General features: G+C 39.2%; 5 protein-coding genes and 1 long non-coding RNA gene across 9 annotated transcripts; 3 read left to right on the top strand and 3 right to left on the bottom strand.

Annotated features, from left to right (window-relative positions):
• Window positions 1-1343: 1343 nt before the first annotated feature.
• Window positions 1344-13794, bottom strand: LOC127372249 (protein shisa-5). Its single transcript, XM_051415779.1, has 5 exons — window positions 13634-13794; window positions 12596-12749; window positions 11832-11968; window positions 5001-5309; window positions 1344-3674 (listed from the first exon to the last, which is right to left on the bottom strand). Exons 1-5 carry the CDS (start codon window positions 13698-13700, stop codon window positions 3490-3492), a joined length of 852 nt encoding a protein of 283 aa, XP_051271739.1. The 5' UTR covers window positions 13701-13794; the 3' UTR covers window positions 1344-3489.
• A 3647-nt stretch (window positions 13795-17441) lies between these two features.
• On the top strand, window positions 17442-23257 carry alas1 (aminolevulinate, delta-, synthase 1). Its single transcript, XM_051415772.1, has 11 exons — window positions 17442-17610; window positions 19111-19357; window positions 19492-19668; window positions 19775-19906; window positions 20102-20321; window positions 20712-20896; window positions 21045-21224; window positions 21390-21554; window positions 22082-22350; window positions 22634-22796; window positions 22926-23257. Exons 2-11 carry the CDS (start codon window positions 19144-19146, stop codon window positions 23084-23086), a joined length of 1866 nt encoding a protein of 621 aa, XP_051271732.1. The 5' UTR covers window positions 17442-17610; window positions 19111-19143; the 3' UTR covers window positions 23087-23257.
• A 4988-nt stretch (window positions 23258-28245) lies between these two features.
• Window positions 28246-41163, bottom strand: LOC127372254 (uncharacterized). 2 transcript variants are annotated; one of them, XR_007886561.1, is made up of 5 exons: window positions 41077-41163; window positions 39548-39601; window positions 31225-31284; window positions 29622-29680; window positions 28246-29412 (listed from the first exon to the last, which is right to left on the bottom strand). It is a non-coding gene; the product is annotated as an uncharacterized LOC127372254 (long non-coding RNA). The 2 variants fall into 2 exon arrangements; XR_007886560.1 differs by lacking the exons at window positions 28246-29412; window positions 29622-29680; window positions 31225-31284 and adding an exon at window positions 32064-34930.
• Window positions 41164-41165: 2 nt separating this feature from the next.
• On the top strand, window positions 41166-77734 carry poc1a (POC1 centriolar protein A). Of its 3 annotated transcripts, none has more exons than XM_051415774.1 (11): window positions 41166-41326; window positions 45741-45825; window positions 45996-46167; window positions 46391-46570; window positions 46692-46799; window positions 47117-47232; window positions 48498-48631; window positions 52421-52489; window positions 52745-52894; window positions 66298-66576; window positions 76168-77734. In XM_051415774.1, exons 1-11 carry the CDS (start codon window positions 41312-41314, stop codon window positions 76276-76278), a joined length of 1419 nt encoding a protein of 472 aa, XP_051271734.1. In that variant the 5' UTR covers window positions 41166-41311; the 3' UTR covers window positions 76279-77734. The 3 variants fall into 3 exon arrangements, with proteins under 3 accessions (XP_051271734.1, XP_051271733.1, XP_051271735.1); XM_051415773.1 differs by having other exon boundaries at window positions 41173-41332; XM_051415775.1 differs by lacking the exon at window positions 41166-41326 and adding an exon at window positions 44320-44406.
• b9d2 (B9 domain containing 2) lies at window positions 43572-45704 on the bottom strand. Its single transcript, XM_051415781.1, has one exon. The coding sequence runs from the start codon at window positions 44247-44249 to the stop codon at window positions 43722-43724; it is 528 nt and encodes a 175-aa protein (XP_051271741.1). The 5' UTR covers window positions 44250-45704; the 3' UTR covers window positions 43572-43721.
• Window positions 77735-92290: 14556 nt separating the features above from the next.
• dusp7 (dual specificity phosphatase 7) lies at window positions 92291-102891 on the top strand. Its single transcript, XM_051415776.1, has 3 exons — window positions 92291-93409; window positions 95186-95614; window positions 98226-102891. The coding sequence occupies exons 1-3, from the start codon at window positions 93001-93003 to the stop codon at window positions 98540-98542; spliced, it is 1155 nt and encodes a 384-aa protein (XP_051271736.1). The 5' UTR covers window positions 92291-93000; the 3' UTR covers window positions 98543-102891.
• The last annotated feature ends 7182 nt before the right edge of the window (window positions 102892-110073 follow it).

The following is a 110073-nucleotide window of genomic DNA, read 5'->3' as shown; positions in this document are numbered from 1 at the left end:
CAGACAAGTTGAAACCAACTTGTATAGCAGACCACACACGCAAGTCTAGCATTGCAGAGTTTCAGTTTCTTTTCCTGATCAGTTAGACAATATTGTATGTGTTGCAATACAGTGAACTCCACCCTTTGCTTTTAACCAGCATTATTATCTGCTTCCTCCCACTCTCTCTTGAACTTCGACACTAATATGACAATAATAAATGGGGAAATAATTTTCCCACCAGCTCCTTTTACTTAAAGCTACAACAAGAAGTTTTTAACTGGTCATCAAACAGTCTCAACTGAATACTGATGCCTCTGTATGACCTACATAAACAAACAAGACCATAAGTAAGAAGATTGACTATTTCTATAGTTATTCTTAATTCCTGCCACCAGGTCGGATTCCCCCTTGAAATCAATGAAACAAGGGGGTGGAAACATTGTTGCTTTTGTCCACAGGGGGCACCAGCAACAACAACAACAACAACAACAACAACAACAAAGGTTCCTTGTTGCTGCTTTAATGTAAAACAGTTTAGTGGAACGTCAATATGGACTAGAAGGCCTAAAAAGCCAAACTACTAATCCACTTTACTAACCTCTGCTTCTGTTCTGCCTCAGTTCCACAATATATGTTCCACAATAAGAGTTAGCTCATTACTGTTTGTGAAAATTTTAAATAATATTGGAGTATTCTGTTTTTGTTCAGGCAGTTCTTCATTTTAGCTAATCCAGACTTAAGTATCATCTCATAAAACTTGGTAAAGACTTTCCCGTTCCCCTCAGGATGAATTGTAGGAACTCTGGTGATCCCTTGTCCAACACGACTTTAATACACTTAATCATTCACTAAGATGGTGGGCGTGGTAAACATTATACCAGCTGAACTTCCACATGTTAACAATTGTTGTTGTGAGCATGTTAGCATACTGATGTTAGCACGTAGGTCAAAGCATCCACAAACAGGCTCACAGAGCTTCTAGCATGGCTGATCAGTCTTCTTATCTGAATAGAGGGCCTAAAGATAGAAGGTGTTGTATATTTTAGGGAATTTAAAGCCACTCTGAGATAAATTTAATCAATTTGACAAATGCGATATGTCAAATACTTTCCACTAGACCCCCATGTTCTTTTAATGTCTTGTTACCACTGACAGTAGGAGCCCTTGTGCTTTTATCCTGGTTGGACACATCTCACTATTGATAAATGTTCTGCTTCCTAATTTTGTTATGGATTTACTTTTTTAGTAATTTAATAATGTTTTTTTGTGTTATCTATTTTGCTACTGAGTTGTCTAGTATAGACTTTACAGAAGTTCACTTTGAGTTATCAGGTTGTATTCTGAAAATTCAATAACAAAGGTTGGGGAAAAACATGAAATATATACTTTATTGAACTCTCTGCAGAATAAGTGTCGGGTTTTTAACACAATAAAAGTAATGTACATATATTCTCAAAGTAGCATCAATGACAATTATTCTTGGACGAGAATAACAGATGAAACAAGAATAAATCTCTGCTGGTATATCTTTCATAACAGACACAAATGGCTATAATCCACACACACAAATAAAAACACTCCAACTAGAGTCACCTTGAGGAATCAACACTGGCCCAAAGACTAAAATCACAGGCAGAACACATTGACAGATTTCAGACAAATGGCAAGTGTGCAATTAGGTACAGAGACAAATTGCTTGGTCGATGTAAGAAACATGCACATTCCTCACAAATTACCTCTTTTCCAAATTATTAAGTGTGAGGACAGCAGGCCCCTTTCATTAGCTGGCATGTGTTTCTCTCATGTCAGCTGGTAAAATAAAATAAGTCACAGCATAGATGTGACTGAAAGTCATTCTGAAACGTGTACCAGCCACACTGACATAATCAGACATTAGGTACAACGTTCTTTGACCACAACCAACGCCTAAACAAAGGAAGCTGAAAGTCTGGGTTCCTCAAAAAATCAATATCTGGCATGACTTGTGACTGCACCTCTCCATATTCAGTTGGATTTTAAGTAAAAGGTCACGGTAGCAAGTACTATTGTCACGTAATTTCAAAAAGCAGAAGTGATGTCTTTGTTGCAATAAAACACAAGTGACAAATGCGAGCAAAGAAAGTGTATTAAGTTTAGTTTTTAGATTTAAAAAAAACAACAATATTCTTATTTAAACGTGACTGCTGCAATCGAATAAAAGGCAATAGTATCGACAAATACTAGAAAAGAAAAACACAAGATTTGACAAGGCAAATACTGAATAAGAAAATGACCTTTAAAGATTCAAAACATACAGAGTTTGGCTTGTAACCAAAGGGACTAAAGTTTGAAGGCTACATAGATTGATGGCAACAATGCTGTAGAATAATATAGCTGGCTGACGTGAATGTAAGTCTTTATGATGACATTTAAATACAAGTAACACAACACTATGTGAAACAAGCAAATCAAACTCTCATGTATAACTAGAAAGAGATCTGAAACAGCTGTAAATGACATGCACACTTAAGTTTGATAAAAGTAAATGGCTAAGAAGGCACAGTTGTTTCTTGCATTTTATTATAAATTTGTATTTGTTTGTAAATGTTTAATTGTTTGAAGAAAAAAAAATCCTTTGGTTATTTCATTCATTCAAGCTGCCGATGCATTTCAGCTCAGTTACACGTACTGCTAGATGGGCAAATGAAAACAATGAATGAAAACAACCTGAGTAAAAGAAGAAATCTCCCTTGTGCACAGACACATAAAACTTAAAGGTTAAGCAAACTTTTCCTGCATGAAAGGCTTATTTGGTAAAAGTGACATGATAAACGTTCCCTTTTGTTGGAGGCTTTTTCACTGACAATGACATATGTTTTTCATCAGAAATCAGAAATCCTTTCATGATAAATATTACACATTCTGGACTTGATTTTGTTCAAGTAACATATATAAAACATTACCTGCCTTCCAAAATACCCCAACGGCCAGCAAAGGAACGTGACAAAGTACATGAAAAAAAGGGTTATAAAGCACCTAATTGGTCTGAAAGCAATTATGGCCACCAAAACTCATCCAAAGAGTGTGACTACAACCACTGTAGATGGTGACTTAAGAGGCCACCAAAGGTTCAGTCTGTGCGTAGTACAGACAGGGACTAAGAGAGAGGTTTTGAGGCAGGGTTAAGAAGGCTGGAAACATGTCAAAGACTGAGTAGTTTTGTGTGTAATTTACCAAGATGACTAAGATGGAGTCACTAAGAAATATATATATTAAAAATATTGTATATTGAAGTCCATGCAATACAAGCCAAGAGGTATTTTTACTTGGCAATTCTTCAACAGTTCAGATGCATTGTAACAACTACAAATGTGTCATAATTTTTTCAATTTGTAACCGCCAAAATACACAAATCAAGACACTCAGAAACAATCAACATCTTGATTCAGATAACACATTTCCAGTTCTGCCAAGTTTGAAAATGTTGCAGCACATATAAAGTGGCTGAGTGTGTGGTACTGTGGTCTATTATCCAGTTTTGGGTGGTGGTGCAACAAAATCCGGGTTGTATGCTGGCTGGGCTAGGTAGTCTGGGTGTGCGGGTGGAACGCCTGGCTGCGGCTGGACAGGAGGCTGCAGAGGGTATGCTGGCTGGCCGGGGCTGTACGCAGCCTGACTGTAAGGCATCGGGTTGGGAGGGTAGCAAGGACCCGCTGGACACAAAAAGAAAGCATGGAAAGAGGGTGAAAGGAAGGAAAATGGCGTGACAGTAACCACAACTTCAGTTCTGTCGAAGTAGCCATAAAAGGTTTATTTCCTATTTTACAAAATCCAGACATGACCCAACTTTATACCGGCAGTGGGGTTTTTTTTAAAGCTACACTGTTATGTCTCATTTCCCCATGTTAAAGGGTTCTTTTCTCTAGCATACTGGGTGTTTCTAAAGAAAACCCACAATGTAATCATTAACTCTGTATAATGATAATGTTATGCTGCAGTCACAAGGATGTGGGCAGGCGGTAGACAGCAAACTGGATTTCATGTAAGTAACAGCAACAGTAACAGAAGACGCCATTGCCGTCCTCTGCGACGGAATTTAAAACCAGATGCTACATAGCTCCCCCTCAAAAAAAAGAAAACATGGACAACAAGGTGCTAACAATTATTAAAATTACATAAAATATACACAAAATAATTTTATTCAATATATTTTGTAAACGATACAACATCCCCATTATGAGAGGTGCTGTCCATCTACTGTCTGAATCCATGTGAATTCAGCATAATCAGCCTTAATTTCTGCCTTTTCTCTATAGATCGAGTTTGCTGTATTTACTTGTTCAACACTGTTCACTGCCTCCGCATGGTTGAGGTGAGCAGTTCAAACATCCAGAGGAAGATTTAGACGGCTGGTTGCCAAACATTAATCCTTTACTCATTCCTACTAATAGCAGCACAAAAGATAGCCGATAGAAAGTAGTGTTACATTCACTCATTATTTTGCTGCTGCTTCCTGTCTAATTTTCAGTGGGATTGTAGGTAAATTTAGTCCATAAATTTGTTCCTTTTTCCTTACAAGAACCGATTATGTTAGATAATACAGACAGAAATTCTGTTACTGATTGCAACATGTTACCTATTATTGTAACAGATTAAGCAGCTACAGTACATCACCTTCTGAGGAAGAGATATTTTTGGGAGGCGGAGGATACTTTTAGCCAATCAGGAGCTTCACTGTTAAGTTTAGTTGTAATGTGCGTCAATTCTACAGATGCATGCAGGTTGCTGAATAAGATTCTGTATTAAAGCAGTAATTAATCTGTCCATTTATCCATCTTTTACATCATCGTTTACTTTTTATTCATTGACAAAAAATGTGAAGCATTCCGTCATCGTTCATCTTTTCAAAAGGATAATTTTGTTTTGTTTTAGGTCAACAAATAGTTTTGTGATCGTTTTCAAGTTAATAATAGTAGGGTGTTATAAAAGTTCTCCAGACCTGTAACTCTTTGTCTGGGTTAACAAAAATCCACACTCACTGGCTTCCTGATATGTTGGTGGGGGTCCAGCTGTGAACGGTTGTCCCTGGTAGCCTGATGTTGGCATGGGCTGGGCTCCGTAGCCCTGAGGCATGGGCTGGGCTCCGTAGCCCTGGGGCATGGGCTGGGCTCCGTAGCCCTGGGGCATGGGCTGGGCTCCGTAGCCCGGCTGCACTGGTAGGGGCTGGTAGGGTGGATACTGGGCCCCCTGGTAGGACTGAGGCTGTGCAGGTGTTGCAGTTGGCTGCTGGGGGTACTGCTGAGGAGCGGTGGTGACCACTGTGGTGTGGGTGGTGGTAGCTAATACAGCTGTAACGCAACACAGAAACAGATGACAAATACTGTTAATTATCTGTGTAGGCTTTTCAATCACAGTTTCAGTTTAAGTGGGGGAGTACACCGATGGGAGGAATTGTTGAGCAAGGAAAAAAATGAAAGACAAAACTAAAACTAGCTTTGACTAACAAAAGCTAGTCTGATCTGAGTTGATTGTTTGGCGAACCAGAAAAACATCTTCTAATGCTAGCTTAATAATAATAATAATAATAATAATACATGTATTTGTATAGCATGTTTCAACATGCAGACACGACAAATGCTTCACAAACAGTTTGTTCCACCAATATGCAACAATTCTTAACTCAGACCATCACTTCTATCTGAACGCACTTCTACCCGGCAGTGACACAAAACTGAGCTGAAATAAATTCTAGTAAGTCAACTTTCAACAAATTGTCCAGTCATATTAATTTTACTTAATTTGCTGTCACATAAACTACTGTACGTGCTTCTTAATTTTACACTGGAGGGCTCAAAAGGTGTCATTTGAAAGGAGGACATGCAGACAATATTCATGGCTGAAAAAAGTGCACAACCTGTGCTTTTTTTCCATGTTACACAAAGTACTTAATCTATATTTCTATTAATATTCTTATCAAAGGGGACTAAACTTGACTAGTACAAACATACAAGACAGTAAGACAGGAAAGGACGATCCTCTTGTAACCAAAGGCATAACATCATAAAGTGTCATGTCTCAGTGTGTGTGTGTGTGTGTGTGTGTGTGTGTGTGTGTGTGTGTGTGTGTGTATGTGTATGTGTGTGTGTGTGTGTGTGTGTGTGTGTGTGTGTGTGTGTGTGTGTGTGTGTGTGTGTGTGTGTGTGTGTGTGTGTGTGTGTGTGTGTGTGTGTGTGTGTGTGTGTGTGTGTGTGTGTGTGTGTGTGTGTGTGTGTGTGTGTGTGTGTGCAGGGATCAATGTTTCCAGGCCCAAGTGTTTCCACAAGTCTAAACCACTATGTGAAATTGTGTGTGTGTGTGTGTGTGTGTGTGTGTGTGTCTCACTCTCCCACCATGTGTTTTTTTTTTTTTCTAAGAGACATGGAGTCATCACGACAACTTCCTGTGAGATGGTCTTGAGTTTTCCCCCACTGTGGTTGTCGTGGAAACAATGAGTCACACGAGGTGGAGCTCTGACATTCCTGGATGTGATCCCAACATGCAACAGGCCGAGTTGGGGAGTCCACATTCTTGCTTGTGATTTAGCCTACTGGTCTCTGCCAGAGTTTAGTTGGTTGTGCCATGCGGCACATGGCACAACCAACCTGAACACACTGGCTGAAAAGACCAAACTGACAGGAAACGCAAGCGTGTGTAGCATTTGCAACAGTGTACATGCTTGAGTGTCAACACACACACACTCACGCACACAAACACACACCCACAAATCAGGTGCTTTCCTCCACTGTGGGGAATACACTTAAGAAGCGGGTTAAATGGTGGACACAAATAGATAAGTGATATCTAGTCTAAGCACTGCGAAGAGAAGGTAACAAAAGAAGAAATCTGGCAGCAGAAATAATGGGTTGAAGGCAAAAAGGACAACAGAGACAGAATTAGATCCCACCCTGCTGTAATGTAGAGAACAGAGGATGCAGGCTGTCTTGTCTCTGATTTCACAAAGCTTGTAAAAAAAATAATAAGTCGTGGAAATCCACATGCCAAGGCAGGGCTCCAGACTGCAACCATTTTTTTAAGAGTGTGCCAGTTACAATTTTACATGGTCGCATTTGCGCGAGTAATCCAATCTGAACCATCCTGAAACATGGATCTGCAGAGCCAAAGAGACCCCGAAAGTTCTAGACGTACAATTTCTAAATGTACGCATTTGTGAGTTTAAACGACAGACGGTAACTACTGTTGTAAGAGTAGCAAAGCTCCTTTGAGCAGTAGGTCAGTAAATAGTGTGTGTATGGTGGGTGTGTGGTTGAGCAAGTGAGAGAACGAGCAGCAGAAAGTGACAGTGAATGCGAGGGGCAGAAAAGGTTAGCAGTGAAGTTGTGTAGTGGCAGTAAATGTACAGTGAAGGTTACAGTTTCACCAAGAATGAACACTGCAGCTCTTTAATACCCAAGACGTTTCGTGCTACTGGGTGAAAGTAAAGTGAGTTAGCCCAAAAGTCAGCAACGACTTCGGCCCCTTAACGAAAACAAAGGATCCCCTGTGCTTCCCAAACACAGTCTGGAATCCATGTAGAGAGACGGTTAGAGATCACCCTCATCTAAACATGCTGGTTATACCTGACGAGGCGTCAGCTAATTGATACTGTTATTAATAAGCTAACGTTAGCAAGCAGCCTTCAGTGAACAATGTCAGCCTATCCTTTCTAAAGCCCTGAAAACCAGCTATAATTTGGGGTAGCTGGCTAGCTTCAGCATGAATTTGTGTATTTTATCAATAGTAATGATAAAGCAAATGCAAATATTCTGTTTACCATCATCATGGCTCATATCATATTGTCACAAATGTTTTGTCATATTTTTTGTCATAACAACTACAGTTCAGGGTCTTAATGTAGGTCACTGTTCAGTAAGAACCACTAGGTAAGTAGGGTAACATCCCTACTGCAGGTTATAGTGTTCTCTCATTATATCTCTGTGACTGTCAGATCCCCCATAATTACTTCTCTTATATATAATAGACTGCTTTGCTTTAAAAGGACTTTTTTTTTTTTGCATTTAAGTTCATGTTAAAGCTATAAGATGTAACAGTTCCACACAAAACCTCTAGACCGGTGTTATATATTTTGTTGAGTTGTGTTCTTACATAATCCCAAATATTTCCAACATTCAAACCCCGATAAATCTGGAACTTTATTTTCAGGTAACGGTGCGTTTCCTTGCCTGCCTCTAGTTGCTATAACGTCTGGGTAACTCCCATGATCCTATGGTACTTCATGACATCATCGGCAAAAATTACATACTGTACGTTCAAATTATTCCTACTTTACCTCTGTCACAGTACAGCTCTGATCAGCTGCTGTGTTATTAATATTTAATATTTTCCAACTGGGTCCTACCACTCCAAAAGCACTACTGTTTCTGATAAACTTTTTTATTTATTTGTCTGCCTCTGACAGCAGGACCTTAAAGTCGGCACTATGAAATTCTTCTTTTCACTCTTGGTAATATTTTTGTCAAGGAAACTTCCCCTCATACTGAGCGGAACAGGCACCTTATATGGCAATTTTAGAGAAGCTGATTATGACAATGATGAAGTCTTGCAGACCTCCTCAAAAACAGGTGGCATTTATCAGCCTAAAATGAGCAATGTAGGACAGTTAATAAAGATACAGATAAAGTTAAAAGGTTTAGGATATACAAAATGCTCATGCATGAGGCTTTTTGTCTTTGTTTGTCTCTACAAGATTACTCCAACTCTTAGTAATGAATGAAACTATAAGGTGTCTGATGTGTCCATGCCAGAGACAGCTGTAATATTGATTTACTTTCTTTTTAATGGAAATTATGTAAATAAAGCTTTACGATATATCCCTAGCTCCAAACAGCAATTATGACTGATGACTACACTGACTCACTAACCTGTGGGATACACTGCTCACCACAGAAGACTATTAAAAAAAAACGTTCACGGCACGCCGAAAGCTTCACAGCTCTGGACGGGGTTTACTTCACAAAATAAAGCACATCCTTGTAACTGCTGTCAGTGTCACATATCTGTTGCATATTATTGAGATTTGGGGAATGTTGGACCAGTTTGCACTCTGTGTCTCACGGTCTGTGTTATTACTAAGACCAAGCCTTTGCAGTAATGAAAGTCATGTGGTGGGTGGGCCAACAGACCTCAAATAAGTCCCCTGATGTTGTTTTGAAAACTAGACAAATACTCCAACACACTGGAAACCAAGAGTCTGATTTCTTCATTAAAACAACCTAGCCCAAAAAAACAATCAGGCACTGCATTTTACATAGTGTGAGAAGCTGTCAACAGCAAGTCAGCAAGAGGTGGTTGTCTGCAGGAAACCAACACATGTGCAGCTACATGTTGCAGAAGCAACAGCATATGGCTCAGGGCTCCAGCGTGCGACCAAAATTTTTTTTGGTCACACTGGTGCACCTGACGCTGCCCGGGTGAAAACATACATTTATTTCGCAAGCGCATCATCTCTCTGTGTTCTCCTGTGACCGAACTCACACACTCATGGTAGGATCATATCGTGTTCTTAACCAATAAGAGACTCGGTGTGGTCCTGTTCACCGCGCTAAGTTGTGTGTGTTAAAAAATTGCAGAGCCACGGTCCTTCGGCGACAGCATCAAACTCAGGACCAGAGGAGGAGACAACCGAGGCTCCGAGACCCAAATTAAAAAAGCCAAAATATATTCCTTCAGACAGGACTGGCTGAAACAATTTCCCTGGCTGAGGTACAACAAAGGACGTAACGCAATGCACTGCGTGTACTGTCAGGAGTGCGGTCAGAATATGGCCGGAAATAGTGCATTCGTGAGCGGGTCAACAACGTTTCGTATCAAACTTTTATTTGGAAATGTTTTATTTTGCTTAAGTGTTTTAGTTTGAAATGTTCAAATTCAGCTCAGTGAAGCACTTTAAACACTTTATTTTCTTTTCATATATAATTGTGCTTCAAATAAAGACAAGCATCTCTCTACGCCTTATTGTTGTTTAAAAATCATTCACATTATATGAAAGTTATGGAGAGTGATAAAAAGGTGACCTTATGGTGTTAAAGGCAACGCAATGAAAAATTTGGGTGCACCTACATTTTGTGCTGGTGCACCTAAAAAAAAAGTTAGGCGCACCAGTGCAACCAATGCAACCAATGCAAAAAGTTAGTCTGGAGCCCTGTGGCTACATGCTGTTAATATTGCCTCCAACTAATACTGATACCTGGTCACTGCTTAGAGCTTGTGCGTTAGGGAAACGTTGTTTTAAAATATCCCAGGGCAGCAGTGGTAGTTGAATTTTAGTTTAATTACCAGTTAATCTGACAATTATTTTCATAAAATGACAATAAATTGTGAAAATATAACAGGTACAGAGCCCAAGCTGAAATATTTATATTTTATATTGCCAAAGATTCCAAATTTTATTCCACTGATAACATTGGGAAAACAGTAAATACTGAATTCACTCAGCAGCTAATTTTGTCCGTAAAAAAACGACTTAAAACTATTTTTGCCAATTACTTTTTTGCTGCTCGACTAACTGATTTATTGACTGATCATTTCAGCTCTAAAATTCTTATTTGATGAAGATGCCACTGATTACAAACTCTCAAAGACATCGACGACAGTGAACACTGGTTACTGGTAGTGGTATCAATGAAGAGACAATGGGATACCATGGATTCAGATTTTTTATCTTTCACAATATAGAGAGGAGGTAAAATCAAGCATCAGTGATACCAATATATACGTAACATGTATGATGTGTAGATGGTTACAGCCTTTCATAAACTGGCTCCACTCTGACAAGGTGCCAGGTAACTGACAATATCTCCATTCACAGGACTGATCCAATCTATGCATCATATCACAACCACTGTAAGAGTGGACACTATTGATAAAATCCTCTATGACAGTATCTGTAATTTTATCATAGTACATTTTCTGAAAAATCAATTAATGGTTAAAATAGCCAGATTGGAACATTTTGTTTTGGCTAATCCAGTGAATGAAATGCCTTACAGATCAATGTACTCCACTGCATTGATGCAGTTACTTTCCCTTTTCTTTTGCACCCATTTAAGTTTCTGTTTATCTTAAACACCTGTTCAACCACTTGTGTGTGTTAACCTGCTGTTCAGGTAGCACCAGGATGTGAACTTACCAGGATTTAGATGGTGAAATCATAAACAGTACAACCAGACATATTAAAAGGGATAGATATAAACAGTATGGCAAAAAAATATCTGACTGTAGACAAAACCTGTATCATCTGCTGATATATAGTCATACTGCACACTCATGCTGCCAATGAGTAACTCATGCCACCTCATGATGAAAAGGGTTGAACTACCCTTTTATGAACTTTTTTGTAACCTGATAGTTACTTAAGCAACATCATACTGTTCACATACTGTGAAGTAGCACCATAGTTACGACTGTCTGCAGAAGAGGAACTTAAGGCTTTACTGATTTAAAAATTCCAAAATGTTGCAGAAAGAAAAGCAATGTGTTTCTTCCTAAGTAGTCACGCTGAGAAATGTTCTCGTGCTGAGGATATAGCTACTAAATATGGAGACTATTAGGCTTGGACAAGGCAGTCAAACTATCTGTCAGCTTGTTTCCTCAGGCTGGAAGACTGTTCAATTCCTCGACAACAATGCATCATACAAATTAGTATTATTTGTCTTTTTTTATTTTTATGACTCAATCAATTTTTTTTTTTTCTTTTAAGTAGCATAAGGGGATCTATATCTAAATTTCCTTGTGTCGTAAAAGACAATAAAATAACCTTGAAAAAAAAAAACATCACCAACAACAATGAGCAGTATTAGTGGAGGGCTACTTACGTCTTGGCTTGCGGCACATCTTGTACAGGCAGCAGCAGGGACAGACACAGCAGCAGATGAAGATGAGCAAACAGGTCACAAAGCCACCAATACCAAGGATCATGGGCAATGGTGAATGTCTATAGGCAAAATCATCACTAAAAAAGAAACAGAAGAAATTATGCAAAACAATATTTATGCTGCTATTACCTTACTGGTTGAAAACAACAACAATATCTGTCACAACAACTAATGAAAAACACAAACTAGGGCTGTACCCGACTCAGAATTTCAGTCAAATCAGATTTGGCTGTTAAATACAAAAGATTTGACAAGTTCCTTTTTTTTCTGCACAACACTAATCTTCTATATTAACCTATGAGTCTCCTGTTAAACCTAAAGACTCACATCATGCCTTACTTTATCCTCTCTGACCTCTCAGACCTAGCACAAATACATCAGTTCGCTATTATAAATACAGATTATTGCCCCGTTGCCCTTCTGCCCTATTGTTTCTAAAAATCTCTTTAGACACAGTAGCACCCCACAGCTTCAAGCTGGGGGTCGTGCACAGGAAGTCACTACTTCCTGTAGGGAGATCACTGTGTAACAGGCCGCAACAACACATCTGTACAGTGATCACACAGGGACAAAGAGAAAAACTCAAAAAGAAACCACTTAAAATAATTCTGTCTAACCATCTAACATGGAAAGTTAAACTCTCAATGTCAACTATAGGTTGAGAAACTGTATAATCTATTACAGAATAAAACAGAATAGAATACCAGTCTTCTTGATCATCCTTAGAAAAACGCCAGAAACTATCCTGACAGCAGTATCTGTTATAGCAGGAACCACAGCAAAATCCTATCATGCATGTCTGGCTTGAGTGGTATTGGCCGCCTGTATCTCTGTAGGAGTTACAGTGCCAGCTCCCCGCTGTAACAGAGCAGAGACAGACAAGAGACAGGAGACAGGAGACAGGAGCAGGAAAGGTTAGTCTTTCTACCATTGAAGACAGAACTGCAAAGGCAATTTAACTTTAAAGCACAAAGGGAGCTGAATGAAACACACGTCACGTATAAAAGGCTTCACTCCATTATGAGTTTATGTATTAGCTTGATGGTCTAGGTCTAGAATAATGATAAGGTTATCGATTTAATGATGAAAAATAAAAACATCTCCCTGACAACAGAACAATATCTAGTGCTTTCAAAACCTGCTGAAAGTAATGCAGTGTAATACAACAGTTCTGCATTAAATACGACATTAATAAACGTTATAGCGTATACAGCACATTTAATTATGGTCATTTTATCGCGTTAGAGGCGTTTAAGATATTTAATCCAGCCTCGTTTACCAATGAGGGTAATTTAGTTGGCATTAGAGATCTTCATCTTGACAAATACTGAAAGTGATAACGGATTTGTCTCTTCTGACAACCTTATTTAACGTTATATATAAAGTGATCGAATTATAGCAACAGAGTAGAGGAAAGAGTAAACAAAGACTAGCTATTAGTTGAGTAGTGTTGTCAACCAATGTTGACCATGACATTGTAAAATAGAGGAACTAAATCACGCAGTTGGTTTCCCATTAGCTAACAGATGCTAACAGCTATTTAGACGTTAACATTAAAAACATGGTGGGGGGAAGCTAACGTCACTGGCATCGCCCCGCAGTCAGTGTGCTCGAGCCCCCGGTTACTAACGTCAGCTAGCAACAGCTAACGTTCAAAACACGCAGTAAACGCCAACCACACCACAAAAAGAGACATTTACCGATAAAGAGTTTAAAGAATGAAAAATAAAATAAAAACTCACCAGACACACAAGGGACCAGGGTCACACACAGAGCCAACACAACCACACTGGGCAGCCCGGACGCCATGGCTACTTCTAGTCCCGTGTTCAGTCAGGAAACAGTAGACATCTGCGGGAGCAACGAGAGGCTGCGAAGATCGTCTACGAACACAGTCGCTTCACTCAGGCGAAGTTCCGCCCATTCTTTTGTCATGTGTTTTTTTTTTTTTTTTTTTTTTCCCACCCTCAGGTCTTTAAAGTTTAGACAGTATACTAAATCAATATGGCCGTAGAGTTACTGAATGTGGCATTACTGCCCCTGATGATAACTTAGTGGAGGTCAGGATTAATAAAGCATGCGAGGCTAGGTTAGTTTAGCCCCTGTCAACTCCATCTAGACCAGTGGTTCCCAGCTTTTTCCCTGAAGGGACCCCTTTTTTATCACTCAGTAAACTGAGGACCCCTGACTAAGTGATTGTTTGTTTATTACATATTATATTTATATATAAATATATATATTTAATGCATACAGGACAACTGATAAACTGTACAATAAACCGGATTCTCAACACAATAATTGAAGTTTAAGCGCATTATTTTATGTGAATATTGCTCAGAGATTAGTTTTCCTGATATTTTTCATACAATTATTTGTCTGTAACAATCAAACATATTTAATAGGCTTCTTGACAGAATCATCAATGTGATTGTTTGGGATTTAATCTGCATACATCTCCCCATGCCACCCTCTTGCCTCTCCATTAATATTTTTCTAGATCTGCCCCTGATTTTTGAGCATAAGACTTTTACTTATAACAGAGCATTTAACATTGCAGTAGCCATTTTACTTTTACTGAATGCTGCAGTAGGTAATTTTTTCTAAACTTTTTGTCATATTTGTCAGTGACAGTAGTACATGAGACAGATAATCTGTGAAAACCGTCCTAATGGTGTTTGCAAGAATACATCCTAGATTTTTCTTGGCTCTGAGTGGTTGTTTATGTTCAGGTGTGGTGGATTCTGTATTTCAGGAGCAATAGGGCGAGCCAGAGAACCTGTTTAACTGCAGATTATCTGTTTCATGTACTACTTTCAGGATATAGTGAAAGTTTCAGCAAATATGATAGAAAGTTGTCAAAAATTTAGAAACATACACCATTACAGTGTCATCAAATAATCAAACAATAACGGGTAAAACTATATTTTTACCTCCAGGCTTCTCTACAAAATGAGTTAAGGAGACGGCTCTTCAAATTGCTGGTTTTATCAGTCCAAAACTCAAAGATACTGTATTCAACCAACTGGAACCAATCATTTTCAGAATTAACTTGATAAATAACTTATACAATTAATTTTAAAAAACAATTGCTGTCGATTGACTAAGTTAAATGTAGTGAAAACAAAATGAGTCTGACAATGATCAACAATGACATATCCAACAATGACATCTGTGGTAACAGGAACTACAAAGAGTAAGACATCTTAGTCTTTCACCCTCTCAATAGACCATAGGACTCCCCACCATATCCTTTGGTTTGAATGAGTGCTGTGAGCTGTACCCACTGTTGTGTGTGGTTGGTAAAGAGCCTGCAAATAATAGATAGACCAAAAGTGCATCCAAATGTTGATGGCGGTCTGATGTATTTGTGGTTGAGCTTAAAAAATATCCTCCTTAGTTTGAATGTGGCCTGTCATTCCTGTTGCCGACATAAAATTATTGTATTACAGTGATTTTAGTTTGACTAGTGATTATTATGCTTGATCTCTGATGGCTCCCGATATATTCATTCGAGGGTAAGATACTGTTCTGAGAGGAAGTGACAAATAACATTGTGGTTATCATATAGGCCGCAGCGGAGGCACAGATTCTCATAAATCTTGACAATGTTTCTGCTCTATTGAGGGCACTGCATGGCGGAATAAGTATTAAGATTGTATTTTATTCTTTGGGACTCCATTTGTTTTACTCATTTATTTATTTTAAGGTAGCATACAGGGAACTATATCTAAATTTAATTCTACAATCTTGTTTGTGAATGATAATAAAATATCACTGAATATCACAATGTGAAAATACAAGTTAAAATGCATTCAAAATGCTAAAGTAAAGTAAAACTATCAAAGTATTATAAACAAAGAATCAAAACCAAGTACCCATTACGGAGCACAATGCCTCTTGTCATTGTTACGTTAATGTTTATCTGGCATTAGATTATCAGATTCTAGTGGAAGGAAGTAGCATAAATACTCTAAATACTCTAGTAACACAAAACTGTGCTTCAGAACAACACATGAGAAAATGTATTGTGGCAAAAACTTTACACCCCCTGCTGTCAACTTTTAGACAGCATGTGAAAAGTCCTGCAGGTAAAACTTTATAGCAAACAGAGCTAGAGCCTAAAGTGATCAGTAGAGGGCAGCAAAAGACCACATCTGTCCATGCCGAGAAGGCATAACATTAGGACTGGGTCTGAAGACTAAACACTTTCTTGACAGATTCAGATGTCCGATAAAGACCTTTTATAGAATATGCAGTCAGAGTTATTTGCTTCCTTATTCAGATGGTTGTTCCCTTACCGTAGAAGGGCACTATTGAGGTTATAAGCAACCTCAGGCCTGTGGCTTTGACTTCCCTTGTGAGGAAGTCTACACAGAGGTTTATTAAAAAACCACAAAATCGAGGCAGCAGACTCACAGGTGGACCCACTCCAGTTTGCATACTGCGCAGGCAGAGGCTGACGATGCATCCATCATTGACACCATTCAAAAGTACAACTGGCTGTGGGTTGTGTCCTCTCACCCCTGCCCTTCATCCTCTACACTGTTGACTGCAGGTGTCAAAGTCTGTATTATATTGGTAATATATTACATATTATCATATACTGTTATATACTAGTAGTGCATATTCAATTGCTATATTAGAATTTGTAATATGATAGTATTTATGTATGTCTATGTTTTTGCATTATAACCTTTACAGTCGAGAGATTCATATTTCTTTGATGTTATGTTTTTTTTTCTTCTTCACAATTTATATCAATGAAGGTAGACCATTACTGTATGAAAATAAAAACATCTCAGACAATTACAACAAAAATCGAGCACTGATGATGACAGATAGGTTCATAATAAACCTGCAAATGGGTGTATACTGTTTATGTATATTGAGTTCTATGCTATTGTTTGAATGGACACACTGTGGAAAATTCACATTTGGTTCCTCCATTGCAAATAGTTTTTAATGGCTTCAAGTTCTTCCACAACCACACAAGCAAACACAAAGAATATAGACATTTTTATATACAGTCTATATTCAAGAACCAGTTCAGTGTCAGTGTCTCGTTTTCAACACCAGAGGTCACATGTGCACAGGAAATCTACTCAACTCAACTAATCCATTTAATCTTGAGCTGGAATTCAAGAGAATGAATGTCAAGAATTGAATCCATTCAAAAACACTTTCCTGTATCAAAAGTGAGGCACACTACAGTTGAAGGAGCGTGTTGAGATGCTACTTTTAACGTAAAATTAACAGACATACAACAATGTCCTTGTGAATTAACAACCCCCCTTTGAAAATGTCAGCAATATCGAAGAAATTGTATTGATTTATAAACAATATAATTAACATAAGACCAAAAATATATAAATTACATGTACACATTCAAACACCTGCAGAGACACGACCCTACTTTTAGATGAGCGATCACATGAGTCACTCACAAACGGGTGAATAATAATAACTCAAATGACCTTTGACGTAAACACGACGAGATCTCGCGAGATCTCGGCCATGGCTTGAGCTCTTATAACCACTTGCGCGTCCTCGTCCTCTTCGTTCGTCCTCAGTGCAGGATAACGAAGCAGTCGCCTTCTTCCGTCTCCTAAATAACGAGGAATCCTTGCCAGAACTTATCTTAGCGTCGGTGCCGGTATCCTGTCCACGACACGAGAGATAAAGGACGATTACGCTATCAAGTGTGAAGTTTTTTAAAAGGGTAAGTTTTTAGTTTTTAGTTTTTTTTCTCGTCCTCATCGATCTTCTACTTCTGGTTCTAGGTTAGCTTCTTGGCTAATGCTAGCAGCCTAGATTAAGCTCGGTGCACCGGCAAGCCCCACGAGCGGCAGGCAGGGCGAGACTCTTACCTTAAATTAACGTACACGTGACGGTGTAAGCGATTATTTTTAATTCTAACATTGGAGACAGACAAGTCGTGACTCTTGCTCTCTTTATGTTTAATCACCAGTCAATGCTCGTCTTCGCGACTTACCATGTAACATAACGCCTCTTCTGAGGGCTCGTAAACGCGTGAAAACGACTTAATGTGTCTAAAATGGTCACGCTTGTAACGTAAATGGTAGTTATAATGTGTATATATGTAAAGGCTAGTGTCGATAAAGTTGTTTTTTTAATCATGTGGGTTTACATTATACAATGCAAGCTAGGATACCGGAATTTCAAATGAGGGTTACACAATCTGACAGCATGATGTTTCCAGTGCAACACAAGTAGAGACTTGAGTATTGGAGGAAACCGATAAGCTGTGTAGATATCCTGCAGACTTTACTTTCCATGTCCTCGGACCTCAATGGGAGTAAAGTATGGGAGTGATTACTCTGTCGAGGAATGTGTAAACCTGGTTTCTACCGGGGGAAGGTTATGACACAGGCATAGACGTAAGCAGTGTAATGTTTATTACAATGACAGGATCAGACACCGGTTTTAATGATCCAAAACACTTCATCCAGCCAAACAGATGTGATTGTAAAATGAGGGTTTCATTTGAAAAAGACACCTGACACTAACTAATATTCACAAAGATGGTTTAGGTTTCAGGGAGTAGCCCACAAAACATTTAAAGTGTAGACAATAATATGTTACTGTGGTATAGTGGTTGAAAGCTTTGAGCTTCAAGGTCTATTATTGACCTTGACGATAGAGCTTTACAGAAAATTGTCAACAAATGGGTCACTTTAAGCAAATATGACCTTCAGCAGTAAACTGAGCAAATTTCACACTTTTTAAAAAAAATTTTCCTGGAGTGTAATCTATTCCAGTCAGTACTTTTGGTCACACAAAACACGTCTGTCCCAGGGGATTTGCTTTGCACTACAAAAACACATTCAAAACTCAACATTAATGTCTCTCCTCTCCTCAGTTGCAAAAGGACAGTTGCAACAGTTCACTAAACACATTGTGAAGTTTCATAGGGAACTAAAGTATTCTCAACAGCTGTCATGCACAGGAAGAATAATGTTATATTATGAATAACTGTTTAATGTGCTATTAATGTGTAATTATTGTTGCGTTATAGTGTGTTTATGACACTGAAACTGTTTGAATTAATCTATTGTATTTCAACTAAAAAGGGAAAAATATCCTATTCTGGTGCCTTCATGCAAACACTTTGCAAAACCAGGTTTTTGTATCACATGGAAAGAAATATCTGAACTGTCCATAGCAGTAGTTTAAATTAACTCTTGACTTTCTCCTTTAGACTTTTGGACAATCATAATCACCACTGCTGACAATGGATGTGATGTTGCGTCGCTGTCCATTCCTCGCCCGTGTGCCCCAGGCCTTCTTCCAGCAGACCAAAAAGTCTCTGGTGGGCTATGCCCAGCGATGCCCCATCATGATGGAGCTGGCCTCTAAACCCATGGCTCCATCAATGGCACGGGCCCTCTGCTCCTCCTCTTCCTCTTCCCACCAGAAGACTGAGGACACCATGTCTGCCAGTGAAGGTGAGGAAGATGCTTATATCAAGTGAAATATCCCAGTTAATGCAATTACTGACTGAATTATTGCTGTGATATTTTTTTATAGGTTGTTGGTATGGATATATATTAACTCTAAAACTTATTTTGTTCACTTGTAGGCCCCAAACAGGAATCCAAGCTTCCTGCCGGCCACCCTATGCCACCCTCAGGCCAGACGGTGGCCTCCAAATGCCCCTTCCTGGCTGCTGAGATGGGCCAGAAGAACAGCAGCGTGGTCCGCCAGGTCGGCATGGAGTTCCAGGAGGATGTTCAGGAAGTCCGCACTGTCCAGAAAGGTAAGATTTGTTCAGAATTTGGTTAAACTACGCTGTTTGTAGGCAATCATTTTGTACATGACTTAATACAAATTTCTTTTGGTCCTTTTTTTTTTTTTTTTTATAGAAGTGTCCCCTGCCCAGTTGAAGGAGACTGCTAAGGGAAGCGGAGATGAGCAAACTAATCTAATGAAGACCCTCCTGAAACAGCGACCTAAAAGGGTTTCCCACCTCCTGCAGGACAACTTGCCAGCCAGCAGTAAGTTTAATTTAAGCACTCCTACTACTAGTTTAAATGGTAAAGTTGTTTAATTACTGATTAGCCCTTTAGAAGTCAGTATGTTTTGGTCTTTTTGAGCAAGGTGAGCTGAGACTTTCATCATGTTCGGACGTTGCTTCATCCATTACAATGCAAGCCACATTAAGCAAGCCTTGTCTTCCTCTTCTGCTACAGTGTCCCGCTTCCATTACGACGACTTCCTTGATAAGAAGATCGTAGAGAGGAAGAGCGACCACACATATCGTGTGTTTAAGACTGTGAATCGTCTGGCCAGCGAGTTCCCCATGGCGGACGATTTCACAGGCTCCTTAGAGGACAAGAGGGAGGTGTCCGTTTGGTGCAGCAACGACTACCTGGGCATGAGTCGACACCCACGGGTGGTGCAGTCCATTGTGTGAGTACTGAAGGAGTTGTTTGTGTGGGTGAAATGATTCAGTCTCTTGGGTCTACGCACACATGTAGTAACACAAATGTTTTTCTTGACTGTGTACGTCTCCTGTTGATGCTTAGAAACTTTGAGAACTTGAGACACAGCGCATAATAATTGAATATACCCATGAGTGATCCAGTGCATTGTTTGTGTGGGTGTAGAGTGTTAGTTAGCCATAGTTAACACCTAAACCTCAGTGGGGCCCTAATGGAATGTTTTTCTTGTTCTCTTTTCAGCTTGTTTGATCTTGCCCAGGTCTCTGATACCCTGTAACACCTTGTAGCAGTGTGTCATTTACTTGGAACTCCAGCTTAATTATTCATTTTCCCATATGTTCATCTTGTCTGTTTCCAGGGAAACTTTACGAAAGCATGGCTCAGGGGCAGGAGGCACCAGGAACATCTCTGGGACCAGTAAATTCCATGTGGAACTGGAACAAGAACTGGCTGACCTTCACAACAAGGACGCTGCACTGCTCTTCACCTCCTGCTTTGTCGCCAATGACTCCACCCTCTTCACCCTCGCCAAAATGCTGCCTGGTAAACAAAAATGACTATATATTTATAACGATCCAACATTGGTTACTCAGTAATTCATGTGTGACAGTCGTGCATTAAATTGAGTCACTTTGATTCTCACCTAAACTCTCATTCTCACTTCCTCTCTCTCTCTTGTGACCTATTTTAGGTTGTGAGATCTACTCTGATGCAGGCAATCACGCCTCAATGATCCAGGGTATCAGGAACAGTGGTGCTAAGAAATTCATTTTTCGCCACAATGACATCGGCCATCTCCGAGAGCTTCTACAGAAGGGAGACCCCACAAAACCAAAGATTGTGGCCTTTGAAACTGTCCATTCCATGGATGGTTAGTTTTTTTGTTTTGTTTTTTTAAAAAGCATTTATAAAGCAAATTTATTACACAGTTGCTCGTTAAAAATTGTTCATTAGCTCATTAGTTGTTAAAGTCACCTCTTTTGTTTCTGTACTTTTGCTAACAGCTTTTGTTTCTATCCATCTTTCTGTAACACAGGTGCTGTGTGTCCGCTGGAGGAGATGTGCGATGTGGCCCATGAGTTTGGTGCCATTACCTTCGTAGACGAGGTCCATGCTGTGGGCCTGTACGGCGCCCGGGGAGGGGGCATCGGAGACAGGGATGGCGTCATGCACAAGTTGGATATCATCTCAGGGACACTAGGTCAGCATTTCTTTTAATCTCTACTAAAACAAATTAATGACGATATTCTACTTAGCATCTTGACTCTGAAGCCATGCCAAAATGTTCTTGAGCCATTCCGTGAAGCATTTACAGTCTTTACATTCATATTTTGCTGTATTTTATTGTGTATATATCTTTGTAGAATCTTGTAGCTCTGTTTTGTTGTTACACTCAGGATCTGGCCTCATCTGTGTCACTCAATATGCCTGAGGGCTTAAAGAAGCTGGAGCAGCTCCGTTGTTGCTAGGAGACTGTGGGCTCTTGTTACACTCTTATTGAATTACTCTCTGTGTCACTGTCAAGCTGAGGGGGCAATTATTTCTAACTCAGAGCTCTACAGCCTCTGTACCTGTGGTGCTGCCATTTCAGAAACTAGTTTGTACGATTTACAGTGGGTGGATTTAGCAAAGACCAGTTAGCGTAATGCAGTGACTGTTTGTAAACAACAATTTCTGTTTAAAGGATACAAATCAAAGAATAACAACATGTGTCATATCCTCTTCCAGGCAAGGCCTTCGGCTGTGTGGGCGGCTACATCGCGAGTACTGCTGCTCTAGTGGACACGGTGCGCTCCTACGCTGCTGGTTTCATCTTCACAACCTCTCTGCCACCAATGCTGTTAGCCGGAGCCAGGCAGTCGATCCAGGTTCTTAAAAGCCAGGAGGGCCGCATGCTCAGACGTAAACACCAGCGCAACGTCAAGCTGCTCAGACAAATGCTAATGGACTCTGGGCTACCCGTGGTGCACTGCCCCAGCCACATCATCCCAGTCCGGGTAATTTATTATTTATAAGCTAATGACATGGATTATGATACACATGATATAACCAGCCACATTACAATTAAAAGTAGTCCTTGGTTGGGGTGCCTAGATAGGGCCTGGTAGAGCTGGTGCCCCATGTACCAAGGCTGAGTCTTGCTGCAGCAGCCCTCAGCTCTTTAGCTGTCAATTAAAGGCAATAAAAGCCCCCTGAAATATAAAAAAAAAAAAATTTAAATTAAAAGAATAGTCAGTAGCTCCACTCTAATGCCCATGTGTGTCTCTTTATTATTTTTAGGTATCAGACGCTGAGAAAAACACAGAGGTGTGTGACATCATGATGAGTCGCCACAACATCTATGTGCAGGCCATCAACTATCCAACGGTTGCCAGGGGAGAGGAGCTTTTGCGTATCGCCCCAACGCCTCACCACACTCCTGAGATGATGAAATACTTTGTTGGTAAGAAGAGCTAGAAGTATATTACACTTTCAGTTAAAGTTTATATGTTGGAGATCAAATTTTCCCCTCATTTGTACAGTATCTGATTTATAAAAGTTAACTTGACACTTTTTTTCCCCCTTTTTACAGAGAGGCTGGAGGACACATGGAAGGAGGTCGGCCTGGACCTGAAGCCCCACTCGTCAGCAGAGTGTACCTTCTGCCAGCAGCCACTGCACTTCGACGTGATGAGCGACCGCGAAAAGTCTTACTTCAGTGGTCTCAGCCACCCTATCTCAGCCTGCGCATAACACTAATCACTACTGCTGGCTAGAGACGGCACATACCCGCTCAATACCCATTCCTCTGTCACTGTCATAAAATGTATTAGTTATCTTTGATAAGTCCTCCTACACATATTATTTAAAATAGTCTATGGTCAGATGTTATATATGCTAAATAAAATATGAGAAGAAAAGAAATCTTGTTTGTCATTTCTTTGTTGTGTTTTATAAATCAAAGATGGATTTCATAAGGAATACGAAGGGAAAATACCCATCTATACACATACAACCTTTGACTGCCTTACATTAAGTACTTTTGATCCTTTATAACAGCTGTCTTTTAGTAGTCTATACAAGGGAATATAAGTACAAGTGTTGCTGCTGACATAAGTACATGTCCTGAAATGGGCTAGCGATGCTGTAACAGAGCAAACTGTATTCATTGAATGACGTAAGGGTAACTGAGACAACATTGTTTTGTTGTCACAATGAGGCAGATAAGTGACATTTAGTCATGTGCTTCTGACACAGCTAGAATGTTTACTGAATGGCTACAAAAATGGGTCACAACAATTGGTCTGGATCAGTAATTGAAAAGGCAAAACTTTTGTACTACTGGTGACTGTGAGTAACCTATTTATTTTGATCCACTGGCCTACTTGTGCTTGTGAGAAATGTAGGACATTGAAAAAGATTGTTTTGTTTGGTACTGAGAAGCACCTGGAAGAGACAAATCTACAACTGCAACTGCTACCAAATTAACAATGAATGCATTTGATATTGAATTTGCTAAAACACGTTCAGGTATAATAGATTTGTGTATATTACTGCGTCTGATACGTTAAGTTTGATGCATGTGGTCCCTATTTGAACAATTTAATATTACACACAAGAAGTCTTGTTTTTACATGCTTTATTCTCAGGGAAACTTTTGAAAAATAAAATATTAATCCAGGTTAGATGCAGTTTTGTGTATTTTACAATTACTTAAAATATAACAATGTTATTCAATGACAACAGATTGCACCATTGGGCTGTTTTATCAGGAGAAATCTGTGTTTGAGGGGGACCTACTAACCCACTGTCCTACGAATTCAAAAGGAGGTTACATACATGTTGCTGTGACACCTGGTGACTCGGAATCATAAAATAAAAGCGGTCACAATGGTCACAGCACGTAACCACGCATCCTGAAGATCCCCATAAGCCTCAGATCCATATCCTATTGCACCTACCACAGACAGCTCATGTTCACTGTGGTCGCAGATGTGGGGTGAAACTGCTTCAGCCTCACACACGCAGGCTGGACATATTATATTTATATTATATTATACATATTATATTATCAGGATCACTCTTAAATCTCATATTATTTTGTCAAAGTTATATTAAAACTGATGTATATATGTGAGGATCCATGGCTCTAATCACAATCTTGCATAGATGGTTTATTGAAACTGCTTTGCAAGCGTTCAGGTGTTGTAAAGGCCAATTCAATTCAATTCAATTTTATTTGTATAGCGCCAATTCATAATAGAAGTTATCTCAGGACACTTTCCAAATAGAGTAGGTCTAGACCGAACTCTTTAAAACATTATTTACAGAGACCCAACAGTACCACCATGAGAAAGCACTTGGCGACAAGGACAAGGAAAAACTGCCTGTCAAAAGGCAGAAACCTAGGACAGATCCTTCGGCTCTAGGTGGGTGGTCGTCTGCCTCGACCAGTTTGGGTGAAAGAGAGAGAGCGAGAGAGAGAGAGAGACAGACAGAGAGAGAGAGAGAGACAGACAGACAGACAGACAGACAGACAGACAGACAGACAGACAGACAGACAGACAGACAGACAGGTGCACAGCAACAACAGTATTGGCAATGGCAATCTAGCAGGACCATGGCAGGAGGCTCCACCAGGATCGATAAGAACCTGCGAGACGAGAAAGCACAAGAACTCCGGGGAAGAAGTGAAGTTAGTAACATGCGTTAATGGAACATGAATGAGTGCAGAAAGAGAGAGGAAGAGAGGAGCTCAGTGCACCATGGGAAATCCCCCGATAGTCTAGGCCTATAGCAGCATAACTAAGGGATGGTTCAGGACTCACCGGATCCAGCCCTAACTATAAGCTTTATCAAAGAGGAACGTCTTAAGCCTATTCTTGAATGTGGTGAGGGTGTCTGCCTCCCTGCCTGCCACTGTTGCTTCATAAGAGGCAGAATTACTCTGAAAATGGAAGTGAGAAATGTTACAATGAGTTGAGGTTGCCACTGCTTTATGTAAATAAAAATACTTCCACTTTTGAGTTGACTTTACACCAATACATGATTTCAGTCAGTAACATCATCGATACCAGAGCTTATGTTACTGCAAAAGTACAAAAACGGTATGTCTTAACTTTCAACTGCACATTATATTGTGATTTTTTCATTTATATATCAACTTTCTATATTAAATCTGTAAGCTATGAAGCATTTTATACATATGATGTTAAAAAGGTTGCTTAATATCAGCAACACTGATATCCTGTTGCTTAAAATGCTATAAAAGTGCCCTCTTAGATGCTTCTTTTATAGATAAAACATGATGAAATGGCCTCTATGGTGGCCCAATGTGCAAGAAAACATGTTGCAGCGCCCGTTGGGATGCTCTTTAGGTGGAAAAAACGTGATGTAGTGCACTGATGCAAGAACACTAGTTGACCCAGAGCTATCTGCCTCTTTGGTTAAATAGTTAATCGTTACCTGTGTATTTTAATTACAGAGGCGTATTAGTTATACTTTAAATCTGTTAAAAAATTAAACAATTTTAACCATAACCAGGGTTTGGAACTTTTTAACCATAAAGGCACCACGACATTCTGGGTGCTAGTGCCCTTTTTGATTTATTTTCTTATTGTTTTGTTTCCGGCCCCTCTGACAACATCTGAAGCCATACAGCAGTGCAATATGCAGTTTGGCACACTACGTTTAGATGAGAGTTTATCTGGGGCCAATCAAAATGCCCAAACTATGGAGCCCCAGGAGCGCTCATAGGGAGAAAAGTCTGTTGCCATGTTTTGGTTAATTTGTGTGCACAAGATGAGTATACAGAGAACCAGTATAACAGACCAGCCTTTTTCCCTAAAGCATGGAGTGCAGTGCACCTGCTCCAAGTATTATGCAAGGGATGTTTAGCACACCCACATTTTTGCGAGCTATCAAGTGCACAAACTGTACACTGACAACTAACTATAATATCAACCTTAATTTGGCATTGGTTTATTCACTATGATACACATTGAACACATAGGTAGGCTATCAACTCAACTACAACACATCTTAATCCAACTGAACTGAAACTTTCTTTCAGAACAAGAGAACTAATTGTATCTCGTGCACACACAATAGCATTTTGAGCGCTCGATGTAGTAAAACATGGCCTCGATATATTTATTTTTTTCTCCATGTGGCTACTCCTGGGCTTCATACCAATGAGCTCTTTAGGGTACAACATTTTCTAGTCAAGTACTTTGCGTTTGTAGTGCAGTCAGACACAAGGGCATGATCACAAATTCACATTTAAAGCACATGGTTCATATTTCATATTCCAGATAATTCTGCTGAAGAAACCTCACACACAGGATGCTGGGACGCTGAGTATGTTTGAAAAAAGCCTTGATGTCTTAGTCTCGACTCCACCTCTTTGACTCCTGCCTTAAGATCACAACTCATGACTCACGAGTTGTGATTTTCAGCCTTTTACTGTAAATGAGGGGTTGGGCGGTTTGGATTTTTGTCTGTTTGATTGTTCCCTTCCCCACTTTGCCCTCTCTCTCACTCTCCTCACCTGCACATCATCTACAATCAAGCACACCTGCCTCCAATCAAGACTTCACCTCATAAGAAGCCTGTGCTGACACCAGTACCTGCTGGATTGTTGAGCCATACGCAGTATGTTATGTACCTCGCTTCAGCTCCCTCTATAACCAGTAGTTTTTATTTGAGTTTGTCTGCCTGCCTATTTGCTTGTCAAAGTAACTTACAACAGTTTCCTCTGCCTCCACATTCACCTGTCTGCCAGCTCTCCACACATTTTTTCACCACTTACCAGTCTTGAGTCTGTTTTTGGGATAAGCCTTTGACATGTGACAGTCTTGGTTGAGTGATAATGAAAACGAAAGAAACACATCATTGTGTTTATTTCTCATATTGTCAGGTCTACAGTATACCTGTCATACTACCCTAGATGAAACTGACCAAATGGTATTGTAAAAAAGTGGAAACAGGCTATCATGTTGGCAGCCTTAAGCTGCTGGCTAATTGACTCTTGGCTACTTTTATCCCCTCAGCTACGTGACTCATATTACTCCCTCCACACACACACACACACACACACACACACACACACACACACGAATAAAAATAAACTCACGTGTACAAATGTCATTTCAAGATTCAATAAAAAATTTAATAGTGTGTGAACAAAGTTGTTTGATTTCACCACCAATGCTGCTGGCTTACGGGTAGACTAAATCTATGGTCAGTAATTAGCATTAAAAGGCTCAAATATGTTTTGCGTCTCCAAACAGATTTTAAAAAATTATAATAATTGGCTCTTCCGATGGTAAAGATTGCTGACCCCTGCATTAATTAAGTAAGTAAGTAAAGCTTTATTTATATAGCACCTTTTTAACACAGAAGTCCAAAGTGCTTTACAAACAACAAATATACATATTCAAGAGTAGGCTTAAGACATTTCTCTTTGATAAAGCTTATAGTTAGGGCTGGATCAGGTGAGTCCTGAACCATCCCTTAGTTATGCTGTTATAGGCCTAGACTATCGGGGGATTTCCCATGGTGCACTGAGCTCCTTCCTTCCTCTTTCTGCACTCATTCATGTCCCATTAATGCATGTTACTAACTTCACTTCTTCCCCGGAGTTCTTGTGCTTTCTCGTCTTGCAGGTTCTTATCGATCTTGGTGAAGCCTCCTGCCATGGTCCTGCTAGATTGCCATTGCCAATACTGTTGTTGCTGTGCACCTGCCTCTCTCTCTCTCTCTCTCTCTCTCTCTCTCTCTCTCTCTCTCTCTCTCTCTCTCTCTCTCTCTCTCTCTCTCTCTCTCTCTCTCTCTCACCCCAACTGGTCGAGACAGACGACCACCCATCTAGAGCCGAAGGATCTGTCCTAGGTTTCTAGGTTTTCCTTGCCCTTGTCGCCAAGTGCTTGCTCATGGTGGTACTGTTGGGTCTCTGTAATTAATGTTTTAAAGAGTTCGGTCTAGACCTGCTTTATTTGAAAAGTGTCCTGAGATAACTTCTGTTATGAATTGGCGCTATACAAAAAAAATTGAATTGAATTGAATTGAATATGGGCATATCCATACCCAATCAAACATCCATAGGGAGCATGTAAATACAAACATAAGGAAGATAAAACAAGAGGGAAGGATAAATTAAAAGAGAGATGACAGAAAACAAACAAGGTGATCTATGAAAAGGCTTTAGTGTAGAGGTGGGTTTTGAGGAGTCATTGTTTGAGTTACTGTTTCTTGTTTATTTCAAGCTGTGTGATTGCAAATGCGTCACACATGCGCTGTTTCTGATTGGTATACTGCAATTTAGCCAAATAATTATAAACTCACTACAGGGACGTCATATTTGAAGAAAAAAAAAGTTATTACATTTACAGAGGGTGGGAGAATATCAAACAAACTATTTAAATATTTACAAGCTCGAACTAACTATTTACATATAAGATAAACACCCTAATCTGTAGATCCGGAGAGTGGAGAGAGAGGGAGAGAAGCTCAAACGAGCCCCAGACACCACACCTACTGAACGTCTGCACACAGCACAAGAGGAGAGGGAGAGACCCAGTGCTGTTGGCAGAAGAGCAGCACGCATGGGAATGAAAAACTTTTCCTTGATGGTCTCAATAAGTTGCTAAATTTGTTGCTAGGAGGGTCTGAAAAGTCCTTAAATCTGTCACATCTTTCAAATTTAAACACCTAACAGTTAAAAATGATATTCCATGATGCATAAATGGAATAATTTGTTTTGTAATGATGTATACAATTATGTATTGCATTACTAGATTCATTTTGTGCACTTAATTAATCCATACAAAAATTAAACAAAGCCTGCTGAAGCATTTCTGATTCCTTTCTGTGGCACATAAGGTACAATCGGCCATCTATGGTGGACAGTGTGTGCAAGAGACAGAGAGGCAGACAGAGCTGTTGCTTCGGGTGTGATCTCCATGACCCCACGGGGTGGCCGTATGCGCTTCCACCTTATCCACCATTTCCATGACTACTGATTCCTGCGTGGCTGCCAGACTCTCAGGGTCCAGACAAATGCAAGGAGTGAATAAAACCTACAGCAGGCACACAGTGGAGGTTAAAGGAGTCAAATGCTTCTCACGTTGAATGATTCAGCTTATCTGCATGGTAACACTTTGGAAATCCCACAATGGGCAACCGGAGGTCCAGTGCGTCATTGGGAAATATATCATTGGGAAATAATAAGGATCTGTTACTAAGCTGAATAAATCCAGTCAACATTTGTGGAGAAATAATTACTTACCAGGAGTTTCAGTTTGACAGCAGTGTAGACAGAGAGCTGGTCACACCAATTGTTCTTCACTACACAAATTAGTAAGCAGAGAGTAGTCATTGCTTAATATTTACATACATGTATTAACTGTACAAAGCTAATGCTAGCTTGCTAATAATATAGAATAACTGGTTTAGATTGAAGAGGAAATGGGAAAACATCTGACCAGACACTTATAATTACATATCCCCAAATAACAAACTAATAGTCTAAATAACTTTGTTAAAGTTAAAGCCTATTTTGATATTTCCAACTCATTCTAAGATGCATGAATTATAACTCTGAAATACACATATTTCTATTCTATTTTCTATTTAATGGAGACATAAATAAGACAAAAGGATCGTGCTATCAAGATTATCGTTTGCCCTCCTAAACCTGTTATTTTCAGAAGTTAAGTTATGTTAGTTGGTGAAGTTACGGTGACTACATCTTTGATTTCTTTTGATTGAAAGACGCTATAAATACTTACTAGTGCCTGATTTACACATTATTAATGTCTTAAACCACTAAGACATTTAAGTTTTAATGGTACAACACACTGTAGTTAATCACCAGTCTGAAACTTGCCAGCTACAATTTATCATGGGTTTACAAATAGCTGGTGCAGCTCCCTCTAAACTAATGTATAACAGGTTTTCCTCTGGTTGCCACCAATGTATGCAGAATTGGATGCCAGTTTATATAATCTGCAGTCAAGAAGATAGAGAATATGAACAATGGCCTTGTGTGTTTATACATGGGCTACATAACAGTAGAACGCAGGGAAAAAAAAATAGGCTACAGCTAGAGGAAAACAAGCACAGGCTTTTCATGCCCAGAGACAGAAACAGCATTTTAAAAGTCTTCATCTCATCTCATCAGCCTCCCAGAATCAACTAGACAGCTCGGCTGATTGAAGGGCGATATCAGTTAGAGCTTTGTCTCTTCCAGAAAGGTTATTTCCTCATTACGTAGAGAGCGAGGTGAGTAGAGACAAACAAATGACACCTAAGTGGTTAAACAGTCGGAGGCTACAGACATTCTGCAGATTGAACATTCAACGGGATGGTTTGTACTTTGTTTTGAAAATCTCTTGTCTGTAACCTTGTCATCATGTGTCTTCGTGACTTTCTGGTATGAAACTGATTAGAACAGCATTTCAAAATTTGAGACATTCCTCTGTGTTTTCATGGAGATGCCCTTGTTGCAGCTGGGTTTTGAAAACAATACATCCCTTATTGGAAGTGCAGTGTCATCATCCGTGATTCATTTTTCTTCCATCTCTCTATGTTCAACTGGATTTCAAACGCGGATTTTGGTGGTCAGCATCCTTTGAAGATAGCTGCTTTTTGGTTTAAAAAAGCAGGAAGTAGGCGTTGTTCAGGGATAGTATCAACTCAAATAAAAATGTAATGTACAAGCTGTGACTTGGTATCATTTCTGCTTTCCAGGATTCTTTGAAATTGCATTCTTAGAATATCTGTGGCCTTTGTGTAAATACACTACTACCTAAAGGCTTAATGAAAATAGTTATTTAAATCAGAATGCTGGTTTTGTTCATTCTCCTGCTTTGGTTGTGTTTGACACTGACCTCATTATCTGCCTTGCTGTTGCCATCAGGGTCCAGATAACTGCAGGTCCTTGGGGCCTCCTGGAATGTGACCATGTGACTGTTTCACTGTTTCAGCTAGTTTAAAAGGTGAAGGGTGCATGTGTCTGCATGAATTGCGTGCAGTCATACGCATGTAGATAGATGTCTTAAGGATATGACGTGTATTCTTTGATAGAAGGTAATCTCTGTGCAGCAGTTATTGTAGTGTATATTGCATTAAGTTCTCTCGAGGACTTTTCTATCACATTGTATTCACAGAACAAACTCCATTTATACTTCAAAATACTCAGTATTGCACACCGATTGAGCGTAAGATCAATATGATGACCTGCCATTTTATGAGTTGTAAAATACATGAAAGACTACGGAGGCCCATTCAGTCTGATTTTGTATCTATAACGGTGCTCAAAATTAAGGAGGTCCCATCATACCGGGGACGATGCACCTGAGACACTCTCACACCTCTCCTCCTGTGCCATGCGCAGGCAGTCATGTGTTCGCGTGGGGCACATTTGAGTTCTCTCTCACTTTTTCTCCAGATCTCTGGACTGAGGTGTTCCTACAGCTTATCCTATGTAAATAGTTAGTTTAAACTTGTAAATATTTAAATTTTTTTTTTTTTTTTTACTTTTTTGTTACTTCAAATCTATAATGACCCTGTAGTCGGTTTGTAAATATTTTATTAAATTATAAAATAATAATGATGCAATAATAATAAAAATATGTAAATAAATACACAGTTTCACATTAGCATTTAGTTTACAGTGATATTGTACATAGTTTACTTAATCAGGGATTGAAAGAATAATGAAAACTGATTGTGGCCAATTTTTTTATTTCAGATATAAGTGGAAGTAACAACTACCATAACTTCCATGGTGGACCAGAGCGAGTCAATGAAATGTTGCCAGTGACTGAATCAAAGTTATCATAAATAGTATAAATAAAAATATGTTCACATGTTTGTTATGTCGACCCCGTGGCAATATTAATCACATTTACTCTTTCCATCGTAGCACAATCAAAACAGACATATTACTAATGATAAGATGACAAGCCAACATTTCCTTCTTTGGAACAAACATTTCATCAGAAAACACCCACAAAGTCATTTTACCGTGGAAGTACATGCCAAGTAACGGTCACATAAATATACATTACATAAGTGAGAAATAAGCTAGTTGAAAAAGTGAAGGGTGCATGTGTCTGCATGAATCACCTGCAGTCATACGCATGTAGAAAGATGTCTTAACCCCTTCAGACCCGCCTTATGTTCCAAGGTTGTGAAAAATATAATAATGACTTTTTCCCATCCTTAATGCAACCAGAAATGAGAATCAATAAAAAAAATGTTTTTAATCAAAACCCTTTAATTGTTATTTTTCTTGTCCATTTCAATGGACATCGGGTCCAAACAATTCTTAAAATACCAACATCATATGACAACATCATACCTTTTTTTTGTCTGTTAAATGTTGCAAAAAGTAAAAAAGAAGCCCCTGTCAAGTGACGTCCATTGTAATGGACACAGGGTCTGAAGGGGTATGACGTGTATTCTTTGATAGAAGGTAATCTCTGTGCAGCAGTTATTGTAGTGTATATTGCATTAAGTTCTCTCAAGGACTTTTCTATCACATTGTATTCACAGAACCAACTCCATTTATACTTCAAAATACTCAGTATTGTACACCGATTGAGCGTAAGATCAATATGATGACCTGCCATTTTATGAGTTGTAAAATACATGAAAGACTACGGAGGCCCATTCAGTCTGATTTTGTATCTATAACAGTGCTCAAAATTAAGGAGGTCCCATCATACCGGGGACGATGCACCTGAGACACTTAGATACAGCGAGGAAATGTATCATTACAAATGGTCGCTAGATTTAGCTACCTTCTTAGCAACTTTATTTCTAAAAAGAACCAATTTTAGCGATTTATTCAGTCCATGAGGGAAAAGACATCTCAGATAAATTTAATTGTAATTCATTCACACGCATTCTGCTTAGTGGGTCTCTCCCTCTCCTCCTGTGCCATGCGCAGGTAGTCATGTGGCACATTTGAGTTTCTCTTTCACTTTTTCTCCAGATCTCTGGACTGAGGTGTTCCTACAGCTTAACCTATGTAAATAGTTAGTTTACACTTGTAAATATTTAAATTGTTTGTTTGTTTGTTTGTTTTGACTTTTTTGTTACCTCAAATCTATAATGTCCCTGTAGTCAGTTTGTGAATATTTTATTAAATTATAAAATAATAATGATGCAATAATAATAAAAATATAGTATGTAAATAAATACACAGTTTTACATTAGCATTTAGTTTACAGTGATATTGTACATAGTTTACTTAATCAGGGATTAAAAGAATAATGAAAACTGACTGTGGCAGATATAAGTGGAAGTAACAACTACCATAACTTCCATAGATTTACATCAGAAAACATTTCATCAGAAAACACCCACAAAGTCATTTTACAAAGGAAGTACATGCCAAGAAAGGGTCACATAAATGTTCATCAGACAAGTGAAAGGGATGTGCACTAACTCAAGGAAATTTACACAATGGGAATGGATAAAGTAGGCTCCATGAGAGATGCCCATCCAATCCCAATTTATTTATAACTCAATACCTGTATACAGTACAAAGCAGCACCAAATAATCAATAAAACAAATCACAAATAAAACAGCAGCAAACACTCCCTGTATAAATGTACTGACAATGACCTTTAAGAACAAATGCGTGGTTGCACTAGCTATTACATAATTACTTCTGTCAGTTCTGTTTTTGCAACCCAGCAGTGGAGAATGACAAAAAATGATCCATGATTAAAACATCCTGTCTCATTTAAAGTAACACAAGCTCACTATCTTTCTGTGGAAATTCCTCCAAGTTTTGACGCAGGTACAGCGAGTGGGCGTACTGCAATGTTAATTCCTTGTGACTCTCTCTTGGAAGTTTAACATTTCAGTGAGTGACGACATTGCAAAACTCCATCAAGGACAACATTCATCAGGTACATACATGTTTTTAGAAATACGCCTTTTGCGGCTGTAATTGTCACTCATTCTTTATCTAATCTAATCTTTGCTTTGTTTGCTCACTTTTTAAGGAAATACTACTAAGTAATTTTATTGGGCGCAACATACATTTTCATGACACCTGACAGGAATGAAACAATCCCCACCCATGCTTGATTGTTGGGAATAATGAGGGACAATTATCTGCCTCACACACACTCCAAATCCTCCAGTTTAAGTGATGGCTGCCATTATGTCATGAGCCTGCAGCAGCTGTCTTTAGGGTACTTATTTGTCAAGAAAAAAAAAATGGTAATGCTATAAGAAATGCTTAATTTTAACCAAAGTAAATATTAATTAAACCTACTAAACCACCAGTTGGACACTATTTCTATTTTCCCTGTAATCAGCAAATGGTAGCTCTTCCCGGGAGACTTTGTGGGAATTATCAATAGTTAAATATATTATTGAGGAATCACAGGCCCATAAAATAAAGCATTACCATTATTTTGACAGTTTCATGTCTGCAAGTGCGAGTTTTTTTGGTTCCGATGGCCTTTGTACACTCTCGACATAGACATGACTGGGCAGTGTCCAGGCTCACCAGCTGGACATTCCTCTCCCCTCATGGCCTTTTATGTCTCCCTGTCCTTGGTTAGAAAGACCTACAAGGTTATGTTACAGATTAGAGCCAAACAGCGCAATTCAATTCACAATTCAAAAGCATCATCATTAATATTATTATTATTATTATTACTATTATTATCATTAAAAGTTTAATAGGTAGGTGGAAGAAATACATGTTTACTACACTGACTTTCTGTAAAAATGACCTTCCAGTTATTTTTCTTATAGCAATATTAGTTGTAGTATTCTTGTAAAAATCTGTATTTTTTTATAATTGTTTGAACAACTGTTGCCGCAACCTTCTCTCTAGAAAAACCTGAATCAGACTTTGCACACTCCTCCCTGAAGCCATACCAGGAACAAGTATGTGTAAAGGTAACATGCACTCTTCTTGTCACAGAGGCCGATGTACTGGAAGATTACCGGAATCTTTACGGTACTTAGTCCTTTGTCAAACTTCCCTGTTCATTTCCAGTCTCTTCTGGTGAACATACCAATTACCTAAACAAGTTCCAATCCTAAAAAACACAATAAGTCAAAGGAATTTGGAGTTCTAGGAAAAAAAATCATAAAACTGTTCATTGCTTGCCAACTATCAAACCTGACTTTTAAAGTAGAGGCATTTCAACCCCACAATTCAAAGCACCAGTAAACCAAGAGCGGCTGTTCAGTGAGAGAGACAGAGAAAGCATTGTTGCGTTTGCAGTATACTGTATGAGTGTGTGTGTGTGCGTGACAACAAAGGCTGATAAAAGGATAACAGCCTCAGTGGCAGAGTCTTCCTTTTCCTCCTCGCAAGCCAAGCAACACACCATTCTTACTTTTTCCCCCCACAAAGCTGATAAGCTGTTGATAACGTCAAGTTTCAATAAACAAATCTGTCACGCAATACTAACACCATAATAAAAATAGTAATAATACAATTTGCTCTTCAGAAGTCTTGTTATAATGCACTGTGGTGTAAACTTGTGTGGTAGGATACACAGTGCTCTATGTGAGTACTTTAATTACATTATGGGAAGCTATCATAGTATTGTAGTAGCATCATGACTTTGTTCTTATGACTGGTTGTGCTTCTCCATGCTGTCAACTTGTTTCTAAGCCATGCAGGTAAAAGGGTATCAGGCAAAGAGACACTGAACCTTTACCCTCACAAAGGAGGGTAATAATGATTTTTGAATTTTATAAAGATTTTCCATTTATTTAAAAGTTTTAAAAAAATATTAGAGTAGGGCTGTATCTGTGTACAGTCATCTTGATGAGAGTTGCACTATCACATGTTCAAGCACAAAACCAAGAATGTCAGGTGGAAGTTCAACAAGGGTTTTTCCTCCATTCCTTCATGGAAATCATAACGCTCATGATCAATCTCAAGACGAGAGTAGGTTCTTTCCAGCTGCAGCAGGATGAGTACAGAGCAGCTGTACAGTAAAGACTTTCTACTCCAAATGATTTGCGTCATACAGTATATCTGTGGTCAGTATTGGTCAATACTTTTATTATGTGGTAATGATACACTGCTGAAGCCAAAATTTAACTCAAAAGAAAATAACTTGACCTCAAATAGCACAGAACAAAAATAAATACATGTTGAATATCTGCAGCTTATATGTTTTGTAGGAAAAAATCTTATTTAATGGATGCTTGGTATATTGTTTATAGTCCAAAAACAGGATGACTCTTATGCACTTTAGCACCATGGGTTCTCCTGTCAGATTTCCAATTTCTTTTATTCACTGTTGATTTTAAAATTACAAAATGTGCATACAAGCCAGGGGGTTTATACAGTTTTTTGTTTTGTAAAGTTAATAAGCCTTGTTAATATTTGAACTGTGAATTCCCGAGGACGTATGGTGTAACAAAAGCCTTATCTGAACTAATATCTGAACAAGTGTAGTAATGAATTGAATAGTTAAACAATGCAGCACTCACATTAATCACTGGTGCAACATTGAAAGGTGCTTTGATGTTTGGGTATTGTCCTGTTAAACAAAACATATATAAAACTATAAAACTTTGATTGCTACTCTCCTCTGACACTATTGGCTGTTACTACAAAGCAACACACGAGGCTCCTTTCAGAGTGGTGACACTTTCATGAACATGTACAATGAAAATATTACATTTGCTGTGTGTAAAATCATGTCAACCTTATTGGCTTTATTGCCTTTCGTCAGTACAAGTACGTTTCACAGTATACATCTAAATAAATACAACTTTTACACACAGCTTTCAGAGGAAAAGCTCTCTTTTGTGTATTGCCATTAAACATCAAGAAAGTGTCACCAAACTTTATCAATAAGAACTGTGTTTTTGACCACAGGTAGAGAGAAGATCTTCAAAGGTCATGCATTGAGCCAATATTATGTAATTCTTTGTGTGTCTGTAGGAAACATTCACCTATATGTTGTCTAGAAATGCCTATTCTTTTGTATTGGTCAACCTTTAAAGCAAACAACAGTGTAACAGACAACAGTGCAATGATGCAGATCCTTACACAATCAGAAACAGTTCAGTGGATGTATAAGTCTTTGCTTTTCCTCGTTCGTGAGTTACATTGTTGTTGTTACACTTTTGTCTCTAAGAAAAACCACAACTAGTGTAGCATTGTTGTGATTGTAGCCTTGCATGACACTTAAGCAGTGGAACAATGGAGCAAAACTATTTGGCTCTAAATGAGTTGACAGGGCAAAGGTGTGTCTTTAAAAAGCTGAGGAAGAAGGAAGTTGTGGACTGTTTCTCTCATTATGTGAAAATGTATTGTAAGTCACATAATAACACGATGGACCTGTTGCTTGCTTCCAAAAGACACCAAATTGCTTTCTAAATAATGTATTGTTCAGAAATGGTAAAAAGCAAGAGACTCTTGAAACATGGTTTCACACTAATTACTTCAAAGTGAAATAATTTGTTGTTGTGCAATCCCTTTCTAAACCATTAAATATAATATATAAGATCATAATGGTAGTATTTTTTAAATGATTCAATTCATCTACTGCTATATATAATTTCTGCCAACGATGTAGATTAGTTTCCATCATTTCCAGGAATATTTATTAAATTGCCATAGATACCGTTGAGTCACTTTAAACTAAAGACCATTGTATCTGTGACAGTATCTTAGATACATTTTGATATGTTTTGGTATCACCAAAACAGATAATTATCCATATCTGTGTGGTACTGTACTGTATGTCTCTCCTGACCCCCTACCCTCTATAAGTTATTTGTTGTTGTGTGGTTAATCAGTGTATTGTTAGTGTTTTATAATATATGTCCTGCATGCATGCAGTAAAAATAAATAAAATGAAGACATAATCAATAAGTCTGTAAACAAGCAGCAAGACTGTTAAAGGAAGGCTCTGACATTCTACTGTCGTCCTACTGAGACATTTTATTTATATCTATCTAGCTAGCCACAGTAAAAAGGTACAAAAAATAAATAAAGTTCAAAAAAGAAAATAAACTTTCAATACAAAGACACTGTAGCTCAGTTAAGCCTAGTTTAGCAAGACAGGAAGCATGTGGAAACAACAAACCACAGTCAAAATAAAAAGTAAAACGCCTTCAGCAACTCCAACTATCTTTTTATATTGTATCTTGTAAGGTAGCAAACTAGTTAACAGGACATCCAGCTACATTTTCAGCTCAAAATGAGCAAAGATAATAAACTTCACTATGTAGGGACAAGACCTCTGAGAGCCTGCTTGATCCAGATTAGTCCAACTCCAATCTGTTTGTCTAACTGTTCATTAAACCATAATAAAATCATTTTCTTTTCAATGTATAAATTGACAGCATAGGAGTTGTTGAAATAGGCACTTTGCTAAAGATAAGCTAGCCTTTTGCCCCTGCTTCCAGTCATTGGGCTTAACTTAACATTGCATGACTTATTCTCTACTGGACATGCATACATATCACTGATGTTGATAAGACAGCAAAATATGCAATATGAGTATTCTTAATGAACTATGACAAACCAAATAACTATACGATGACAAATGAGCTCATGGATCCTGGGGAAAGATGACTGCAAGGGAGATAAGATTAAAGCCCTTTGTAGGTTTAAATAGCAGTCATAAATTACTAAAAGACTCCAGATAAAGAAAATAACTATAAAAACATCCTCTCTTACTGACAAGGAAACAGTTTTTCTGTGGACCCATGGACCAAGCCCTGATATTGATTTGATTGAAGTTGATCCTATTTCCCTTACAACAATAAGCACAGTGGCTATTGGATTCAGTGCTGCTGAAGTGTGTGTAAAATACCGAGGTGTGTCAATTACAGCCCTTTAACAGCTACTGACTATGAATCATTGGTTGTGATTCCAGTTCATAGGACTGTTTCTCTTCCTCCTTCCTTCATTCATTCTATTCTTTGTCTACTGGAAACAAGTGTATACTAATATAAACACTGTTTTTAGGTATAAACTGTTCCCATCAAATAATCGTATGTTTGTGGGTTGCACCTTGTGGAATGAACACATTCAGGGTGCAACAGACAGGTAATGTGAGAATTGAATCACAAAGTTCGTAAAAAAGGAGTTGAAGGAAGTAAATACCATTAAAAAGGAAAGGAGACAAAAGCCTTATCAAAACCCATATCTGAACAGGTTTAGTAGGTTTTGTTAATGCCTTTGAGTATTTTCTTACCTTTAACTGGCTCTGGTTACGATGTAAAGGGCAGCCTGTTTTTGTGAACACGTCCTAAAAGAGAAACATGATTACATGGTGTGAAAATAATATGAAAACAACATAATTACAGCCAGTCATACTCTAACAAATATGGGTTAAAGAGGGGATATTATGAGGAGTATTTGTAGGTATGAATTGTTATTGCTATGTGACACAGCAACCATTCAGGGCCTACAGAGGATTTGGTTAAAGAATGGGGTTTGTGTGGGCACTTATAACACAATGTGCTTTTCCTTGGGTGAATAGCCCTTGAAATACCGACCTGAACAGTATTTTTAAGAAGCTTTTATTTAATCTTTCCCCTTATTTTACATTTTTGTAACCATGCATACGGTGTGCTTATTGTATCCTGAATAAATTGTATTTTTAGACTTCTCTTACTGACAGTATGTCAGACCATATCTTATAAAACAAACAATATTACATTTCATGTAAACATAGGCTTATGTAACCTTAATTCAGTGAGGTAACCTTTGTGTTTACTGTGGTTATGACTGCTGCACATTTGCTGCACATCTTGGGTGAAACACAAGGCTGGATTACCAACCAGGGAAAGCTGACAAATGTCTCGAGGTCTGAAAGCTCCTGGCTTTAAAGTGATTAAACTGGTTTGTAGTGGACTAGTGAAAATTTGGGTATGCACCACTAAAACGCAAAATCAACTGACATTAATATAGGGCCTTAAATTGGGTCCTGCTTTATTACCTGATCCTGAAGCCCTGTCTTGAGGAGGGAACGTGTGTCAAATTTAGTTTTAAGACCTTTATTCTTTCACTTTTTCACCGTTATACTGCACAGTCCTAAATTTAAGTTTTAGGAAATCACCCACCAGCAAATATGGACTTCTGTCAACCTTACATTACTGGATTGTTATTATTGATGCCAGAACACATAACCAGCATTGTTATAACCATCATATGTTGTAAAGAACTAGTAACATCTGTCAGGCGAATGTAGGCCTATTTGGGTTTTTAAAAGTACAGTATTTCCCTATTAATTTAGTGCAGTGTAAGTATGAAGTACAGTCCATTTACCATGTACCAAGTAACATAAAATAGAAATATAATTAACTCAAATTTGTGCTAAGTAGTCCTTGAGTAGAAATGCACTTATTTTGAAAAGCAAAACCCAGCACCACATTTTCTTTAAACGTAATCGATTACTCCTGTTTAAATCATGATAAGGTTTATAAAGTAAATATTTTTCAAGGATTAAGTGCAAGTCAGTTTTTTTTTCCCCACTTCCTCGATACAATCCAGTGACTCAACCACTTCATGTTAAATAATTATATCGGTGCTACACTGCTGACACCTGGCGGTAATAGTGCGTCATTACACTTTAAAATAAAAACATTCACTTGAACATCTAACGTTAGCAGGATTAATATCACATAAATCATTTCACTCTCGATGGTTCGACCGTATAGAATTTAATTTAACATACTCAACATATAATACAATCCCTGTGTCATGGCGGTTTATACTCACAAACGTTATTAACGGTGCAGCTCTCCCTTTAAGAGATCCGACCAGATGCTCAGCGCCCAATCGCGGCGCGTAAACTGAACTTTGTTGTTGTCAGCAACTATCGGTTAGCTCGCTCGTACGCTAGCGTTAGCCGGTGAGCTAACCGTACGAGTACCGTTTTGCGTTTGGACGGTAACGGTTGTAACGGTTGTAACGGTCGTAACGGTCGCTATCAACGGCTCCGGTATCAGGAAAGATGACTGCTGCAATGGTGAGTGTACGTTAACGTTAACTGTGTGACACTTGTTACCGGGAGCCCTCTGTGGGCTTGAAGTACGTTTCCTGTTTGTGGTTTACGTTCGCTATTAAAGTAAAAGTAGAAAGTGGGAATTAGAGAATTGGTTTTATGTGCACATGATTTACCCAGTGCGTTATCATAAAGTGAATTGGTAATGGTTGTATTTCAGGCTTTCTCAGTTACAGGAGGTAATCTGGATTTTAACTATATGTCTGTGGTTATAAATGAATGAAAGTGTATTTCAGGAAATATCTTTTCTACAGTAAGTACTTTACAAGCAGGGAAGTAAATGATTATATGTTACAGTTAATTTAAGAAATCAGGATAATAACTGTAATCCATTAGTTACAGAAAAAAAAAGATCAGATTACAGTTACATTTAGTAAAAATGGGGATGATTTAGCAGCTTTACACTAACATTAAAATACATTAGTTTTAGTTAAAATACACTGAGCAGAGGACACAGTGTTGAGGCTTTCTGTTTTCTTCTTTTCAAAGATTACATTGTTCTGTTGTCTTATATTACATGCATCAATACTTCTGTACATGACTTGTATTTACACATTTGATGTTATGGTAATTCAAAAGTAAAGTAAAGGAATCATCGAGTTACGTTACTTTAATATTGTGATACTGGGATTAGGTTACTGACAACATATTTTAACAGGTAATTAGTATTTGTATTGGATTACATTTTTAAAGTAACCCTCCCAACCCTGGTTACAAGTCTACAGCACAACCCATTTCAAAGCTTCAACTAAAACCTCAGCCTTAACCGACTGTGACAGGAATGAAAAAGTCTTCATTTTTGTGGGGTTTTTTTGCACTTAGCTGTGTCAGACAATGTTAAAGTTAATTATTATTCTGTCTGCTGTGCTTTTGTGTAATAAACATAGCACTTAGTCATGAAATTCTGTATGTTGAATCATTTAAAAGTAAAAGTAAGGTTGTCTCACCACCACAGTACATTGTGCTACTGTGAGTTCATACTGTTTTGTGTATATGCTGCTTAGGTGTCATATTTAAGTTGTAGTTACAGATTTTATATATTATTAGCCCTTCAAAATTGCAGCATTTTTGCTTTTGTGGCAGGCAAACTCATGTCAATCATGTTTGGGATGTTGGATAGAATGAAATGATTAAAATGGTGCTAAATAGATAAGTGTTAGTCGACATATTCAGTTATTTTCTGCCCTAGACAACGACAGCACAATGGAGCATTTCCAATTCCTGTATGCACATGAATCTATTTCTGCTGTGCTGTCAGTACACATGCTTGGGAAATAATTTGATAACAATCTGGACTAACGATTAAAAAGAGACAGAAGTCTGTGTGTATCAAACTCTGAGAGAGAAGTAAATTAAGAGGATTGCACTAATAACTACGTAATCACATAGCTTCAAATCCTGTGGGCCTTGTAGATGAGCTTTGTAGAACTTGTTAGCTACATACAGCAGCTTGAATCAGTTTGTTACCAGGTTTTGGATCAACTAAACAACTGTTGTGCAGTTTTTTGTTTTTATAACACCCTGATTCATGTTTGGCTTCAACCTCTATAGCTGGCCACAACTTATCTCATATTTATTCATCATATGCTAATGTGTTGAGGTAAAAAAAAAAATAATTAACCTAATTTAGTTTGGGAAAAATACTCAGTAACCTGTTGCTGCACCAACTTTGCACAATATGGTAAAGATATTGCGATTGTTTTGACAAATATTGAAATTGTGATATGATTTGGGGTTAGTGTGGGAATGATTCAATGATACATTTTCACTGAAAAAAGTATTAAAATCATGATGATGTGGAATTTTTTTTTTTGTTTTCTTAAATGTGGAGAATTAAAGTTCAGAACTACAGTAGTTCATTATACTGTTTTTTCACATATAGGACCTTTTGTGTTTTAAATTGCAGCTTCTGCAGTTTGCATTTTTGAAAATATTTTAATTAATTGTGCAACCCTAATAAAAAATCAAGTAAAATATGACGATATGATTCACAATCAGTGGGAATGATCATTTTTGTATCAGATTCACTGGAAAAAAAAAAAATGAAATTGTAATGATGTGACATTTGTTGGGGTCTATACCAAACAAACAAACCAAAAATGTTTTCTGACAGATGTTCACAACATTTGTAGGCCCTACAGCTCTACAGTACTTCATTATAATGTCTGATCATATTTGCTATGGAAAGTGACACCAACAAGAAACCAACTTCGTTAAGACAAGTTTCTTTATTATTTAATATTATCACCTAATATTAATGTATAAAAAAAACACAATTTAGAACAAAAAAGTACAAAACTGTACTAAAAACAAGTCTGCACAATATATAAATTCATAAAGTCCTTTCAGTTTCACTCCGTTAACTCTCCACGCCATATTTGTCAAAGTGTCTCATAATGATGCCAAGCTCCAGCTCCACAGTCCCCATGGCTTCGGTGTGCAGTCTGTATCTGTCCGCCCCGCTGTACACAAGCTCCGGGCTGCGGAGCTGAGGACCTCCGCCGACAAACATTTGCGCCAGCTGCTCCTGCCAGGACCCGATCGGCCTCCAGGTCACACAGCTTATCCGGTGATGTCCGGGGCTGGAGGGGATATGGCAGTATCCGTAACCGTACAACTGGCAGCGGCCGAAGGAGTCCTGGTGCCACACCTGGAGGTGAAGCTTCGGCCAGCCTTGCACTCCCTTGGTGGCGTAGTGGAGATCAATCGGGTGGCTCCAGTACGCCATGTCTCCTGTTTGGGGGATATCCACCTGGGTCTGACCCTCCTTCAGCCCGGCCAGGAGACGCCATGCTCCTCCCGCATGAACTCCCCATTTGCAAAACAGGCTGTTTTGCGGGAAACCAGTTCCGCCGACGATCTGGCCTATAATGTGCAGTTCTGCCATGTCACAAATGTCTCCTTACACACACAAAAAAAAAAAAAACATGCGGCGCCGAAAGTCCTCTCTACTCTTCCTCCGAGTTCAACGGCCAACGGTAGTTCAACGGCCAACGGTAGTTCAACGGCTAGCAGTCAGTAGCGCCACAGCTCACGTCTCCTTGGTAACGCAGTCTTCTTCTTCTGCTGGTTCTTCCTTCTTCTTGTTCTTCGGGTGTTAATGGCGGTTGGCAGACCAGCTTGTAGGTGCATTAGCGCCACCTGCTGGACTGGAGTGTGGTGCGGTGGCAAAACAAACAAACAAACAAACTAAAAATACTAAATTCTCTCTATTATTTTTGTCATTTTTAAATAATTAATGAATCGATTATGTACTTTCCATGAGGTAGTGCAGTCTTCTTCTTCTTCTGTTTGTTTTACACTGGTTGGTATAAAGCTTATTGGTTCATTACCGGCACCAGTGTAAATCAGAAAATAGACAATTTAATTTACTATTTAAATGCCTTTAAACACACACACACACACACCCCCACACACACACACACACACATTTTTTGGGGGGTTTTCCAACACAATGCTTGGAAAAATAGGAAATTTGATTGGTCGAGATGTTTTGTGAGAACTGTGCAGGACTATATCTGGCATTGTTTATAAAAAAACATTTGTGGACAGGAGACAAAATACATACTACATGTTAATCTCTTATAATCAACCAGTGAAGAAGACTGAATTAAGTTGTTAAGTTGTTGGTTTGTCTGGATTTAAACAAAAAGTAGGTTTAAAGTACACTGTGACACAGCGCCACCACACGGATGTAGTGCTTTCCAACTCCAACCAGTATTCTTTTTGTAGTAGAAAATGAACTAATGTGATCAAAACATATCCATATTATTTAGTGTATGTTTAGTAAGTCCAGTAAGCCATGACAGTGAACCAGCATGCACAACACCTGGATCCTAAAACTGAAGCAGCTAAATAGAATTCAGCCATTGTTCATTTTATTATTAACACGTCAGCTTTTCCTACTGTGGCATATCAATATGTCTTCAGTAATAAAAAGCCTGTGTTTAGGTAAACGCATACGGTGTTCTAATACTTCTGTCTTCATAATGTATACAGCTAGATTCTCAATGGCATGAAGATTGTCAGTATTTTACAGGCCTGACTTGCCTACAAGCTGTACTGAAAACAGAGTGCAGTACTGTATAAACACTTAACTCAGTGCAGAGTATGTCATCAGCCTTTTAGCTACGTAATTATGGGGTTGATTGCTTGTGTTGCCAGACCACTGTCAATAATATCGCACACCCACACAGTCCTGATGATGCAGATTAGCTATTTCGTTGGTGTTTAACTGCCTGTGATGATTTTTTTTTTTTCAACTTTGAACTTTTATTGTTGCTTATTAAGTCATGACTATTTACCATTATTGAGAGATACTTAAAATTCAAAGCAAGTTTTCACAGGCTTTAATATGGCTGTTTCTTTCTCCATTTAGTCTGATCCGACTCTAGAGAGACATTTCAAGGGTCACAGGGATGCTGTGACAGGTGTGGACTTCAGCTCCAACATGAAACAGATCGGTAACTGCTACTTTAGTTTTATTCTGTGTCTCGTGTTCGTCTGTCTGTGGCCAGATCATTTGCTGCACCTGTTTGCTGTTGTCTTTTTATTTTAATTTTCTGTGTGGTATGTTCTCTGCACTCATACATACGGTGTTCAGTTAACTCACCTGTGCTCTATCCTCTCCCAGCCACAGGCTCAATGGACTCCTGTGTGATGATTTGGAACATGAAACCTCAGATGCGAGCTTATCGTTTTGATGGACACAAAGATGCTGTCACTTTTGTTCAGTTTTCTCCCTCTGGCCACCTGGTGGCCTCCGCCTCCAGAGACAAGACTGTACGTCTTTGGGTGCCCAGCATGTGAGTTTTGTAGTGGTTCATCTCTATTGTCACTCACTATTATTTTATTCCACTAGAAAGCTGCCACAAAGGACAGTGATGCTGACTCACAAAAAAAATCTCCTGCTTCTGTCAGCACAGAAGAAGGCACACATTTGTGAACACCCACTGGCTTTTGGTAGTTTGTTTTAAAAGTTTGTGTGTGTGTGTGTGTGTGTGTGTGTGTGTGTGTGTGTGTGTACAGGAAGGCTGAGTCAACAGCGTTCAGGGCTCACACTGCCACCGTGCGCAGCGTTAACTTCTCCAGTGACGGACAAACTCTGGTCACAGCCTCTGACGACAAGACCATCAAAGTGTGGACTGTCCACAGGCAAAAGTTCCTCTTCTCTCTCAACCAGCACATCAACTGGGTCCGCTGTGCCAAGTATGATATGCACACACACTTAATTACAAAAAACATCTAGACATTTCTGACTTGTTTTACAACTGTACAAATTATATTATGGCCAGTTTTTGATCTAGAATTTCCAATACATTTCTTGCAGGTTTTCTCCAGATGATCGTTTGATTGTGTCCTCCAGTGATGATAAGACCATAAAGCTGTGGGACAAGAATAGCAGAGACTGTATTCATTCTTTCTATGAACATGCTGGGTGAGCACTTAAGGCAAGGGGAAAAGTATGGGAAAAATGTGGATACAAATTTCTGATGTGTTTGTATGTGTGGGAGAAATAATTACAGTGAGAAACATTTCTTGTTAATGTTTCTTCTGATATGTTGAGGATTTAGATAACTATGTACTTTGTGTATACATACATATATAGAAAAAACATTTACACTGATGTTTCAGCAGCAACAATTAAAAACTAATGAATGTGTTTTTGATTTTAAAATGAATTGTGTAAAAAATAGACCTGAAGCCTGACCAAAGACCATATTACATTAAATATCATGTTTTCTGTCTCCCAAGTTATGCAAACCATGTGGACTTCCATCCCAGTGGGACATGTATCGCTGCCTCCAGTACTGACAACTCTGTCAAAGTATGGGACATCAGATCCCATAAGATGCTACAGCACTATCAAGGTAAAGAAAACCTCAAAAACTGTTTAAAGGAAGTATTTATGTGAACGTGCACACGGCATTTGACCCTGGTTTTAAGATGCTCTCACTGTACTTACATACAGAAGATAGAAATAGACGTACAACTAAAAACAAGTGCAACAAAGATGCAAACACTCAAAGTCTTGTCATCCACTTCCACCAAACACTGCAATGCAGCTTAAGTAAAGCTTCACCTTTAAACACAGTGAAAGATATAGCTGAGGCTGACAACAGATTACTGAAATAACACCTTTAAAGCTTTAAAGTTCAGCATTAAAGTGGTAATTGAGATTTATGAGTTCTTGCATATTGAATAAACCAAGCCTGCCAGTCAGTCTGATTGTTCTAATCAGCTCTCTTAAATAGATTTGAGTTGTGAGATCTAATAATGGATAATCACATCTGTCTGAAGAGATGGGGCATGAAGATAAAAGCTTTTCCTCTCCTCTTGCTTCTTCTCCACTGTGCCTTATTTAACACACACACACACACACACACACACACACACACACCACTGTAGTAAATTACCAATTGTGCACGCATTGTGTAATATTTAGTTTAAAATATGGTGTGTTTACTCATGACAATCACTGGTAATTGTTAGTTTGTTAAGTTGACTTTTAGTCATCTTCGGTAGCTTTTGGGCGGTTAATTCAACTGGTTTTGTGTTTTGTGTATCCTGAGTCATACAAGAGAATACATTCTTCACTATATCACTTCACTTATCACTATATCTATATGTGTCATAGCATCTTGCAGCCAGCAGAGGGAACATGTCGCTCATCAAATGCCTGCTGTCTTCATTTAGTCTCAGTCAAGGACCCAGTCACTACATGGTAGAATAGTTTCAGATCCGGTTTTTAAACAGTAGCAGCTAATCAACTTGTTGTAATGCTATGTGCTAATGTAACCCTAATGTTAAGCCATTCTCAGGTTACGCAGAAACTGAGGCATTGTGACAGCAGCAGTACACTTCAGTGGGATCCAGGCATATCCATGTTAGCGAGCATCTGCCCTGCTGAAGTGTCCTTGAGCAAGACACTGAACTCTTAACCGACCTGTTCCTCTGACATCCAGTTTAAAGAGAAAAGAAAATTATTTTGAGAGTATCAATAATTAATTATAATACATTATTTTTGACCTTTAATTAGGTTTTTGATGTTCTGTGTGTGTGTGTGTGTGTGGTGTGTGTGTGTGTGTGTGTGTGTGTGTGTGTGTGTGTGTGTGTGTGTGTGTGTGTTTTCCAGTCCACAGTGGGGTGGTGAACAGCTTGTCTTTCCACCCAGCTGGTAATTTCCTCATCACTGCATCCAGCGATTCCACAATGAAGATACTGGACCTTGTAGAGGGCAAGCTACTGTATACACTGCACGGACACCAGGTAGACACACACACACGCGCACACACACACACACACACTGAAGACAGTTCAGATATCCCACAGGCCAAACTGTGCAGTTTATCCAGTCACGGTAGGTCATGTCTGTAGTCTGTGTGAATGTGTTTGACATCTCCTTTGTGCATGTTTGATTGTCTGAAGTGTGTATGTGCGCAAGTGTGTGCGTATGATGCCTTTTTTTGTATGTGGTGTATTTTAGTACTTGCCAGGCGAGCGGGCAGCCCACTCATGATGAGTCATCTCAGGGTTGTTGGAAGGAAACAGAACTGTGTTTCTGCCTCCGTTCCTCAGGATCCTCTTCTTCTCTTCCTCCTCCTCTCTGTTTCCGTCCCGTCCTTTCTCTTTGACTTTAACACTCCCCTCCGTGTGTTCTGGGGATGTTTTAGCATCGACACCATCATTATCGACCTCATTTCCCTCCTCGTCCTTCTCTATTTGCTCCAACCTCTTCCCTTTCTCCTGCCTCTCATGTACTCACATTTTGGCTGGCCGGACTAGTTGGCCGGACTAGTTGGCCGGACAGCTCACTGACTGTATCTGTTTGTTTGAACAGCTGATGGACTGGCTTGCTGGCTAGTTGTGGAAATCAGTGGCTTGCCAGTACCACATGTGGTCCATCTGTTTATCTATCCCTCTGTACACGTTGCCTGTCTCTCATCCTGTCTTTTTTGTCTGTGTCACCTGTGCTTTTCTTCAGCTGCTTGCCAAAACCTTTCCCTTTATCAAGATGAAAAAAAAACACTTTTTCCCCTTCTTTCTTCACACCTCCAAATTTGTCATCTCCTGCACTCTGTCTCCATTTCTGTTGTTGTTCTTTTTGGCTCAGTGGTAACTCTGCCAATCTGTTGGTGCTGGGAGCGCTCAGGGTGTTAATTGTCTCTCCAGTCGCATAGCTAGAGATGGGAGAGACCCCCATCTGTTCAGTGTGGGTGTATAGGTTTATGTGTGTTTATGTGTCTGCTTGCATGTGTTATTCTTGTGTATGTGTGTAGACCTATGTGCGTACTGTATGTGAAAACACATGAGGGCTCTGAGGGAGTGTTTTGTCTGTTGGATCTGACAAACGTGTTGTTTACCTCGCCTCAGGGGACCTTACCTGGCTGGGTTAAATCAGCCTAATTTAGGTAGATTTGTCTCTCTGCTCCTCCTGTCTGACAACTGACTTTCACAACGTGATCCAAAACTTTTTATGAAGAAACTTCAACTTAGTACATGAGTACCCTTTTAGCTTTTAAGACCCCATTAAAGAGATAAGATGCTAGAGTATTTCTATAGTTAAATGCACTCCTGCCTGAAACTCGTTATAGGGTGGGCGAAATTTGATTTTAGAAGTAATTAAATTAAATGTTGGATTCCCTATGATTACAATGCAAGAAATCCTGGAGTTTGAGGTTTTTTAATCATAAGCTTGCAAACTCCTGTTGCTGCTAATTAGCTGCTCCACATTGCACTTTCATACTCAACCTGTGGAGGTCAGACAGAAGTGGTACATACTCTTATTTTTTCCCCAAACCTGTGTCATAAACAATATCAGACTGTTCTGAGGCTGAATAACTTCCACATTCACGCAGATTACCTTCGGCGATCGCGACCATTATTAACCCAAACATCTGTGCCTCCACTTCCAGTGTAAATTTGTTTACAGTATTGGTGGCGGAGCTTGTAGTGCAACACATAAATCAACTGCCGAATTTGTCTATGTAGTGTGTTTTAGCCTTTGTCAGCACACACAGAGTTGGTGATGTGTTGTTGCAACACATATTACTGGTGATAATGCAGACCTGCAGATTGTGCTGTAAATATCCTAACATATGTTATTAGTTTTGTTATTGGAATCTTAATATTCTCTGTGTAATAAATGTGTTTACAGGAGGAGGAAAGGGCAGAATTTTTAACTAAAATGCTTATTTTTGATGTACTAAGATGTACTTATCTCATATATTCTGTAATATCAATTCTGATATGTAAACTTAGAATATTAGTTGATACTGAGTATGAATCTGATACTAGAGCTCTTTGTTCTATTCATAATAAAGGTTTTTTAACTCCTCCTCGACATATATTTTAATGAAATAACGGTGTACAAACTATAGCAAGTACAAGCACGTAATCGTTTTTGTTAGTCATAACTTTATGGAGCCCACCATGTGGGGCCTGTCTGGTTTGTGACAACCCCTGTTCGTTTATCAGTGCATAAAATGCGCCAGTTAGGTTCATTGCCCTGTCAGACTCTGAATGTATGTGTGTGTGTGTGTGTGTGTGTGTGTGTGTGTGTGTGTGTGTGTGTGTGTGTGTGTGTGTGTGTGTGTGTGTGTGTCTGGCCATGGCAAGTGCCAGCCTGGCAGCAGGCATTAGTCAGAGCAGAGACAGAACATGCTGTCTGTCAGGCCGTCGCGTTGCCATAGTGACACTGTCTGCTTCTCTCAGGTGCTTCTGGGAAACCATTCCTCACCCAAACCAGCCTGTCTGGGTGCCAGCCACAGCACACAGCTCCCTTTTTTCTTTAGCAGCCTCCCTGTCCGTTTCTTTTCCCTTCTTTTGTTTATTCTCTCCTTCATCCACTCTTTGAACACTGTCAGAGGGCTCAGGCTTTAATCATTGACCCCATTCTGCACCGTGAGGTAGAGAAAAGAATAAACCAAGGGAGAGAGTGATTTTCTGAGTTTTCTTTGTGCGCTTGAGGAACACACATACACGGCATGCCAAAGACCCGACATCCCCAGGTGATCCTTTTTGGCTCTGACCATGTATGACCTCACCTCACCTGAGTCTCCGCTTTCTGTTATTGATTGCTCTGCTACAGTCCTACACGCCCACCCCTCCTCCACACACATAAACACACACACACACACACACACACACACACACGTGCAGGAGTTTCTGTTTCTTAGCATACTTTTATTTCCTCAAATAGTTTAAAGAAGAGCTAAACACTATGAACTATTGACACAAAAAAGGCTTAATCCTCTCCAGTTCTTCTTGTCATTGTATGTTACATAAAACGTTTGAAACAACTGTGTTTGTGTAGTTTTATTTTTATAGTGTATTTTGTTAAATTATGTAATATTTACATACCCCCATATTAACATTAACACCTACACGTTCACTGCAGCTCTACTGCCTGGCAGGAGAAAGATATTTAATTATTCAAAGTTACTATGTGCAGGGTGATGAATGAATGAGCTGACTATCACACATAGACAGCAGTATTTTAACAGGGATTGCTCCATTTCTTTTAAAGGCTGCAACAATTTTTATTATTGACTAATCTGATTTATATTATTTATTTTATCTATAGATTGATTTAAAAAAATGCCCATCATAATTTTCTAATGCGCAAAGTTATCTCTTCAAATTGCTTGTTTTTTCTGACCAACAGTCCAAAGCCCCAGATATTCCGTTTAATATCACATAAGACAAAGACAAGCAGCAAATGCTTACAACTGAGTACCTAATGTTTGTTGTTTGTGCTTGAAAAAAGATTATGCAGTTTAACAGATTAGTTGCTGATTAATTTATCTGTGGATTATTATTTGTTTTATTTTAGCCCACTTCATGAGATTTGCACAGCATAGATCTCCCCATTCTTGTTATATATTTTTGTTCATAAGGATTTGTCGACTGATTTGTGGAGCACACCATTACACACTACATTGCTTCTCTTTTTCAATTTGAGCGATTTGCTGCTAAGAGTTTCAGGATGCTCCTGATGATCTCACTGTATTATCACTTCCAGTCTCAAGCTTTCTCTTTCTCTTCCCCTCACCGCAGGGTCCAGTGACCTGTGTGGCCTTCTCCAGGACAGGAGAGTACTTTGCGTCTGGAGGCTCTGATGAACAGGTGATGACTTCTAAAACACTGAACCAGATATAGCCTACTGATTGACTTGCTGGTGTCTTGGTAGTCAAAAGTCCATACCATGTGACCTCCTCATACTACTGTTATTGACACCAAAGGGTGTATTGGTGTATTGACAATTTATGAAACAGTGCTCATAAAGATTAATTAAGATCTGTAAAAGAAAAAGACAAATTTCATGCTTTTTTTTGTCAACTTTCTTGACTTTTTATATGACAATTTATGTTCACCTTACAGGTAATGGTGTGGAAGAGCAACTTTGACTTGGCTGACTGCAGTGATGGTGTCAGGATGCAGCATAAAACCACTTCCAGCTTGCAGACACCACCAGCCAGCTCCACGGCTCACCCTCCCTGTAGCTCACATCCATCTGTACTCCGCAGCCAGGTGAGTTCAGACAGCTGGAGACAACCACAGCGAACTGACAGCAAATCTACTTTGATCTCCTATTTAGATCCAGCATTTTATGTATCCACTTTGCTCCTTTACACAAATTACATTTGATCCTGGACACGGACGAACACACCAGTCACATAGCGCATATCCTTTCCCTTCTCTAATACACACATGTTCTCACTTAATAAATATGTACCTGCCCACTGTTTGGACTTCACCAGGAACTGTCATACAGACATAAACTTTTGTAGATCGGAATTGTATCATAATTTCAATAGATTTTTATTTATTTATTGTTGGTATTTTTGTCTTATTATCGTATATTTATTGGATACTTTGATGGAGGTTGTTGCAGTTTTTTAGCCACAAAGCCACCAGGATGCCCTATATATTTAGTTGATTCTGCTGTTTCAAAATGTTAAAGGTTTGATTATATGTTATAGCGCTATGTGATCAGCTGGAACATTTTGATTTCAAGCCCAAGGTTTCCATAATCATAGCAATTCCAAAACCTGTTGGTGCCAGAGGCTACACTTTACAATTTAGGAAAGTGTTGGAAGAAATGAACAAGATACTGATGATTGCGATATTCATGGAGCTTTACCAGTAGCGCTGCTAAAATATAAAATTCATCCTGAGGGCTGCTCAAGCAAAACTCTTGTGAAGACTTCAAAATGATGTAAAGCGGGTCATGTTAGAGTTTGGACAGTAGGGTATGTACACACAAATGTACACACACACATATGATAAAATAGACAAATTGTGACAAAGTGTGCACACACATTTGCGTGTGCCCACTGGCTCAAAAATAAACATAAAGAAACACATGCCCAGATGCCCCTCAGTATTTCATGCTGCCAGTGCAGCTGGCTTATTTCCCCCCTGCATATCCTTCCTTTGAAGTCTGCAGTGTGGCCCAAAGCTACATTCGTATCTCACAGGCAGGGCAAGAAAAACCTACTTATTCCCGCAAATGCACTTTGATACGGAGGAAGGTGTTTTTTTCCATCTTTCTGACCACATGAAATAGATGAAATATTTATCTGTGCTCAGTTTATGACTACATCCTCTAATGCAAAAGATATAGATACATTTTACTATGCTGCTATAACTCATTTGTAACTTAATATCACATTAATGCTATTATTTCTAATGTCATTTCTGTACATGTGACGTGGCACTCTCCTGATTCATACTGTTTTTATTTAATTTGACAACTAAGAGGTTTGGACAGTATTATGAGTCAATAAATGCCAAAGTCAGTTATACTATAAAAAAAATATTCAGATGGAAATCAAGCCTCCCAGACTCTAAAGCACATTTTGTGGCAGCATCTCCTCCATTTTCATGACAGTAATTTAATAAATCATCATTCTCTGTGTTTCAGTAGGAGTCTCTACTTGTACCGATTCCACCACACCCTTACTGACTGCTGTGTAAATCTGTCCAAGAAGAAAGTGTAGTTCGTTTTTTTTTTTTTTATCCTTCACGAAACCTAGTATTCGAGTTTCAAATGTGGGTTTACATCAGGTGTGTTCAGACTGAATGCAGAGTTGTGATTACAGGCTTAAGGTAGCTCGCTAACTGTGGTGACAGTTCAGGATGATATTATCAATAAACAAGCTGTTAAATTAGGGATGGAACTTCTTATGCAGTGCTTACTCTGTTGAAGTATCTGTTAGTTCTATGGGACAGCCTGTTAAAAGGTATACCCCAACATCTGTTCTAAAACTTTAAAAAAAATAGCAAAACAGAAGAATAGATCTGTAGAGTATTATTTATAGGATTTTGACCTAAAGATAAATGATTAGAAACAGAAAGCGAAAGAGTTGTGCAGCCATTAGCGATGATTAAATATTAAAAGACCTTGTCAGATGTCACTCACTCGCACACACAGACACAAACAGGCACACACAGACACACACACACTCACACACACACAAAGGAGACATGGTGTCACAAGCTGGCTGGGGAACCTCAGAGAATGGTTTGGGTTTCAACCCCTTTGACTGCTACAATGTTACTTACATCAACAAGGGCATAGCCAAGGTCCTCTCTCTCACTCTGTCTCTCTTTGACACACACACAAACTCTCACACACACAAACACCCCTTTGCTATCTCATATTGATTGCTCTGCTAGAAGTTAAGATCCACCCACAGTAATGCAGCCTTGCCTTTAAACTTTATTGGAAATCCAGAATAAAAAGAACATTTTGAAAGACAGTACTTATGACTTATTATGGTATCTTAGAGACCACAGTAAATAGAGTATGGAATACCTGGATAGGATTGTTATGGTTAAAATACAATGGTAAGGAACACATGTATATTATAATGTACTGTTATTCTCATGTGTTGTCTACCTTTAATGGCAAACACATGGATTTTTTTCTGTTACTGTTACTTTACTTTGTTGAGGCTGTGTGCCAGCAATAATATGTTGTGACACTGAAACTTAATTACAAACCTTAGTCAAATCAATAGTTAAACAACAACCATATTTATCAGAAAGCTTTAACATAACAGCATTTGATTATTTCTAACACCTCCTTCACATTGAATTCAACAGTGTAACTACATCACTTTTAATGTCCTTTAAACACCCGTTTTCTTCATGCCATAAATGAACCCTTCGGGGGTCTTTTTCTTTTTCTCTGTCTGGCTGTCTTTCTCTCTCGCTGCTGTGATACTGTATTGTAAATGGATTTTAATAGCTCTTCCACTCGTCGTGCCTCAAAGGGTGATTAGAAAATGTGCAGTTGGACCATGTGGAGAGAGATGATTAGTGCAATGTATGAAATGTATTCTCTTCTTCTGAGAACTGCTGTTCTTGTAAAACCCCACTGAACCCTTTCATGAGGAATGATGGCTTTTCAAATACACAGCTGCCTGAAGCTTCGGCAATTTCTTTCAAATTTGCTTGATTTAGAAATGAGGTGCAAGACGGTAAAAAAAATCAGGCTGACAAGATTTTAAGTGATGGTACCTGTATGTGTACGGTGTCTGAGGTATTTTATTTTTGTAATGTTGTATTTTGGCAGCTTCCTGAATCCTAAATTGCAAGAGCCACCCAGAAAGCTTTAGTAGTGTGTTGGTTGTTGTTTGGTCAGTTTATTAAAGCTTATGTAGCCAGTATGGATGGAGTAATCTTAGAAATTATCTCACTGCATTGGAAGAATCTTTTTCTTCTTTTAATAAAATGAAGTTTAGTTGAATCTGAGATGAAATTAATGCATTCTTTTTGCAGTGTTTAAGCTACCCAGCTACTCTAGTGTTTAAGCACAGTCTATGTATACAAAGGCAATAAAGATGACTGCTACTAGTCTTTTGTAATCATCTAGTTTGTTTTGTGGATATTGCTTTTACTGTGAGGGTTAAACATGGGCATATAGTATAGTATAGTATACTGTGAAATTTCTATTGTGTATGCACAGTCTCTGGCATTTCATGAATGCATGATTATGATAGAGATTGCAAACATTTAATTTACAATAGCTAAAGGAATATTGGTCTCGTGCCTGTGGTAATAATAATGCAGTTTTCTAACATGTGGATAAAGTGTATGCAACGTAGCCGCATTTTCAATTGAGATTTATCAGGTTTCTGCAAAGGCAACAAGTGTGCCTGGTTGTAATGATTAGGCTGGCTACAAATTAGATTTGACTGATGGAGGGAAACAGAGACATGTCAAAACCAGACTCAGTGGAGTTTGACCTTTTTAGTTTCTTAGCTTTTGCTGTCTGCTACATGTCAAACAGCTGTTACCATGAAAGCTTATTATTCAGCAGAAGGCATCATATCCACAGGGATCACTCAGCTTTAATTGAAATGTCAATTCATAAAAATTACTATTTTTAAAATGATTGAAACAATCATACTGTTTGGTGTTTGACTTCACACTCACAGTTAATTTCTGCCAATAGCCATTAAACATTTTGACTATTACTACTATTCAAATAATGTGCTAATAATATTTATTGATGTGTACACACACACACACACACACACACACACACACACACACACACACAAACATTAACTTCATTAGCCTGAGTTACTTCCTGGCAGTCACATTTATTTCATCCTCTTATGTGAATTGTCATCTGCCAGTTGTTACAGTTAAAGTAATGTTACTAGCTGCACCTGGAAGTGCCAGCTTCCTAGATTTTCCTTTTCATGTATAATTTAGTCATTCATAATTTATTATTAATACAGGCCCTTTCATCTCTCATATATTGCCGCAAGTCTCAGACACGTGTTGCCAGAGAGGAAGCAGAGAGGAGAAAAATGTCACCAGCTCGCCTAAATATGTTCATTTTCTTCTCTCTTGGAAAGAGTATTCAAAAGCTGATGAGTTTGAAAGGAGAGTATAAAACAGAGAGAGGTACTCTCATACAGGATAAGTGGATCTAATGTGCTGTTATAAATTGACTTATTTTCAGAGATGCAGAATATAGTAAACAAGATGTTGTCTCTGAAAGCAGCCATGAAAGTAACAGTGAGACACTACAGCCGCTTGCTAAGCCAGACTGCAAACTAATTTAAGAGAAGTGCAAAATGATGTGAATATTATCAGTCTGTTTACACTCAAGATTCCACTACATATGCAAAAATTGGAAATTGTGAGTTGTGTGTCAGAAACAACTGCTGTCAGTGTAACGTAAAAGTTCAGCAGCACCATAAACTACATCCTCCTCCTTACCTACACCTCTCAAAACCTTATTATACATTATAACCTTCACAAAGGCAGGATTTATTGCAGAGCTGTATTAGCTAGGTGTGTCTAACAAACTGGCAACGGAGTGTATCTTCTACATTCATAAATGCTTTCTATGTACAGAACATTTAACAACTACAGCTCCCTTGAGGCTTTGACAGCACTACTGTGTCTAAAACTCATGGGATATATAAACCAAAGTGTGTTTGAAAAGTTCTTTGATTAACTTTACTAGACAATAATTACAGTGATGAGTCAGGATTATTCTTTGTTTTTTGTTGTGTTAACAATAGTGATGTCAGTTAGATTTGGTTTGGTCAGAGTTTTGGAATATTAAATTATCAGTGTTTGCTCAATTCATCCTTGTTTACTTATGTTATACTTTCTTACCCTCAGGTGTGCATGAACTGCAGGTTATGAACTTCTTTTTAAAATACAAAAATGTAAAATTATCGGTATCGGCCATGAGAAGCAGATAATTATCGGTTTTTGTATTGGCTAAAAAAAAAATCCATATAGTGCATCCCTACTAAATAAAAAACCACAGATCAGGCTTTTCAAAAAGACAAATCAAATAATCTCTCTATGAGATAATTGTCAGTTGAGTTGCTCATGGTACCAAGGCTGACCTGGAAAGCTGACAGGACTAAAGCTTACTGGTCTGTGTTAACATCGTCTAATGTGACCTAGGTGTTAAAACCATTCCTCCTTGCTGTTTGGAACATCCAGTATGACACACAGCCAGCTATAATTCATTTCACCAGGAAGAAATTGACTAATGAGACAGTAATGCTGTGTTTATTCATATAGAGGCAAAGGCCACCCATTGCTGCTGCCCTCTCAGAGTAAAATCCACAGGGATTTCATAAGTAGCTAATTTGATATGCTGATCCTTTAATGTACTTGGATGCGAAGCTCCATGATAATTTGCCAGTGATGGGCACTATACCAGGAACATGTAGGCCTATTTGTTAAACACAATAAGCCAGCTTTAAAATGAGGTCTCTCCAGCTAAAGATTGAAGAGTGTGTGTGGTTCAGTCAGGCTGTGTCTGTGTTTAACACAGCTGAGCAAATCTTTATGTGCCGCTGTTTTTCGGTGTGTGAAAATAGATGCATGAATGTGTGTGTGTGTGTGTGTGTGTGTGTGTGTGCCAACCATTGCTGACAGGCAGATCAGCTCTCTCTGATCACATCCACCCTAATCCCTCCATCCAACCCTCACCCCCTCCCCCCTTCCTGTCTCTAGCTTCACATCTGGGTCTTTCTCTTACTCACGTGTGCAGACAGACGAGCTGCACACTCACAGCAGGCTTCCCCTTCACAGCTCAACACACACACACACACACACACACACACAGACACACGTACATGCGCACACATCACTGCACCGCTTGGCTCAGCTTTAGGATGTGGATTGGAGAGCGGGGAGGGGGTTCTGAGACTGCAGTAGCTGTATGAGTGTCTATCTACTTCACCATTATTTTATTAATTTACAAGAGCTAATATACTGCTGTAACTATGCTATATCTGACCAAACTTTACTGGCACTCTCCTTAATTAAATACCCAATAACAGTGGAAGCAGTGAAACCATACAGATATATTTAAGACCGCAGAACATTGCACTGTAGACTGGCAGATTCTGATACAGTGTTTGTGGTTGCGTGTGTGCATCTTTAAGGTGCTGGTGTAGAAAGGCAGGTGGTATTGTTCTGACAGCAGGAGTTGAATGCATTTGACAGCAGGAGACACAGAGCGAGCAAGAGAGGGAAAGGCAGGGGGTGTGACAAGGAAGTGTGGAAGACAAGATAGCAATGGAGTTAAAGAGAGCCTAATGGTCCAGTGGAGCGAGAGAACATCAGTGAGGAACAGGGAGAGGGAAAGGTAGGAAAGTGGGAAAACAGGGTGAGCACGTGAGTGAGCTAGACAATATTAGCACAAATTACACACATTAGAGACAAAGAAAAAAGCAAGATTGAGATGCAGAAGAAAATTTAAGAGCCATTAACAGACTCCTGGTCATCCTTGTCACATTAAAGACAGGACGAGATCAGGAGAAGTGGGGAGAAAGATACCAAAATGGAGCAGACAAAAGGAGTATTAGGGGGAGCATGATGTTTGAAAAATGGTAGAGGACGAATGAGTGAGACAGGCAGTCAGAGAGGAATGGAAAATGAGAGTGAGAAGTTGACTAAGTAGCATTAATAAAAGGGTTCAGTGAGAAACACCCTCCCTTGTCTACTCTGGAAGCTATAGCGGAGTCCAGAAGCATAAGTCAGAGCTGAGTCACATCACAGGCTTCATTCATCAAAAAGCATCACTAGCACTTTGTCATAAAATGTTTGCTCCACTGTAATTAACTGAGATGTCAGTTGGTGAAAAGATTTGTCTTCATGTTATGGTCATATAATGACACACACACCCTCCAGCATTTCCTATTCAATCAAAAAGAGCTATTGTTTATTTGGCATTTTAGTTTAGAATTATGGTTAAGCCTCGGAAGGGAGGTATGATGGATTGCCTTTGCTCGCACATTATTGACGTCTGTGCAGGGTTTTATTTGATTTTTTTCACATTGTACAGAAATGTACATCAGAATAAGGCTAAAGCTGAACAACAAGATCTGTTATCGCCAGCTATGCCATCTGTGCAAGGAGTAATGTACTGTAAAGGAAAGGGTGGGCCTGGGTGATTGGCATGAATGTAAAGTAAAACACAGACATTATCCTTAAACAGTCGAAAGGCCTGTTAATTGGTGACAGCTAGTGGAAACACACATTGTCCATATTATTGTTGTATTATCATTTTCAGTGTTTTTTTGTTGCATAACTGTACACAGAGATGGCCAGCTGTAACCTCGCAAACTGAGTCTTGTCTCAAAATTACTTACAAAGCTCACTGTGATGGAGATGCTCCGACACTCGACTCCAGTGCCGAATGTAGCGAAGTCAGCTTGCCTACTTAATAAAATTAGATGCATATAACTAATATATCTAATTCTAACAGCTGGTAGTGTTGTTAGGGATTATAATGGTTAAAAGGGGCACCAAACTGTGGTGGTGCAATCAGTTCATTTTGGCTATCAAAGAGATCAATTATCAAAGATAATAGATAATATATGTCTGAAAAGAGTTGCAGTTCCGTTTGTCTCAAACTTTGTAATTTGTTTAAACTCTTTAGCGGTGTGCTCATCATGAACCTTGTGACAGAGGCTAGACCAAGTAGGTTATAAAGCCATGACCAGGTGTTTTGTTGACGTGGTCAGGGTGTCAGGTTACAGTCCAGGAAGTGACCGGAACATATAACATATAAGTTCAGTTTAAATAATACTAAATCAGCAAATGGCTAGTAGAAGTGGTCCCAACAATAGTTATGTAATAGACAAACTGCTAATAAATGACAATGTTTTGACATCAAACTCACGATCCCTAATGCTTCTGTTGAAGTAGATGCTTGAGTCAACATTATCATTTTAAAAGCTCTGAATTAAGACCTTTTCTGAGCTGTGGTGTTGTCAGTCCTGTCAGCCTGAAGATAAACTAAAAACAATGATACTATGTTACAAGAAGTTTACTGAGAGTTTCTGACAACTCTGTTCACCAGCTATCTTTTAGATTTGACAACTGCCAAGCCTTTTTTTCTTCCACAAAACCATCTTTGAATGAAATGTACAGACACAGAAATGCATAATTATTGGCTTTTTTTCACAGGTGACATTTTCGTTTGTCATGGTAGGAAAAGAACAGGTGTTACTAATAACGTTAATTATGCTTCCATTTTATTCAAGTGTCCCAGTAAGCAATGACAATGAGCCAGCATTCACAACACCAGAACCCTGAAACTGAAGCAGCTAAATGGAATTTAGCCATCATTAATGTTATTATGTACACCTGTGATTTCCCTAAAGTGACATGTTAAATGTCTTCCATTAAAAAAAGCCTGTTAACCAGACAACAGCCAAGAGCTTTTTTGTTGCTGTTGTTTTGCCAACTCACCTAATTGTTATTAGATTTACTACAGCCAGTTGCCAGCTTTAACTTTAACTTGTTACAGCTTAAGACACTTTTGATTATGTAAGTATCTTCAAAAGCACGGTTCTTGCAATTCAGAAAGTGCACTCTTTTCAAATTGTGATTTCTATATAAAAACCATTAAGCATTCAATTCTAAGGGGAACATTTTCACTAATAATAAAACATCACAGTTTGCTGGCGGTTTGTACCACTTTACAGTTATCCTCAATAGACCTTCCTAATGGCCGACAATTTGACATTTTGACTTATCAAGCACAGGTGTAGCTAATAACGTTAATGATGGCTCTGGTCGATGTGCCAGTGAGCCAGCATTCATAATAGCAGAGCTCTGGCCCTGGTACAAGTACATGAAATGTAGCCCTGATTAATGTTATTAGTTACACCTGTGTTTGACAGGTCCAATTGTCCACTGTGAGAAAGCACTGTTATCCATAATCCAGCTGAGTACATAGTACATGTTGAGTAAACGGTATGACTCCTGCTCTTTCTCAACTGGAAACTCTTACTGTTGCTATTGCAGTCATTGCCACAATACACACGTAAAGCCCAGCTGAACGCAACAAGTCGTACCGGGTCGGATATACAACAGCATCGCTGGAGCAGTTATGGTTTCTAGATGGATTCAGGGAAATTTAAGCATGTCAAGGTTAAACTTGGCGCCTCAACTATCAGTACATCACTCTGCCGCCGCGGTATTGTGAGAGTTTAGCATTCAGGGATTCTTTTTTTACCCACATATCATCCTAATAAGACTGCTGAGGCTTATGCATGTTTCACCTGTCTTCACTTTTCAGCTCTATCCTCAGAAAATTTCAGGTGGGGAACCTCCTCTGTGTGTGAATGTGTGTGCGTGCAGCGTGATGAATGGTTTTGTATGCAGCTTGCAGGGTGTATTGATGGCTCGCTGTGTGTCGGACTAAGAGTTTAATTTGGGCCTCAGGAAATTTTCCACTGTTGGTTTTTCCACTCCAGGTGATTCATTAGGAGGGTCGTTACTGTGTGCGCTGCGTTTGCGTGCGCGCCCATGTGTGTACATTTGTGCATTTCAGGGTTTTCCCCTGGCCCTCACGTAAGGCTACGGCGGTACAGGATATGTTGAGTTTGCAGAACAATATATTGTTTTAACGTCAACCTCTCTATGTAAACGTCACATTGCAAAGGATGGTATGTTATAAGGTAAATAAAGCCCACAATTAAACACTATGTAAACCATTTTGCTGCTTGATTGCAAATGATAACTAGAAAATGTAGCAGTTCAGTCATAATTAGTTTGATTTTGAAACATTTGGATTGTTAGCTAGTAAGTGATTTGTGTTACTTTTTAAATTTAACTTTATAATGAGTGTAGAAGATGGAAAAAACTGAAAAAAACAGGAATTGTGAAAAAAAAATGCTGCATCTGTTATTTGAAAATGTTTTTGTTTTAAAAAAGATAATACTGACACAATGTTTCAACAATTTTTTCATGCCATCAACAGAAACACTATGCGGGCAAAAAAAAACCTGTGTGTCCATGTGAGACACCAAGTGCACGTCTGTTTTCACATATGTCTACATCCATGTTTGCCTCTGCTTTTCTGTATGAGCATGTGTGTGTTTATGTGAGGACCAGCGCTTGCTGTGTGTTTAAGCAGCTGGTTTAATACAAAGCTATAAGTCGTACTCTCAACAAGAGTTAATCCAGTCTTGGTGGAGCTTGTAGGCTCAGCAGAACTGCTCTATTGTCTCCTCTCTCTCCCTCCCTCTCTCTCTTTCTCTTCCTCTCTTTCCTCCTGTCTTTGTACCGCCACCAACAGAAGATCAGAGCGGCACATTAGAGTTGCAGAGGAATCAAAGCACCGCATAAAATGAAAAAATAAGGAAATATATAGTGTGTTGATTATTAATTATGGTGTGAAGATTCTGTAAAATCATCGACGATGATTGGAGTGAGCGGTTGTATTATTTTGTGTTTGTTTTCTTTTTCCAGCATATCTTACGAGTTTAACGCTCTAGACTAACCATATGACCATCTTTATAGTTGTGACCTGAGGTTGTTCCTGTGTATAACTTCACTTGTTGAATTGACTGCATTGTGTTTACAGTCACTCCGCTTTGTTCACTTAATCAACAAAAAAAGCTAAACTGCAAACCACTTTAGCATGAAAGCTGTGACACTGATAATAGACAAACAAAGATGTGCACAATGTCACAGTACATTTTGATTTTGAACAAAAAAAGAAACATGCCAATTGCAATTTGGAGGTGAAACGCTGAAGGCCATTGAGTTCCTCTTCCATTTTGTTCCTCAGGATGCAATTGATTCTCGCTGCGTGATCTCAATTTTCACATATTACACTCTCATGCAGAGCTTCCAGAAGTGGAAACCAACCTCTTTTCTACTGTTTTATTCTTTGTCACTTTTAAACAGTATTTAATGGCTACAGTTTTTACTCTTTGAGGCATTTATTAGTAATGTTAATATAGTTTCAGTCAAAGAATGTCACATTTAGTGAAATGTCATACATGTTTATTGTTTTATTTCTTTAGAACTGATACAGAACGACACAAGGAAAAGATAATAAAAAAATCAGGGAACATCTCAAAGCCCATTGTACTTGGCTGCACAGAATCCCTGCCCTGCCTTTTATCGTGGCAGTATTTATTACCCCTCTCTGTGGCAAATGTGTAGAGCCAGGTGACAGCTGACAGCCCTGCTCATCTGGCTTCATTTAGGAACAGCACAGTTTGACACTGCGGTCTTGAACATGTTTAGCTGAGTGTGAATAGATTTCCTGTTGCGTGGTGATGAGTAAAACAGTTGTTGTCTCCCTCACTGAGATGGAGAAGAGATGTTGTCTTGGAACAGATGCACATGCACACACACAAACACACACACACACCGACACCCCATTCTTCACAACCAGACAGATGTCTACAGAGACGGACAGAAATATGAAGAAACCTATAGATGTGTGCACACAGTTTTTAGTCACATAGACATGCTGATGGAAAGATGTGGTCACTAACCTCCATGTGTTTATGTCTCATTGAATTAATCACAACGCAGGCAGACTGTGTGTGTGTGTGTGTGTGTGTGTGTGTGTGTGTGTGTGTGTGTGTGTGTGTGTGTGTGTGTGTGTGTGTCTGTGTGTCTGTGTCTGTGTGTCTGTGAGAGAAAGAAAGAGAGAGTTGACAGTTTCCCTCTTTTCTGTGTGAGAAGACTTTGACTGGTTCTTACTGTGCTCTTACATTCTGTGGCAAAATATAAGAAAAGCGAAGATTTGTTATAGTGCTGAAAGTCAGTTAATTTTAGAAGTTTATGGAAAGAAAAGGATTAAAAATGGTAATTTATCAACTCCAAGAACCAAGCCCATGCTCCCCTCTTTAATTCAGTTTTGTGTATTTCTGTTTTAATTGTGTTATTATTATAATATAAAATGTATTTATAGTGTTTTGTAAAACAAAACAATTTCATCAATGAGTGATGTCATCTATATTTGTTGGTAATTTTGTATTAGTTAAGTTACTAATTTCTAAAACCAACTTAGTATGTTGCCAGAACTTTCACGTTTTGAAAAGACTGATCAACCTTGACCAAAATGCTCAATAAAAGTACATTTTTAAGTCAGTCTTATTTATTAAGTTTAAAATCACAAAAGGGGCTTCATAATCTGTATCATATGACACCCTCTATCCATCCTAGACTTCAGTTCGGATATAGAAAAACATCACAGTATTCAGAAAAACATTTGAGTCACAAATGTTTGTGGTATTCGACCTCACACTTAGCACATAAAAAGAGCCTGACAGAGATCTGAGCAAAATATGTTGCTCATACCAATGAATGAAAAAAGACTGTTTACGATAAATCTATTTTACGAGCTGAGTAAGTCTGCGGATATCTAATATTAACTACTATTATTGCTACAATACTATTACTGATATGATGACCCTTCAGAAAGTCGGCTTGTGATTCATCGATGATTGCATTCTATGGATCTGCCTCCCACTCACTGTCGGGTCAGCTGAATCTGTATCACATTTTACCCACTTATTCAGGTTGGCGTCTCCTGTTTTCAGTTCCTCTTGGTTTTATTTGTCTCAGCTTAGTTTTGTTTGTTACACCACTGTTATTGATGAGTATCTGTTTTTGTTTGAAACTGCATTTTTACTGGTTGTTTAATGCTGTGTACTATTATGCATGTATAGATACCTTTACACATAATTTATCCATTGCTGTTATTGTTGATTATCTGTGTTTATTAAGTGAAGCAACTTAAAACTGCTGGAAAGTGCTATATAAATTACGATTATTATTGTTGCTGTTGTTGTGGTTGTTATTTAGCACTTTTTGAAAAAGACCAGGTCAATTGTTTTATTTTCAGTGTTGTGTAACTGTTTTTTTAAACCAATTATGAAAGCTCCTCATGTGGTTTATGGATTGAACCAATATCAACCGTGTTTCATTGTTTGAGCCATTTCCTTTTTAGTAGTATGCTCAGGGAGCACAAAACACATAGTGTGCACTATACAGTATGTTAATGACACCCCTCTACAACTAAGAGGTTCTCATATCACTACCAATATTGTATGTGAAGCACGTCAGAGACCATCTGCGTGTCTAGCGACTCTTCATTCTCCATTCCTCTCTGCTTTTAGGCTTCTGGACCATCAGAACATTTTAACGGACATGACTCCCACACTGCTGCCCGCACTCAGACCAGCAGTCGCAGTGGCAGCCACAGCAGAGCGACTCATTCCCACACCTACAGAAACCCCAGCACCAGCTCCGCTTCCACCCACCAGACACAGACCCAGGGCTTATCACAGCATTCACCCCAGGTTCAAACACAGTCCCAGGCCTTAGATGGAGGCGTCCCCCCTGGTCTAGCCAGCACCCTGGAACACATAATAGGTCAACTGGATATTCTCACTCAGGTAAGCGGAATATGTGTTAATCTTTCATGACAAACAGCATGCATTGTACTTTGGCTGTGTGCCTCCCACGCACACTGTTCAGAACAAAAGCTTCCTTTACTTTTAAACCTGCAGGCCAGAGATGATTTGAACAGCTCAGACACAAAAACATATAAAAAAAAGAACAACCTCTTCCACGGTGTTTGGTGCTGCATTAAACTTGCACACTGGCTCCACACAGGTGTGTATGTCTTGTGGTAGATTTTATTCCTTACATTCATAGACACATGTCAGTATTTCATTAGTTTTTGAAAGAAAATTAAATACACCACTATGCACCACAAATGAAATTCCATTCTGGAGAAAAAAAGCCTGAATTAAACATGTAAGAATCTGCACATGTAATATGGAATATGGGTGTACTGACCCTCTAACATGCATCATCAACATGCATGCATACACATACACACAATTTATTGTCATTTACTATACATATTGTGGGGAACAAGAATAATACATTGGTTACTGTTTTTATACAATATTTTTTCTTTACACAGAAATCCTTTTGTTTTGTCTCATTGTTTCCCAAATCCTTTAAGTTTGTCCAGCCTGTTACAGTATGAGATTCACACATTTGTACCATAATGCTAGTGGTACAGAAAAACTGTCCTCACTTCTGACTTGAAGTTGAAAAAAAGCAACTATATATATATATATATATATATATATATATATATATATATATATATATATATATACACACACACACATATAAAGACACACAGCATGATGGGTATGTTCAGTTAGGCTCTACCGTCAGTGTGAATGCTCCCGTGGCTGCTGAAGGCCAGACACTGTTTGAAGCCAGACCAAAACCAAAGCCTGCACGACTAAAAATAGATCCTTGAACAAAAAAACAGACAAGAACAGCAACCAGTTAAGACTCGAATGTCTGCTTCTTATCAACATTTATTTATGTTGTGTGTGTTTATTTAGCTTCATAGATGTGATCAGTGATGGATACTGAGAGACTTGTTGTAGAATACAGCAAAAAACATTCAAAGCTTTGCTGTTTGGCGGAAATTGCAATTACAGCTTAGGCCTTTTAGTTGACTGAGCTATCCAGCATGAAATGAAATGACTGCAGCTGTTGACTTTGCAACTTGTATTAATCAGTGAGTGTGTAATGGACAGCAGTGCATCTTTATGTTTCAGTTAAGATTTGTATTTAACCGACCGAGCTCCGTGGCAATGCCTGAGGCTGCAGCCAGACCACAGCTCACATTGCAAGGTGTTCCTAACACCTAGCTGATTTATTTGTGAATCTACTTTGCTGTCTTTCCTCTCAGTATTGAGTTGCTGTAAATGAACAATCTCTGCAGATGTTTAAAAGCCATAATAATGCCTTCACATCCATAGAAGGCTTTTATTGTGAAACATGTGCAGCTGTGGATGCTGGAAAGAATCAACCATTAGTTTTAAGCTCAGTGCATTCCTGATATAATCACATTCAAGTTTTATTTCTTATGCTGATCCAAATGTGTCTACAGGCCATGAAGTGTTTAATTTAAATTGTTTATTTAAATTTTTTACAATTATCCTGTAATTGCTGCACATTTTCTCCCAAGTATTTTTGCTTGAGCTTGTTGAAAGACGCACCAAATAATTAATCACCAGATGAGTGATGTTCCACCAAAAACAGGCTTTGTTCTCACACATTTACCACTGGGTACTATTTCAAGTAAAAGGATGTAAGGTTGTCACAATCTGCATGCATTTAAACTTTGATACAATACTAGTATTAAAACAGGATGCACTGTCTCTTTCAATAGCACAGTACAAAGGAAAAACGCAAGTCCCAGCCACGCAAAAAGGATCTTTTTCTTTTTATTAACAACCTGCACACAGTGCTGGTACAGAAAAAGTAACTGAATACATATTGAGGACCAGCTGATTTATTGTTCCCTGCTGTTTCATCTGTTTTTTTTGTTTTTTTGTTGTTGTTGTTATTTCTTTTAATAGCTTTGGTACTTTTAATACTATTGAATGTGAAATGAATGGAGATAGTATTTTAAAAACATGGGAGCAAAAAAAGTATCACTATTTTTGACAACCTAACTAGGATGAGCAGTGAAGGATTTGGACACAAATACATCCATAAAAGAGGGTTGTTGTTTTTTTGCCTAGATATAGCAAAAAAATTAACTTACAGTGAGAACTGATCTAAGGAACGTGGTTGGAGGGTTAAAAAGAGACAAACAAGAGCAACCCGAAGTGATCGAGAGTCAGGTGAGGAAGAAGAGGTAGAGGGGGACAGGAGGGCAGAGTGTGTGTGCTTTGTGTGTGCAGGGTTTTCGCCGGAGGTTGTGAATGTGCCCTGAGGATAATACATCATTCATAAATGAGCGCTGGTAGCACTCTGCCTCACTCAATGATAGTAAGTGTAAATTCTTAATGGCATTTCACACAAACACACTTTTGTATGTGTGTTTCTGTCAGAGGTTTCTCTCTGGCTTTTTTTTTTTTTTTTTATTTTTTTTTCTTGCTTCTTCTTTCAAGCTGCAGTCCAGCATGTGGGAGCGTTTAATATTGGCCCAGGGTAGCCATGCTGCTAGCTAACCCCTCCCAGGGGGGTGGTGCCAACCTATTCCTTTCAAGCCCACTGTACCCCAACCCTGATACCAGATGGATCATCTATGTGTGGTTTTATCCTTCGGCTCTTTTATTGTTTGGTTTAAATTCTTCAGTGGTGGAAACATGAATGATGTCTTTTCTAGATTAGGTTAACAGATGATGACTATGTTTCCATATTGTATAAATACACATTTCTGACCATCTATCTGACCATCTTAAAGGAGTAGGATTTAGTGGCATCCAGCAGTTTAGTTGGTGATTGCAGTGTCCTGACCTCACTCTCCCAGTCCAAGCGTGTAGGACAAACTACTGTGACTGCGAAACTCGCAAGAAATGCAAAAGGCCAAAGCCAGTGTTTGGTTTGTCTGTTCTAGGCTACTGTAGAAACGGTAGACAGCTCATTCTAAGGTAATTAAAACTAGCCTATTTTCAGCTGATTATACACTAATAAAAACATAGCTATAAATATTATATTCCTCCTAAATGTTACACACTGGACCTTTTTAAAACACTGTTCCTCCCATGTGCCTTTGCGGTGACTTCCAGTAGTGTCAACCCAGTCGTTACACCTCCTACGGCTTGTAACCTGTGGTTTAATAGACTTCTTTTACTGAGCTGTTTTATCAAAGAGACTGAGCTTTTTTTTTTGTTTTTAAATTAGTTGTTTACACAAAGAACAAGGAAGAAAAATTAATTTAATGACACACTGTATTTAAAGGTACTTAATTTAAAAGTGGATCTCTAGTCCTCTTGAAGTGTTATGGAGCAGTTCTTTTAGGAGTGAGTCGACTATTTGTCTCATGCATTCACTGTGGATGTTGCACTTCACAATCCTGCCTACAACTAGCAGGTTTGAACAATTCTGGTTTAAAAATGTTGCAAATGAAGAAGGAAGTGTTTTGAATGTTTGTGAGACCTCAGTGATACACACAATGAGTTTTGGTGAGTAACATTAAATGTAAATGAAAGCCACCCGGATTTTACCTGTTACGGTTGGTGTTGAAAAGGATGTGAAACCGAAGAATCTCAGATTGCTGTGAGAATCCACACAGTGAATTATAGAAGTGGACCTGTGGAGAAGCCTGCATCAAAATCAATACAAATGCTGCAAATAGCACAGTCGTACAGGCTTCGAGACGCCTTTTCACCCATACAGATGGTAACACTGGCAGATCAATGACCTGCACCTCACCTGCTGTTTTATACACAGCTGGTTGAGAGTTTAAAAAGTGGTTTTCTACAGAACACTGTGTAGTTCAGACAACCGCTAGTTAAATGGGATCTGCATTATGTTGTAAAAAACAGCATGTAACAACTCATTTAGACCACTGGAACTTTAAATAGTTATGTAGGAAATAGTGGTTTGTAAAGTACAAGAATGGCTCCACTGTGCAGAGGCCTTTCTCAAGTAAAGTGTAACCCATGAGGCTGTTACTTCTCTAAAATACAGACTATGCATACGAGGCATGTTAAATGCAGCTTGCTGTAAGTATTTCTGAGGAAGGCTCAACCAATTGTTTTGTAATTTACCTCAGAAATGCACTCATTCTGTTTCAGAATGCGCAACAAGGTGTAGTAATAATCTATTTTAATTTCTGTCCAACTTTGGCGAATGTGACAATTTAAATTACTGCCTCCCATCCTCTGGAGAACAGCCTGACATTATTTATTTCTTCACTATATTCCTACTCCTTTATAAGTCTTTTCCTGCAGCGTTATTTTTCACTATTACAGCTCTTTGTAACTCTAATAGTCGAGGAGACTGAGAGAAGGATGATGAATTATTCAACATTAGACTGAAGCTTCCAGAGCCACAGTTTGCTGTGTTGGCTGCTTTTCGCTTGTCTGCCCCCCCTCCCCCCACCCCACCCTTCCCCAATCCTCAATCCCCATACCCCTTTCTCCTTTTGCTCTCCTTCTGTCTTATAATTACTCGCTCTTACATGTCCTCTCACACTAAGCCTGCAGTACCCACACTTATCCGCTTCTTTCACACTGTCCCTCTTAATTATGAAGAATCTTGAATGAAGAATTGGTATCTCTCACTCAATTTCATTTACCAGTTCAAGTGCAGTAGCGCCCTCTCTTTTCTCAATAGACTGTTGAGGTGACAGTAGTTTACTTTTGTGAACTTTCTCTTTTGATATGGTTAATGGGTTGAAAAAAAAATTTAACAGGAAGTCTTTAATTGACACTTGCTTCTTTGAAAGAACATTTCACAACTGCTCTGTAATTCCCCCAAACTACCAGAGCTAACCACAATTCAGCTTTTTTTCTACGTAACCTGTATGTGTCATAATAGATTTAAATATGGACCCCTCCACTGAATTCCAATTCCTGTTAAGGCAGCCATAAGTGGAGCTGCAAAGGGCATTATAGGAGAAAGTGTACTTTTCTGACAGCTGTTCCTCAGAAAAGATTAAAATCAATTTGGTGAAGAAAGTGTGAATTCAGGACTTTTAGAAACCACTAAACGCTCTTTGAGGAATAACAAAGTTTTCACTACAGTGTTTGAGATTCTAGGGAATTGGAGGCAGTCTCTAATTTGTATGTTTATAGTAGTGCTCTGGGAGAACGAAATCATTCTCTTAACATTGAAGCCAGAACAGTCAATTTACTTTCTCTCTGAGTTGTAGTGAAAGGAAGAAAGAATTTCCCAAGATAAGCTTTAAGTTTAGGTTTTTCAATTTTTTTTTCTGTTTTGTATCATTGTAAATTCTATAAAATTAGATTTTGGACTCACGGTTTGACAAACAACATTTGAAATCTTCTCCTCCTGATGGTATTTTTTTTTTTACTATATCCTGAAACTTCATAGAAATTATTGAATTATTCCGTCAATCAATCTAACAAATAATCGTCAATTTAATCGATAATAAAGATCGATAAATCGATAATGAAGTTAATTGTTAGTAGCAACCCTAGATTGTAGTTTGTCCACCAGAGGGTACTGACAAGTTTTTCCAACTGTACAATGTTAACTTCAGTACATATTTGCAACAATTCTTTAAAACATCTAGTCAGTTTAGGTGAAAAAAATAATCTTTATTATCAGATTATAATAACTGTTTAATATTTATCTTCAGGTATCTGTCAGGTTGGGAAATCCACAATATTGAAGTTAAGAGTCACCTCATGGCTTGGCGATCCTCTTGCTATGCATATAGAGCTCAACATTTCCACATGTCTAACACTTTAATTCATCACAAGATAGATTAAAAACTCTCTAAAAAGTATTTTAAGCATAATGCTGTCATAACATACCAAGAGCCTAATATTAGCATGTAAACACTCGGCTGAGGCTTTTAATTGATGGCTTTTAATTGGCTTTCTGCCAATACAATGGATTTCATCTGGTTAAGGGTAGTAACACTGTTGGATCTCCACACTTGCAGTATATTGATATTGGCTCACTGACTTCATCAAGCAACCAGTCTATCATTTTTTTGTGTTTTTGACTTTGCCATCAGCAGCAGTTTGTCTTTCTTTGACTTTCAGACTATTGTAGCCTGGGTCATACCAAAGCTATGAGGCTTTGTAACAGAGGCCAGTAATGCTCAGGGCGATGGAGAGTATAATGTGTTCTGGAGAGAAAAGAAAAACAGCTCGCTCTATTTTTAGGAGCATAAAGATTTGGTTTCTACTCCAGATGAAAACTATATGCCCGTATAATGTTGCCGCTGCCTGGGGACACGTGCAGAATCACACACACAAACACTATTAGCTAGCCGGGCTGAGGACTGGGTAGCCATATCAGGTTGGTAAGATAAACAGGGTAGTATTGATCTAGAAAATGGAGACAGGCAGAGAGAGGGAGAGAAAGAGGAAATACAAGCCCTTTCTCTCCCATGATGCATGAAATAGCAGGAGATCTTATCTAGTTTGATGACCCAAAAGAAAACACCACTCGCCCGCACATTGTTGAACTCATTGGTGTATGTGTGTGTGCGTGCTCTTTGTGTTGGAGTGTGAGATTATCTAAGGGATTTAACAAGCCATTGTTCACGATCTTTGTCAATTCCTTCATCATTACTTGTTGGTGATTATTTCTGCCTGGTTGTTTGTGAGCCACTGTGGGGTCAACGCAAGACCTTGATAGCCAATTAACAAACCCAGCTGGATTGTTGGATGCAAGTTCTGCAGAACGTGCTGCACATGGTGTCTCGGGTTTGAAGCTTCGTACGTTTACATGTGCATTAAAGATCGGCCGTGAATATTGAGATTAAAATAGAACTTTTATTGCGTTTAAACGGTTTGCAGTAATTTCTCAGATAACCTGAGTTTATATGGTTTGCTTGATAATCTATTGAGAGTTGAAGTGAAACTAGAACTTTCAGGTTCTGTTCAGAAGAGAGAAAACCTCATTCAAAATTCCTCTGACATTTGTAATAACTATGTAACAGCCTTGGAACAAAGCCTCACTAGTTGAATGGCATGCCTCATATGTCTGCACAAGGACGGATAATTTAATGAAATTATGAAAATTGCCTGCAACCAAGATGTAACTTTTTTATACTTTACATAATAACAAAGTAGACTATAGAATAGCATAATAATCTGTTTTGGTCTTGTCACTGTCTGGAGGGATAAAGAGTAAAGAGTTAACAACAGTAAAATCACCCTTCCAACTGCAATTTTTCCTATGGTATTTAACGGAAGACAAGAATATTTGCAGGCGTATATACCTACGGTTCTGTACCGTCAAGTTTTCAGAATTTTGGCATCGACTTGGTATCGGTTATCGTGACATCCCTATCCCTACCATCGTTGTTTATTTAATATTTATGTTTTTTAGCCACCTTTATTTAATACCATTTCCCATAGGTCTTGCACCTTTGTGGGTTAAACATCACGGCTCAACATAAGAGGCGAGTTAGTGAGTTTTGTGGTACAAAGAAGACTAGACGCTTAACTAAACAAAACGTTTTAAGAGCACAGAAATTACAGTGAGAGAAATTAGAGAGAAGGTTGGTACATTTTGTGAATATGGGTAAGACAGAGTTACAATGACACAAGTACCCAAGCTGCCAAAAAATGTTCATGGGAGCTGTAGTTTTTTATGTACTAACAAGGTAATTTTTGAATATAAGAATATGTAAAGTAAAGCCCAGGAACACACTTCATGTGTTCAGAGAGACATTAAACGTCCAAATCAATAAGGGCTGCCCCAGTTGGTACTGAACGAGTGAATATCCGAATAGTCCACCCCGACAGTGACCATCCAGTCACAGTCATAAGAGAAAAGAAAATGAAAGACTGTTTTAGTGTTTTTAGCTTTGGGTCTATGTCCTGTCCTGTCTCCTAAATCTGTCTCTGGATGTCTGGCTTTTAAAGATCTAGCAGTAAAGTTGTGGATCACCCTCCCCTTTCAAATGTGAAGGAGAAACTACGCCCCTATCTAGAGCCAGTGTTTGGTTTGTCCCTTCTGGGCTACTGTAGAAACATGGTGTGTCAACATGGGGGACGACAAGGCGACCCGTGATTGTATAAAGTGACCATTAAGCCCTGGAACAGAAATTAAATAAGAGATAAGGAGAAAGTCTACCATGTAGATCTTTATTTAGACCCTGCATTGGTAGTGCTTACCATATTATAGTTTTAAGTTACCCACTGTACAGTTTTAAACAGTTTTAAGGTCAACTAAATTGGTTTGGTTTTTCATGTCTGTTTCTTTATCCATCAAATACAATCTCTCATACACAGCTGGTTATATTTTGATAAATTACTCATCTCTGTGCTGCTTTCTAGCAATTTCAAAATTACAGTCGCTGGCACAAGGAGCAACATAGAATAACAGGTCAGGACATGTTGACATATCTTTCACTTACTGGCCCAAATCTGGAGAGCCTCATCTGTCTGTGGATGACATGTTTACTGTATGATTGTTCCTGCCCTGAGCCAAATGTTTGTTGCCAAGCACTAGTACCCAAAACCGCTTACTAGCTGGGACTGTGTTTGTCACCAGGCAACATTAGTTCAGTAAACAATTATGTCAGTGATTCAGAGGAAACTTTCGCCGCTTTCCAGAAGAAGATTCATTCAAATTCCTGTCATTCAAATAGTTTTTTGCAGAATAAAAGAGCATATAGTTAGCTATAGTTATAATTGCAAGTCGTTATAGCACCTTTCAAACACAGTACATTTAAAGTGCCTTACATGTAAAGAGAAAGAGACAAATTTTAATCAACGAATGTATGGCAAAATGAAATAAAAGAAACAATGTAAACAGACAAATCGTAATAGATTTGTTTTCTTAAACTAAAATCCATGAAATTATCAATGTAATGATTTAATAATTGTAGTACTGTGCTCAGTTCTACTGGCTGGTCTGGGCCATTAATTCTCTATTTCTTAAAAGGCTAATGCAGTTATTGCCTCAATGTAGCTGCTGAAGCTCAGACACAATAAAAGATAGAAACGCCGGCACTCTCCACGGATATCTGTTCATTTAGATGCCGACGCCCCTGGAAATTACACCTGGAGGCTCCTCTGACAAACGGTCTCAGACGACACAGTGCTCAAATGAACAAGCACAAACATACAACAAATACTCTCACTGTTTGGAGGATGCTGAGAGGAGAAAAGTATGTCGCACTGTGATCTCACTACCCACACATGCCCATCCTGTTTCGGATAGCGACTTTCTTGTATTCTCTGTGTGCGTAAGTGTGTTTATGCAACTGTGTGAGAGGGAGAACAAGAGAGAGTGCGTGCCAGACACAGAAACTCTGGTGTTTTCAGCTCAGGCAGCAGATCTCTCTACGATAATCAGCTGGATTGTCTTGCACGCACAACATCTGTCTCAAACACACACAAACTGGCTCTTTCACACACACAAACACAGCCATTATATAGTCATTACTGTCAGGCTGATGCTGTACAGCCCTTTCTAACATGCTCTTTCTGTCTTATCCATCTCCCCCCCCCCCCCTCTTTCTTTCTTTGTCTTGCTCCTCTCCTCTCTCTGCCTCGATCCAGACGGTTTCGATCTTGGAGCAGCGGCTGACGCTGACAGAGGACAAGCTCAAAGAGTGTTTGGAGAACCAGATGGAGATCGGTCTGCATCTTCAGAGAAGAGAGGAGGCCTAAAGATGGCGGCATCAGAGAGAGGTTGAGCTGGGGTGTGAGGGATGTGAGGTCAATCAGCACCATTAACGGAAACACATGTACAGTGCTCTCTCGCTGCTGTTAGATCGCACTTGAAACGTGCAATCTCACACGCGGTGACACATTTACACGTTTACATTTACAAGTGTTGACCCGCACCGTTTTCCTGACGGGACTTTAAACGCACACTGACCCTCACTGCTCAGAGATATCAGAAGTGAAGGAGTTGAATATTAGAGAAGTTGTTCCTCTACAACAGTGCTGAGAGCGCAGTCCCTTTTCTGCTGACGAAGGATCTGCTACTAGTCACTTTGGTGCGTGTGTGTGTGTGTATGTGTGTAGACACATGCAAGAGGCTTTCATACCTGCCTATGCACTGCACGTGGGGATATTTTAACTCTATTTTTGAGTGCAGGCTTGTGCTAAATGGCATCAGTAAAATGTTCTTTACAACCAAAAATGTACAGAGGGCACAGTGGCTGTTTGCACTCAGGTCAGTAAAAGAATTTAGTTTAAAAAAAGAAGCTCATTGGAAAAGTAATTAAAACAAGAACCTTTGTTTAAAGCCTCAATTTGACCTTATTCACGACGATTGTTGTCCACAAATGCTTCATTTTTGTTCACCTGCCATCATTAGTAGAAGCACTGATGAGTTTTAAATCAACTACTGCACAGCCATTACAGTGCCTTTTTTGTGTCTTACATGAAGAAACGTGATGTCCAGATTAGTACATTTTAAACTGTTTTTAAAGAATAAGAATAAGTGATTTTCTATATTTTTCTTACTATCAACAAATCCGGTGAAAATACCAAAAACCAACAATGAATTGGCCCTCATAACGATATTGTCTGTGTAGCTGAAGAATTTCCCTGTGCCATTAACCTCCATTGTTCAGATTCTTTGTTCAAAATGTCCCTTCATTACGTCAATCATACACATATTGCTGCCGTGAATACTTGGGATTTGATACGCCAGATTGGTATCTGCACCAACATTGACCTCATTTAGCTGATTGTGTATCGGCCATGACATAACTGATCCACAATAAATACAGTTTCTTTGCCAGTATAATTATAAAAATGAAGCGTTTCCCATATCAGTTACATTCCTCCTGTCACGGTAGGCTGACGACTCAAGTTTTCTAGCGTTGCTTGTAAATGTTGATAAAGAGAGCGATGGCATTGGACCTTAAATCACTCACTAGTGTAGCAAATGAGTCTTCAACTATTTTTTTATGTCCTTCTCATTGGATTGTTGATAATGACAAAAATGTAAAGTAACAGCAGTCTTACACTTTTAGTTCGAATGATTGGGCTGATTGTTATTACTGCAGTTTGAAAGGGTCTTGTTCTGTCCCTTTGCATCCTTTTGTCTAAAGCTTTTATACACTGAAAGTAACTTATTGTGTACCTTCTTAATAAATGTTTTCCACTCTTATCTCTGACTTGAAATTAGTTGATAAAACCATTCCGGTTACTCTTTCACAACACTGCGTATCGAGTGAAACAGGGTTTGTTTTCATAATCATTGCCAAATGCATGATGTCACCGGTTACTTTTAAGAGACCATTTCCCTCTCTGATTGGTCCACAGAGGCCAAGCGGCTTTCAGAGAAATCGTGACTTCTGTCTTTATTGTCCTCAGCAGAGACGTTAATATCATGAGCTGTGTCATCTATTTGTCGAGGTGATGCATTTTCAACCCTTTCCTTGCCAGATTTTGAGTGATGATTTATCATAAAAGCACGGGGGTTGGCAGCTAAATACGCCTGTCCTGCTTGTGTCCAAAATCCTTATGTTTCACCCCCCGGAGTAATTTACGTAACCTGACCACTGATACTGGATCAGTACTTTTTATTTTTAGAAGCTTCAATGAAAATGAGCCTGGGGCTACACTTAGACGCACGCTGCGTTTTCTCGAGGAACAAATTCATCCGAACCATAAAAGAACTATTCATTCATTTGACTTTTTTATTTAACTGCTAATATGTTTACATACTAAAGTAATGAATCATACTGAATCCTATTGTGGAGGTCTCTCTCAGAGAACAGTGTGGCGTCATTAAGAAGGGGAAAATATTAATGACTGTTTCTTTAAGACCCGGCTCTGCACTGATGGAAAAAGAAGAAAAACAAAACCGGAATTCTGGAGCTGTGCTGCCGGGCCCACTCTCTTCCTTCCTGTCTGGGGCCCGAGGACACACATACACAGACGTTCAAACACACACACACACACACACACACACACACACACACACACACACACACACACACACACACACACACACACACACACACACACAGCCACTCATGCCAGAGAAAACGGCTCCCTTTACTATGGGCCTCAACCAGACGGCCTGCCAGGAGCTCTAGTCGAGGAGAGGAGGGGCTGAAAGAGTGGGTTCAATAACTGCGAGTCTTGATTTTGTGTGTGTGTGTGTGTGTGTGTGTGTGTGTGTGTGTGTGTGTGTGTGTGTGTGTGTGTGTGTGTGTGTGTGTGTGTGTGTGTGTGTGTGTGTGTGTGTGTGTGTGTACGTTTTTCTTTGTGGGAACCAGTTTCTGAACCTTAAGTGTGGATATTTCTGCTAAACAAGGACATTTCACTTGAAATATACATTCAAAAGGTTGTTTGACCGTTGAGATTTGTTTTAAAGGTTAAAAGTTAGAAAAAGGTTTAGATTCAATTTAGAGCTCAGTTAATCAATTAGTCGATAGCAAATTGATATGACATTTGAACTAATTTGATGGTGAAAGGTGTATATGTTGCTGGTATAATGTCGATATGACTGTGAGGAGGAGGAGTCTGTTTTTGCTGGAAATTTGGTGTGGCTCGCAAAACAAAATTAGCTGCGCGACTCAGGCGGGCAGTGTGGCTCCTCTAATCTGTTAACATGGGCACCAAAATAAAAAGCAAGAAGTTCCGCCATGCGCACTGCAGAACAGGCAGTGTAAACTGGGCTTGAAACTGGAGTCGTGTATGATATGGAGTGAAACTAAGTTGAATGAATATGATTTATCAGTTTGCTGATGCTATAGTGCTCCTCTTTATTTCACTAAAATTAAAATTATTTATTAGTTGCTCCCTCTATCATTGTTGATGTTTGATGAAGACTGTGGGGCACCAGAAAAGGTTTGAGAACCATTAGTTTAGGGTGAGGCCGCTTTCAGCCCTCTCGTTCATTTAAATGAGGCCAGTGCGTTGACGCAGCGGGGGTGCCAATGAACTGGCATCAGACAAAATAGTTGAACCAGCTGTGTAGGCCTATAAAATATAACTTTGCAACGCGAACGCTGTATTTCTACTGTCATGTGGTTGTTGTAAGGAAAGATAAAATGATTGTCTTTATGATAACTTTCCAGAGTTACAATATTCTGTTTCAGAGTATTATAAACTTATGTGAAATGTTTTGGCATCTGATAAAACTTGGATCTGTTACTGAAACTTTTGGAACGTATTTGATGTTTCACCAGTACCTGACGCTTCACACCCCCACCAACGCTGCCCACTAACGGTTGGCGTTAGGGATTTAGTTGTGATGATTAAGGTTAGGGGCTTTAGGGAATGATTATGTCAAAGAGAGAACTATAACTGTACGTGTGTGTTTGTGTGTGTGTGTGTACATGAGAAAGAAAGAGGAGAAAAGAGAAGTTGGAGAGCAAGCCTCTGCCTCTGTAATATGTAGCCCATGTGTGGCCCTCGTGTGTGTGTGTGTGTGTGTGTGTGTGTGTGTGTGTGTGTGTGTGTGTGTGTGTGTGTGTGTGTGTGTGTGTGTGTGTGTGTGTGTGTGTAGGAGGGGGTTGGTGAGCCTATGAGGAGAACATCTGGATATGTTTTTCCTGGTGTGCTGTGGTTGCTGCCACTGCTTGCCTGAGTGTGTGTTTTAGTATTTTACTGGTTCAGTGTGTCAGGTTTTTGTACTCTCCTGCTCCTCTTGGCTTTTTGTTTTCTCAAACACTGTGTCATATTTTAACAGATTTATGAGAGTGAAATGATACCTGGCCGCTCTCGCAGCCAGACTGCTGTGCCCTGTTGCAGCAGGTGGAGACCACGCTGCCATACCTAGTTTTCACTGTGGCTGTGGGATGAAGAACAGCCTCTTTTCTCAGAACATCTATTGCCAGTGCGTATTCTTAGAACTGCAAGTTGTACTAGTGTGCGTTATATTTTGAAATGATCATTATGACATTATGGTGGTCACTGCTCAGAGAGCTGAGAGGAAACTGGACATCTTGCAGTTCTTGGAAAGATACGAGAGGCGTTCTGAGGATACAAAATACACTGAACTGTTTTCAGGAACCATAGTAGAAAAAAAATCAAATAACTATGTGCAAGAGTTTCCAGTGAGTCACAGCAGGTGCACTATATTTCTTGCAAGCCTAAAGAGATGTTCATATATACAGACAGAGCCATATACACGGGGCAGACAAAATAATGTAAATGCCCACTGAAAAAAGAGTGCCTACAGTTAATCACATTACAAATATAGCTACAAAAGTGGCTCATATTACTGTGAATGTTATAAAATATCTGATGGTGATCGGCACACATGTGAGCTTTTAAAGCAACATGAATCATTTGTGTCCAACTGCAGGTGCATTGTTTTGCATTGTTGTTTTGTTTTTCATATTTCAAGGGAGTTGTGTAAATCAAACCATCACAGCATCCTATATGTAGGTGACAAATGGTGAATCATATGGTTTCTTTGGGCGTAATTAGCCACAGTTGAACATATGGATGTGTGTATGGAGAAAAATTACATTCAAATAAATAAAAGAGTTGTATGTACGGTTGTGGAACTTTACAGAAAGTCCTTAACAGTTGTTTTGTCACGTTTGAAAGAGGAGAAACTTGTTTGAGCCTTCAGTCCCTCACCATGTCTTCTCTGACCATTGCTGGATTTGGCAAATCTCCCCAGTGCCTCATTTCCTGCTTCACCCCTCCTTCCCCCGCTTGTCCCCCCTTTTTCTCCCCTATTCGCCTCCTACTCCTTCCCCCTCTGAGACTGAGCAGTGCTTGTCGGCAGTCACTGAGGTTTTGGCGTTCTGCTCCTCCAACCCACGCTTCGGCTTCTGCTCCAAAACCATCTTTTTTCCATTCGTTCCCAATGGGAGTGAATGGACGTAGGGAGTGAGGTTTAATTTTTTTCTTATGTCTAAAGATGATACAACAGTAAAGAGGGTTTTTAATCTTGTTGACAGCCTAGCCTGTAATGGCACTCTGAAAAAGGACCTGCCATTTAACGCATCTATGATTCATATTAACTAAATATATAGTTAATGCCACTTCAGCTCTGAGAAGCTCTAACAGTCGAAGACGAACCTACAGTATCTGTAGCGTAACCTGAATTCTCCAATGTCAGCTCTAAATCACACATGACCTGTGGTGCCACTGCTCAGGTAACGCTTCAAGGTGTGTAAATGTGTGCTGAGAGTTGAACATTGATGACCTACTTTACAACGGGCCAACCCATAAAACAAACTTGGTGATAACTCGGGAGAACACCCGTCCCCCTTCTCAGAGCCTCACCTCACCTTAAAATCACCTTTCTCACTTAAAGGTTGACTGTTCCGATACACAGCCGTGATTTAAGGATACCTTTCAACAGAAATGGACTGGGCATTTTTACTATTTATGGACCAAACCGTTATAGACAAATCAAGAAAATAAGATGAATTGATAATGAATATAATCGTTAATTGAAGCCCTTAAAGTGACATTATTAACCTAGTTACACTCAACTGCATCAATCATAAACGTGTAAAATTTGATTCACGTTCAGATAACTTTCCGCACCATAAGACTCCCAAGACTTTTTACACTTTATATCAGTTTTCGTGACTTGTTAAAGTAATGTCCTGCTGGAGCTGTATAATCATGGACAGTATGCCAACTCACATTCAAACTGATTCACGAACTGACTCACATATGGCAATTATATCCATGAATCTTGGCATTCATAACTTTTCTTGTATTTATGAAACAGCAGTAAAAATTGCTGGATTAATGTCGTGTTGATGTTGCTGTGAGTCAACTCCTGCCGGTCTCGGACAAGCTGAAACAGGAGGAAAGTGAAACTCTCCATGAGATAGAACAGATCGTTAGAGTTATTTGGCCACCTTTGACCATCTGTCTTTATGGCCCTGCTTTTCAGCTGTCATAGTAATATAATGAGGTGAAGCTGTGTAAGAGAGAGAGAGAGGTGAGAACTGAGTGCACACACGATGAGTCAACTCAGGGTTTTTACAATCTTGCCTACGTAGGTACAGTGTGTTTGCGCTGCAGGTTGATTAGATACAGTAGGCAGGGCCATGATTACAGGTGGTTTAAAAAAAGATTTAAATGTTCAAATAAAGAGCCAAACTGCATTAATGTTGCTTTTGTCATATTGGTTCAGCAATTTGTTAAATACTTACTCAAACCGGAAACAAAACCAGTCAAATGTGTTTTCAGGATCGGCTCCAAACTTAGAGAGCGGCAGAAGGATTTTGTTGGGTGACTCAGTTTTAGGGTGGATTTCTAGCGTTAACTCTTTGACAGACCTGTTCCGGTAAGGTTGCCAGGCTTTTCATTCATTACTTCAGCCCTCCTTAAGTGTTGATTCAATCAAAGAGGTGCTGATACAAACCCTGATCTCTAACCTTGCTGTGACAGCCTTGCAAAAAAATGCCCTCTTGGATGCCCCTATGGTAGATAAAACATGATGAACATAGCCCTCTAGGGTGCTAATCCTAACCCTGACTAAGCTGTTTCACCATAAATGCATGTGATAAACAACCAACAGCTTTATTAGGTACATCCCACCCCACAATCCCGACCCCCTTAAAATAATAACAATAATCATAATGATAATAACAATAATAAAGCAAAGAGTAGTGTAGAGTGTTAGCATTTTGTAATTGGCACTGAACACAAAGTACAGCTGAGGCTAGTTGGAATGTCATGAACCAAACGTACTGGGCAAAGTGTGATGAAAATCTAAATAACAGTTTTTAGAGATATTTCAGTCTGGAACAAAGGGGTGAACCAGAGTGGAAAAAACTGTAACCAAACCATGATCTGTCTGTGACTTCAACTGAGAGCCACAGCAAGGACACATGGGACTCAAAACCTGGAAGTCCTGTTCTTTGTCAGCCCAACCATCCACTCTGACCTGCTCCATCTGACTGAAGTGTAAAGTCCTCAGTGGGCCTCACACAAAGTGCTTATCGGATCATCAAACACACCACGCACAATTTTGCTCATTTTTGAAAGATCTACCAGATAGACGACATTTTTTGATTTAGATGTGGCTGTAAGAACCAGTTCATTTTAGGTACTGAGACCTTAAAGCTGTCACACTTCCAAGATCGGACCAAAAACACTGACAGGGAATGTGATTCAGGCAGGATTTATAATTTCCTCCAAAACATATTTGGCAAATCAGCCAATTAGCAGCATATAAGTCTGATTTTAAGGATAAAGGGTTGGAAGTGAAAACCCTCACAATCAATAATGTTTTATCCAATTGTTTTTTTCTCCCATGATTCCTGCTAGGCTGAGGAGATTTAATTGAAATATATATAAACTTATTTCCATTATTGTTACTCAGACGACTCCTCTTTAAATCCATTCTCCATAATCTCTCTCTCTCTCTTTTCTGTGTGTTATGTCAGTCTCTCTCTAGCTCTCTTTGTCGTTCTAGTTTAGTCTTTAATAATTAAATTAACTGAGGGACTTCTCTGTGGCTCAGAGACTTCTCAGAGTTCACAACGTAAGCACGTGTTCACCGCTCTTCAATAGACACACACACACACACACACACCATATACAACATACACTTAAATACACACACAGCCAACACTCTCTTAGATTCCTGAAACATTTATATCCGTCAGTGTTCACACACTTCCACAGAAGACATCAGCATTAACACTGGCCTCGTTTTTACTCCAGTTCACCCGACAGTCTCATCCCAGATGATATGAGGCAGCTGCATTCGAGAAAGCATTCAGGTGTTTTATTACATTTGTCCAGGGTGAAGCATCAGTCAGGCACCATAGCTGTCTCTGGTTGTTGGGGGGCCAGTAGCTGCACGTACCTGTCAAATTATTTCCTCACACAAGCCTCACCTTTGATAACAATCATGCTTCCTACATATTTGTAATTTGCTGCAATGGCTTTTTTAAAATCATAAATGAATGGGGGTTTTTTTATTTTGTTTGTTTGATCAGTTAATTAATTTGTCCATAAAATGTAAGAAAACCATGAGATATACATAATCTCATGGCATAATGTTGACAGATTTTGTCCAACCAGTCCAAAACTCAAAGATATCCAACATACAATAAAGTAACACAAGCAAATCTGCACATTTGCTTTAACCAGTAAATAATTGTATTTTTCTTAGATTACTAAATTAAAACTATTAATTTTGCGTCATTTGTGTAATCAATTAATTGTTCAGAAAAAAAAGTTACTAGAAACTGTAACTAGTTTAGTCTACTCTAACTGTAACTGATTAGATTTTTGTCTGAGTTGGTAAAACTGATTCAAACTTCAGCTGTTTTAAGATCTAATAGAAGAATGCACATACTGCACATTTTTGCCTCTCTACAGTAACTGCATGTACGTTTTGGGTTAGATTTTAACAGTTACTTTTAAGGCACATATGGGACGGCCTCTTAACTATACATCTGACCTGCTGACCCCAAACAAGCCGGACTTTAGACAGGGTCTTTGTAGTCTGGGCTCCTCAACTCTGGCACCACCTGAACCTAACCCACCATTACTGGAGAATAATCCCTAAAAAATAATTATAATGGATTAAAAAATTGTATAAAGCATTGTTCTTTTTGACAAAGTGGAACCAGAAGCTAAAGAGCATTGTTGAACTGTGTAAAGTGATATAATCCAGTCCAGTATTTACATTATACTGCCATGCAACACAATAGCCTTGCAACACACAGTGCCTCTGTCAAGCTTGTAATTTTCTATTCAGAGTCCTATGAACACCTTGAAAAAGTAAACCAGTCACTGTTCAGTCACTGCAGTTCTGGAAAGCATACCAATCTTTGTGCCTGCATATGTTAGTGATTAATGAATAGATACAAATCACAGAGCAACTGAACAGAGACAGACAGAATGCCTTGATACATTTTCCAGGCCTGTTTTTATGTGTTGGCGAACAGCGTGTTTGGGGGCAAAGGAAACAGCAGAGGAAATGCCAGCGTTAGCGTGGGAGAGGGGTGGCCACCTCACTCCATCACTGAGGTGAGTGGGTTTAAACCACAGTCTGCCTTAAAGAGACCTCAGACAGAAAACGTGAAACAGAGCTTAGTGCCAGGTTGGTATTTTCCTAGTTCTCTTCAGGAAGAAAGAGGTTGATTTGATTTGATTTATATCGTTATCATCATGTATATGAAGCATATTTGGATAATATTAATAATAATAATAATAATAATAATAGACAGGGTAAGAAATACAATTATTTTATTCATAACATAGGTTGCTACAAATGCTGCGTAATCAGGATGAATTTGAACTACCAATGTTGTCTTAATGAACAGGCACAGTTCAGTCTTGTGAACATTAAACATTAAATCTCTGCATAAGCTTGAATCAAGAACATTTTAATCTATGAAAAAGGGTTTTGGAGCTGTTCCATTGACAATGAATGGGAGACTTTTCTGAATACTGGATACAACCCAGGGTGATTTTCCAGGGATATGGGCAGATTTTCTAGTTGAGAAATTATCAGTTTAATGCTGTTCATTGGTAAGACAGCCCAGACGAGTCCATAGAGATCAGATTAATCTCCCTGTCGCAAGTGCACTTCGGAACTAAAATTCAAATTTTACTTGCTTTTTGTGTGAGGAAATATGCATTATAACAATACTGATGTTTCTCTTTCTGTTTGTGTCTCTGTTTGTGTTGACTTTTTTTCCCAGTAAGAAAAACGCCCCAAAAACACAACTCGCATTTGCTATTTTTTCCATTTTAATAACAGCAAAGCGTGTGGATAAGGCTCGTTGACAATGACGTACCTTATCAAAACGAATGAAAACAACATGGTACCGAATGACATCAGCACCACCTGATGTGTTCACTACTCTAAGGCTCTTGCCTTCAATGCTGGTTTCTCTGCAAATGAGGTGCTTCGTCAGGTTAGGAAGAATTTATTCCCCGGTACTTACGGTACTGTAGAAAAACAAGTACCGTCACGTTTTCGTAACATCAGTATCAAAGTATCGGTTTCTCGTAACATACCTACCTCCAATATTCAAAATCTCACCTCAAATTAACAAGGGGAAATTGTTTTATGGGAAAAATTACTTTCTGGGGCTTTCCGGCATGAATGCTGAAATGTATGCTGGGATATCTGTGCAGGCATGTTCGTACAAGTTACCAACCGATGAATCCTCTGTAAAATGGGCATGTGAAGAACACTTCAGGGAATTTAATCGTTCTTGGCAAAAAGCTAATTTGTCTATTGGGACAGTACTTGAACGCAGCAGACACAAGGACACAAACAAAAGAGAACAGTCAACGGTCAACTGACACCTGTGTTATTCACAAGTGTAGGAATTCAATGGTAATTGACGAATCTAGAAAATGTGACGTGTTGCCTCTGTGGGATGTTAGCAGAAAACACTGTACATGCCATGGACACTACATTTTTCAATCAGCAGCTCCCACACTCAGTGATGTGTTCAAAACCACATTATACAAAGGAAGTCTGACCAGCATTAGCTGTCTTTCGTAGGATTCAAGCTGTGGTAACTGCAGACCAAACAAAGTAATGAGTAGTCCTGTAGCCTCAGCACTCTGCACGTAAGTCTGTGAATCGAATCACGTCAAGAAATAATGTATGAAGTACTAAAGTCTCAGACGGGACTATAAGCTAATGTCAGCCGTGGCCGACATTGTCAGTCGGGACCAAAAATGTGTTAATTTTAGTTTAGATACAGAAGATCCAACACATGACAATAAGTCATTTATAAGAAGTTTCTCAGGATGGAGTTTCACTTCAGGGGCAGTTTAGGAGGATGTAGAATTGTGTCACTTCTTCCTGTAGGACAAAAACTGTTCCTAATCTGTTTTCTTTGTCTCCCAGCAAAAAAAAAAAAAAAAAAAAAAACTTCGACTCCCAAAAAATCTTCACATAATAAGAATTATCTTTGTCCTTGTTTTTTAGTTCTGCTTGGATTTGTGTAATATTTTTGGTATGTGGCTTTTTATTCAGAGGAACAACGCTTCCTTAAGAAGGGGGGGGCTCAGTTCCAGCTTTGGATTTACCAATGGGACTATGGGGCTGTGTGCTCATCTCAACACCATGCCTCAGAAAATTACGTTACCATTCTGGAGTATAAAGTTAAGATGGAATTAAGGGCTCTTCCATCTGGCAGAAAGATTTTTTTTTTCCATCAATGAAAGATGACTCTCTGTGTCAACAGCGAATAGATTTATATTGCATATATTGCTTTTTCTGTTTGAATAGGTTATACTGTATGGTCATATTTCTTTGTGTGGCTGTTCTTCATATTCCATTTCAATATGAGAATAATAAACCTGATTAAAACCCTCAATGGCAGTGGTATATGGAGGAGGGTAATTTTCTAAAAACTTGATGATGTTGACACAGTCTAGAGGCATTGTGAAACAGGAAATGTGTGTACACAGACAATCTGAAAGCTTCTGTACTTTCCAAAACGGCAGATTAAAGGCTGTTGAAGCATGTATGAGCAAGAAGGCTCACAATGGTGGGTAAAGCTGCTGATGAGTTCATGTCTTTTGTTGTCCACATAGTGGTGAATATGTCCTAATCTTTCCATAAGCTGATTTGTTTTGTTCTGCTTTTATAACTTATCCCACTTGTGCATCCAACATTTATGAAGAAATAGTTTGAGACGCGCATTTTCTTTTTCACCAGATTGAGAACAGTTATTTCTGTGCTGTTTTCATCTGTTCTTTTTACTGGTTTGTAGGTGGGCGGGGGTCAGTCAAAAAAAATTATGTCATATACCTCTGGGCACTAATCAGCTCTTAACAATATCTTAATTAAAATCAGAGGACAGTTGTGGGGTTACATGCTTTGTTTCCACTGTCAAACCAGTCCGAACCACACCCAAACCAGTCCTGATGAAGCAGATTAGCTCAGATTTAAAGCATTAAACCCTCAGTAAATAAATAAAGAAACACATGGAACCTCATTAATAAATTGTTGAATACGAAAAAAGGCCTCCTCACTTATTCCATCTCAGTAATCCGATGGTAAATTTCACTAATCTTTCTGATATAACAAATGGGTTCAATGGTTTTTTTTCATAAATGTTGGTCCTGCTGTGGCTAATAATATGAAATACACAGATGAATCCCGCCTTGTAAATATCAAGAAGCAGTATCCTTGTATGAGTATGTTTGACCTCTACATCGAAAGAAGTGCTCGATGCTATTCTGGTGATGAAAGAATCCGCTGCAGGGCATGATGAAATAAGGTCTAGTCTAATAAAGGTAGGTATTTTTCTGTGTTGTTGAGCTCCTCACCCATGTTATAACTTTATTCTTCAAAACAGGTGTTCTCAAACAGTGCTCTTAAAGTAGCTAAAGTTGTACCACTGTTCAAATCAGGTGTTTCCAGCATGTTTACTAATTATGATCAAGGAATAATGTATGACAAAATGTCAAAACCTGGCGCCTTCATTGCTTACAACTTAACTCAACCTCCGACAGTTCAGTTAGAGATTCTGTTATGTTACGGTAGTAGCAGCTTTGAACCTATGAATGTATTAAGAGAGCTTTGTTTCAGTTGCCACATGCTACAATGAAAAAGGCTGTAGAAGGGACAACTCCAACTTCATCGACATCAATTATTACTCTTTGTATTATGGATTTTTAATCCATGGAGATTTTATATTTGTAAATTTTTCCCAGAGCTTGAAAAAAGCTATTTTTATTTGCATGACATCATCCCAATGTAAAGTCTATGAGCCAATGTAAAGTCTAGCAACATCACTTGAGCCAGTGAATCAGACTTCACGCAGCTCCCTCTGGAGCCACAAAATACTTTTTACAGCCTTTTTTTTTTACGTATGCATTCAGACCTGCAAACAGATTTAGATTTAGTAAAATTGGTGACATTCCCCTTTAAGGACCCTTTTACGCTGTGTGATTTTGGACTCACAGGCGAAAAGTTGACAATCATGAGAGAAGCGTGGTGAAATGTGGTGTTGCCAATCAAAAGCGGTGGTCTTAGATCATACTGTCAGACACTGAATGCTGATCTAGACACAGTGTAGCCATGACGCTCATTTACAAATCAACCAATGGGAATAAAACATGAAATTATGCAAAATACATGGCGAGATGACATAATGCTAATACTACTGATGATTGTATGAATGATGATGTTTTGTTTACTACTGGAGAGCAGTTTGTAGACACACACACAGAGTGGCTACACACTCTAAGAGAGCCTGTTGTTGTCGACGGAGGGAGTGGAAACACAAGAGCCCTAAAGTTTGTGTGTGTGTGTCTGTTTGTGTACTTGTGTGTATGCATGTATGTATGTGTCTGTGTTTTTTTAGTGAGAGTGTGTGTTTGTGTGTAAGTCACTTGCGGGGATAAAGAGCCATTGTCTGCAGCTGGTGCATCCCCCACTCCTCCTCTCTGCAGCTGTGAGGAAATCAAACGCTCCTCTTTTCCCCTTCTCTGCCTCTGTCACAACCTGCTGATGCCTTATTAGGTCATTCATGGTGAAACGTAGTGATGACCCAGTGATGGTTTGTGTAGTGAAGCAGGTACACCAGCTCCATTGAGTTGTTACAAATAGGGAAAAAAAGAGAAAAAAGGTGGACGAGGAAGAATAAAACTAACTTTAATAATACAACAACTTTCAAAATAGAGTTACAAAGTGCTGAATGCTGCCTGAGAAAGAAACACCTTTTCTATTTGAATGTTACATTGAATATACATGGAAGTAAAAAGTCTTTGGAGCTTGGATCAACATAAATCATCAGTACAAAAGATAAAGAACTGCTTTCGAAAGTATATCATTCTTTGATAAAAAGTTAAAGGTACAAGTCTGTGTGTTGACGTTAACTGCAACTCCCAAGGTGCATTTAGGCAAGAAACATCCAATCACCAAGCTTATGGGGCGTTCTTTTTGTCCACTGAACTCGACCTGCAAGTCGGTTTCCTGAGTTACGAACCGGAAGTTGCAAACAGAACGCCCCCAAGGTCGTATATGCGACTCGTCAAGTCATCTGAACTCAGAGAACCCCGAGTTCAGTTACCAAGATGGCTACTCTGAGCATCACACATAGTAAACATTGTGGTTTTCTATTATTTTAAGCACTTTTGTCTTTGTTGTAACCAAATGAAGAAGTCGTACACATAGCACTGTATACTGTTACCTATAGGCATGTCGCTACAGTCTTATTATGTGTTAAATACCGCCTAATTATTATATTATTTTGTAGCTTGTGCAGCTGAAATTGGCTAGAGACGCTCCATGTTGCTATGACAACAGTGCCGAGTCTTGAGCAGAAAACAGAGCAGTAGCCTAACGTTAACGTTAACGTTATTTGTTTTCCAACACGGATGTGACGTCACTCTCGAGCTGCAAGTCGCGATTAGAGTTCTCAACTACAGCGCCGAACCATTTTGAACTAGCAACGGCTCTGGTTTGCGCCTCGGCCTGGCTTCTTCTCCATGGCAACGGCAACCAAGATTAATGGGTATTGTAGTATTTGGAGCTGTCCACCGTGACAAAATGAAAGTCCAAACATAATTTCTCAGAGACAAACTCAGAGTCTGTATATATAAATGGCTCATTCTACAGCCTATATTCAGGTTATTATACTCCAATGAAAACAATGAACATTATATTCTATTTTTGCCATTTGATCCTCCTAAATTTTACACATTGGACATTTAAAGCTAATTTAATTTACATAAACCAATTAACCAACCGTCCAATAAAGTCCTGTGTAACACTAAGGATATTGTAGTCTTACCACATGGGCCATTTAGTAGCTTCTTGAGCTTTATGCATACACATGATTTTCATCAGCAGATGGTATTTGCCCCGCTGTCATGGAAATGGAAAATGGACAATGTTGATATTTTCGAGAGTTTAATTACATGTTGGCTCAATCATTGAGATTGAAAGTTAATTATTGACTCTTGAAACTTTCATTTTTTAAATAATTTCACCACAAGATCAATTTAGTATAATAATATGTCACTCAAACTGTCTGTCCAGAGGCCATTTCTGGCCCTCTATCTCCCCCCTTTCTCCGGCCTGTGACATAATACCAAAAATATAATATAATTGGTTCACAAGATGATTAATAAACTAATAATAAACCACTTCTTCATATACAGTTAAAATAAAAACACATTCTGTTTTAAAATATCTATTTAGTTTGGTGGAAAATAATGGTAGAGGTTAAAGGTGCCCGCAAATGTATTCATAGGGTTGATAAAAATAGAGCAGTTTGTTTGGCTGCAACAAAAGATGACAAACTGATGATATCAAAATGTATGGAAGGGGCTCCCCGGTGGCTCACCTGCCCCATGTACCGGGGATGGGTCCCATCGCGGTGGCCCGGGTCCAACTCCGGCCCGTGACCCTGTGCTGTCTGTCATCCCACTCTCTCTCCTCCTTTCCTGTCTATCTTCATCGGTCTCTATCCATTAAAGGCATAAAACCCCAACATATAATTATATATAAAATGTATATAAACGGCTGTTTTAAGTATGATTTCTTTCAGAATATTTGTTCAAGTACTTGAACACTGAAGAGGCCCTCCTATGAAATGACTAACAGTGGCCCCAAGAGACCCCTGCCTTAAAGGAAATATAAGGAGAAAAGTAATTACCTTTCAGTCTTAAAGCTGCTATATGAGGTTTACAAGAAAAAAATATTGAAGACATTCTCCATTTACAACTAAACTCATAAAAGACATGTTGCTCTGTACACATAGGCATAAAGCCTGCAGGGATGTCCAGTACCATAAAGATTTACCGTCTAAAGCTAAATGTGGCATTCAAAGTTAGACTCTACTGTACAGTCTCTCAACGAATAGTTATGAATGTCATGCAAACACTCAGCTCTGCACCTTTAAATCTCTCCGCTCCTCCCTCTCCTCAATGACAAGCCCACAGAGCCTCTTTAACGCATCCAGTGGAAATGACAAACCAGAGGCGCTACTCGGGCCAGCATGTTAAACACTAACGATAATCATGGGCTTTAGCGACAACAGCAACTCACTCTCAACTCGCATCCTAAGACACTAACAAGGCAATCTTTCGGCTCGTGTTTTTTTTTTTTTTTTTTTTTTGGTTTGTCGGTCTGCGGGACGCGCCAAAAGTTGGAGCGGGTATCGCCAAATGGACGTCGATGGACTGGAATGAAACCTCCACTTCTATCGGACTGAAGGAAGGAGGGAAAGAAACCTCTGCATGTTCAAGTTTCCTGCTCCGACCAGAGGGGCATCAGTGTGTGCGTGTTGGATGCGGGTGCGTGTGTGGAAGTGTGTGTTGGGTGCGTGTGTGTGCGCGCTCGCAGGACCAGCAGCAGCAGCAGCAGCAGCGGCGGTGGCGGCGGCGGTGGTGGTGGCCGCGGGAAGGGAAGTTTAGCGCCGTGATTTTTCTTCTTTCCCTCTATTCTGTTGTATTATTTCTCATGTCACACCAGAGGACGGGCGGATTAACGTTTCCCTGATGAAAATTAATCATCTGTGGAGAGGCTCTGTGATCGTGACTATGATGATGATGTCGAGTAAGAGCGTGGAGTGGCTGCAGGAGGAGCTGGAGTCCGGGGCCAGCTCTCTGCTGCTGCTGGACTGCAGACCCCATGAGCTGTACGAGTCCTCGCACATCGAGTCGGCCATCAACCTGGCCATCCCGGGCCTCATGCTCCGGAGGCTGAAGAAGGGCAACCTCCCCATCCGCTCCATCATCCCCAACAACGAGGATAAGGAGAAATTTGTCAAGCGGTGCAAGACGGACGTGGTGGTTCTGTACGACGAGGCGACCCCGGAGCGGCAGGAGTCCGGGCTGGGGAGCTCCGTGCTGGGGCTGCTCCTGCAAAAACTGCGGGACGACGGGTGCAAGGCTTTCTATCTGGAGGGTAAGACCAAGACACTGCTGGCTTTAAAAATCTTGAATGTCTGAATCAGTGTTGTAGTCCCTTTTTAATTCATAAAAAAAAGAACTCTGTCCTCTCAGCAGAAAGACAAATAGTTTAATTTCCCTCCGATTAAATTACCTGAGATTACAGGACATGCGGCTGTTCTTAATGTGCCATTCACACTGTTACTTTGTTTTTAAAACAGTAATCAATTAATGCTAAAACAACAATATAAATCTTATTGATTTATCGGGCCTGGGATCATTTCACTAATGGATACGTGTATTGGGATTGTGTCTTCTGAAGTCTGTTTCCAGTCATATCTGCGACAGAACGCTTGAGATTTGGGCTCTTTGACGATATTTTATGATGATAAAAAAAAGCGCCTTTTCACATGTGAATAGCCATTAGTGTAAACGTTATTACATTATTAAATAGTTTGTAGAGGTATTTAAGTGTCACAGTGTGGCGATGCTTCAAATAAACCCAACTGTTATCCTCGGACCAAAGTTAGTCTGTTATTTATTATTTATGTCTCATAAGGAGGCAGCGTAACGAAGCATACCGGGGACGATAGAGAGGCTACAATGAAACACATCAGCTCCACTCACTGAGTAGTCATAATGAACTTTGACAGAAGACTTCCTTTTAACTTACAGCCGACATAAATGACCGTCTTTATTTTATTTTCTTATCAGGGCCGAGCCTCTTAAAGCCCCCCTGCCAATGTAAAGAAACGTCAAACAATGTCTTAATATCCAGGCTACAGAGCTGTGTCAAAATATGTTTTCAATTAAATGCTGCAGAAACGGCCCGCCATGTTGTGCTCCTTCAGGAAAAGACTGGCGTTTTTTTGTTTTTTTTTTTGTGTGTGTTTTTTTTTTTTCATGAATGAACAGGGAAAGACGACGACGCACTGTGAAAAAAAAAATCCTCCAGCAGTGAAATTAAAATACATTATCATCCAATAAAACCGCATACATAGATAGATACGTGTATGAAATATGGCAGCGTTAGGAGATATAGATTGTGTTTGATTTGTAGGTAATCACAGAAATGCTTCCACCGGAGTCACAAGCCGAGCTGCCATTCACAAAAAGTCCACTGAGCTGAGTAGTGAGTGTTGTAGCAGCAGCAGAGCCGACTGTCCTGCTCTGCTGCTGATTCTCCCCAGGGCTCAGCTTTTCTCAATGGAGCACACATCTGTCCGGCATGTTTGCTTATTCACAACGACGCAAATATCACGTTTTTTTTGTCTCTCCTATTTTCTGAGTGGTTCATAAAAAGATGTGATTTAAAAAAAATAACCGCATTTTTACAAAAAGCCATTCTGTTATAAATCAATATCATGGTAGAAATAGCACATGTTACACTGTTTGTGATGCATGTGAGTTAATTCTGGTGTGAATGAAGTGATTTCATTTGGATCACATACCTAAAATTCACTTACTCTGACAAAATGTATTATTGTTTACCACCATTATTATCTTTTTAATGATCTAAATTTCATTTATTTATTTATTTGTATGCTTCTTTCTATTCTTTTCACTGCTGTTCAAACATCCAAAAGGTTAACTTCTTGTCATTCAGGTTCATGATCCACCTCTTGTATCCTGCAGACATTCAGCTGCCATTTTGTCGATGTTGCATTAAACAAGACAGAACCCAGCCCTGTGGTCATGTACAGAGCACATTCCTTATACCGCCAAGTGAAATTGATTTCTGGTCTATATCTTAATATTGACCCTTTTAACTGGTCTTTTCCTCATCCTCCAGGGGGCTTCAACAAGTTCCAGTCGGAGTACCCTGAGCACTGCGAGACCAATTTGGACTGCTCCTGTCCCAGCAGCTCCCCACCAGCCTCCGTCCTCGGCCTGGGAGGACTCCGCATCAGCTCCGACTGCTCAGACGGGGAATCTGACCGCGAGCCGGGCAGCGCCACAGAGTCTGAGGGCAGCCCGCTCCCCAACAACCAGCCAGCGTTTCCCGTCCAGATCCTGCCGTACCTTTACCTGGGCTGTGCCAAAGACTCCACCAACCTGGATGTGCTCAGCAAGTACAATATCAAGTACATCCTCAACGTGACGCCCAACCTGCCCAACATGTTTGAACACGAAGGGGACTTCAAGTACAAACAGATCCCCATCTCCGATCACTGGAGCCAGAACCTCTCTCAGTTTTTCCCCGAGGCCATTTCATTCATTGGTAAGTGAAGGTGGAGAGAACTCGCTTTATGTCTGTGTGTGTGTGTTATGTTACATCAGAGCTTTTTGTGAACAGCGGGGTTATTCTGATTATCAGTTACTCTGCTGACAGTTTTCTTGGTTAATTGTTAAGTTGAACTATTAAAAGCAGCAAAAAAGCACTAGGTTTGTTTCTTGTGTTAAGTCTATCTCACTTTTCATACATTTTAATCATAAATCATGTAAAAAAAATCTGTCTATCTTTCTGTATATAAATAGTTTTAATGGTGTGAAACAGAATTAGTTGGACACTTTCTTTAAGATTGTTTTGGTGATCTGCATTTAGACAGCCTGTATTTTACTGTTCCAGCTAAAACTAAATATAATATCCGACAATATAAAGCAAGGTTTTGAATTAAACATGGAAACAGATTCTTTGAGAATGGGGTCATACTGAAGATATTTAGCCCTCGCTTTCAGTATTTCTCATCATCCCCATTATTCCTCTGGCATCCTCATTGACTCATCAGAGAGGGAATTTACTCATTCTCTGGGAATTCAGTCAGAGTCTGTCTTAGATCTTCCAGACCCCCTAACATTTGTCTTTTATTCAAGACTAATGTCTCTGCTTAGGTGGCAGGAAGTGTGACATATGCCAGAGCACAGAGGTCGTGGCAGATTTGGGTCATGCTGACATTAAATGGTGCTGTCTGGTGGGCTGTAATGTGCAGGGATTACATCAGGTCTTTTTGGTAACAGCAGGCTAATTATGGGTGAAGGAGAGGAGCTCGGGCTGAAAAGGAGACCCAGATGTGACCATACACTGTTCTGTTGTAAACTGGGGATTCCTTAAATATCTGAATTTATTGAATTAACGTGTTCTTTGATGTAGAGACAGAATAATTTGATTGTTTCTGGCTTTTGACAGTCTGAGAAATGGATGATTCTTGTGTTATTATGTATTTAAGGCACAACTGAAGTGATGTAATGCTGCACAATCGGTGCAGAACAGATTAACTACCGGTTAGTTATTTGACTTCTGAGTCTTCCATCGTTGGGTTTGGGTCTCCTGATGCAGATTTTTTTGGCCCCTTTTTATTGTGGAAAGTGAGCAAACATCACATATAAATTTAATTTGGCATCCGCTTGGCAGCTTGAGCTCGCGAGCCAACTGACCCCAATCCTACAACAAGAGATGCAGGCAGAGAGAGTGAGGAGAGGCGGAGAGAGAGGATGAGAGAGAGAGAGAGAAGAAAGGAAAGAAGCACTTAACTCTTGCTCTAATGGCCTGTAGTGGTGGAAGTGCATGGGCTCGAAACTGATAGAAGACGGATGGATGTAGCCTGTTAATAATGTAAGATGTTTTTTTATTCAGATTTTTCTACGGACTGAGAGCTAGAAAGCAGAATGAAACATGACTTTCTGTTGTCATTGAGAGAGATCATTCTGGATTTAGAATATAATATGAAATATTTGGAAAGAAAGATCCAATTCTCTGTTCTTGTATTATGACTTTGAGTCTGTTGTGTTGTACTGTGAATCACTTGGAAGTGGGGCTGGGTGACTTTCAGTGGGATTGTAATCATAATACTATGTGATGTGATATTATGGGTTCTATACATTTATAAATAATGATTCTAATTTAGTTGTAATTAAATAGGAACAAAATACATTATTCTTTGAGTTACGAATTTGTGTTTTACACTTGAAGAATTTAGTCTCAGTCCCTGAAAACCTGGTTTGAAGCCATAATCATGAAATAGTTATGACTAAATAAGCAACGACCAAATTTAACGTTAAAAACATTTTTAGGTTTGTTTTTGTTTTTTCACACACACACACTCAAGTCTTATCAAAAAGTGATCTGGCATCACATACTCCCAACTGGGCCCTGCCAACTTCAAACCACTGTGAAAAAAAATGCAGAAATAGGTCATGTGAAATCAAAAGTGTCCAGAATTTGGCAGGAAATTGTGTTCAGTGCAGGATCTCATTGCTCATATTAACTGAGTAATATAGAGAATAGGATTTCTGAGCCTTTAAACATATGTTTTACTTTTTTTTTAAATGTGATTTAGCATATTCAGCATATTGAGATTGACAATCTGTAAATATTGTTCATTGTTCATTAGGATCCCTGTTAGTTATTACTGTAGTACTACTCTTCCTGGGGTCCATATTCAAATATACATCAAAATGAACAAATATTTATCAACCCAATAGGATTACATCACTTGTTTGCTTGTTTCCATCATAAGCCTGTCTTCAAAAATAACTTTTAGTTGTTTCTTTAAACCTTTTTTTCTAGTTTATTGAAATTGAAAGTATTGGGAGTCTGTTCCAATGAGTCCATATACATAACTGGTGTATTGTGTTGTTGGTTTCAACCATATTGTGCATTTCTACCTGAAATGGTTGGTTTTATGTCTCGTTCACATATTGATGAAAATGCAGATTAGAAGAATTCATATTCTAAGTAAAACTGTAGATGAGAAGATCTAGAGACTGTTTTCGTTCTGGCTCATTGATAATTTGAATTTGTATGACTAAAAAATCTCATTTCATCCTTTCCCCCTCTTTCCCTTTGTTCATCTTTCCTCCACTCCCGTCCTCCCCTGTCCCTCTCTCCTCAGACGAGGCGCGCTCCAAAAAGTGCGGCATCCTGGTGCACTGTCTGGCCGGGATCAGCCGCTCGGTGACGGTCACGGTGGCCTACCTGATGCAGAAGCTCAACCTGTCGCTCAACGATGCGTACGACTTCGTCAAGCGGAAAAAGTCCAACATTTCCCCCAACTTCAACTTCATGGGCCAGCTCCTGGACTTTGAGCGGACGCTGGGCCTCAACAGCCCCTGCGACAACCGCTCGACCTCCCCAACGCACGACCAGCTCTTCTTCACCACCCCGACCAATCACAATGTGTTTCAACTGGACACGCTGGAGTCCACATGAAATTTAGACGGGGGGATTGTCCCTTTTTTAAGGGGGGTCAAGGTGGTGTTGTTACCATGGTAACAAGCGGCTGAACTGGAGGGAAGCAGCCAGTTTTAATGAATGTTTTAAGCCTCCCGGTGGCTCGTTGTCTGAGAGCCTGACCATGGAGCAGTGTTGGAGGGTTAGGAGAGCTCACAGATGCCACGTTAAAAGGGGGAAAGGGTAGTTTTTTTTAACCCAGAAGGGGAACTGACAGATGGGTTTTACGGTGGCGTCTTCCTCGGAGTTGATTGAAATCGAGGGAGGAAAAAAGCCCTGATCAACTTGTCTTTTAACAGAGAACGGAGGAGACTTTACTGACTGAGAAACTGAGTGAAGGCGGCAGCAGGACAGACAGCTTCATACAAAGATAGGAACATGGAAAAATCTACAGCGCTCGATTTATGAGACAACAACATCCTCTCTGTCTTTCTGTCTCTGCTCTCGAGCTGAGCTGACTGGTGCCAAGTGGAGAATCTGGGATTTACTTGTAGAAAATCTCGCTCTACTGAATGTAGAGTTTTATAAACCAAGGAATTAACACACACACACACACACACGCATAAACAAAGTATGTATGTTTGTACTGTATGTACTGTATGTATGTTAACGTACATAGCAGAACATGTATGGGCAGTCCTTAACAAATTCAGTATGTCTATATGCATTTTTGTATATTTTTGTGTACATTTACGCACAAATCTATACCTTATATAAATATATACGCATAGAAATCTTATCTATCCAATCCAATAATGGCTTAAGAGAATGTAAAACTAAAGAAGGGGAATGGGTGTGGTGACGCCATCAAAGAGGAACGTTGTTGTGATATTCCGAGTTGTCTTCTTTTTTCTTTTCTTTTTTTGGATGTTTTGTTTCATTTTTCTTTCAGGTTTGTAATGACCTAATGCAGTTTGCACAGTGGTGTAGCCATTGACTTGTTGGCACTTGGAGCCAATGCTTGGAAGCAGGCAGATAAAGAGACATTCAGAGAAGAGGAGCGGTGAGGAGAGGCCAGTCCCAGGCTGCGACGAGTCCCGACAGCTGCACAGTGGAGTGGGGAGGGAGCAGGAACTGGGCCCCCAAGCAAAGGACGAGGTTCAGAGGGTTAGAGGGTTAGGACTAGGGCATGGGGTTAGGAATTATCAGTTGAATTGTGGTTGGGTAGATTTGACGTTTGTCAAACTGCTGTTGCAGTTCCCAGTTCCTACTTCCCTCACTATATGGCTGTTCATTCAGTTTCCTACCAAGAAGTACCAGTTTCCACCAGCTGTTTTGATTATTTTAGTCGATGTTGTTTCATTTCAGTCAAAAACTCTGAACTTCCTCATCACAGCATCTAACGGCTCTGACTTTTGTACTTGGAGGCAGAGACTTGAATGAGAGATCAGCGTTAGTGTTGGGGGATGCTAAGGCACTGTTAACATTTCTGAGCAACTTTTTTAGGCAGCTTATCTTAGCAACCTTGGGCAAGGAAGTGCCTCAACGTTCTAGTATTACCTTCTTTTTGCCTAAAAGGAAATTATTCAATTTGTTGTCTTATCTTTGGTCCCTTTTAAGACCCAGGTACAAATTTGCCAAACAAAAAAAAGGATTCTCAGATAAGGGACTGTGATTGTAACCTGGTCTTGGTGTTATTATTATGATTATGGTGTTTTGGTCTGGGACTGGCCTCAGCTACAAACTGCACTTAGCTACTTAAATAGCTTCACAACCCCTCAACTGCATTGGGGAAAACCGAAGGAAAGGGATCACCCATTTTGTCAAAGTAAAGTTTGTCTGAGTTGATTCACCCTTAAGCCTTGGGTATATTATTATATGAAAGATATATTAAACACAAATTGATATAAATATATATATTATAGAGCTAATAGTAAAGATTATTTTGTATACCTGAGCATGCTATGGTGCTGTATGCTCTCTAACAGTAGACATAACCACGGGTTGGATGTTGCTTTACCGGGAAGGAAGACGAACGATGGGGACCGTTTTTTTAACTGCTGTTGCTGCTGAACACAAGCAGTAAACAGCGTGTGGTTAAGGAGTTTTCTGAGACCCTGTTCACATGTGTAGCACCTTAACAAGAGAGCGTCCTGCTGCAGTCATTGGCCGTTTAAAGTAGGGTTCCACTGATGAGTGGAACAACACTGCAGCACTTATGGCAATGTCTGTAGCTACGTTGGGCCTCATGCAAGAACACTCTTGTATTCTCATCCTCAATCTCTTTGGCTTTTATCTGCTCGTACGAGTGTTCAAGCTCAGTCTGTAATTGTCGTAAATCACTCTTTTCCACCCGATGAATGCCACCTCTTCATTAGTACATGAACATTCACGAGTTGTGATCATTAGCATAATCAGTGCTCCACAATTGCTATAAAAGCCTACCTGTTCTGCTCAATTCGTGGGTACGTTTCATTCACAAAAATGTGACTAAAAATAGTAAAAAGCAGAATGAAAATTTTAATAAAGCTGTTTAGTGATGGACATAAAGAAGAAATGGTTTGATATGAAATCAAACCAGTGATTTTTAAAGGTGAGGTGGTCAATATAGGGAAAAACCATGTTGGTTTGCGTTGCGGTTTTATTCAAGGTTATAAATGTTAGCTGACATTGGGAACATATTTAGCCCTATAGACAAACAAGTATTTTTGGACTGGAAAAAGTAGTCCAGCACTATACCATTTTAATATCAGGAGTACCTGCACACTGGAATCACAGCTCCTTTTATAAGTTTTATTAGTGATGTTTCAGCCAACTGCAGATCTTCCTCGGGCCTGTGGTTGGTCTGAGGCTACTTCAACTGAAAGACACAAGAACAAATCTTTGTATGAGTGTTTCTTGCATGATGTCCATTATTCATAGCAAACTACAGATCAATGGTGTCAAAGTGATGTGGACGGGGTCTACACAGAAACAAAGAACTGGGTTTCAGAGGGGACAGCAGTTGAGTCTGAACAGGATTGGTTTTAGCTGGCCTTATATTATCTTTCTAACTTGTTTCTAATGCTGACTGTTCAATACTCTTTGTATCTCACTTTAGAAAAACATTGTGTAAAAAAAGAAAGAAAAAAATTAAATGTTTGTTTTATCTGTTATTTGAATCAGAACATGGTAATAAAAGACAGCGAGCTGTCTATTTACCGTGACGGGTCACACGAGGTCCTCTTTGTTACTCTGCAATATATCAAAACACCTTTTTGCAGTATTTTGTAGATCCAAGACCTCAGCATTTTTAAAATCTTCTTCTTTTGTACTATATCTATTCTATATAATTATACAAGATCCAGCTCGATATGGCTTGTGGACTGAAGTAACATTTCACCTGGGGTGTCCAAAATGTAGGGCCGGTGTGCCTGTTACCAACGTGAAAGAGGCCCTCACTAACACACGCACACACACACACACACGCACACACACACACAAACACACACACACTGCTTCACATAGTCAGAGCTATGGTTCAGCATGCCAGTTATGTTTCACAATAGACGATTACACCACCCGGCTTTAATAATTACAAGGTCTTTTTCCGTCTTGTTTTGATATAATGTGCTCTATGCTATTCCTGTGGCCTTTCAATATGAATATATATCTAAGTATATATATGTTATGAATTTATATGCAAAAGTTCCTCTCATATTATAGCATCAGAGATAAAGATAATACCACCATGCTTGAATGGATTTTCCTTGTCTGTAGTCATATCCCACTTACAATAAGAAAAACGTTGAGGATTTGATCTCTTGCACCCTAGGATTGAAATATATTTCAGTACGGAGCTTTTCTATTTAAAAGAATATGGTTGATTTCAAGCTGCTTTCTTGTGTTTTTTTGTGTCTTTGTAACAATGAAAGAGAAATCAAGTCTTTTTCTCTGTTTGTAAATTTGCCAGATCACGGGAACGGCCGTTTCTGTGTCCTTAAACTTGTAGCTACATCTTGGTGAGAATGTGCTCGGGAGGGAAAGACGTGAATGAGTGAGAGCAGAGGAGAGGTGGCGACGTTAAATACAAAGTGAAAGAAAAAGTGAATGATTTTAAAAATGTTACCTCAGTGAGGAATTTTTCAGGGATTTTTTTGACAATGCATCTTGCATCGTGTTACAGCTTCAAACACACGTTGAATAGCTGTTTTGTATTGTGCTGTAAACCGTTTTTAAAAAAGATGCAATCTGTCTGTGTATAAAAACAAGGGGCATGTTAACCGGGGCAGTTTCACCTTTCTGTCTATTGAAGGAAATACGATTGACCCTGTGTATTGTACAGTATATGGAAACAACACAAGACATGTTTATACCGCAAATAAATATTGAAATATTTTTTTCTTTAACACGTGTTTTCTTTTTTTATTTCTTGCCACAAAACTACAGCAAAATCACTTTTACGTAGTTATTACAATGAGTACAGAAGAATTATATTGGCCAACATATTGACAGTATTTGTTGTACTGTAAGGCAATGGTTCCCAGCCTGAGGGCCCGTGACCACACGATCGATCTGATGGGTCACGAGGTGATTAACATTAGCATTTGTAAGCACTATAAAAACGTATAGTAACTGGTTTACAACACACTGTAATGTAGTTGTAAACGACTATAAGGACATTTTAAGTGTCTGTTAATGTACAATTTTTGTCAACAATTATAACTTCCCTTATATTATTACTGTATTTTACTTTATTGTCATTATTTGTTTGTAGGAGTTACAGTTGTTGACAAAAACATTAACAAACACTTACAATTAGACTGTAGTGTGTTATAAGCCTTTCTATCAAAGACTGAACACTGTAACAACTGTTTCTTTTTTTCAGTTTTTTTGGTTTTGCTATGCCTAAGACTTCCCTTCATCTTGTTCCACAGTCACACACACACACACACATACACAGGGTTTGTTGCGTCTTTGCTGTGGTTTTAAGGTTTGTGTCAGTTACATATCCGATTGCTTAAACTGAAACTCTGCCACTTCCCCTTGTACGCCATTGTGCATTTTTTGTGTGCAGTGAATAAGGAACTTGTTTGTTTACCATAAACTAGATAAACACAACCCAGTTCAACCACTTTGATCACAATCGAAACCTGTTCATTGTTGCTGTTACCACATTGGTATTGCATTTCAGCACATTATTACAGAAAGTTACTTTTGGAACATATGCATATGCACTTTCTTGCTGAGAGTGAGATTGATACTACTCATTTATCTGTATGATACACACAATGAGCTAGAGCCAGCAGCCGGTTAGTTTAGCATAGCATAAAGACTGTAAACGGGGGAAAGAGCTCATCTGGCTCAGTCCAAAGGTCAGAAATTACCAAATTATCGTCAGTTTCATATATATAAAAACCAAGTGTAAAAATGACAAATTGTGGTTTTATTGGGCGTTACATGTCTCAGCTGGTTGCCTGGCAACCACTCTAGAAAAATAAATAAATAGTCAAACCGCATAAAATGGGTTTTTTACACTTTAGTGCCAAACAAACAAACTAGATAAAATGTGTTAACTGAGAGCTTTAGAGGTTCTGGTAGGTATTTTGATACCTTTAGATGGAGCCAGGCTAGCAGTTTCCCCCTGTTTACAGTCATTATGCTAAGCTAAGCTCACCTGCTGGCTCTCTTCATACCATATTCATCATCCATATATGTGAATGGTAAGAAAACAAATAAGCATAAGCACAAAATTATTTTTATGGTAATATATAACAGCATAAGTTTTTTTTTATTCTATATACTGGCAGTAACAACTCTTTCTCCTAACTGTGTGTCCATTAACTGTGCTCCCACATAACCTAAAATGCCTTTTTCTATCTCAATTAGCGGGTAATAATGGCACATGTACACATGAAAGCTGACAGTGAGGGAGAGAGAATGAGCAAAGTGAGAAAGCGAGAAGGAGGGTTGGTGGAAATAAAAAGAGCATCTTAAAGACAGTGCTGTGAGCTGAGCTGAGCCGGCTATAAATATCTCCCCCTCTTCTCTCCTTGTCTCCTCAGTGTTGCCCTCGCTTCTCTTCCATTCCTCTACAACGACTCCTCTTCATTTTTTTTATGACTTCCTCCACCGTTGCACCATCAAGTGAGCCTCATGGTAATTCCGACAGGATATTACAGTGACGGCGGAGGGGAAAAAAGGGAAATGAAGGCCCCACCCTGTTTGAAGAGATGGGGGACAGGATGATAGACACTACCAACTGATTACTCTCTGGTCTCCTGACAACATGATGACGGGTTTTCCCACACGCCCATCAACACCATGACAGTTCATGTAACAGGAAATGTTCCTGCTCTAACTTGCGGTAATTAAAACCAAGAGTTTATCATGAAGTCGGATGACTGAAGCACTTCTGTGCGCTTGAAAACACGTTTCACACTGCTCGCTGGTATCCAGAAAGGTGCATGTTGCTGTTCACAAGCTGAGAGATAATTTTAGCTCCAACAAATTCTGTTACCTCATAAAGTATTGTATCTTGGTGTGGGTTTTGGGCACGGGCCAGGTTCAGTTCTGGTTATTTACAAATGTATCTCTTTCTCTATCTGTCCGTGCCAGTCATTTACGTACGTGCATGTTATGAAATGCAAGTAAATTCAATTTCCAGTAGGAAGGACTACAGTAAGTAAAAATAGACCAGCCAATGTGTTGCATTGGCTTGACAAATATAGAAAAATAGGAAAAATATAGCATTGGGGCCTGGGCTGGTTTCAGATTTGGCTCCCAGAGGAAGCTGGGCAAAGTCTGACAAATTGCCTCAAGTTGTCACTTGAGTCAGCATCAGTTGAGTCTGAAGACTACGAGTTTAAAAAGGGAAAAATCTGTTGTAAATTGAGTTAAAAAGAAAGTTGCATTGTGGGTAATGTAGGCACCAGGTTTTCACAAGAAAGAAGATTGCATTGAATAATAATAAGACAATATCTGGTTCTACTTTATTGATTTTGGTCCTCTGTGAGTCTTACAATGTTATAGGATGGCAAAGCTAAATAAAAATCAAAAATGCAGCTTCAGGTCTCAAATTTGGCAGATGTAGTCAGGTTCAGCCGGAGTTACATCTTTAAGATGAAGGAATACAAGCTGGTTTTAGTCTCTGTTGCAGAACACTTTTCTCAATTACTGCCACATTGTTCCCTATTGTTTAAAAGGTTTAGAGAAATGAGAGAAATTTAGAGAGATTATTTACACTTCCGCTCATGATAATGCATCTACAACTGCAGTGACAGTGAGTTCAAGTTACCTCAAAGAGGGAAGTTGGGTGCTATAATTAAATAAATAAAACATGTTGGCAGTGGAAAAAAGCAATCCTCTCTGTATCAGTCTATGACCTGTACACAATAGCTGTAAAACAAGATTACACAACTAACATTGCTTATAGTCACAATCAGTCATCAATCAAGTGATGTCAACACTTTGTCCAGTGAGTGTTGGCACCTGCAGTTTCTCTACTAGAATATTTTACTGGAGAAGAAACTGTGTGACATTTTTGCAGTCTTGAAAACATTAAATAGTTGTACGTTAGCGCCATAATTTCTATGTTCTTCTCGATGTGAGCTGCTGTCATTATGCTCCCCTGAATGCAGCACAGACTTTTTTCAGTAATGGCCCATCCGCCATCTTCTTTTAATGAGATTCTCCTCATGCTCTCTGTCTGACTGACAGAACTGAAACTGGTGCAGATAAATTACATCTGACACAGCCATGACATTGACAAACAGAAGAGCTCAGGTCTAACTACATTTCCGAAAGCTCCACTGTTGGCGGCTCCTTTAATGGGCTCAAATAATTACAGTAAATAGCTGCTATGGCTGCTGCTGCTGCAGTACTTAGGCGAGCACTGTCCTCCCACTGTGAGTGGTGCTGTACTGTGATGCACTGTACTGCTCTCTCTGCTCTGTTATATAAAGAACCAGTGCAGCACTCTCTCCAGCAACGCACCACTTCAAGAGCATAATGAGAGGGGATCTGGGAGGGAGAGGAAGTGGAGGGAGGGAGGATGTGAGGCGCTAAGGAGGGAGAGGAAGGACAGATGTTCATGTTTGATCATGTTGAGACCTGCATACCTGTAAAATGGAAACTTTAAAACAGTTAGGAAATCAGACAATGCTGGCAAGCAGAGACATGCGACTGTTTCAGCTACAGGACTTATTACTTATACATTACAATACATTAGTACATACAATGTATAAAATGTCCCAATTCACACACTGTCCGTGCACATGGGGTCTCCTACATGTATTACAAGATTCAGTCTAATTGTGGGTTCACAAATTGTCAATGTTTCAGTACAGGAGCAATAGGTATCTGTCAATTGATTCTCCCAGAACACAAATGTATTTATTCAATTCTAAAGTAGAAAATAAGAGAGAGAAAGAAAACAATTACAAAACAACGACGAAACATAGAGGAGCAATTATAAAAACGGAATTAAACATGAACCCAAATAATGTCAATGTGGTTACTTGCGGTGAAGCTGCAGATTACAACTCACTGGCTTCATCCTCCCTTTCCAACCACGAGGAAGAAACTATGGTGACTGCAAAATGTGCGAAAAAAAGTCAAAAGACAGCCCCATTTAGAGCCATGTGTTTACAAATGTAACTAGTTTAGTGTGGATGTACTCTAACATTACCGTCATATTATGTTTCCGTTCAGCGAAACTGCTCCACACTCAGGCCCAGAAACAGGACATGATGTCACGTCTCTGATGGGGCCATAAATAAATATTGATCACAAACTGTAAACAGTGTATGAAAGTGACACTAGAGTTTGTGTAATATTTGTAAAAAAACTGTGAAGAAACACGTTAGAATAATAACTTAATACAGTTAATTGGTGTTTCTATTGGCTGACCGAACACATCCACTATGTCAAAGTTGAACAAAGGTGAACTCTGACACACGTACAGTCAATCATACAGGCTTCAATAGAAGTGTAATGTGACCTTTCCCTCAGACCAACAGGGCAGCCTTTATCAGTAGTGAGAACTTTAAGAGGAACTTGTTTAAGACAGTAAACAATACAGTGAGGAAGCTATAAGGGCATTGGCTTATAGGCCAACTTTATAGAGCCATTCTCAAGAGTACAGTTTGTACATCTTCAGTCAAACATAACAGCCACAAATTACAGTCCTCTGCACGTCTTTAACCATAAAGCGGGGGAAAGCAGTAAAATCAGCTGTGTGTGAAGCTGAGTGCACTTGCAGGTCAGAGGCACATTGTCAAGAAAGACACACCTCATCAGTTCACCTGGGTTTCCGGCTGGCTCATTAAACACACGCCTGAACGAACTTTGAACACAACAAATCACTGACATCACCTCAAACACAGTGACTGCTGCCACGAAAACAGAGCTCACAATAAAAAGTAGCTAATGGAAGACTTTTCCTTACAGATTTTAACCCATCGTTAAACAAAACGGATATGTGGCATTTTGGGAATAAATCCATGTCTAAGTCACATGGAGCAGCTTCACATGTGCTTCAAACACTTGGCTACAGCAGAGTGTTTTAGGCTATGAGCTAAGACACTATTTGTGTGTGTGTGTGTGTGTGTGTGTGTGTGTGTGTGTGTGTGTGTGTGTGTGTGTGTGTGTGTGGACGTGTCCTGAATATGTGTGCATGGGCAGCCACATGTGCCTATGTGAATGTTTGACTTTGATCCTGTCCTTGGTGAGCAAACATATTCAGTCTGTTCTTATCTCTTTGCCCCCCTTCGTGACGTTACCTACGAGGCCACCGTCGTGTTGCTTTAATTCTCATAATGTTGAATGTGTTTCTGATCTCTTTCATGGTCAAATATATACTTTTTGGTAACTCCACCTGTTATTTAACTGTATGTTAAAACATAATGCATGTAAGTGGGGATTTTCTGATGTGACTTTCTGGGTTATAAGTATAAAATATTTTTTATGCATTGTTGATGTGTTGTTGACATATTACCTTCTTCTAATTAAGATGTTTCTTCTTAAATTGTTAATTGCTAATTGTTATCTATTCGAATGCATTTTCATTGTGCAGGTGTTACTTTTATCATTGATACAGTCATATACGGAACAACTTAAGACTTTTTTCTTTTTCTTTTTGTTGGCAGTGAAAGAACTATAAATCATGTCTCGCTTGTTGTAGTTTTCCACTCTGACAACTGGCTCATCTAGTCTCTTTGCATCACTGAAACCTCTCTCCAAATTTCAGCCAGTGAAATATGTCATTTAGTGTAAAGTCTGGCACCCAGAGTGATAAGGATGAAGTCATAATCATGACTTCCTTTACAAGTTGTTTTACTTCACCCTCTCTGTCTCTTTCTTTCTTCTTTCCCGCTACATTTTCACTCCTCATTTTCCTCTCCTGCTCATTTTATTTATCTTAATCTTTTTTCTTTTTCTTTGTCCCTTTCTCTCTGTTTCTCTCACTTTGTCTTGATATCAATTCTTCATCTAACTGAACATTGCTGGTATCTGTATTTGACAACCTGGGAATGAAAACAGGCTGTGAAGAGTATAGAAGAAACTACAGTGGCTTCAAAATGCGACTCATTCTAAGATAATGAAAACACAATTATTCTTATATTCAGGTAATTATAAAAATATATGAATATTATATTCCATTTCTGCCAGTAGATCCTCCTAAATGTTACACACTGGACCTTTGACCTCTGGTTCCAACCTCACATTCTAAGTTGTGTTGAGATTCATAAAGAAAAAACTGCAATGTTCGTTACTCATTAGTCTCTGCTCATTACTTTAGTTTTATGTTACTTTCTAAGAGTACCAGTCTTTACCACTAATTGCTGATCTTGCTTAGAATTTAGTTGAAGAATGGCTTCTACATATCACAGTGTCATTTCAAGTCTTTTATTTTGTACTTCTCGGTGTTACTGCTTTTCACCTGGTCAACTCAGCATGTTTATTAGGAGTTGAGACTTTCTCAGTATTGTTACAACAGGACTAGTTTCTTCTGCCAAGTTTCTGTTGTTTTATCCACATTTGTTTGTGTTTGTGTTATGGTTCAGTGCCACCTCACCCTTTCCCCATGTTTTCGCCCCGTGTCTTGTCTGTCACTACAACACTGTTTGTGCTGTGTTGTATGTGTCTGTGCTTGGTGTAGATTCCTGGTTCCTCTCTCTTTAACCAGACACACCTGTAGCTGAAAATCTAATCAACACCCGAGACCTGTGCTGTATTTAACCCCGCTTACTTACTCATCCAGACTCTGCCAGATCATTCAGTCTGCAATGTGGTCAGACAACAGATCCTATATGGTCAACCTCTGATATTCAGCCTTCCTTCCGGTTTCTGCTCCTGTGATTTTCCTTTGCCCCAGATTAGCCACATCTACCTGCCCAGTTTGCTCTGGAGAACTACCAGACTACAAACCATGCAGCACCCTTTATGTTTAATATAAATTCTTAACCATTTTCTTGGGTGTTTTTTTGCATTTTGGTCCGAATGGAATCTGTGATAACAGTTTGCTGTCAAGGACAAGTGATTCTGCACAATTTTATGGAGATATTTCTACACTTTATGTTGCACAAATT

Source organism: Dicentrarchus labrax, unplaced genomic scaffold (genome assembly GCF_905237075.1).
Source record: "Dicentrarchus labrax unplaced genomic scaffold, dlabrax2021, whole genome shotgun sequence".
Lineage (NCBI taxonomy): Eukaryota > Metazoa > Chordata > Actinopteri > Moronidae > Dicentrarchus > Dicentrarchus labrax.
This window is presented reverse-complemented; position numbering and strand designations above follow the sequence as displayed.

Bases quoted from the DNA above. Each gene is read 5' to 3' on its own strand.
- LOC127372249 (XM_051415779.1), bottom strand. From the start codon at position 13,700: ATGGCGTCCGGGCTGCCCAGTGTGGTTGTGTTGGCTCTGTGTGTGACC. The intron at 11,969-12,595 runs GTATTCTATTCT...TTTCTTTTTTAG, and splicing joins AAGGATGATCAAGAAGACTG to TGATGATTTTGCCTATAGAC. The intron at 3,675-5,000 runs GTGAGTGTGGAT...TTTTGTGTCCAG, and splicing joins ACCAACATATCAGGAAGCCA to CGGGTCCTTGCTACCCTCCC.
- alas1 (XM_051415772.1), top strand. From the start codon at position 19,144: ATGGATGTGATGTTGCGTCGCTGTCCATTCCTCGCCCGTGTGCCCCAG. The intron at 19,358-19,491 runs GTGAGGAAGATG...GTTCACTTGTAG, and splicing joins CACCATGTCTGCCAGTGAAG to GCCCCAAACAGGAATCCAAG. The intron at 21,225-21,389 runs GTTAGTTTTTTT...TCTGTAACACAG, and splicing joins AACTGTCCATTCCATGGATG to GTGCTGTGTGTCCGCTGGAG.
- poc1a (XM_051415773.1), top strand. From the start codon at position 41,312: ATGACTGCTGCAATGGTGAGT. The intron at 47,233-48,497 runs GTAAAGAAAACC...TGTGTTTTCCAG, and splicing joins GATGCTACAGCACTATCAAG to TCCACAGTGGGGTGGTGAAC. The intron at 52,490-52,744 runs GTGATGACTTCT...TTCACCTTACAG, and splicing joins CTGGAGGCTCTGATGAACAG to GTAATGGTGTGGAAGAGCAA.
- b9d2 (XM_051415781.1), bottom strand. From the start codon at position 44,249: ATGGCAGAACTGCACATTATAGGCCAGATCGTCGGCGGAACTGGTTTC.
- dusp7 (XM_051415776.1), top strand. From the start codon at position 93,001: ATGAAAATTAATCATCTGTGGAGAGGCTCTGTGATCGTGACTATGATG. The intron at 93,410-95,185 runs GTAAGACCAAGA...CTCATCCTCCAG, and splicing joins CAAGGCTTTCTATCTGGAGG to GGGGCTTCAACAAGTTCCAG. The intron at 95,615-98,225 runs GTAAGTGAAGGT...CTCTCTCCTCAG, and splicing joins CGAGGCCATTTCATTCATTG to ACGAGGCGCGCTCCAAAAAG.